This window comes from Falco rusticolus, chromosome 1 (assembly GCF_015220075.1).
Source record: "Falco rusticolus isolate bFalRus1 chromosome 1, bFalRus1.pri, whole genome shotgun sequence".
NCBI lineage: Eukaryota > Metazoa > Chordata > Aves > Falconiformes > Falconidae > Falco > Falco rusticolus.
The window spans coordinates 119,279,798-119,423,976 of NC_051187.1; the positions used below are offsets into that span (position 1 = coordinate 119,279,798).

At 40.8% G+C, this 144,179-nt stretch overlaps 3 protein-coding genes and 1 long non-coding RNA gene across 17 annotated transcripts; 1 reads left to right on the forward strand and 3 right to left on the reverse strand.

Moving 5' to 3' along the window:
* Window positions 1-10,168: 10,168 nt before the first annotated feature.
* Window positions 10,169-21,649, reverse strand: C1H4orf33 (chromosome 1 C4orf33 homolog). 2 transcript variants are annotated; one of them, XM_037397939.1, is made up of 7 exons: window positions 21,521-21,604; window positions 20,031-20,065; window positions 16,849-17,029; window positions 14,932-14,992; window positions 14,687-14,738; window positions 14,383-14,582; window positions 10,169-12,723 (listed from the first exon to the last, which is right to left on the reverse strand). In XM_037397939.1, exons 3-7 carry the CDS (start codon window positions 17,027-17,029, stop codon window positions 12,624-12,626), a joined length of 594 nt encoding a protein of 197 aa, XP_037253836.1. In that variant the 5' UTR covers window positions 20,031-20,065; window positions 21,521-21,604; the 3' UTR covers window positions 10,169-12,623. The 2 variants fall into 2 exon arrangements, with proteins under 2 accessions (XP_037253836.1, XP_037253827.1); XM_037397930.1 differs by lacking the exon at window positions 20,031-20,065 and having other exon boundaries at window positions 21,521-21,649.
* Window positions 21,650-21,741: 92 nt separating this feature from the next.
* On the forward strand, window positions 21,742-65,227 carry SCLT1 (sodium channel and clathrin linker 1). 5 transcript variants are annotated; one of them, XM_037397892.1, is made up of 21 exons: window positions 21,742-22,124; window positions 25,226-25,293; window positions 26,010-26,062; window positions 26,929-26,998; window positions 28,057-28,112; window positions 28,476-28,608; window positions 29,411-29,533; window positions 32,654-32,719; window positions 35,341-35,411; window positions 40,744-40,834; window positions 41,007-41,098; window positions 42,747-42,924; window positions 45,492-45,590; window positions 47,230-47,301; window positions 48,319-48,393; window positions 48,892-49,037; window positions 49,942-50,134; window positions 51,539-51,735; window positions 60,578-60,656; window positions 61,699-61,794; window positions 63,994-65,227. In XM_037397892.1, the coding sequence occupies exons 1-21, from the start codon at window positions 22,091-22,093 to the stop codon at window positions 64,006-64,008; spliced, it is 2,007 nt and encodes a 668-aa protein (XP_037253789.1). In that variant the 5' UTR covers window positions 21,742-22,090; the 3' UTR covers window positions 64,009-65,227. The 5 variants fall into 5 exon arrangements, with proteins under 5 accessions (XP_037253789.1, XP_037253780.1, XP_037253814.1 ...); XM_037397883.1 differs by having other exon boundaries at window positions 64,547-65,227; XM_037397899.1 differs by lacking the exon at window positions 21,742-22,124 and adding an exon at window positions 22,427-22,725 and having other exon boundaries at window positions 64,547-65,227.
* On the reverse strand, window positions 46,177-51,530 carry LOC119152532. Its single transcript, XR_005105801.1, has 3 exons — window positions 50,784-51,530; window positions 49,878-49,996; window positions 46,177-46,631 (listed from the first exon to the last, which is right to left on the reverse strand). It is a non-coding gene; the product is annotated as an uncharacterized LOC119152532 (long non-coding RNA).
* Window positions 65,228-68,605: 3,378 nt separating the features above from the next.
* Window positions 68,606-116,696, reverse strand: JADE1 (jade family PHD finger 1). Of its 9 annotated transcripts, none has more exons than XM_037397797.1 (11): window positions 116,520-116,696; window positions 104,102-104,179; window positions 92,693-92,775; window positions 89,008-89,165; window positions 85,060-85,247; window positions 81,558-81,769; window positions 79,937-80,104; window positions 79,198-79,314; window positions 74,924-75,460; window positions 72,541-72,658; window positions 68,606-71,652 (listed from the first exon to the last, which is right to left on the reverse strand). In XM_037397797.1, the coding sequence occupies exons 1-11, from the start codon at window positions 116,578-116,580 to the stop codon at window positions 70,754-70,756; spliced, it is 2,619 nt and encodes an 872-aa protein (XP_037253694.1). In that variant the 5' UTR covers window positions 116,581-116,696; the 3' UTR covers window positions 68,606-70,753. The 9 variants fall into 9 exon arrangements, with proteins under 9 accessions (XP_037253694.1, XP_037253750.1, XP_037253731.1 ...); XM_037397853.1 differs by lacking the exon at window positions 116,520-116,696 and adding an exon at window positions 114,924-115,230; XM_037397834.1 differs by lacking the exon at window positions 116,520-116,696 and adding an exon at window positions 114,775-114,891.
* Window positions 116,697-144,179: the final 27,483 nt, after the last annotated feature.

Here is a 144,179-nt window from a genome sequence, read left to right on the forward strand (position 1 = left end):
GAACACAAATCCAATGGAAACTAGGCTTCACAAAACAGCTTGTAATTAGTATGTTCTAATTAGATGCTGAAAGACAACACACAACCATCCACAATTAATTCTATTCGTGATACGGCTTAGGGAACATCACAACTAAGTTAGAAAAGACCACAAGTGCCAAAAAATGTGAAAGCAATGCTAGGTGGCTCCCATTACGTGGCCTACTGAAGAACAACAAACTCATCTTGTATAATAACTGGAATTCATTTTAAACAATCCAGTCCTTATGACCATAATTAGTTACATCACAGATGCTGAAAAAACTAGACAATTAGTAGTTCTAATAAACTAGCCATTAACTTGTAAGTATAAATGCTTGAGTTTAAGAGGAATATATTTAATAGTTTAAAAGAATCATTATCATTGTCAATTAGCACCATCTTCTTTTAATTAAATCATCTTTTCATTAGTGGAGAAAAAAATAATACAGGAGATGTTTCACAAAGTTTAAACAGAGCAGACAATTCGACTAAAATCTGATTTTTAAGGGCTGTAATGGCTATAGTGCTGTTTTGAGCTGTAAACGTTGATGCACAAGCTGAACAGAGAAAGGAGAGCAGCTGCACAGATCTCTGGACAAAGTTGTACTTTAAGAATCTCATTCTGGTCTTGCTAATTAGGAAAAAAGTAGATTTCAGCAGAAAGAAACATACATTGTTGAAAACTATAGAAAGCTTTCAGAATTCAGAATATATTTAAGAATCATGAAGGGGGAAGGTGTTAATAACCAAAGAGAGGAATTCATTATAACACATTACAGTGAACACAGTCAATGCTTGTGATGTAATTCGTGTACTATTTCCCATTTTAAACAGATATATTACATACCTTATAAGCAACGCTATCATGATTATAAGCACTTCAGGCACTGTAGACTCAGGAGGATCAAAATAAAGACTTGGCACTGTGATGCTAACACATGCAGAATGTGATTACTTTTCCCTATATCATTTTCTAAACCTGCTAATTAATCTGGAGAGCCTCACCCAAAGCATCAAATCCACAGATTAACTGAGATGGAAAGCAGTCAATTTAATTCTCTATTAAAACTACCTAACCAGGTGCAGAAATAAAAAAAAATAAATTTCCACTACTCATTAGCTCATATATTCTTTTCCAGTCCTGAATGCTAAATCTCGATAAGTTTTGACACCTCAGAGATGTAACATGTGGAAATGAACTCATGTCTGAAGGAACTTCCAGTATATAAACTGCAGTAGTTAGCCCTTTTTCCTGACCCAATGTCAGTGTCTATGTTCCTTTCTTTATGTCAATAATCATTCACCTGAATTCTATTTTGGTTTAAGGGTTTTGCAGGTGTCTTGGTGTTGGTTTTCTGCTTTCAGAGAGAGCACCTGGGGTCAGGGTTAGGTAGGGAAGGGGCATATATGCTTCTTTATAGCTGGAGTTGTTGTCTATATTGACTCACCTCGTGGCTGGAGAAAGTACTGCTGTGACCATAGAAGGGATATCAAACCAGAGACACAGGCAAGACAAAGGTGCTCCCTTTTGAGCAGCAGCCTGCACTCAACTTTCAAAACCATCTTTTATCCCAAAGATTTCACTAACAACCATTCATCAGTAGTATCTGTATAGATAACATCACTGTTTCCTACCTGAAGAATAATATTACTATGTGACCTGACACAGTTTGAAGTATGAGGTCCCTTAGAGGAAGATTTGACTCTCTTCCTCTCTGTACAGTGTCAGGACTCAAAAGGAGTCATTTAGGATGACTTCCTTCCCCTTGGAACCAACAAGGAAGCTCGTGATACCCTTATACCCTTGGACTGAACTAAGGTGAAATGACACCAACCAACCAGTTTTATGATTTATTAATACAAAATATAAGACAAATTATTAGATACAATAGCTCAATGGTGATCACTGGGCGGAGAAGCAAGTCCTGTCCCACACATTGTTACTTAGATCTCACCACTATGCCATAAAGAGAAGAGGGGAGAAGGGGGGTGGGCAGAGAGAGAGAAGAGCTATCATCACCACATGGATCCAGCGGCATGCCACTGGTCCTCTTGACCCTGGGTGTCTTGGTTGTGGGGGTCCCACCCGAGCTTTCATCAGTTTGGGTTTTATGCTCTCGAGAGGATGCCTCCTTGTTCACATACAAAGTGAGGGTGGGTGTGGTCTGCGTCTGTGCAAGCTCAACATGCAAGCGGTGGTTGCACGGGGTCCACATAGGTGGACGTGAGGGGTTCTGGCAACCCTTGCTCTGCACATGAGCAGTTGCCTTTTGTTACCACAGAAGTTTCTTACAGGAAGCACTAGCTAGATCTCACCTCCATGAGACCTAAAGATTCTAAAACAGAATCATCCTGTACCACTTGGAGTTACCAAGTTAGGCAACAGTGGCTCACTTTGCAGCTACAGCTCATTTCAGCTCCTCTCCAATCTGAGCAGAATTTTGCACCAGCTCCATTTGAATTTGTGCACTAAGCAACATTTAAGGCAATTATCAATATGTCAGTTCCTTACACACGGATTATACCAATAATTTAAAAATTCAAATAAGATAGCCAGATTCGTTTAATGTAAGGAAAATATGATTAACACTAGTTTGAATAGTGATTTGTGATATACAGACTGGTATCCTTTACCTATTGTCCTCACGGCAAAAGAGTCTGTAGCAGTGACTGAAGGGATCCATCATAAATAATAAAGGAGCATAAAAAGCCACTGTGGCATAAACAACTCTAGTTCAGAAGTGAAAAAGTACTCTGCAGCCTTAACTATTTTGTATTTAGTTTCTTGTCTACGATTACATGATCCCACACCACACAACTACACACGCCACATGAACTGCCACATGTATTCTGTACTTTCATTTCACACAATGGACAGCGTGCAGGGAATGAATTTGTTACCAGCAAGATTTCTGCATTTGTTGCAGAAGCTGGGAAGAATACCCAGAACAAACAAAACACCAAACCAAACAGATGGGATGACAGTTCAGTAACTTGAATGATATCCTGATAAACAGAATTGTATTTCTGCCTCTGACACACAATTTTTATATATTTGCCAAGTTATTGAAACCTAACTTTTCACAACTGACCACTAACTGTACTCCCATTCTGCCTCACATTCCACCTCTACAACTTTATTCATCAGGTTAAAGTCTCCACTACTTTAGTAATCAGGTTAAAAGCAATAGCAGTGAAAGGCTAGTTACGTTCTTCATGGTCCACCAGACTACAAAAGACAAATTTAGCACTTGACTTTCATGGTGATCTGCTAACAGCAATAGGATGTGAAAGTACCCTCGGCTCTAAAGAGAACAACATGTAGAGGCCACTGAGCTTTATTCTTTTATTTTTCTCCCCGCCCCGCCCCCCCCCCCCCCCGGCCCTATCTCCATTTCCTCTTTTCCCTCAAAGCTCCTTCCCTTGACTCTCCTGAAATTTTTGCCACGCCAAGTATGCTCTCCCCTACCTTGCCTTAGTTCTTCAGCCATGTATCCCCAGACATCCCTTTCTGTCTTCTTGTCCAGCTGCTGTTGCATTTCATATCCTTTTCCCAGAATTAGTCTTCCTTCATAGCTCCGTGTCCCACCCTGCATTTCCCATCCCCTCTTCATTTCACTGTTCACACTCATCCCACAGCAGCTAAGACTGAGCTTCCCCATTTGCAGAATTCTGGCAGCTTTCTTCTTCCACTTCTCATTAACTTGGTTCAGCATGAGATTTTTGATAACAGCAGCAAGAAGAGCTGCTTGGCCCCTCAGCTGTAACACACAGTTCTAGTATAACTTATAACTATGGAGAAACAATTGCAGGGAATTACAACTCCTTCAGCTGGATTTCAAGTACAAGACTAGCTACAGTGTTTCAGACCAAGAATCCATCTAGCACAGTGGCCTTTATCTGTAAGCAGATGCCTGAAGAAGGTTGAGAGCCAACAGTAAAGAAAGCATATGCCCATCCTACTACACTCCCAACCTCCCATTTTCAGCTGGGGAAATGTCTTTAACCTGATTTTATATACTTCAAAACCTCCACTTTAAGTTTCTTCCAAGTACCTTTCCTAGTCTCCCACTGAGTCCACAGAAACTTCCCAAACACATGGTAACAACAGTGTTATGCTCAGTACCACCTGTCTCTGCTCAGAGCGTAGCGCACACTACCTTCATATGATGGTCCATCCAAGTCATCCCCCATCCAGCTTCTCTTTACAGTTTCACCCATCGAAACTCTATACAGCAATTTGTAGCCTTCTACCACATCCTCAAACCACCCCTTCCAGGCTGAAGACAGCCCTAGCCTATCCAGTAGGTGCGCATAAAAAAATAAAAGTAAGAGCATTCCACACCACATAATCTGTCACTGGGAGGCAGAAAGACCACTCAACGTTGCACAAGTAAGCCTGGCAAATCTACCTGCCAGTGGTGTATTCCTACTCAGAGCAGAATCTTCACAGAATTCACCTGCCAAGCTGCAAAAAACTCTTTGGAAGTTTCTGAAAAGCTGTTTCACAGAGATTACAAAAGACTCCTAACAATAATACGGACGGACCTCTCACCAAGTCTCAAAATTTCATTCTTTAAGTCATAAGAATTTACAGTGATGCGAGACTACATTTCTGTCTTCTGACATCATGAACTACCTTCCTCTGAAACAGCTAAGTATTTTGCTGAAATTAAAAAAGGTTTGTAGCACATACCTGGCTTAAGAGGTTACAGACCACCCTGTTAACATTTAGGAAAGTAATATGCAACTTTAAAACAAGAACCAATCATTTAAAGTGCCAGCACAATTAAATATAGATACCATGGCTTGTTTAAGCTATAAAACACTGAGAAAGTACCAGTTTCCAAAGTGTTTAATTTGCTGATGGAAGCAAACTCAGCAGTAAGAAGAAAGTGAACCAATTACATGCCGTAGAATTAAAGAGATGAATAATTTTATGACAGCTACTACAGGCACCAAGATATAAACTTCACAGCCTGCAGTGACTGAGTTCAAGAGAACGAACTCATTAAATGAAAGACAAGATTAAACTGGCAAAAAATGTGTTCTACAGAGGGAAATTCTGTATTTTAAAAAGGTGACATCTGAAAATTCCTTTTTTTTTTTTTTTCTTCCTCAAGAATCCGTTGCGTATTCCAAGAAAGCCGCTGAACTGGCCTGGCTAGGTTGGTTTTAAAATAGCAGCAAAGGCACAGTAATTTAGATTTTATCTCGGCACTATTTTAACACAATTTAGTTAGTTCTGATTTACCATAGGTGTAAGAATGCATTTGTATTTGCAAAGAAACTACTAACTGGCAAAAGTTATTTACACACATACTCAGTGGTAGTCTATAGCATTATTCCTGAAAATTAATCATGAAGGTATTTTGGTATGTTCATAGCTAGTGCAGATATAAACAGTGCCTCCTGAACCATCACTTAAAACTTTCCCACAGAACCTGAGGCTAAGGCTTTCGCTTGTTTTAAACCAGAATAAAGAAAACAAGCAGTATGCTTGGATAGAACCAGCTCCTAGAATTGAATTCTCCGGATAATACTGATACTAATTTCAACAGATAGACAAGTAGATGGAAAAAGGCATAACTGCAATACAGTTTATGTTAACTGTTGCATTGATCTCACTGGGACTATTTGTATGAGCATGTGTATAGCTGTTTATACAACCAGTGTAAATAAGGGTTCTATAATCAGGCATAAAGCACTTCCTAGTACTTTTGCTGAAGCACTGTTCAGAGACACGAGTTAACCACAGCACTCACTGAAAGCAAACGGAAGGAATCCTCAATAAAATAAATGCAGGTTAACTATCAAACTTCAATAGCATTATTATAAATGTACCACAATTAAATGCAACGAAGACCACTTTAGAGATGGTTCTGGCACTGTGAAAGAATAGTTTTACATTTTACGTGCTGCAAATTATGCACTGTGCTGTTCGTATTTTGAAAGTATTTCACGTGGTCAGAATTTTAAATACAACAAACGTTCCATGCTGTGCCTTTCAGAGGCACAAACCACCTGAGCCTGGGAAAAAGAAATAGCAAGCAACGTAGTACTTAACATCACATGCATCGGTATTGTATCATCATAGTGCTGGGCAGTATGAATATTAACAGACTTGCATTTCTAATGAGTTAACTAGAACAGATAATACAGTAGCTATGTCAGCCATGGCAAGCACAACACATAATCCAGCACAAAGTTAGTTTACTAGCTCTACCATCTGACCTGGCCTATGAGAGAAAATTATTAAAAACTGTGCAAAGACATCAGCAAAATTTTACTTCCATCCAGATCTTTTGCATTAAAAAGAACCCATTATGCGGTGTTAAGATTTTGTCACCTACCATACCTGACAGCCTAAGTTGCTCCATTTAAGACACAAATCACTTCTGCCAGTAGGACACATTGCCCCACAAGTTTTGTTTGAAGACAACTTTCTTTTTGCATTTTTGTATCGAAGAACAACAACTTTCTGTCCCTCTTAAGCTCCAGTTTTCAGGTTGTTTCACATTATTCTCTAATTTTCACAGAGTTCGTACCACCCAAGCCTCACCCTTTAAGGCAGGGGTCCTCAAACTACGGCCTGTGGGCCAGATACGTTCCCCCAGGGCCCTCAATCCGGCCCCCGGTATTTACACACACACACACACACACCCCCCGGCAGGGGTTGGGGGGGGAAACCAAGCAGCCACAGATTACTTCCTGCCACTTCATCCATGTGCCGGCCCCCTGTTTAAAAAGTTTGAGGACCCCAGTTTTAAGGGGTGCATCACCTCTTACAAAGCAAGCTGTATTTAAAAGCAGTATTCCTTCAGAATTAAATATAGTGGTTTTGGAAATTTTGCAAGAGAATATCCCAGACATATAGAAAAAAACCCAAAACCCAAGAATATTCAAACCAAAAGAATATTCAGATCATTTTCATATCACAACACTATCTTTTATAGTTCAGACTGACATCTCATAGAATTTATCTTCTGTTAATTTTGTCTCAGAATTATTTATATAAATACTACTGTAGGAAAAGGAAAAAAAATGTAAATACACAGTATGGCATAGTGTTTCTCTTGATAAAGATGTCTCAAAAAAATCTAAATAAGCTACCATCAGCCTGAGTGAAACATCTTTTTTTCTAAAATCAAAAATATAGTAAGAATGAATGGATCTGGTTAAGGATAACTAGGCTGGTAACACCAAGACATAGTTTCGATAACCTTCTTCTTCCACCTAGTGGCAAGAAGCATAAAAAACAAGGTCTTTGGCAGTGCAGTCATAAGATGGTTTCAAGCACCAACTATATAAATATTCACTGACATAAGGAGGATTGACTCATGTAGAATTCTAGTTTTCATGTTGAAGTTCATAAATAATAAACATACTATCAAAAGAAGCTTAGAAATGCACTTACAAGGTTTCTTTCCAAAATTCTAAGTTCTCCTAACAGGTGAATTCTTCATTTAGGAAGCTCAGTATTTTTATTTTCCAGGTTATCTAGTCTGATCATCTTGCAAGATGCTGCAACTATCCAAATGTGCATTCTGCCTCAACTGCTCCAGTATTTACTAAGAAGATTTGAAAAAAAAAAAAAGTTACAGCAAAACAGCTCAGTATTTTATTAAACTTAGTAAATCAAGTATCACATTAGTGTATATTAAGACAGATAATTCTACTGATCTATAAACCGGGGTGGGGGGTGGGTGGGGAAGGGGTGTGGTAGCAGAATATAAAAATAGCTAAAAGCTGCTGCTAAATTATCTGGCCACGTTGGAAAAAAAGCCTATAGGTATTGAGCACCATGTAAGCAATAGATATATATCCATTACTTCAATTAGAATTTTAATTAAGAGAAGTGTTCTCAAGCTCACATTCTGCTTCTCTTTAGGATCAACATTCTTACAACAGAACCTACTGAATAAGAAAATGAATTCAACCAGAAGTGTATTTTCAGAAGCAATGACAAATCCTTACGTTTTCAACTAACCCTGGCTTTAAACTTTAAACTTGTGGAAACTCCATCCAATGACTACTCTGTGTGGGATCTTCTCCTGAAAAAAAGAACAGGAACAGGGCAATTATTTCATCAAGTTTCGGAGGAAGGCAAAAAAAGAAAAAAAAAAGGCAGCGCTGAAAACATGATTGGATATTTATTTACATGTTAGCAGCAGGACTAACAAAACATGGCTCCTCATATAATTGTATTTTATACATACACTCTTGCCTCCTAAGCTTCTTACTTCAAGATAACTAGAGCATAGGTTTGTGACAGCACCTCACATCCTTTAAGTTCCACACATTTCCCAATTTCCTAATCAAAGTCTAAAGGTACGTGGCTGTATGTACTACAGCTGAAGTTAAGCATGCAACAACTGCTTCAAGTACTGGGCAGCACAACCACAGCGTAAGGGCTAAAAGATGCTCTCTCCTTTTTCTCAGTTTGGGGTGGTATAGTGAGGAACTGCCTGCGGTTGTTCATGTCCACACATTCTGCAAGAAGCCAGTATCTTTTGAGGCTGTCTACTCCTCCTATTAATCTGAAATTGGCCAATGGATTTAAAAATTGTTGTGGAAATGGGGGAAAAGGTGATGACAACATTGCCAGAAAGGCAAGAAGGTAGTGATAAGCCAACAGCCTCATTTCCTTAGGAATTCTAGCTAAATACCATAAAATAATTAACAATTGCCATGACACTGACATTTTCATGTGTGAAAATGTCACACTCAAGGTTATCTGAAACCTTTGCAGGGCTAAAAATAAAAAAATAAATTAAAAAAAAAATCAAACACACTGCACTCCCCAGTGGGTATTCCTCCATTTCCGAAGTAATAAAATTCCTGCATCTTAGACTCAGTATGTCACATGATATAACAGGCACAAGGGCAAATATTATCCACAGGAATCATTTACAAGACAGGTTGATTATTTTTTTTTATTATTTTTTTTAAGGAAGCAATGGATAAGAAGTGCTCACAGGGTTGAAGTGCTTAAATCCATTTCAAAGTGAAATGGATTTGTGGATAAAGTGCTTTCTATCATGCAGTTCTGCATTTTATTAAATTGATATCCTACATAAAGTATATCCAGTGAGACAATTTAGAGAATTTACTTGTATTATTCTTGATACAAATCTGACATACAATACTGAATGCCTATATATATGTATGCATGTTTATACACACACACACACTGAGCTAGACTGGATTGAATCACATTCCTTCTATACCAGGATTAATAATTAACGAACATGTACTTAAATGGAACTCATGCAGAACAGAGTTTGTCTTTTCCTCATGTCATCAAAAAAGAGGCAATTCAAGAAAGACAGGCTACAACTGTACTCCACAGTGAAAAACAAGGCCTGGTTAAAAGCAGATCAGAGCAAGAGCGCTACAGACTAACTAGCTAGTCATCTTGGCAAACACTGATACCCATCTCTGCAAAGTCCTGGGAGCTCGAAGTGATGCTGGCAAGCATTGCATTGTTCATTGATGAGCCATGAATTCACTACTATCTGCCAAGTCACTGTGCTTCCATCTAACACACACCTTATGTAGAGACTCCCTCCTACAGTAAGTTTCTACTAAGGGATTAATTTAACTTTAAACCTTTAGAAACAAGTCAGTGCACAGGTTCCAACTCTGCACTCCATGAACCCGTACAGAAACCTGATGAAAGCCAGCACTTACATTTCAAACAGACTCTTAAAGCTTAGAAAAGTGAACCAACTGACAGCAGTGTGGAGTAGCATGTGCCTTGAATAAACTCTGTATAATTCCCTTTTTCAGAAGCTTCTAGCATTACATTTTGTACTGCAGAGACAATTACTTTACTTTAAATAGCTTGTTTAGGGAAAGTAATCTATTTCCCTCAAAGTTTATAATTTGCATCCAAAGTCAAATCTTAAGTAGTCAGTTTGAAGGGGGAATGAATATGAGATGAAGCCTGTGAATAAATAATTTGATTTACCATCCTTTACATACAAAATGCCATTCAACACATGAAAACATCCTTTGTAAGAAAAATAGTAAACTCATTTTGGACCTTTGCATGTGCTTTTGTGACAAACTGTTTAAAACAAAATCTGAAAGCTTAGTGAAAGTAGGTTTTTTGCATTTGAAATTTCAAAAGCAGCTTTAAGATGTCAGTATCTAGATGTTTTTAATCAACATTTATTGGATTATTCAGTATTTCAGACAGATGTCATTCTTTAGAAAACTACATGGATTGAAGGTAGAAAGGCGGCAAACAACTGAATGTACAATACTTGTAATTTTCAACAGATGGCACTTTATAGCAAGGAATCCATAGTGTCTAATTAAAAGAGAGCAAAACCAATCGGATGGCTGAGTGCAATGACATGCCAAAGCCTGCATCTGAAAAAAAACTAATATCCTTAAATTTGGAAGTACAGTTCTATAAAACAGAAAGCACAAAGAGTGAACCTAAAGCCAAACAAAACTTCTGAAGTAACAGTCTATCTCTGATACTAATCACACTGAGATGTTCTTCACAAAGGCAGGGTATTCCCAACTTTTCTCCTCAGGCAGAATTTACAAGTAGGGTTAGATTTTAAGATAGTAGAGAAAACATGACCATCAGACTACGGTTATTATTGCGTACAAGCTCAGAAGAGAACAGAGAATTCTTTTAGTAATATGACTTGGAGACCACAGTCTTGTGTAAAACTTTACAAGCACTTTGGTGTCTAAAGCTACACAGAAGATTTTTAGAATCATTTACCAACTAAATAAACAAGAAAGGCCTGGGAGCATTGCTGCCTCTGAGTTACAACCCAAGTTACACTTTTAAGTTGTCTGCCAGTATTATCTGACTGGAAGGTGCTTACTAATGAGATTCATGAAAGGCAAACAGAGAATGACAACATTTAAAGAAATCCACGGGGAGCCAACAGTTACGTTCAGTTACCTAATCGGTAGTTACAGAAAGTCACTCCTCTTGGAGACACACAGCGGAAGGACAAAAGGCAACGGATAGAAGTTGCATCATAGGAAATGGCAATTAGCTAAGTTTTCATAACAGAACTACCTGAGTATTGAAACAGGCTGCCCAGAGCATTTGAAGCTCCATCTTTCGAGTTACTCAAGACTCGACAAAGTCCTGAGCAAACTCATCCAGCTTCAACAACAGCCCTGCTTTGAGCAGGATGTTAGACTACATACAAGACGACCAGTTCGTTCCAGGAACTTGTAGGATTCCAAGCTATTCAGCAGAAAATGCTACACCAAAGGATGAGACCCAACACCAGACGCTCAGGGCATAACTCCTGAAAGATACTCCCTCAGCTATGACTAAGCCGTATTTTCTCAGACTCCCAAAACAATCCTTCTCACAAAACCAGAGAACATGACCAATTTGTACCCTGTGATGATGACATTACAAGAGGATACAGGAAGTGCTCTTTCTAGTAAAGGACTGCGGACCATGTCTTAGTCTGAATCCTCATTCTGAACTAAATCAAAGTTTGCTTTTAAAATCACCTATTTTTCAGACTGGGTAAGCTTCCCATTCTCTAAGTCAATTTATATAGAATCAAATCAGCAGCCACAATCAAGCAGCACTTACTATGCTAGACAAAAAAGGAACATCTCACTTGTAAATTCGGTGAGAGTTTACAGATTAGATGTTACCATTTAACAGTATTCAGTACTGTTAAAAATATTCATGCCCATATGTAGAAAATGTAGGCAACATACAATTAAGACTCTTTCCAACTTTACATGGCATGCAAAAAAAATTCTCATACGTCTGAGATGAATCAAGGTGATGTGACAAGGTCTTGGAACAAACCAGCTTTTGTAGGCACACAACTCTATCAAAAGACTTTTATTTAACGTTATTTTTCCCAGAAACTTTTCCTGGAATACATAAAATCTTTTGTCAATTTACCTCCTGTACCTACATATCACTAAAAATTCCACACTGAATTTGAGACAGAGAGGTCTGCTAATAAAGCAACAGAGATTAAGTTCCCCCTTCAGGACTGTGAAAGGGAAAACTTCAAGTATAGGAAGGTATAGGATGAGGTAGTATTATACCTCCACAGCATCTTGTAATGCAAGTACTGGGCCACAAAACGCCATGATAGCTATATTCTTTTCTGTTCTGAAGGAGGCATCCTTTCTCCTGATTGCAATCAAAAACTTCAGGCACATAAGAATCCCATTCAACAGCCAAGAAACAAACAAGCAGCAGTGAAAATACAGCAGAAATTCAGCAACTACAGGAAACTGAAATATCCCAAGCCAGATATTAGCCTTGTCAGGTTTAGAGCTCTCATGAAAACACAGATGTAATTTTAGCACATTTTTTCCCCTTCATTGGTAGGAGCAGATTAGCCCTTGCACACATGAAGAACTCCATACCCACATGAATTGAAACACAAGCCACTGCATACTTCATACATTTAGCATCAATTGGCCCAGATGCTTTACAGTTGATTTTAAGATAGATCAACGATTTTGGTTTCAAGGAAAGCCTTACTAGTCTGATATTTACAAACTCTGCTCAGAATGAAGATTTGTTTCCATACAGCTTCATCCAACCTTAATGATATAAAAATTTATGCCTCAATCCATTTAACTAGTGAGAGACTTCCATATATCTGATTCAGGCTGCTTCCAATCTTCGCCCATCAGTCCTTTCAGGTTCAAATCTTTGAAAAATTCCAGGCGATGACTGCAAAGAGAGGAGAAATAAATAATTTAAAAAAATTGTAAGTTTTGTAATATGTGTCTTAATAAAAGGCAGTGTCCTCAAAAGGTTTAATTACTCTTTATTCTCAAATTCTCCTGGACAGGAATGTAACCAGCATTCCATGTGTTCATTTTCCAAAACTTGAGTTTATAAATAAAAAACACTACTGTGTTTCTAAAAATCTCATACTGGAAAACATGGGGCAAACTCCTCGGCTATGAACAAGTATCACGCAGCACAAAGGGAAGTTAAAATGCTCACTTCTTAAACTCCCTCAAACTTACGTTTTCTGGAACTGTAGTCAGAGCAAGAGCACAGTGATATCTCCTGCTTTATCTGCACTCCAACAGAGTTAAAATTTACAACTCTCAACCAACTGAAAAATCGTATCACAGGAATACCGTTTCCTTACAGAAAAGAGGAAGACTGGATAGGATTATCAAGCTAGCAAATATATTTTTCTGTAAGACTAAAGTCTCATTTTCTTTTCAACATTAAGAATCATTTTTTGCTAAGAATTTCTCTTTTGGGCTACCATTCAGAAACAACAGAAGGAAGACAGTGAAGTTAATTGCTAATAATATTTACATTAAACAACTGCCAAACAGTAGACAGAACATCTGATAACTACACTAATCATTTAAAAAGGTAAATGGAATTCTTAGGAGGAAGTAATTTATAAGAGTAAAGACCAAGCTAAGAGCAATGAAAGTAGTAAGGAGCAACCTCTTCATATAACTGCATCTGCTACCGATGTCTGAAAAAGTCAAGGGTTTTTTTGGAAGAGGTCCTACAGAACAAACAGAAATGTATTTTTCCTGAAAAATATTACAGGCATTCTCCAGTTTACCACAGAAAAATAAAGGTAGCCATTTTTTACAGAACTGATAAAGTTATTAGCAATAGCTTAGATATTTTTTTTTTTAAATAAACAGTTGCAGAAGTTAAGTTTTTCTTAAATACAGGCAAAAGGGGTAACTTATCTAAAATTTACCTTACCTCGCTGTCATTGTATGTTGAGTAATAAGTTTGCGTTACGTACTATAGTGTACACTCAAGAGGTAGCTCATTTACACAAAATGCCCAAAATAGCAGTTTTTATCAAATCATCTCAGCCTCACAGTCAAAGAAAATAAACAGGCCCAAAGCACAATTTATAAATCAAGATATTCTAGTTTTCCTGTTGGTACTGGATATCCTTTTATTATACTTCTCAATTTAATCTGCCTTTTCTAATGCTTCCATAATATGGAGTCATATGTAGAGGTGAGGTTGTTTAGAACAGTAGGGGAGAAGCAGAAGAGATTTACTGGAAATGTATTGGTGAAATTAACGCTAAATGGCATTTCAGAAGGTGCCGGAGGCAAGGAAAATGCAGAACAACCTATCTATGATTTAGCTGAGGAAGGTGATAAAACAGATGCCAATGGTGTTGAATGCACCTAGGGGATAACATAGAAACCAAGCACTAATTACAGCTATCTGCCATAGTGCTTTATACAAAGTACAATGCCGATGGATCTGGGGCTAAGGAGTATAATTACAATAGTAGTGGCACTCAATCTGAAAACCAGATCAGGTTTCTTTAAGTATTCCAAGAACAGTGAAACTGTATTACAGAAGAGCTAATTTTATGCTTACAAATCTGGTTTCTGTCCTTCCTGTAGTTCATGCTGAGGCACAGGATGAAGAGCTTCATATTTTCTTTCTTCTCCTGAGCCATGAATTGCAAATGCGTTGAATTTGTTAGTGCATGGTGGAAAATAATTCCAAGGAAGGTAAGCTTTACCCTCCCATTTGGTTTTCATTCTGGTCACCTCAAACCTTAAAGGAAGTTCTTCCTGTTAAAGGAGAGGGGGAAAAAAAGGTAACATCTTCCAAGCAGGCAACAGGCACCTAACAATAACTAGGTTTTCTGTATGTTATGATATACTTGACCACTTACTTTCCATACTCTTCTTCTGCCAGAAAGCAGCAGCAACAAGTGTTGTCCATGACTATCAAAAAATCAGAACACAATTTCCTTAAAATAATAGTACACAATTAGTGTGCTGTTCTGCCACAAATACCTACCTTCTCCACATAGGAACAACTTCTGTACCTAGTCTTCCTCATATATATATACACTACAAGCATTAGGACTGGAAATGCAAATTAACGTTTGTGACTTTTTCAGAGCTCTGTACTTACGGACAAAGTTCAACTTCTAAATACTGTTCAGTTCTGTCACTCAGGAAAAATGCTTCTACAACTGAAAAAACCAAACAAACCAGGCTGTCAGTATTTTATATTAAATATTGTGCAATATCCTGAGACCTTCATATTCCACTAAAACAATTGTTTTCATGTGCCGTGCCAGGGCTTTACTAGCTGTGTACACACTGCAGACAGCTTTCTAACCATTCAAAATGCTATGCCATAATTGTAACCTCAAGAGCTTTTATTTTTAGCGCCTATCATCATAAAGAGCTTTATAAAGCATTGTACTAATTTTATTTACAAATTCCAGCTTTGGAAACGCTCATCTCAATGCTGCAGAAAAATATGGCAAGTCTACTAGCTAATCTCAGCTGTCCAAGGAGTAAGAAAAGCATCCGCACACAGCTATTTCATCTAGTATGCTTGCTGTGAACAAAGCTGACCAAGACGGAGTGATCCCAGTCAATCATACTCACAGCAGGCACTCCAGATACAGCACTTGAGTGCAGAAGTCTTGTGTTTACTGGTGGCCTGAGGATTCAGAGCACCAGAGACCAAGGAAAGGAAAAAAAAGAAAGAAAAGAAAAAAAAAAGAAAAGAGGAACATACACTCACAGTAGAGCACACACCCCATAATTCAGACTGCTAAATCCCAGAAACAGTAAGAAAGCATTTAGCTCTTCAATGTTTTTTTCCTGTATATGGCTGATACTTTGGACAGGGGATTACTGTTCCAGGTGTACCTGAAATCCACATGTAACTGTTGACTCATCTTTCAAAAACACAAAGTAGAATTATAATGGTGTTTCTCACAGCAATGACATTATTAGAAAGCTTTAGTTTGAAGTAATCAATCATATCTCATTATAATTCTTTTTATCTTTACATAAGCCTATTTAGTATAATAATATCAAAGAGGTGCTGTGCTGTTTTAGTAGAGCTGTAATTGCAATAGTTCAATTATCAGGAAGTAGAGAACTGCTGGAAATCTTAAATACTTGCATTATTCAAAGCAACATGTAAAAATTACGGTATTGACAGGAAAAAAGAAACAGCATTACCATAAAAATATTCCCCATTCCACTTGGGTTCAATTTTGAATCATATTTTATGAGCTGCTATTTCTGTTTCACACCTTCCTAATTCTCCAATAGATTTTGGAAATGTGATAAAAATAAACATTATTTTAGCTATTGCTTTCTACTTCTTAAAGCAAAAGTAGAACCTATCTTTGGGATTTCACTTCTATTTACCTACTGCAAATGCATTTATATATATGTGCCAAAATTTTTTTTTTATATTCAAATATGTCAGGCCTCTGTTACTGCATCAGTTTTACAAACCAGAAACTAAGTTTGAGTGCCTGTACTGTTGACAGGATCAGGAAGAGTCAACCTCATCATTCTTGAAATCAATTCAGCTCATTGGACTCCATTTCTCTATGGCCACCAAGTAAGATAACATACTCACTTCTTTTCCCAGTCATTTGTATTCTTACACTACTATTAAAACAACCACTCACTGTCAGCAGTGCAAGTGATGAAAATCAATTCACCACCTAGCAAAAGGGCATCATTCTTTATACCGTTTGGGGTAGTTTTCAGCTGAATATAGCATGAGGCTTACAGTTAAGGAGCTGTTTGAGGGCAAGGTAGTGATTACAACTAAATTCTTTCCCAGACTACTCAGGATATAATAGAAAGAAAAATTTTTACTTTACATTTCAGATTTGATCTTTAAAAGCAGTACTGTAACCAAAGAAAACAAATTAGATGTCATACACTCACAACCATTAGATCAGTTTGAAAAATAATCTTCAAAGACTCTTAAGTAAAGACCAGACCTCTTAACTACAGAGGAACATCAGTGTCTACACAAACATATTTGCAGCAGAACAGTTACACTTACCTTCATAGTCCCACAGTCTACTAAAAGGTTTCCCTGGCTCTCCAAGTGGTGCTGCAGGGTCATTAAAGAAGGGAGCATTCACTTCCATTAGCAGTCCTGCACTGTCCGACTTCAGCCCAATTGTTACCGGCTCATGGCTCAAAGGTAAACCATCCCACGTGTGTTTAATTGTAAATTCCATCTTCATATACCATAAAAAAAGAGAAAAAAAGGTTCTGTCAAAGAAGATCTCAGACTCCATTTCAGCACCAGCTATACTGTTTGCTGGGCCAGGAAAAAAGCACGCATTCGTACAAAGTCAATCATCAAATGATGTTTTTAGACATCGGAAGAACTCTAATAGTTTAGCTTTATAAAGCAACTAAATAAATGGTTCCATGAATGCTTTTCATAGGTTTTTATACTTGCATAGCTACAAATCACTCTGAAGTCTTACCAAGCTTAAGGCATTTCAACTATGTACCTCAATAAACACCATCCATAACCATCAGAAGTATTTCTCAAGAGAACAAAACAAAGTCTCTGCTACATGATCTTAGATGATTTGGTAACATGAGAAAAATAGATTGAGAAAAACCTTTCAAATACAAGAAAATGAAACATTTGTCTAAAGCTTTCCTTCACGGCCACTGCAAACCAGCCAAACTAAAGGATTTCAAGGAAAACTGCAGACACATCTTGTTAAATGCATTGAACATTTGCAGAGCAGCAACAGAGAATACTGCACTCCAACAGCTGTTGCTACTTCGAAATAACTGTACAAACCATAAGAATGGCCTTAATCTATCTAATAAGCAAAAAAAACCACAGAGGAGCCCAGTTTCCAACAAGTTTATGGCCCTTTATCGCTCCCCTCTTCAATATTATGAGTTCCTTCCCATCTCCACAAAAAATGATCCTTGATTGCTCCCGTCACATCTCCTAGCCATCCAAGAAGGGAACTGGCAATACATAGCCTGACTGAGAATTATGCATATGCGTTAAAGTCCTGTGAGCAGAGAAGTAGTAGCTCAGTAGCCAAGTTGTAACGACATTTCCTTCAGTGAGGAACGCTGAACTGGGTTATTTCACCTCCACTCCAACACCCATTTTCTTGGGACTCACAGGAAGGTAAGCATAACTTGCCACATTCTGCAGGTGTTAATACATGAAACAGAATGTAACCACATGCACCACACTTCCCTATATGCCATAGCCTTGCTTTTATTAACTGTTTAAAACTAATTACACATTAACTGTGTCTCATAGCCTCTGCTACAGTCATACTAGCCAGTTTCCCTTCACTGATATTCATGCTGAAAAGCACCAGACCTCCTCTCTTCGAGTTCAAGTCGGTAAAATAGCTAGAATGATGTTAGGTAAGTAGATATACTCAGGATCAAGGAGATAGTCCTGGGACCAAACAAGTGGGACAGATTTGAGAAAATTTGAAACAACAGATTTAGTAATTAGACACCTTAATTTAAAAAGTCCAGTAAAAAAGGGAAGTCAAATACTGGGCTATCACTTTTGACAAGGTGATTTAAACAAACTGAAAACTAATTAAATTCTTATGTCAGCATTTTACCTGCATGATACACTAGACTAACACCAGGGGTGCTTTATGCAAAAGACCTGGAATAACCCTAGAAACTATAAAATACCATGATTAATGTTCGCTCCAACTCAAGTGGCAAGTTTCTGGACACAAGATGACGTAAGTTGAAAGAAGTCAGCATACAAAGCATGGGGAGGGAAGACACCCCAGTGTCCTAACAGCATTCTTAAGCCAGCAGAAACTGGCTCATAGTCCAGTATCAGCACTAACTCAGACAGGCAAAGCTATATCATCCACAGTTTAAAACAAAAAGAGAGAACTCGTAAGAAAAGGTACTCTAAGCAAATACAGCCACAGCTCTTCTGCAATAATTACAATATAGGCCACCAAACCAAAGAGCCGTACGTTAAATAACAAGTCCCTTTCACAACACAAACAGCTACTGCAACATATTCAATGGGCTATTTAGCCTTAAACTGATCCAGAAAATATTAATCCACAGGAAATGTAGATGAGTGTTGTGTTTTTAATTTTCTAAGCTGCAAACACTGAGCAGCATAAGCATGAAGTATCCACAGATGGTAAAATCCTTCCTTGTGCTTTTTGAAATTAACAGGAAAATTCCTGGAAATGGAGTGCACAAGTCTTATGCACACTCACTTTCTGAAAAGACAGAATTCCACAAGCTGGACCACTTACCCGAAAGAGTAAAATTTAAGAGTAGATGGGTACATCTAAGAAAGATAATAAAGTTTTATGAACCCATTTTATACTACACTACTAAATTAACATGTACTTACAAGTCAACACTTCCTTCTATTATTCTATGTTCAGTTTGTGCCAATATATTGCACCATTTGCATTTTTGCATTCACTGGTCAAGGCAAATATCTGAAACACCTATTTAAAAATACTGCCTGACTTCAATAGTGTTTTAAAATAATACAGCCTTCTAATAAAAGAAGCCTGGGAAGATCTTAAAATCCAGGGAGAATTACAGGACTAGCTATTGCAACATCTGACTCAAGTAAGCTATGTGAGGCTTCTCCTTGTGTGAAAGATCTGCTGAAAATCTCAGAGAATCACAACATACCAAGTTACCAAAAAAAAAAAAAAAAAAAAAAAAAAAGCAGTAAAAGAACACAACCTGCTAAGGTACTTTAGATGCTACTGTAACCACAGCATCTAAAAGGAAGATGAGACACAAGATGCATCACACATTCCTATTTGTACCCATACGAGAGACAGGTACAGGTGACTTCTTTTGGTGAAAACCGTAACTCCCACAGGGGCAGCTTACATTGTACTGAAATGAACGTACTTAAAATTTAGCCCATTGTTGAAAACCAATACTACTCTTGAATAGAACATGCAATTTTTAAAAGAACCATAAAGCAATAAGGACAATTTGCAAAACATTTGTTAGCTTTTGTTAGAGGTCTACCTAGTGCTAAGAGACTGCTCAATTTACAGGAATTTCAAAGATTTTCCAAATTAATGGCCCTTGGTGCAAGTTTTAAGTTTACCACATTGCATAGATTTAGGTAAGCTGGTTACTAACATGATTTTAAACTATAATAAAACCAGCAACACATAGCAATGACGTAAAAGTAACTTAAAAGAGCAAGAGGAGACCTTTCATTACCTTTTAACGCTACACCTCAGCCAGTTGTTAATACACTGCAAAGAGGTGCAAACGCTAAATTAGTTTTACAGCAAGTACTTTCTCAGCCATTTAAAAGCACACACACTGCATGGCCTCGAGTTACACAGAACGGTCAGCACGTGGCTGATCCGCTCAGACCTCAGCCAGATGAGCCCCACACCTCACCAGCAAGGAGAAAGCTACTACTGCTTGCCGCCATAATTGCCTCTCATCTGTCCTTACAGAGGGGATTCACATCTTCTGTCCCAAAACCTACCGATGTTGGTAACAAGGACAAAACCAAGCAGGAAGTAATTACCCTGGTGTTTTCCTTAATTGCTCCAAGAGGTCTGGGGGAAGTGGTGCCAGGAAAGTTCCAAATAAATGACCTAATAGCCAAAGTGACTATTAAGCAGGTGTTTTGTTTATTCAGCACTGGGTGTGTGGGGGATTGCTCCTCCCAACATGCACACCCACTGAGCAGTTTACTAGGAATTTATAGAGCATAAACATACATATTCATGGCAAGGACATATATAGTTACAGAAGTGGAACATTCTCAGAACACAGCCACCCCTTCTTGGGCCTGCACACTGTCTCCTGGTGGTCTTCATTGAGGGTCTTGAAGATGAAGGCTCAAAGTCTTCCTCTATACTGAACTATTTTACCTTGTCTCTTGGTGCAGGTGCAGTGTCTTCAAAGCAGTTACCCAAACCCCAAAAACAGTTCTAACCAGTGTACTTAAGATCTTAACCACAGCACTAACTCCTAATAGCTACGTCTGTTTAGGCAAGGACAAGGTCAGCAGGACACATCGGGTCATGAATCCTCTGCTGACATCATTTCCGTCTTAACTCTTCACTTGACTTTTTCAGTATCAGAAGGCTGGAAACCGAGCGAGAGACAGAAGCTTTTACTGCAACTAAGACTTCCACTACCAGACAGACACAAGCTCCCAGCGGGCTCCAAACTGTCCACAATTTCAGTGACACACAGCGCTACTCTCGCACACCCACTCACGCGCAGCTACTCTCTCTCGCACACACACGCACACGCTCGCGCAGCTACTCGCTCGCGCAGCTACTCGCACACGCTCACGCAGCTACTCGCACACGCTCACGCAGCTACTCGCACACGCACACGCTCACGCAGCTACTCGCACACGCACACGCTCACGCAGCTACTCGCACACACACACGCTCACGCAGCTACTCGCACACACACACGCTCACGCAGCTACTCGCACACACACACGCTCACGCAGCTACTCGCACACACACACGCTCACGCAGCTACTCGCACACACACACGCTCACGCAGCTACCCGCACACACACACACACTCGCACAGCTACTCTCTCACACACACAGAGGTTCTCACACACAGCTCCTCCAGCAACTAACAGCAGCAACATTTCCTGTAGTGCCACGCGTAAGCGCCTATCTTTAACCCATAAATTCCTCACAGAAGTTTAACAACGGATTTCTTACAGCTCCAGGCATCCGCTGCGCCCCCGGAAAGCGACCCGCCTCGACAGCAGGCCGCGCGCCTCCCGCCACAGCGCTGCCGCGCGCGCGGGGCGGGCCCGCTGCCACCTGACCCTGGCGCCGCCGGGGGCCGCTGCGGGCGGAGAGGGCGGGGCGGGGGCGGGGCCGCGGGCCCTTCGCGGGGCGCGGCGCCGGGTAACCGCTGCTGAGGCGCGAGGGTGTCGTTAGTGGGGGCCGCCGCTCGGGCCGCGTCCCTCCCTGTCAGGCCGCGGCAGGGTTACCGCGCCGCGCCGAGCTGAGGGGAAGGGGAGGGTGCGATTACAGTCCCCACCCAGCCGCGGCTTTACTTAACAGAGGAAGTGCGAGCTGCTGGGTGAGGGGATTGTGTTCCTGCCGGCTGCAAGTTCCCGCCTCCGTCTCGTTCCCGAACGGTCTCGTCTTCCCTCGCCAGGCGGGCCCCGCTGGGCGCCGGGGGCGGTGAGCGGCTGTGATAGGCAGGTTTTCCTCGGCTTCTTGTAGACTTTCCTTGAGGGGGAACTCGCGGCGGCTGTGGTGAAGCTCTTCGCTAGAAATATGGCCACGGAGCCCGGCGGTGGGGGAGAGCCAGGTGAGGGCTGTGCTGGGTCGGTTCCCTGGGCTGCCCGCCCGCCGCCGGTGCTGGCCCGGCGCCGTCTGAGGGACGGGGCTGAGGAGCCCGGGTCTGGGTGCTGCCTCTCGGGGCTGGGGCGGGTTTGGGCTGAGGGTAAAAACCCTTTAGCTTACGGTTGTAGCGATTAAGATTTTTTTTCGGCGGCTGTTGCAGTGTTTGGTACAGTAACAGCATCAAAACTATTTTGTTAGTTAACTGAAGCCTAATAATTAAAAGCTGCTAATGAGGGTAATGGCCAGAAACATCGATATTTCTTTGTGACAGTGGTTCTTCTCTGATTACAGATGCTGCTGTATTTCCTGTGTTCTGCTTAGACCTGAAAGGCAGAAAAAGCCTGTTGCTCATGAAATCTACTTTACAGACTAGAATCAATATTTCTATTTATGTGCTTTTTTTTTTACAATTTTGATAATTTTAGTGTAAGCCTAATACGACTGAATCAGAGTACACTTTAATTACTTCGATGCAAAATGCTGGCAAAAATTGCTTGTGCACAGTTTGTATTCCTATAAATAGGGAATGGGTTGATGTGTTGGCGCAAGAACTGTGCCTGGCGCTGGTAAGTGTTGTGGGAAAACTTGATAGCACAGCAGGAAGTAGGGCACAATCACAGTGCATCAAGTGCTATGGCAAAATATCAATCGGGACAAAGCTTTGTATGATAATAGCTTTGGGTGGCCAAAGGTGAAAGACCAGCTCTTGGTTCCAGGGACCTTAGTAGCTGAAAAGCCTGTGTCTGAGCCAACAGAGGCAATGTGGTTTCAAAAGCCCCTGCCTTTATTGAGCTTTGCATGAGTGTCTGTTATACTATGATATGAACAAATCATGGATTTTCAAATATTGGTATTTTGCTTTTCTATATGTATTTAATTTGGCTAGGTGTGGCTTCTTACTTTATACAATCTTTAGGCTCTAAATAGAGGTCGGACTAAACTAACTGTGAAGTGATAAGAGTTGCCTTTTCTGTCAATGAGTTGAATTCTCTCTTTAAAAAACTGCATACATTTTGAAAGGGGCCAGGTGACAAATTTGAAGTCTGCTTGCATGCCAGCTGAGACTTATTTGAGGCCTGCTTTGTCTGATACATGGACTGATGTTTCTCTTGCATCATGAGTGTGAAATTGAAATTCTGAAATGCTGTATGCGTTATACACATAAAAAGAGATTCTTTAAGCACTATTATATTTAATGTAGTAGAATAAATATTTGTGTTAAATATGTAGCTGTTTAAGAAGGTTCTCAGAATGAAATACTTGTCCCTGGCACTGATCGGTTAAGTTGAGTTTTACCTAAATGCATTTTGAAGTATCGGCAGCGAGCCCTACAAATGATAAATCCGTTCTATTGAATATTTTTGTGATAAGCTACTAAATATATAGAGCTTTTGCCAGAATGTGTTTAATTCCACCATTACCATTGAATGTACCATTGAAGATGAGTACATCTGTAGGGGGTGTTTAAGATTGTCCCCTTTTGCGCCTATGGCCTTTCATGTTTGTAGACTGCTTTGGCTGGTGAGGGCAGATACTTTCCCTTTCCTGTTCCTTGGCATCCTTTTACTATTACCTCCTTTCTATCCTCTCTTTTTCCTGTATCCTGCTTTAGAATATTAGAACCAGGAAAAGAACCATGGGATGCATATCTAGAAAAATAAACAAGAACCTGTTTTAAATCAAAATGTATGCATTACCTTCTTATATTCTTGTTACTTTTTTCTTTGTCTTCGCCCATTCCAGTTACAAAGGTGTCACCCAGATTCTTATAAAATAAAATAGAATATTTCAGTTGGAAGGGACCTACGATGACCAACCAGTCCAACTGCCTGACCAGTTGAGGGCTGACCAAAGGTTCAAGTATGTTAAGGGCATTGTCTGTATGTCTTTTAAGCAGTGACAAGCCTGGGGCATTGACCATGTCTCTAGGAAGCCTGTTCCGGTGTTTGACCACCCTCTCATTAAAAAAAAAATGCATCCTTATGGCCAGTCTAAACCCCTACTGGTGTAGCTTTGAACCATTCCTATGTGTCCTATCACTGATACCAGGGAGAAGAGATCAGCCCCTCACTCTCCCATTCCCCTCCTCGGGAAGCTGCAGAGAGCAATGAGGTCGCCCCTCAGCTGCCTCCTCTCCAAACGAGAAATTCCCAGAGTCCTCAGCCACTCCTCCTAGGACATGCCTCTCAGCCCTGTCACCAGCTTTGTTGCCCTCCTCTGGATGCATTCAAGGACTTTGACATTTTTCTTAAACTGCAGGGCCTAGAGCTGCACACAGTGCTTGAGGTGAGGCTGCGCTGACACTGAATACAGCAGGATCATCGCCTCTTTTGACTGGCTGGTTACGCTCTGGTTTTGTTAGATCAAAACCACTCCATGAACAAGTGGAAAGAGTGGTTATTTCTCCCTTCCAACCTTGTGCTGCTGCTTTTGTTTGTAATACAAGTAGTCTCTGAAATTCCAATAGGCAAAGTTAGATGGAGTGATGCCTTAGTTGATGTTCCCAGCTCAGCAGTGTGAAATCTCATTATCCTTTGCTTTTTTTCAGAAAAAGCAGATACTGACAGACTGCGTTTTTTCTTTCTTGTTTGGGTTTCTTCTGAATATACTTGAGTGCTCAGATCCATTTATCAGTGAACCTCTCTTGACCTAAATTTGTTGAAAATGTATTGAGAACTGTAGGTTTGAGTTCCTAATAACAGATTAATTGTCAAACATCCAGCTGACTGAATTGGACACGCAGTGTGATTTGGTGCACTTAAACCTTGCAAATCATTAAGATGTGTGTGTGTTTGTGGGTTTTCTAGGCAGAAACTTCATTTTAAATTTTTATTTTTAAAAAAAAGACATATGAAAGACATGGAATACATTATTATTGCACAGACTTTGTAGGCTTTTTCAATTCCTAATTTCATTAAAATAATTGTGCTAAATAGAAGAATTTTATGAAGTGCATTGTGTACCTCCAAAGCACAACATGATTAAACGTATTTCTGACTGCTAGTCAGGTTTATGTAAATAATGGCCTGTGTTGTAACTGTGATTCTCAAACTTTGTATTTTTCAGATCAGAGGCCAAATATGACACATGGACAGCATGAAACAGATGAGATTTCGAGAGCTACTGCTGAGCAGGTAGGTGAACTCATGGATGGAAGTAGTAACAAATTTTGTGATGAGGTTTTTGCAACAAATGTCTTTGCATGCATAGAGTACAGCCAGCTTCAGTGTGGCCTGGCCTTGCTTTGCGTCCTTCACACAACTCTAGAGTTGCATAATGTTTTTCCAAGGAGCAACAGCAGAATGAAATTGTCATAATGGTGAATTGTGGTATTTTTGGTACACCTTCAAAAGCTTATCATGTGCAGGGGAACACATCCCTGAAAGAATACTAGATTTCTTCTACTTTATTATCCTTTTTCACTTTTTTAGACTAATCTTACTCTAAGAGATTGGTCTTGTGTCCACATAACTTTTTGTGGCGGGTACCATAAGCCTGTCTGAAAGTCTTTGCAGAAGCTAGGGCATCGGCACTTCCTTGATGCTGAGATGTACTGAAATGAACTTAGCACTTAGACAAACTTATGATTGTTCTTTTAAGATTGAGCTGATTCCCCATCAGATGCAATTATGGTTTATATCAGAGCATCTCGGGGGCGGGGGGGGGGGGGGGAGCGGTGTAGATACTTTTTTTTTAAATTGGGCCAGCACTCGAGGGTTTTTGAATGTGAATCTGAAAGTGATCATGTGGGATGTTGTGTATGATTACAGAACAGACAGAACAACAGGTAATGATCTAAAACTATATGCATTCACATGCAAATACTGATATGTAAAGTATACCATTACAGAAAAAGACTGCTGGTGGTGACGGTATATCAGGATCCAGGATGATGGACCGAAGGTAACTGATTCCAAGTGATAAGTAGAAATACTACAAACTATCTGAAACAAATAATCTTGCACTTTTTGAAGTGTGAATATCCAGGTAAACCTGGTCCTATGTCACGTGCTTACAGCTCTGAGAACTTGCAAGTAGAGGAATGGAGTCTCTAAAAGCGTTCCTGTAGCAGTTGGTTTTAGATAATATTCTGTTTATTCAGTGAATTACATATATGACTCTTCTTCCTCAATCTGTAAAATAAAGGATGAGAGATTAATGGAGGAATTATCTGGTGTAAATTTTAAGGTAGTAAAAGTGCAGGTAAGACTGCAGTGATACAGGTAAGAACTGTCTGTTGAGGTCAGGTGATGTTTTTAAAATCGCTTATTTGACAATCTATAACTGGCAGTTGCCTATTAATAAATTGCTTAATAATCTTTGTTACTCCCTGTTATGAAAATAACCTATATTTTCTTGTTAGCTTTTAAGGCATTATCACTCTAGACTAATATAGGACTTTCAGAGAATTACTATGAATTACAAAAATACTAGGAAGGAAGAAGTATATAATTAGAAATACATTATTTTATATTGTCTTACAGGCCACTTTACAAATAAGCATTCATATATAGAATCCCAAACGATTAAAGACTCGACTTCTCACTGTTTTCACATACAACAGTCATGTCCCATGTTCTAGTCCTGTTAAACAGGAAATCTACTGTTAGTGATTGTACTTTAGTAATTGGATTTATTCATTTAATTCTGACGAATGTCGATCTCGGAAAGAAACAGTCACTTCTGTTCTCCAGATAAGAATTTTTTAATTACCAGAACAATGTTTCAGCATTTACAAAACTTTTTCTAAGCCTGTTTTTCAACTTTAGCTTGTCAACTCTAATCACAGAGTATGATAAACACTTGGAAGAAATGAGGGAACAGCTGCAGCTTTATCAGGTATGGATGTTTCTAACATATCAATACTACAAAATACTAAGAATATAGTCTTGAAATCTAGGCCATTAGTTTTCTCAATAAAGGAAAGTGTGCCTGCGTCATGCTTCACAAACTTGCAGGACTGCAGTCTGCCTCAAGTGGATGAATGGAGAGCGTTCTATGACCAGATTGGGAGATTGTCCAATTTGCACAGAGTACTGTGAGTTTGGAATAGTGTTGTGAAATGAAACACACATGGTTTATTTCTTTAGGTGTTCTGATATGGTTGCAGGTATTTTCCTAGGTGACAATCAGGTGAGGCAGCTGTTTCCCTCTTTCCTCACAGGTCTGATCTTGGCTATGCAGTCCAGCTCACTCCTGTAGGTGCAGATAGCCACAGCGTTTTTCATTCTCAATAATTCTTCAGATTCAAATAAGTCTTTAAATGTGTGTTTTCATGGAGGTGGAGGGGGACTGTTCTCCTTTCAATCGCAGAAAAATGAAACCTGTTAGTGCTTCATGTGATCATTAAACCTCAAACTTATATGTTTAATAATAAAAACCTGTGGCATACAGAAAGCAATTTTTACTTGTGATTTACATGCAAATGTTGTACTCTAGTCTTGGTTTGATGCACCTGATTTGTTTGATCTGTCCCTCATAAAGATTTGGCAAATAAAGTTTTCAAGCTTGGCCGATTTCAGAAGGCAATAGAAGCACTATGGTTTTGTTGCACTGGTTAGTTAACGAACCGGTCTGTCTGACTCATGTAACTGAAGCTTCTCCTCGACTAATTCCTAAACTATTTTCTCAAATGCTTACTGCATAAAAGATGAGTTAACACTGTATCCCTATAATAACTTAATTAAGAATCAACCTGTAAGAGCAATATGAATTCTGAAAAGTTTAATGCTCATAATAACCTCTGAATGCTGAGGTATAACAGGACTTTCATTTAGTGTATTATGCTGCGTTAAATTGTCCATATTTTACAGTATCAGTCAGAATTAAAAGATGAAAGAATTACCAAAGCTTGTGTCGCTTCAATGAGTGCTTACTCTTGCATGTTTTTGTGTTAGGTACAAATGAGTGATATGAGGCTAAAATTTGAACAAGTCACCAAGGAAAATGAAAGGTAAATAATTACACTGCCCTGTCACTGCTGTTTTTCTTTATTTCTAAACCTTGAAAAGCTTTTTTTCTGGGCCCTTGAAATCTTTTGTATCTACTTAATAGTTGAAGATTTCATAGTCACGAGCTTAATGTTAGTCTTTAAGTGCTTAGTATAGATTACAGTACCAGCTTTAGATTTAACCATATCTCTAAAGGACCTAGATATTAAACTATTTCAAACTCTTGCACTTATACAATATAACTTAATAGATTTAAATACGAATTCAAAGTAAATAGTATGTACAGATTGAAGGTATGGTATACTTCAGTTTTTTAAAAATATCCCTGTTTAATACTTTGCTCAACTTAATCCTTTGAATATCAGGCTGCATGCAGAGTTGAAAGACGCTTTTGAGAAGCAACTGGAGGCTCTTCCTTTCATGCCTCTGGGAACTGATATTCCTGCAGATGAACGCATAGTGAGAAACCTTCAAGAGCAACTACAAGTTACGAATCAAGTATGTGAGATGTAACATTTGTACTGTTTTATTTCTGTTGCTGTGCCTTGTTAGATTAAGGGAAGCTGTTTTACTTCTTCATTCAGAATGCATTTGTTCAGAGTTCCTCGAGACTATTTTGAGTCCCTCTTGACTTTCTGTAGCTAAAGAAACACGTACTTTCAACTTAAAGACCTGAAGGTACTTCTTTCCTAGGTTCATGTAAGAAGGTTTTAATATTATTTTGTGCCTGTAATTTTTCCTAGTTGACTTGATATTTATGTTGAATTCCTGACCAGGAAATCAATGCAATACTTTAATAAAACAAGCTACTACAGAAACTTTGTTCAATTAATCAAAAACGTTGTAATATGATATGAGGAAGCAAGTATATGTGTGGTATAGAAAATAATATTTAAATCTGAAAAGATAAGCAGATTTGGTTGAGCATATTACAATGATGTATCAATCCTATTGTATATGATTAAGCTGATGTTAATGACAGCTGAATTTCTGTGTTTGAATATTACATATACTGTAGGCCCACAGTAAATAACTGTAAAAGTTTGAGCTGTAAAAAAAAAAAAAAAAAATCTGGAAAACTTCAAGTTCACTTGTAGGTGGAATTTGAACTTTTAAGCATCTCTTTTTCTGCATCTGAATTTGTAGTTTTGTCTGCGTGGTTGTAATGTGTGCAGAGAAAGGTACAGAAAATGGTGTTTCTTCAAAATAAAAGTTAAAACCTCTCTTTTTAGAGAACGAGAGGTGAAGGTAAATGTGCTATGTTAAACTGTTTTACACAAGCTTTTATGCTGTTTCTTAGGAAAAAGAACAAGCAATAGAGCTCTGGCAGACTGTATTACAAGAGCATGATCGACTCCAGCAGCAGTACCAGGAACGCATGACTGAAACGCAGATTCATGTGGCAGAAAGGCAAAAACAGAAAGTAATTTTTGTTTGTTTTTGTTAATTTTGGAATGTCTTTCTATATTATAGAGATGAGATTCTGAGTCTGTGTGTAGTGAAACTGAACTTGGGGGGGGTTCTACCAGTGCTGTTAATTATTTTCCATAGTAGTTATCTAAGGTTGAGTAGTCAGGTGTGGTCACTGATTCATCAGATAAATGCACTGTTATAATTGGAAAAGTTTAAAATATATGGACAGGAACCTGAGGAATGCACTGAATTTGAGTCATCTTAGTGCGATATATATGTATGTGTGTACAACACACGTATATAAACAAATGCGTTTGAATTGCATGGTTGGAAATCTTAAGTAGATTTAAGTCTGGAAAAGTTGCTAGAAATTTCTGAATTATACAGTGGAAGTCTTTCTTGTTTTGTCCTATGTTTTGAATCCTGAATTTTGTGTGTAAGATTACAGTGGGATAGTGGGAAAAGTACTCTCCATTTCCTGTTTTAATTTAGTATAGAGGCATGTATAAACAGATGAAAAGTTCACCAGTGTTCTTCTAATGCTAGTTTGCCTGTTTCTCTTCTGCTGTTTCTGGGGAAGGTCCTTCAGGAGGTCCTAGTTCAGAAAAGCTCTTGGCTCTGTTGAGCTATATAACAATGCTCAGTGTGTGAAGAACTAATAGAAACTTCATGACTGTGTGTACCTCACTACAGATACTTCTAAGTCTGTAAAGAGATGTGATGAATTATTTAACATTTCCATTTTCAAGTACGCTAGACCTGTGGGCACAGTTACAGGTCTCATGGAACAGAATTTTATTTACTGATTTTTGCTCTTTTGTGGTATGAAGTCCACCTCAGCAGTATGCTCTCTTCCAAGAAACAAAAATATCTGTATAGCTCTTTTGCTCCGTCAAATTTCATAACTATTTCAAGTTATAGTTATGAAGGCTCTTATATATGTGTAATTCCAGCTTTTTACTCGTGTTCCTTCTGTTTGACAACGTAACACAAGAAATAATTGTTACTGGTGATATACACGTAGTAGAACATACAGAATCATTGGTATCTGTTGGAGGGTTTAGGGTGTCATGAAAGGGTGGTTTCAGTTAAGTCACTTAAAGAATCACCATCAAATATATAAACAAAACAGTTTTAATAGGAATTTGTTGGAGTGCAGTTTCCAAAGTTCAATGGCAAGGTTCACTATTACTTACTATATGGGTAAGTTACACAAAGAAGCATCAAATTAAAATTAAGCTGGAATGATTTACACAGAGATTAAAGACATAAAAGGGTAAGGGAGACCTTCCCATTGAGTCATAAGGTTGAGAGTGGACCCCCTTGCTTTATTAAAATAGTTTATAGAGTTGGGGCATGGCTAGATCCAACCTTAGTGTGGGACTTGGTCAGCAGTTTAGGTCTAAAGGATGTAAGGAATATTCACAGTTTAAGGCTGATCATAGGATTTTGGTGGCACATAATCGCAGACTAATTTATCATTTACAAGGTGAATCAAATAGGATTTACTTATAAAAGTGGCTCAACTATAGATTCAAAAGGGTAATACTTATTATGAAGTTACTAAATCAATTCACACATCCAGGAATAGAAGTAGTTCCCCTCAAGCTCAGTGAAATACTCAAATCAAATGCCTTTGCATTTCTCAGTGGGCAGAGGGTTGAGCCTCAATGCAGGAAAATCAGCCCAGGCAGTGTCATCAGCTTTTGGCGGTGGTCCCCCTAGTACCACAGACTTGGAGTTTGTGACCTCCGAGAGGTGTCCTGCTCAGAGGGGAGGCGATTTCACAGCCCATTTCAGTCCAGGAGGGCCTCACTTAGAACCACTGATCATAGGTTCTGAGATGGTTGGCTTTAGTCATTGGTAATTTTTTTGTCCTGGCTGTGATCAGAGTCAGTAACAAATAGAACTTTTCCAAAATTCCATTGACAGTGGTACCGTACCACTTGGGAGTCATAATAAAGAGTGTTCCTAGGCTTTTTAGGGGTGTTGTGGTCTAGATAAGGAATGCTCCAAGGCTAGCAGGTGGTGGTGTTGCTCAAGTAAGGGTTGTTTCTGGTACAGCCAGTGCAGTTTCCCACCTCAGCTGTGCAAGAGTTGCTAGTACAGTCAAGGGAGGCTTAACCACCCAACTCATTACACTGAGGCTAGGGCCTAACAGGGATTCCTGAGACTGTAAAGTAGCCCAGGGAAGCAGGTGAGATGCACTGCCACATAGTGCTGTCAGATTCCACTTGTCATTGTTACCTAAATTCTTGGTGGTTTTTAATGCCACTGTAACAAGAATGAGGTTGAGCTGCCTTTTGAGCTTAAATGCTACTGGTCTCCCACAGAAAATGGCTTCTCAGTTAAACTCTTGTATTTTAGGTTTTGCTTTTAATGGAGGAGCAGAAAATAGCTATAGGAGGTAAATAGAGCTAGGTAAGGTCACCTAGAATTAGAATTGACAGGATGCAAAGATGAGAGAGGATATCCTTGTAAGGGTTGAAGATAGTAAATAAGGGAGTTGTTAGAGTAGGTTTCTGGCATATGCTTGGCCTTGAGACTGTCGGATAAACACAGTGCAATTAGTAGATATTCCAGCCTAGGGACTTGAGTCTTCTCTGTGCTCTAAAGACACTTGGCATGCTGCAGATGATTTCTCTGTGTTATGCTAGTTTTCCTAGGGTGACAAAGTTCATGTTCAGGGACTCAAGAGTTTAATCAAACAATTACTTGTATGGGCACAAGACATCCTGTGTGGCAAAGAGCAAATTAAATGTGTCCATACAGGCATTTTCTTGAGGGGTATGCATCTGCTGCTGTGCTTAATAGTAGCATCATAGTCTGTGTCACTCTTTAAAGGCAATACTTATGTATGCGTTCATACTTTGATAGTAAGTGTGTATGAGTTTTGGAAGGAGGCAATTTGTAAAGTGCAATTCAGATACATATTTCAGTAGTAAATCTAATCTTCCAGATTGCTAGGTCAACAGCTAATAGCAATCTAATCAAAATCTACAAAAGCATGCTGAATTTCCTGCAATGTGTATAATTTTTTAAAAAAATGTTTCGTTGACTATGAAACTCTCTAATTATATGCTCTTTATGATTACAATGATTATAAGAAGCTCTGAATTCTCTTTTTTAGGATCAACTGACTGGCTTTCAACAGTTGACTCGGCAACTTCATATAGCCAATGAGAAAATAGAGTTGGTAAGTAAAACTTTCTGAACAGTGACCTAGTAAACTTTTTTTTTCCTCTGCTAGAGTCTCAAAGTATGAAAGAAAAGCAAAAAGTCCTTTATACATACCTTTATACATTCTTGAAAAAAATTGTGCCACTCAGATTTGCAAACTTCTCTAGGGACCAGTGAAGAAAAAAGTACTAATAGCTTTTTTTTCCTGAACTGCAAACACCAGGTCAGGGTGGTTTGGAGTTCATATTGTGTGAGCTCTTTCTTCTAGAAGTCAGTGGTAAGCTTACTTACTCAGAATTTTAGTATGTGGTGAGTGTACTTGAGTCACACACTTAAAACCATCTTCACAAAAGAAAAACTTACTTAAATGATGACCTCTTATGTAGGCTAGCTCTGCCACGCATTTATCAATTCGTAGTTTGGCACTGCTGGCTTCTTTGTCATTGAATTTTTCAAGATTTTTTCTGAGCTCTAATCATCTGCTAGTGCTTCATCCATATCCATAGGTTATAAGACTTATTAGTCTTTAAGCTTTAACCTAGGACATCCAGGATTGACAAACAATTTTAATATCATACAAAAGTCAAGGTGAAGTTTCTGGCTGAGCAGCTGCTTCTCTGAAAGACATGATTCCTGTGTGATCTTTTAAATTTTTTTTAATTTGTTTGTTGGATGCTAGCAGTGCAGAAAGACTCCTAACCTACTCTAGACAGTCCATTTTTTTCTGTCCTCATCACTGGAACTTTTTTCCTCACATCTGACCTCCTGTTAAAATATAAGCCTGTTTATTTTGTGTGAAATGTAGATATGAAGGAAATATTCCTACATTCTGTCACAGTGCCTCTGTTACTGGAAACTTTTATATTGCTATCTTTTCCCTTTTCCTGCTCTTTCTGTTCTGCTCAAAGCAAGTTAAGTCTTCACGTGTTCTTTGACAATGTTTTTAAGATGTGTAATCATTCTTCTTGCTCACCTTCAAATTCTTTTCAATTGTGCTATCATTCTTGAACTGTGGTGCTGGTAACAGCATAATACTCCAATTGAGCCCTTACCAGTGCTGAGTAGTAGTATATTGCATAATACTACAGAATTGTGTCTTGCAAGCAGTTGTCCTGTTTGCAAGCTATTTAGTTAATATTAATAAAAGCAAAATAATGCACTGAGTACAGGTAGTCGGTGATGGTCTCAAGATTAACTGTTCTCTAAGGACAGATACTTTAGAGTTAGTGGAGGGTTTCTGTCTGAAAAGTCTTGAGCACATACAATGATGAGCTTTTAAAGCAGTTTTGCTGAGGATTTGGCTCTGTTTGATCTGCCATTACAAGCAAATCAGTAGTAGGTACCTTAAAACAAACAGAATCACTGAATGTCTAAAAGCATAAAAGTGGAAAGAAATGGTGTGAAGAGGAGACAGTCAAGTGTGTGAACTCTTTGAAAGAGATGAATTGGATGATGTTAAGATAGAGAGAGATCATTGTTTGTTTGCATTATCCAAAAAACGTTTGGCAAGGTCTGTTAACAATGGCATAAAGTTATGGGCTAAAAAAGCATTGCCTTTTCTTGAACTAACAAACTGAAAAATAGGAAGTAAAGAGGCAGAATAATTAGTCAAGATTTTTAATTGTGGCAAAACAGCTGTGCTTCCTAGGTGTGCTCAGGTTAGAGTTGTTCAGCATATTTATAAATGTTCTGGAAATGAGATTCAGTACTGAGGCAACAGTGTTAACTACTTCAGTTTTCACTACCTTAAATAGTTTAACATAAGTAAATGGCAGAAATTTGTAGAAAGATCTGATTATGTTGAGTATCTGGGTGAATTTTACTTAACATTTCATTGGTATTAATAAAAGCAAAATCGTGCACGTGGGCAAGAGGGAGCTTTTGCTTTGGGTACTCTGTGATGGTCTTGAAATTAACTTGCCACTCAGAATAAGTATTTTAGAAGTAGGAAGTGTCTAAAACAATCCTTTAGCAGCAATCAAAAAAGCAAGAAGAATGTTGGCAATTACTGGGGGTAGAGGTGGGTAAGGAATATATTGTGCATAAATCCATAGTACAGTAGCATCTTGAATGCTGCTTGCAGTTGTGGTCATCTCTACTATTTCAATGTAAGGTATATGTAAGATCTAGAAAAGACTAGTAGGGTGACGAAAATATAAAATGATTCTGAAAGGAGAAGACAGTTGAAGGAGAAAGCCATAGTGCTGGAGGTGTCAGTCATAGTAAAAACGAAGGAGGAGCAATCGCTCCATCTTTTTCATAGATTTAAACAAACTAATTCTTTCCAGCAGTATGTGGTCTACTGTGGTATTCACTGTCACAAGGTATTCTAGATACCTAAACTACATGGAAATGCAGATGGTAGATCTGAGTTATTACAGTTCTCATCTCAGGAAGTTCTTATACTACCAAAATATGGGGAAAGAGGGGGATAATTAGGTAACATCACTATGCACTTGCCTTTGTAAAATTCTCTACATAAACCTTGGCACTTGGGAGACCAGGCACAGTGTTAAATAGACCTTATTAGCTAATGTATGATATTATATTCTGTAGAAATGCCCAATAAAAATTCTGAATCTGTAACATTTTCAATACAATAAAGAACATGTTCCTAAATATCTCCTTATTTTGCAGAGCAATCAACAGTTTCTGAAAACTGTAACAGAACAGAACGTGGAACTAGAACAGCTACGAAAACAACTGAGGTATAAACCAGGCAATTTAAAAAAATTATTAAATATCTTTTCTATAGCTGTTTTGAACCTGCTGCTGTATCATGGGCCTTGCTTGTACGGGAAACTGACTTGATAGTGGTAGTTATGATGGTTTCAGTAAATTCAGTTTGTTAGAAGTGTGTGCATCATAAGTGCTAGGGTGGCATATTTCCATTTAGTTTTATTTGGTTCAGCTGTTTCCTGAAATAGTGAACATTTGCCCTTTAATTTAAAAGAAACAAAGTGTTGGTATCACAGCAAGATTGACTCTGAAGATAGATTTCCATTAGAATACAGTTTGCTCAAAATCCAGTTACATAATAACTCATTAGAAAACTTCCATTCACTGTTTCTCAATAAAAAGCTCTAAACCATAGGCTTTTTGAAAGTTAGAGGTCAGGGAAGTGTTAATTATATTCCTGAGGTATATCAAGGAAAATGAGAAAAATACCTGCAACACAACTTCAGATTATTTGTATTTACAGCCAAAGTCTGTTCAATGCCAGTTTACTGATCTGTTAACTCTTTTAATTAGTGATGGCTGAGGTCAAAATAAATTTCATTTCAGTAAACGGTGAATTTGTGAAGTGACAATAAAAAGGAAATGATTATCAATCAGTGACTTTTTCTTTGTATAACATTACCTGGAGCTTTAAATAAACTTTTTAAAATAAACTTTCAAGTTTAATAAGCTTAAAATTTGTGATGTACTCTAAATTGTGGTTTCATTATTAAATTTTCCTTTGATTTTTAGTTACTGTAATTTCCTTTGATACCGTGATCAAAATATTTAATATGAACTGCTATGATGTTTTAGTTATTACCTTTTGATTTTCAAGAACATCACCCCAACAGTGGTAAAACCATTTCCATTTTTATGTAAACAGTTTAAGATGGCCCTGGCTCTGTGTGTTTGCATGCACATGTGTTCGTGCACTCAGTTTCATATGCAGCTTTTGCAGGTAACGCTGGTATGTAGAAACCTAGGTGGGCTGAGTGCGTACTGATGCTGATTTTTATCCCTCCAAGAAAGAATGGCTGCATCAGACGTTCCCTCTCCTCTGTCACAGACCCATACAAAATATTACATGAAGAGCCATTGGTAACTGTTTTAATGCAAAGTTTGTCACTGTAAAGACCTGGTGTTTCAGATTTCAGCATCTGTGCAGTGACTAGAGTACTAATTGTAGATCTTAAAGTTACTGTGTCGCAATACCCGTAGTAAAAATATACAGGTTTAGAATGAATGAACAGATTAATTAGCGTTAAGTATTGGTCGTTGTTGAATGTTTGGATACAACCAATTTTAAATTTTTTAATTTTAAATTTTTACATTAAACTTTCTTGCTGTTAGAGCAATAAAAATCAGCTGCTTCTAGTATTAAGCTTTCACCCCCTGCTTGGTACGTCATGGTTTACTTACTAGAAGAATTTTGTTTTAAACAATGTTTATTTTTATGTTTCCTTTGTACAATAAATTTAGGAAAAGAACCTGCTTACAAATGCCAAGTTACCTCAATCACCGAAGATGTGGTTTTGAGGCAGACTTCTTAGCACCTCGCATTTTTATTAGCAAGAATTTTTCCATGGAAAAACTATTTTTTTCAAAATAGTGTGTTTTGGAAGAGGAAAATACTATGGCAAGCAATCAAAGGGCTAAGCTGATATTCAAGTTATTTGCTAAAATAAAGTAATTCCAAACTCAGACATCACTTGGAATTTGGTTGTGCATGCTACTATTCTTTAAAAAGAAAGAACAACATTTTCATATTCCTGCTTCTCTGGAATTTCTTTCCTTCCAGAAGGTATTAGTATTGAGTTATTGTTACCTCATTCATCTATAAATCTTTCGTCTTGAATTGACATGCTTACATTGATTCATGTAATAAGTATGTATGAAGGCAATTAGCATTAACTGAACCTGTGTTAGATATTCAATAAATGCCATCAACATTCAGTTTATTACTGTATTTGTAACACTCAGTGGATTTGACTTTAAAAAACCCAACCAAACAAAAAACGCCCACAAAAAAATCCCCTAAGCAAACAAACAAAAAACCCCTTAAAATCTTACAGGTTCTGGTTGAGCAGCCAGTTAAGTGCTTTTGTCAAAATTGCAGGTGTCATGGTTTCGTTTTTTTTTTTTTCTTCTGTCAAAATTGCAGATGTCATTATTTCCTTTTGTCTCATCTTTATTTCCTTTTTTACAAGGAAGCTCCTTTTTAGGCTTGATCCTTGGAGTTAAATGCAGTTCTTCAGTGATACTAATTTGATCAAATAATTTGGAATGTGGCATGACAACCAAAAGGGTCAGACTCTTTGATTCAGAGCCGTGCCCACGCTGAAGGATCTCTGTAACTCTGTATGGCACTGGGTGTGGATAGTAGAAAGGAAGTGCATGTTTTCTGCTTAAACTGCTGCTTCATGAAGAAGGTATATTAAGAGGCTGAAATCCCTGGGACTGACTGAAAGCTAGTGGATCATCTTGCTCTGAACTTTTATTCACACACACTCAAATATCTCTGCATGTTTTTGATTAGGTGCTGTTTTATAAACAGTGAAAGTGTGAGTGAATTTAGACTTCCATCTAAGTATCCACAGGGCTGGAGTAATCCTCTTCTGCTTGGTTCAGAACACTAGATTTCTGATTTTAATATGTTCTATTTGGGGCAAGACTGCTCAACACGTGGTTTAAGTCAATCAAAGCAGAACTGCATGCCATTAATTAATAAATGGACAATCAGTGGCCTATACATTAATGATCAATAGTAATAATATAACAGGTAAATCATGACACTAGGCATTTGCAATATATCACTGAAGAAACATAAATCTCTAAATAGCCTTTTGTAGTTGATGCCGTGAAGTACCACTCTTGCGCACTTGCTTGCTCTTACAGAGGTACACACCCCCTCTCTCACAGGAGGCGTGGGTTTAGGGTACGTGCACAACGCACGGATACTCCCTTTTTGGGAAATACATGTTCCCTCATCTACACACCTTTCATGCTGGAGGTGTGGGTCTTCCAGCTTTATGCGTTCTTGTGCCACTCCCTGAAGGCTGCTACTGGTGCCCTGCTGAGAAGGCAGCCCTTGAGTTCCCACGTGCCCACCTGGTGTGTTGGTCCCCGTGTGTCTCACCTGTGGTGCCACCTGGGTGTAGGCTGTTCCTGGGGTCTGCTGGGGCAGCAGCTCTCGGGCTTGGGAAAAGGTGGTAATGCCAGTGGGGTGTCTCCTGGCATGTTGCAGCTTTGCTGCTGGGCTTTCACTCTAAGGTCCGTCACCCACAATTGCAAGTTTTCGTGTTTCCTTTCAAGTTGTTGCTTTTCAGAAGTCTCTGTAGTTGCTTCATCTGACTGGTGTTGATCATGAGCAACCTTTGTCATTGTTGCTCTCCACGTAGCATCTCAGTTTTGGGCAAAGAGGCTCTTGGAGGAATTTCGCATTTCTGATTATGAGCACTGATTATGCTCACTTCTCTTTTAGATTAGCTAAAAGTCCTTGCAACCCTAAAAGCATTACTATATTAAACTTAAAAAGCTAATGATGGCAGTACATATGCTGTACTATTTATATACTATTACACTAGCTATTAAAGAGTCATAGTCTGTCATGCATAAAGGCAATGTAGTATTTGATGTATTTCTATACAGAATTTAGGTTTAAACAGATTTCATTTATATGCTAGAATTTTTACTAATTAATAGTGCTTTGGTGTTTCAAAGCTCTGTTGTATACAGTTAATCGTGTAGTCCACTGTATTACTGCTCTCTTGAATTAACTACTAGCGGCTGCCTCTGGAGAGGGTACGCTTAACGGTCGGTGACTGAATGGTCTTCACCAGTGACATGAACTGTTGAGTTCAGCTGCGAGTATTAAAAATGTCTTAATCTATATGCTAATGAAATATTTTTAAAGATCTGTAGATAAAACATAGAAACTAAGAAACTTGGTATTGCTAGAGCATTTCAGAATCTTAAGGCTTTTAAACAGATAACGTGCCGGGATTATGTTAAGGATCTATTGCACAGTGAGAATAAAAGCTGCGTCTTTAGAATCAATGTGTTCCCTGTTAAACACACACTTTTGAATTTTATCTGAATTTGGTCATTAAAATTTACTTTTATGACTTAAGCTGTGCTGAGTTTTATGACCACTTCAGATTTATTTTATTTTTCGCTGCTTATGATGGATTTTAAGGTTTGGTTTGGTTTTGGGTTACAGCACGTTTTAAATATTTTTGGGGAAGCAACTGAATGTCTTCATAAATTTGACGGTTTTTCTTTGTAGGGGAAAGTTGTGTGATTCAAATGGAGCAAGATCAAAGTTTTGGACTTGCAATGAGGCCTATGCATCTGGGAATAATGTTTTTATCTTTGTTTTTGCTTTTTAAGGAAATCATAACGAAATTAGCTGTTCTGATTAATTAAGTATTTGCTGTAGAGTTGCTAGCATTATGTGTATTTTGCTTAAGATTTTCACACAGGTATATTATGCTTTTGTCTTTTATGGCCATTAAATCAAAATTATTATTTCTATAAGGAGTTTTTCCTTGAAGTTGATTCTTAAAAGTATTAAATATTTCCTAGCTTCTTTCATGACTATTAGTGCTCCAGTTTTCATTAGCTTATGTTTGCTCTTTTTTAACTTCCTGATATATTCAGTCATTAGTCTTTAAATTTAGCCTAATATGCAGCCTGAATAATTGGGTTACACCCCAGGTGAAGGACACTCTATGTCTTTCTGTTCCCAAGTCAGAGGAGTAGGATGGTTGCTCATTTTAATAAGCTTTTCTACTGAAGAGGAACTCTGATTCATTAACTAGTCCTTTTTTGTTTGTTTGTTTTCCTTTTTCTGTTTCAGCTTATAAAACTTGTTCAGATTACAAAGCACATCAGTTAAATTCTTCAGAAGTGGTTAATGATAGTTTTTTTTTTAATTCCTAGTCAAATTGCTTTAAAAAGTGAAATCTAATTCTGAAAAAGATTTCTCTAGTAAGTATTTGTGGCCAATTATATTTAAGTTACTGAATCACTTAAATTTTTTTGGTTGCCTAGTCTTCCCAAGTATTTAATCAACACATACACCTTCCTGTTAAGCTATCTTTAAAAAGTCATTTCCACAGGACAGTTTAATGAATTTGGTATTGTTCTCTCGCTCTGCCACATAGTAAGGAGAAGAAGAGGGAAATGTTTTCTGCCCTATAGTAACACTATTATGAAATCTGACTGCCCTTTACAGCTATTTCAACAAAGTTGTAACAGAGCTGGTTTTCCCCCCTTTAATAATTGAAGTCTAATTCATAGACTGTTTTCTTTATACAGGCAAGCCAAAATAGATGCACAGACAGCAAATGCTAAAGTTGATGAAATGACCAGATTGACAGAGAAGCTTCAAAGCCAATTGGAAAGAAAGGTATTTTCGAGAAAGGAATCATTTTCTGTTGCAATTGAATGGCTAGTCAGTTAACTGAATGCTGATGTTAAATTAATCACAAGTTGTTCTCTAACTTGTTTTCTGTTAGTATATCTTTATTTTGTTGAGGGAAGCTCAGATTACGTCTTGGTAATATATATATTCTTTCTAGGAAGAAGATGTGATATCTGCCCAGCAAAGAGAAACAGCGTCTGACAAACGCTTGCAGCAAATGCAGTCTAGTATAAAACAATTAGAAACAAGGTAAAACTAGCTCATTTGGTGTTAATAGCAGGTTACATGCAAGTGAGATAGAATACTACATTCTTTTCAGCCTCTGGGTTTTGTGTTCCTGAGCGGTTCTGTTTTGTCAGATATGCTTGGCTGCTTTCTATGTTCTTTATTCTATTCTGCAGCCTTTCAGAACAGCTTCTGATCTCAGTGTCTTTAAAATGCTAAAACAGTCCACCTGATTTTATTGACTGTAATGGAGAAAAAATGAGGCATATTTTTTCGTTCTAGTGCATAAATTCTAGTAACTCAACTCTTGTTAGCTGTAGGTGGAGTTCTGAAGAAAAACATTCACATGGGAATGTGAAAATGTTTATGTAAGCTAGCTGTTTTTGAGGTGAATACTGTTTTTATCTTTCCATGTTAAATAAGATTTGGATTCAGGTCTTAGTTCCACCATCTTAATACAAAAAGGTTATTTAATAAACCTGTTAAAGCACATTTCTTAAACAAATGCTAGTTACAAAAGTTTGAATACCTGCCAAGGAGTGGAACTTTAACTCCAGGGCTATCTACTGGAAGATGTAAGACTTGATCGGGTTCTTTTGTCTGGATTTTTTTCCCCCCTTCACTTCCCAAGGGTACGACACCTAGCTGAGCACAGTGATTTTGATTCAAGTGTCACAAACACTTAAATTATTAACGTTAGTCAGACCACCTGATAGCTAAGAAGAATTCGTAAATTTCTTAGTTGTGTGAGTGTTCACCTTCCACTCTTGGTCACAGCCTTGTGAGCGTGATTAGCAGACTCCTCAATAACTCTAGAAACCAAGTAATTACTAGCAACCTAACCTTGTGACTATGTGGTCAAGTACTGCCTCGAGGAGTTGCACAGACTTGTGTGGCTAGCTCTACTTCATTATTTTCACTGCCCTAAGCGTTGTGGAGGGGCTTAAGTGTATTTTAGAATGTCTTAGAAATCAGCTGGTTTCATTATTTTCTATATGAAAATTTCTATAGGCTTTTGGCTCTACAAAAATAGAGTGGTTGTCTGTCTTTGTGTGTTTTATGACAAACATGTCAGAAAGTAAAAAAGCATTGCTGCTTGAAAAGGCAGCCCAAGCGTTGCCAAAGTGCTCACTGTGGATATTTAGAACCATGCACTTCATTGAACCAGCATCACTTGTGGAACTTCCTGAGATTTTTTTTTTAAGGATACCCCTGAGGCTCTCTTGCCCTTTCTCATGCCTACCAATATGGACAATCATAATTAAACAACAAGAATTTCTGAGGTGCTGCAAAATTACCAGTGGTTTTCTTGTTCTAATGGTATAGCTGCAATTTCATTGCCCACATCCAATTATTCCATTTCCTCCACAGAGGAAAACTTTATTCCTTCTGGGGCTGTTCTATTCTGTTTTAATATAGAGCATTTTCAGTGATATATCCCAGGATAGCAACATTCTTCCAAGGATCTTTTGAGATTATGTATGAGTTAACTCCTTTAATTCTGTTTCTTTCTAGGGCGCTGAATATTAAAGACTGTCCAAAAACAAGCAAAGCCAGGGATGCAGTTTTGGCAACTTCCAAATAGATACTTCCTATCAGTTTAGTTTGAAAGAAGTGGTGTCTTAATTAAGCATTTTATTGTTAAATGAGTAAAATGATTACTGTCTTGTAGATTACGTGTTACTGTCCAAGACGCCGAAGAGCTGAGAACAGAAAGAACAGCCCTGGAGAAACAAATCGGAGAGCTTCAGACAAAGTACACTAATCTAGAAAGGGAGAAGTATGATGCTGTCGCAAAAGTCCAGGACTGCATACAGCTCTTAGAAGAAGCTAACCTACAAAAAAGTCAGGTAAGGCAGTGGATGAAGATATTTCTTAGCTACTAGAATACTTCCATCACTTACAATTGTGGCCTGATTTTGTGTTCTGACAGGCATATATGCATACACAACCAAGCTTCTTTCATGTCTGTTGTACTAAAATTAGTAATGCATCAATTAGGAAACTGATATGACCATACATTACTTAGACTTGTCGTACAGTATGAATTCAAAGAATATGTTGAATGCCTGGATAAAGGTGATCTAAGTGATAATTCTGTACCCGAACTTGAATTTTCAAATATTTTTGGCAGAGTTTCTTACCAAATACTTATAAACAAATTGGGCTGTTGGAATAAAAAGGGAGGTCCTGTTATGAATTTATAACTTATTAATGGTTAGGAGAGAAGAGCTAAAACTAAAGGGACTTTTTTTTAATATGATGGACATAGGTCAGCAAGAGAGTGAGTTCTGTATTCAGATCTTAATTATTCAGATGTAATCTGGAAAAGTGACTGAGTAATGAGTGGCTGAAGTCTGCAGGCAGGCAAAAATTGCAAAGGTGTTTATTAGTGTATTATAAAATGGCAGAAGAAATGCAAATGTGCTGTGCTGGGTGCTGAATTTAGTGTTACCAGGCAAAAAACAGTTTAGGAGATGGTGTGTACACATTCACAAGAATACCTTCACACAGTCCTCAGTGGTGCTCAATACGATGACTAGAATGTTTAGAATATTAACAGAGCTCAGGGTTCTGGTCATTACTGCAGTTAAACTTCTGTGATTCTTCTGTTTTACAAAGGATTATCATCTTGTTACAGTCTTTCCTCCCATATATTTTATAGTTATTTAGGAGACCCTTTGGTGGCATCTTTTCCTTCTCATAATTTCCTCGTACCTTTCTGTATCTTACTTGCTTTATAAACTGATCTTCTACAATTCCCTTTACCTGTTAGGCTGTGTTTCAGAAAGGGGTGAAAAAGCAAGTTTTACATCCTCCAGCTCTTGATGACCACTTTTGGACTTGTCAGTTCCTTTTCCTTAGTAAGATATTTTGATCCTTAATGGCATTCCACTACAGCCTGGTAGTAGGGAAAATATGAAGAATGAAAGGTACAAATAAAATAACTTTTTCGAGAGTTTAAAAAACAGAAAACACTCTTTCATTTGAAAATTACCAGTAAGGGATATAAATCACGTTTCCAGTCTGCTAAGTATATCAGAGCAGTGTTAGAACACCATTCTTCACCCAAACGTAGTTCAGCAGATCATTTGATGCTCTGAAGTCATGTGAAGTTGACAGAAGTGGCCCAGTAAAAATTATTGTGATGTAAATTCTGTCTCTAAGACAGTAATTGAACAGTTACAGATAAATAAGTGGCTTGTTATAAGTAACAGTTTAGATTAATGCTGTAGCAAGAATAAGCTGGAATTTGCACGCACTTGTTAATTTGCTGATCTGGCTAAAATATCACCAGTTTTTCAAACTGGGAAGTCTATTAATGAACAGGATAAAAAAAGGCAGCATAATATACGTATCGGTTTACTCTTCACGTCTTAAACTGTCATCACAGAGGTTTCTCCCTGCTCTGCAAGAGATTGAGGGATGGGAGTAACAGGCTGCCATAAAAATGCTGCTTCTGTTAGGTTAACATTATAAAGCACACAAAGCTAAGCTTGCGAAAAGATGACCAGAAGAATTTTAGAAGAGTAGTTTGAGATACAAGATATGAAGTTAAATTGAATGGGAGCAGTAAAAGAGAGTATGACTGATGAAGTGGCGTGTTACTGCCTGAAGTGAGTAACCTTCTATAGGCTGAATTTATGTCATCTGTTAGGGATATTTTTATGTCTTTCTCCCTATATGGATCTACATATTCTCTGTGTGCCACCTAGGATTTTTCATCTCACTCATCAAGGATTCTATATTCTCTACGTTTTTCGGACCAGTATCTCCTATTATACTTTAACATCAGCATCTTTCTTGCATCCTCCATGTGAAGGGTTCCTTGCTACACCTTTCTCTGTAATTCTTTCCATCTTTCTGTGCTAAAGGGTTATTTGTTTCATTGTTCCACCATGAAAGGGACTGCACACATCTTCCTTTAATTTTCTGGGAGATGAGTGATTTAGTATATCAACCATAAAAATGCTTAGCTATGTGTAGGACATGTGTGTACATATACAGGTATCCAGTTCTCTAACATAACTTTCCACGCGTCATTGTTGGTACTTTTTTATTATAAATCCTGGCCCCAGATGAGAGCGTTGGAGAGTAGCCTTGCCTTTTGGTCTGAGTCCCTGTGCTTTCTTCTCTATAATTCCATGCCCAGCCAAAATCTGAAAATAGAAGAAGGCATCTACTGTCACTAACTTTTTGTGCGGCTCTGATTTGCAAGAATGCTCATTTAGTGTAAAATGTTCTTGCTGTTCTTGTTTTCTCATTGGGTCTCAGTGTCAGCTACTCTGAGTAGTAAAGTAAAAAGGAGAAAAGGTTTTTTGAACACTGACTATGTGTGGTTTTTTCTCTCAGTGCTAGATACTTTGTCACCACTGAAATATTCTCAGTAGTATTTCAAGTTGTTATTTTTTTCTAGGCACTCTTTGGGGAGAAACAAAAGGAGGAGGAAATAAAAAAAATGCAAGATGAAATGTCTCGGCTTGCGGAAGATACTGCTGCAAGAATTAGAAAGGCAGTAAGTTATGATATTTAGAAAGAATGGGAAGATATTTTTTGCTTTTCCCCAGCATGAAAAGCTATGATGGTGCATGGTCATCATGATCAGTTTTCTTGCAAGCGGTTTGATCGTATAGGTAGCAAGGCAGCATGCTGACAGTACTGTACTTGTCAGCTTTGTTATCTAGACATATATTCTTCTGAACTAAATGGTATTCTTAAATCATTCAGGAGCCAAAAGGGTGATATCTGTGCAGACACTGGTGTAGCGAAGGCTGCACTGGGAAACTGTAAAGAATGGCACTTCAGTTTCAGGGATTCCGTTCAGTAGCATGTCAACAGACTGAGTGTTGTATTGATATCAAGGTTGATGATGCGTAGCCTCATCTCGGACGTTGCTGATGGAGACTTACATACGTGCAGATGAGAGGACCTATTGAAAGTTACACTATCAGGTTTTTGGCATCTCAGTACTTTAGGAATATTTCCCTATTTAGGCAAGTAAAACTCTTCCACCAAGTGCAACTAACAATCAAAAGGCTCAGTATCACACACCAGAATGTAGTAGAGAAATGACTAAAGAAAATGTTGTAGTCTCTTCGTGATTTTTTTTCAGTTGTTATGAGCAGCTGAAACATTGAAGCTTTTCTGATAAAAGTCTAGTCACAAAATTACTTTTCTCCATGTTATGTCCCATCTGCAGTTAACACGCAGGCTAACCTGCCTGGAGGTTCTGAGTGTCAGAGAGGCTTTTATTTTAAGGCAAACTCCAGAGGAAATAAAGATGTGTTACAGGCATGTGTTGGCAGTGTCTTTTGTTGCAAGTGGACAACAGTGTAAAGCAATTAGCTCATTTCTAAGTTTTCAGTGGTGTAATCGATTTTGCCTTCTTTCACTTTCTTTACTGTGACACAATCTGCATATGTACTATATGGGGATGAAGGGATTCTTTTTCTTTCCAATCCTTTCTTTTCAAGAGGTTTCAGGAACATACTGCCTATGTTTTCATAGCCTTTAAAGTGAGGGTAAAGATGGTTTGTGGCTTCTCTTTGGTGGTTGCCTGAAAGAATCACAGAAATTGTGTGGATTACTTAAAACTGTGATATTTAACATCATAAATGGTTTGGAGAAGGTGCAAGAGCTAAAGACCAGCTAGGGTAACTGCTCTAGTTGTGACAATCTAAATTCTAATCAGAACTTAGAAGTTTAGAAATGCCTTATTTCTTACTTTGAGATTATCTCAGTAAAAGTGGATCTATCAAAAGCATAAAAAGTAAATTTCTAAACAAAGAGTTGTCATGTTTCTCCAGGTATTCTCCAATACTTCTTTTGTTACATGATCTAAAAATACCTGTTACACAAATTGCAGATATCTTGCACCTAGTGGACAGCAGCTTTCCTGATAGTCTTATTGTTCTTTTTGTAAGGCTTCCTTGTGATGTCTTCCTTTCTTCTGTTTTTTTTGAAACCACCTCATTTAGTGTGGATTGATAATAAACATCTTTCAAACATTTATAACGTAAGATTTGTTAGTTATTGCAGTCCCAGTTACTTTTGTATTTGTATGTATGCACCACATATACACTATATATATAAAGAAGACGGAAAAATAGGTCATGGGATTAATTTGTTATTTGGTTGGGTTTTTTTGATTGCAGGTAGACTCTGCAAAGAAGCAATATAATGTGCAGATTTCTCGACTAACAGAAGAACTTTCAGCTCTTCAGATGGTATGGTGTTGACCGATGAAAGTATTTTTGATAGAAAAACATTTGAGACTTCTAGGGTTTTTGATCAAGTAAAATACTAAATTCCAGTAAAAGTCAGTCAGCTAAAATATGGTTAATGGGTAATTGTGTAGGACTGTACTTTACTTACATGCATTTCACATCTTGCATGCCTCCAGACATCAGTGCAACATAATGTCTTTCATGTTACTTGACAAAAGCGACTACGTGCAGTGTCTTAAGTCAGTGCAGAGATTCATATTTAGATGTAAAGGATATTTGCTTTGAGTATTCATTTTTAATGTACGTATTTTTCTTGCGTGTACACAATCATATATTCTGACAACTTGCCTGGCTCTGCATGAAATAATACAGTTCTGCCAATCTACCCATTTCTTTGTATAAGTTTGTTCCAAGAGTTACATGTATTCTTATAGTCCACAAGCATCTTGACTATGCTCTAGAAAGTATTTCCCATGTTTTGGCATTTCTTAAGTATCCCTGTTTCTTTCAGGGATAAGTAAAGCATGGAAAGCTGAGTATTGCATGGCTATAGTAGGGTATGTAGAGCTGGAATATATGAAAGTTGATAAAGTATGCTAGGAGAAAGCCTGTGCATCATAATCCTTATATTCTTCCTGTGCATCATAATCCTTATATTCTTGAATGAACCAGAAACTTGTAGCAGATTATGGGGAGACCAAAAGAGCTGTGTGCATATGCACCTATTTATGGATTAAATGTATTTAAAACTTTTCAAATTTAAATCTAAAAAGAAATTATTTAAATAAATACATTTATTTAAAACCTTTTTAAATTTCATTTTATGTGTCTTAGTCTGTGTAGTGAATGAGACTGATCCCATAGAGAAAATAATGAGCAGGTAAATATAATCAAATGCATACATACCAGCAGCAAGAATTACATTTACGATGGCTGTGTTTTGGCTTTGGCACTTTCTGAATTTTTATTTTGAGTCAACTTTTATTAGATTTATTTTAAAATTACTTTTTAAAATAGGAATGTGGAGAAAAACAGGGTCAAATTGAACGAGCCATTAGAGAAAAGAGAGCAGTGGAAGAAGAACTTGAAAAGGTAAGGCAATTGCATGTATTTTTACATCACATCTAAGATCTCTTTTTAGAAAGAAAAGACATACTGATTTTTTCCATTTCTCATGGGGCTTTTGCCCCTTAATTTTCTGGTTTTATTTTTTCAGTAGATTTTCTTAATTGTAGATTTTCGTGTAATTATTTTAAGGGGGGGGTTAATCCTGAAAGTGTTTTGAAATTATACGAAACTGATAAAGAGGGTTCTTTGGAAGATGTAAAAAGGAGAGGTGTTTGACATCATCTGAAAGAATGTTGGTACATATTCCAGTTAAACTTAACTTCAGTAGACAGAAAACAAAGTGAAAGCCAGATCTTTGAAAACTTTTTTTCCAAGTAGCAGTAACAATGATAGACATTCTAGAAATTTAGTTTTGTTTCAAATCACTGGAAAACAGGATGCGATGAGAAGTAGCCTCCTTGTCAGTACTACACTGCCAGTCACCAGTGCAAAGATGATCTTACATGTGAGTTTGTTCTTCAGATTTACAGGGAAGACAGAGGACATGAATTTGACAATAGAAAACTAGAGCAATTGCATCAGAAATATTTACTTGCAGAAACTACAAAAGGTGACCTTCAGCTAAGTCTACAGACAACACAAAATAAACTGAAACAACTAGAAATGAAGTAAGTAATGGATGTTACAGGAATTATGGTGGGAAACAATAGAAATTATTTCTGACTATAAATTGATTATTATACGTTAGGATTTTGTTACACCTTTTTAACCAGTAGCAGGAATAGTATTAAGATACCATAACTCTGAAGCAAGGGCAACTATGAATCACTATGAAAGAATTAAAAGGGATAACGTGCTATAGAATGAAAGGTCTTCTTTACGAGATGAGAAGTTTGGCCAAAAAATGAAAATAGGAGTATATTATTTGGAATCTTAATGCATTTTTAAATACTGTTTGTAGGAAAAGTTACTTTATGAAATATTCAAGCAGAAATGTATTGATTTATAAATTGGTCTACAGTCTGTATCTCCTGGTACGTGCAGAATGCAATGTTTATATAGCATACTGAATTTCAGGTCTGTGTTCAGAGCTAATAGACATTACTGCAGTTTCAGTAATGCAATGGTAACAAGTACAATATGGTACACATTTTTAGAGCAGGTTGTTGTTTTCAGCATGACAAGTGTAGGATTCTCTAGAAGAAGCTTCAGTCGTTTTTATACTCTGACGGTAGTAAATCCTGACACTTTGCCAGAGCAATCCGCAGTTGGGAAACTGTAAGTGTTATAAAAATGAAAATCTTCTGTTTCACATTGTCATTTTACTGAGATTGCTACACTATTAGATTGGGTTTATGAATTCTGTCATCTTGATGAAATTCCTTGCTGATTTGTGCATAGTTCTAGCTGTCAAGCCCGTTAAACATGCTGAGCTGCTAAAAACTTTCAGGAAGAAACAGGGGAACAGCTGTACTGGGTCAGACTAAAGATCTGTCCCAATATATTACCTTTTTATCTAGTATGGTAGTTGTTCAGCTCTTGAGTACCAACAATACTTTTCATCTCTTTCAGCTCTGAGGAAGAGAAATCTCGTTGCCAGGAAGTTGTCTGTAAATTGCAAAGCATTCTGGATTCAGAAAGAGAAAAGAGTGCATTTGTCAGTGAACAAAGTCTAAAACTTCAGCAAGAGAATGAACAATTGCAAAAAGAATTGGAGGGCTTGAGAAAAGTGGCTATAGAGGCTCAACAGAAAGCTAAAATAAAGGTATGATTTCTATGTTACTTTTATTTTGACGTAAAATATTTGTTAATTAATAAGGCGGCCATTCTAAGAGAAAAGCATTGACATTTTAAATGAAGGATGGAAGTTTCAATGATGCTTCCTCTTTTCTGCTTAGAAGTAATTTTATTGTAGCATTGTGTCCTCAGAAAATCTATTGGCTAACTCAACCTCTGCTAATTAAATTGTATTTTCATACATAAATAAATTAATTGTATTAAATTTTGCTGGATGAGATCCTAAATGTTCTTTGGGTTTTATAAGATGAATAGAGTAGCTAATAACATATTTTCCTTCGAGTGATTTCACTTATTCCAGTTCCAGATCTTCATTTATCTACTGTCTGTGATGTGTTAGGATGTGTTTTTGTATGACCTTCAGTTCAGCATGTTCCTCTATTTTTACATCCACCACGTTGTGAGAGCAGTGTGTAACTAATAAGTAATTTAAGTGTGGTTGCCAAACGTTGGTTCTGTGTTTACTGGATAATGAACATTTTCCTATATGAATAGTTGGAAACAAGTTAAGTAGCTGAAAGATGGTGGTTCTCTTCTGGACGTGTTCCATTAAATGCACCTGAACAGACTGCAAGTGAGATAATGAATTAATAGTAACCTCAGCAGACTCATGGTACCTTTGGCTTCTGGAAGGAGTAGCAGCTTTGATCCTTCATGTGTTTTCTAACATACAAAGCTGGTACTTTCCCCTCTGCTTTTGACTCCAGAAGTGTAAAGATGTTGAAAAGGGATCTAAGAATCTGCAGCAATGCAGAGGACTTCAGTGAGCAGTTTAACAAGTTATGAACGGGGACCATCTCAAATAAGGTTTCCACTTTGCACCACAAGATAAAGGAAGCAGTCAAATTAAACAGGAAATCTTGTTCCAACTCCAGAACCCTTTGGTCAAATGTAGTTTACAAACAAAGGATCAGAGTCTTGTAACAGATAGGCAGCAGTTATAAAGCATATACCAGATCTTTGTCTTTCTCATTTTTAATCAGACAGGCTTCCATTATAGTCACAGATAAGATTTATTGCTTGCTTTCATTTTCCTCTGATGTACGAAAGGGTTTAGGTGCAGTTAAGAAACTCCTAACACATTTTAACCAGATGAAAAAGAAAGAATGTGTTTCTGTGGAGAAAACACAAGGGAGAAGGATAAAGATTATTTACAAAAAAAAGCATACACAGCTCATTATCCTTTATTGTCAGTTGTACTATTTGCTTAAATTGGCTTTGGGAACATGTATCTCTTTGAGCATATAATTACAAGTTTAATTATTGTATGTAACATGCTTTCAGCAAATGTTTATAAATTTATCTCGTGTTGAGTTAAAAAAAGAACTAAAAAGTGAGAGACCTGATTGTACCAAATGTGTATGTTTTCTAGATAAGCACAATGGAGCATGAGCATGCTGTGAAAGAACGTGGATATGAAGCTCGACTTAAGGAAATGGAAGACACGAGTCAAAAGTCTACTGCTGAACTCAGACGTCTGTTAGTAGCTCAGCAAAAAGCAACAAATCGGTGGAAAGAAGAAACAAAAAATCTTACTGAAACTACAGAAGCCAGGATCAGTAAGCTAAAGTAAGTCCAGTTTTGTTCCTCTTCTGGAAGCCGTTACAGTTTTAGTTGCTTTTTGGTGTATGGCAGTAGACCCGTGGTGGAAAAGCATGGAGAGCAAACCATCCAGACTAGATGATGTGCTTCCAGCAAAACAAGAAGGAATGCTCCAAAGAGAACTTTTGATGCTGTTCGTGAAGTTAGCACTGAAGTAAAAATTTCACCTCTTGTTAACATGTGTGAATTTTGTAATGACAGAAAATAAATGGATTCTATTATTTTTAATTTTTTTCTTCCAAGATACACCATGCTCAATTTAGAGAACTTTATCTTTGGATTATGAAAATTCTGGATAATGAAAATGAAAAGGTTATAGCTATTCAGAACAGTCACCATAAAATCAGTTGTGCAGTGAGTCTCCAGACTTGTAAAATAAGCTAGAAATAAACCTGCTGGGATGCACATCTAATGTTCTGTTCTGAGCAGCTACTGTCATAAATGAGGATTCAAATGAGTTGTGTGATTCCCCTAAGCAAAAATATGATATAAACTTTACTTTTCTCTTAATTCATACAGGTGTCCAGGTAACTAGTGGATACTTGTATTCTCGGCACAGAATATAAGAATCTTTTCAGTTGTGAAAGGGCATCTCACGCTACAGACACAGGTATAGATTACATACCAGTCCTACCTGTGGTGCCCGTGAGTCTGTATACACACAGACATCAACAGGTTTAAAGAAGACAGTGACATTCTTGGAAACGAGTGGGTAGAGAAGGTACAGATTGGTACACAGTAACTTCTAAACTAGGAAGCCTGATTTCATAAGCATCATCTCTTTAAAATGGTGAGGTAAGAATATAACAGCGCATATTTTAGGAAGTGCATTCAGTGGTTTTTAGAAGAAAAATTCAGGGTATGCAGCTCAGTTAATTTAAGAAATTTGAAATGACCCTTCAGGTTGGTCACTTAAAGCATGAGGATGCACTCATGTATAGTTCTTTGCTTAGATTGATTTTAGAAGTTGCTTACTATCATGTTAACAAGGAAGCAAAGGCTTTACCCTATTAAAATTGGAAACCTGTGAATTCTAGCTTTTATTTCCTTTGGAGTAATCTTTGGATTTTTCTTGTTTTATTATTATAATGGCTTACATATTCTCAGCTCAAACTGTAAATATTTCCCATATTCTATGCAAGTTTTGGAGTTACAGTTTTTTAAGCATAGCTTGACATTTCTTAGTTGTCAGAATGCTAATAGCACGCATGGAACTAGAACCCAAGTTTCTAAACACGAGCAAGGAAAATAACTTCCTGAAAATGTTGCCTACAACAAACCTACCCTACCGCTACTCTAACTTGGTTTTCCATCCATAGAGCAGTATGTGGATTTGACCTCCAGTGAACTTCGCAAATAGCAGCCTGGTATGTAGCAGTGCTTCGCTTTGAAACTAGTTTCATTCCTCTTTAAAGTGAAATCATGTCTATCATGACTAGTTGTAGCTATTGTTTGTCCAAATAGAGGAATGCTCTGAGTTCCATCCTGCTTGGAAGACAAGAATGATTGATAAAACGTGAAGTACTACTAGCAGCTTCACTGAGCTGCTTTTCATTTTTTCAAGTGCTCCTTCTCTGAGTGTTTAGAACGCTCCGAACGCTATAAGTAGTAGCATTGGGTTGTTACCTGTGATAACTGGATTGGTTTAAATTTTTCAGATAGCTCGAAATCATACTAAATCCAATTAGAGATAACATTTTCGCCCATTTTTCTAGAAAAACAAGTCCTACATAATCACTTCGGTCATTTCTACCTCTCCAAAGTGAACCGTTTGGGGGTTTTTACCTTATCTGTCCAGATATAGGCTGGCTTTATTTTGCCTTAAAATATACTGCATTTTGCAAAGATAACTAAACAGTTCTTTAAAAAGGGAAAATGTCTCTTTCAGAAGTCATTGCAGTGTTGAGTACGTCTGCAATACACTGGGGGCCATGCTTATTCACTGACAGTTCTAGTCGTATAGCTTCACTGTATGTAATTAGCTGGATCTTACCAATACTTTTTTGGCATCTTTCATAAGTGCAGTAACTAGAGAAGAAAAATATTTTGTAGTGTTTCATGCTAAGCTAAATTTTAGCTGTTAGACTTGCAGTTTATTTTCTGTAGATGAAACTACAAAAACTCTCACATCTAGGTTCATAACTAGATCCTGAATGCAGTTCAGCATCTTCCAATTAAAAGGGAAGAGTTGTGGACTTCCAGAACAATTAAAGTTGTCTGTGAAACAGCTGCCTTCCTTCTTAAAGCTTTGATGTTAAGTGTTATTATAGCAGACCAAAAGCTTTAGACCTTATTTGTCTGCAGCAAAATGCTGACATAGAAAATATAACAGACATGAGAGGAAGTCTGCTTTGTGAATTTGCGTGAAAAATAGGTAGTAAATTTGTGAAAATGACCTTTTATCTGAGAGCCTGCCTATGTGGCATCATCTGGAAAGCTTTGCAATAATGTAACATCCTGTATCAGTGAGCAGAATAGAAAAAATATTCATTGTGTATTAAAAAATGTAAGTCTACACTGAGTCCAAATGATTCTCTGTGACTTCAGTAGATATTTTGGTGCACGTCTAAAAGCAAAGTCAGTTAATTTTTAAGGTGATTTTGTAGGTGATGCTTTTACATACTGTACAAGCTAGAAGCGGAACTTTTTTATCAAGACATTTGCTCTGCCTAACAAGGAAGCTGGCAATAGAAGCAAGTGTGTTCGCTGCTAGGAGGTTGTAATTTAAACTGACATAAGGAATTTCATAATTAAATCTGTGCAGTGACGCTCTGATATTACAGTGACAAGTGGCTATAACAGAACCTGTAAGTATTATCTAGAAAATTCAAAAGTAGCTTATTTTTCACGTTGTATGCATTGCAGATACCTAGCTATATAGCGTAGAATGCAGTTGGTATGAAAATCGGCTCCTGAGTTACTCAGTAGTAGTTACTCAATGCTAACTCTTTACTTACGTTATAAATGAATAATTATCATATTCATTTTAATCTTATCACAGTAACATTTTGAGTAAGTATTTTGAGTGCAAGTACAGAACGGCAAATCACTTCTTTCTTTGTTGAGAACAACAATAAAGTTGCTGATTATTTAAAAAGCAAATTAGTTTTGCAGCAAATGCATTTATCATGGAAATACCAGCAAGACCACTAAATAACAGACTGGTAGTGGGTAAGCAGGATCTATTGAATTAAAGGCACCGTTTGAAATTCTTCTTGGGGCCAATGCAGGACAGGGTATCACCAAGCCTTATAGTGAGGTCCAAGTGAAAGGCTGATGTTCACCCAGCTTTTCTATATGCATACTTCTTCAAATTTATGTGGGTTTGGGAGGGTTAGTTAAGCTGTGAGCTTGTAAGGAAAGCTTCTGTCTTCCTTAGACGCTTGGTCTTGTCTTGACGGGGCAGCGAGGCTATGAACTTAGATGAAGATATCAACATACCTTTTGGGGATTTAAATAAAGAGCTCTCCAAGTTTATCATGGTTATTTAGTATATTTTGAGGACAGTCTGAGACATTCCTTGGCACTTCAAGAAATTACTGTTTGATGTATCGGATTCACGTAAATACACGAGCAAATACAGAGATTGTGTTGGTGATGTAGCAGAATTACAGTTTTTAATAAGAGTTATTATTCTTACGGCATAGTAATGTGCTTCATAAGTGAATGTTTTTCAGTAAGTTACAAACTTCCTAACAAAGTCGTACCCATGTATACTGGGGAGGTAGTTTACATAAAAGCATTTCATACTGCATTTCACCAGAGGTTTGCTGTTAGCTCTCAAAAGCTTTGAGTCAGTGTCCCATTTGTGAGTGTAGGTGTTTCCCATTCCTTTGCCTTGAATTCATGACCTGTTGCTGGGTTTCAGTTCTGTCCTCGTTACTTTCATTTTCCATGTGAAAGTGTCTGAAACATTTTGGCTTCTTTACGAACTTCCCAGCAGCAGCTGCTAACTTTTCCATATTCTGTGCTGCTCATTTGTCATCTTTTCAGTCTGCAGAGTTTTGTTTGTGAGTTGTAATCCATATGCATCAAGGAAGCATTCAATAAATAACTTCTAAGAAATGAAGCAGCATCAGTGAACGTTAGGTGATTTTTAGTTTTTAAAAAATTTAGAAGGAAAAGTGGATTTTGCAACCTTGTAACAGTAGAGCAGAGTGGTGATTTTTTAAATAATATGAGAATCTAGTAGATCAGGGAAAAACTTGTAGATAAAGATGTTGATAAATAAGTGGATACTTTCAGGCTTCACTGAAAATTATTCTTTGCTTTCTTGGATATTTGGGTCTGAGTACAAGTCAAACTTGTAATCGTTGCCTATAAAACAGAACGTGGAATTAAAAAATAGTTCTGAAACAGTACACAATGCATTGAATACTCGTGGATTAAATTCCACCACTTTCTTCATAAAAATACATTACAGATTTCATTTATGAGAAGAGTTTTCTTCTTTTAAGGACCTTAAGATGCTGTACACTTTTAGAAGGATTTATTGGTAATAGACCTCACCTGCGCCTTGCAAGAGGGCAAGGAGCCAGTTTTGCTTCAATATACTTGTGCCAAAAGTCAGTCTTGAAGGTAACCAAGAAGGTCAGTGCTTTCTTGCAACATAGGTCATCATTCCAAATGAAAACATTGCTGTTGGCAACGTGACTAACAACTCATGACTAGTGTTTATTCTCTTTATTCCTGCAAAATATCTAGTCTGGCAGTCAGTGAAACGAAGCTGTTCTGACTTTTGATTGCATCAATTTTAGATGAACTTTGAGTTCTAGTGACATTTACTGAAGTGAACTTAGAGAGCAAATATTTGCAATTGTAAAATAGTTTGTAAATGAATGATTACTTTTAAAGGTTGTGCAAAAGTGGTGTAGCACTTAACATTTCTTTAAAGATGAGTTGTCCCAAGACTTTTCTGTTGAATTTAGTTTGTTTCTTTCTCTAAGAATGTGTATATATGTAAAAACTTAATCTGTTTCTGTTTATAAGCACATACAAAAAATTTTCACCCCCAGATAAGTTTAGGGAAATTTTATCTTTTAAGTTAAGGTGAATTTAATGCTTCTTAAAGACCTGTACAGGGTTTGTCTGGGATGGAGTTAATTTTCTTTATAGCAGCCTGTGTGGTGCTGTGATTTAGAACTATGACCGAAATAGTGTTGACAACACAGCAGCGTTTTAGCTGTTGCTGAACAGTGCTGATGCGGTGTCAAGGCCGCCTTTTTTTTTCACTCTGCCACCCCAGCAAGTAGGCTGGCAGTAGGCGGAAAGCTGTGAGGGGACCCAAGCAGCACAGTTGTCCCCAGCTGACCAAAGGGATGTCCCGTGCCATATGATGGTGTGCTCATCAGTAAAACTGGGCAGAAGTTCTTCCAAAGTAGCTGTTGTTTGGAAACTGGCAGAGCATTGGTCTGCTGGTGATGAGTGATTGCTTTTGCGTCAATTTTTTTGTTTTCCCTTTCACTTACTAAACTGTCTTTCTCTTGACCCATGGGCTTTTTTCACACCTGTACCCCTCCGGTTCTTCCCCTCTTTTCTGTGGAGAGCAGTGAGCAAGCAGCTGGGTGGGCGGCTTGCCTGCCAGTTGGGTCAGTCCACCCCAGGACCAAAGGACTGATGTGGTTTTTGAGACATATTAACACTTAATGATAGTTGAATTGGTTTCAACAGGCTTGCATTTTAACACTTGCATCCCTGCTAGGGTCTGAGATCAAGGCACCGATTCTGTTCTGACCAGGAATAATCAGTAGAATGAAGTGAACGTGTAAGAGGCAAATAATAAAATTAAATACTAATACATAGCATGAGCAAATAGGTAAATTAATAATCTTACCTATCTGCCACTGTTGTCTAGTAGTAGGATATAACTTGTGGATGGAAAAAAAAATATTTGTTGTAACATAAAGCCATTATATTTGAACCAATATACTAAATGGCTTCATTTTTTTTAATATTTGTTTAAATTAGAATGGTCAGTACTTACAAAAAGGGAATCCTCGCCATACTGTTTTTAAATTGAAATACTTTGCTTAGCTTAAGTCATCTGATCGCAGCTGGTTTGGGTGTCTTTGTTCGAGTTTCTGCTTCTGAAACATTTCTGTGTCATAATTAAGAGTCCCTGACTCATCGGTAGCCACGTGTGTTTTTTGGAATTCTCAGTTTTACCTTTTCTATAACTGAAAAGAATCTGCCTCTGAAGAATGACCTTTTTTGGTGCCTGTGTATGAAGTGTTGCCAGGACTGCCTTCTCCTTCTCCCTACATCCTGTACAGTCCCTTGAGTGAATTGCACAGCATCTTGAGATGAAGAAGTTTCCTCCATTTCTACAACATTATTCTTGGCTGCACTTCTGTAATGTTTGGCAGCCATAGCTGCTTATTTTAAGATGTTCATTAAAGAAAAAAAATTAACAGGATGAGAGACAGCTGCAGGTACTGGCAGTATACAAAATTCATAATTACTAAGAGTAACTGAAGCATATTATAGTATAATTCAACCGAAAAAACAGCTGGCACATGCTGTATTTGTCATATGAGAGCTTTGCAGAACGTACTTGCTACAGCTGGTGGATTTATCACCCGTCTGCCAAACCACTAAAAGCTCACCTTTTGTTTCCTACTCACTTCACAAAGACAATATGGAGTAGGGATTGATTTGATTATTCAGCATTTGGGGTTACTGCTCAATTTTAGTATTACACTTTCATAATATGTGTTTGAGGGAGGGTTAACAACCAGAATGAATCAACTGTCTAGCTCAATAGCCATCACGTTTCCTTAGGCTTACAAAGTTAAACTGTTTTCTTTAAACACACACTCGGTGTGATCTAATTATAAAAATAATTTCTTGATATACAGCAGTATATGAGCATGTAAACTCTGTTTATGGCCTGTGCTGCTAAGAATGCGAATTCCGCGCCTCAGTACAAGTATAGGAGACAGATTGTTTTCAGTAACTAAGAATTTTTATTTTTAAAAGTTAATCTATTTGGATAGTTTTCTAAGATGATGTAACGATAAAGATGGTTTGTCAGAATTTAAGAATTTCCTCATTTTCAAAGCCTCTTTTACTAGCATAGTTAAACTTGAACATAAACAGCGTACACATTCTAAGGAGTAGCGTTTGAATAGTTTTTTAGAGTTTATTTTGAAAAGGTATGTATGAAAAGATACAACAGGAATTGTATAACATTTTCTGTTTTGCTAATAAAACAGTTTATAAAACCTGAACTTCCAAAAAACCAGCTGTTTGTTAGGGCTCTTGTATTGAAAAGGCTTTATCTTGAAGCACCTTGGTTACAGAGGATAAATTGCAGTAACAGTGGTATTAACCTACTATCTTGATCCTGCAATTTTAATCCATCTTGAATTCTTAATGTTATATAAAAATATTCACACGGTAACACAGGTATAACCTGTATGTAGTTCTAACTATTTAACATTGTTCAAATATCTGCCTGTGTACTCCCATTTTGACAGCAGCTAGTCAAAAGACGTTGAACTGTGTTTATGATACCTACCTGGGGTTGGTTAAGGGGGTTGGTTGGGAACAAGGCAGTGGGAAGTACCAGCCAGGTATACTCGCAACCTTCTGTTAACCTGATGTATTTCAAGTGCCATATAGCAGTTTTCAGTCAAACCTTTATGAAAGAATATGTTTAAAAGTTTCTAAGAGTAAATTACTGTTGAGAACTAAATGCCATCGTTAAAACAGCAGAGGCTTTTAAAGATGAAGATCGGAGGTTAAAGTCTCTCCTACCTTACCTCCACTCCCCCAGCAAGAACAAAGGCTCTAGCTTCCATTACAGCGCCTGGAGTTTCAGCTATAGGCAGAGCGCCTAAAGGTTAGGTATCAGCTTTCTGAGCATTGTCCGTGTGCTACGTATTCACAAAGGTGACTGCCTTTCAGCATGCTTTCCACTTGGGAAAGGAAGGTAAGGTGAGAATAGATTTGAAAATTCCTCACAAATAGGTTTGAAATTCAGCGTAGAAGGTGAAACTGGTGGCAAGAATCTTGATCACGCCATTTTTTGTGATGTCTGTGGCTAGTGGAGTAGAGACTGGTCAAAAGTTAGAGCAGCTCTTTTAGCTTTGCATCTTCCTCTGGCTAAAATTAGCAAAGTTCAGAGATTTTCCCATCTTTGGTCATCCCTCTTCTTCAGTGGCTTGTGACGACAGGAGGCAAGAACTGTTTCCTTTGAGCCCCAACTCAGCGATGCCTACCAAAACCCATATATCTTTTGTCTTCAGTGCCGTACAAATTCAGGATCACTGTTCACATATTTGGTGTAAAAGTAAAAAGACCACCTTGAAGACGGTGGCATTTTCCTTTTCTTCATGAAGTGTTACATTGTTCGGCTCACAAGTACAGAATGATTTGGTTTTGGGTACTTAAAAGTGCCTTCAGAAATGTCCACATTGAAGTCTGGTTATGGGACGCTAATTAGAATGTTAATCTAAATATTGAATGCACTGTGCAAATGCAGCTTATATTTATAGCATACTCGATAATGTGCCTGCAAAACAAGAGTCAATAAACAAAAAAACTCCTCTGTAAGATGTCAGATGCTCCTGACAAAGTCCTGTTGGTTCAAACAAATACATCTCATTCCTTTGCCATTATAGTTATGAATATACATCATGAAGAAGTGCTGCCTGTGTAGCGCTTTTGAAATGAGTGTTTTAAGAGCCACACCGTAATTAAAAACACACCATAAGCCCCTACAATGCAAGACAGTACCTATGAAGTTATATTCTGATAACTGACGTGCTACTGTGTGTTAATCAGCATCTTTTCTTCTGATTAATAGAAGTGAGCTGAGTCAACAAAAACTTCGTAGCCAGGAGCTCATTTCTCAGCTGGAAATGGCAAACGACAAGGTAACTGAGGTAAGATAATGACTGATATGACAACTACTTTCAGTTACAACCCCATGCACGTATAGTAGGATCTCAAGAGAAACCTATTTGGATGAGTTATGTTGCCAGTCTAGTTAAAAATGGAGGATTTTTGACAGTCATAACTGGACAACTTCAGTGTTTCTGCTGAGTGCCACATTCAAATGGCAGGAAGACAAATGAACTTTACTCTCAAATTACAAGAAAATGTAAAGGAGAGATAATCTTTCAAGGTTACTAATTAGCAATTCTAGACAATTCAGGCAATGCGTTTGAAGTCGCTTACGGCTGTGTATGCGTGCATACCTCTAAAAAGGAGGCGGCATTGCATTATGGGTAATGTAGCACATGCAGAGGTAGCAAATTCTCAGCATACATGTGTATAGTAGAATTGACACTGTATGTACATATATGCATATAGATAAAAGCATTATCCATTAAAGGTTAAGGGCAGGGTTGTTTTGGAATGTGCATTGCTATCCTGTCAGCCTCATAAATCTGGGATAACATGCAGTTCTGTTCAGGACAAGTCCTTCTGTGTTTTTTGTAGTGCTGTATTATTTAGAGGAGAAGAACGGGACTGATGTGAGAACAGATTTCCATAAGTAAAGGATAGTTAAGAAAGACTTTATACAGGCCCTTTGATGAACAGAAAGGATCTGTAGCAAGTTTATCATCTCATTTGTATCCTATAGTATATTCTTTTTCCCGTTCGCTATAGCTAAAACATTTACATTGTAGGATTGTGTGAATTAAATTACCTGGATTAAAATGTTAGCTTTTGTGCTTCCCTGAAGATGGTGAAATGAGTTAAAACTTCCTCTGCAGATTACTCTGATTGGAAGAGTCATATGATGTCATATTTGAGCTGGAAATTCTCTATAATGTGTCAGCAGTATGTCTTCAGTCTTATTGTAAGTGGTAAACTGTTCCACTTCTTAAGTTCCTCTTGGTTTAAGCCTTTTTTTGCTAAGTATGTATGGATCCAGTAAAAAGAAATATGCATTTGTAATGAGGTATTTCATTTACACAGGATGAAAAATTAATGATGGAATATCGAGAATACATCAACAGACTTCAAAGAAGACTGAGCCAGGCAGAGCAGAGGGCAGCTACAGCGTCTCAAAAGGTACAAAACTAATAATAAACATGCTATCTAAGCACATTTAAAAAAATCCCATTGAACATTACGAAAATACTCACTTTGTATCGTTCCTGAGGCAGAGGTGATCATTTATGTCCATTATTACTAATATGATTTTAAAAACAAGCTTGTATTTTGGATGCGTTATCACAGAACTGACGCATATTCAGTTGAATGCTACCTTCTGACAGGACGCTTAAGTGACATTATAGATTTGTTTATGGAATCAGATGGGATGCAAATTCAACTTGTTGGGTTCAAAACATGTAAATGAAGGTGTATGATTGTTTCCATCTTTAGAACTGGCAGCAAGTTAACAAAGAGGGGAAAAAAACCTCCTTAAATAACAGCAGCTCCTGTTTACAAACACAAAGTAGGCTTTTTTGGCATTGGTGTAACCTACTGGGGCAGTCACAAACAATGGCTTCACGTGATAAAAGAGCAAATGTTCTGCTGATTCCTACACCTGTCTCTTGGGGAGTCTGATTTAAAACAAAGCATGTCTTGAGTTGATGGCTAGAGAACTGCCTTTATAAAAACTGCTAGGCAGCCTAGCTGTTTGGTGGGAATTCTGTGGGGGTTTTCAGCCAAATAAGTTCCCTGGTCCAATTCATTGCATGGCTGCACGAAGAGCATGGGGAAATGGTGTGAAGTGGTTGCAGGACAGAACTGATAGTGTCGACCTGTTTAGTGTCGATCAGATTGCAACCTTGAGTACCTTCTGCCATGTCATGTGAACTTCCAAAGTTGTTAACTTCTTGTCTGTCCATCTGCATTTTCATTAGCAGTCTCCAGTAGCTGCTGCCCCAAGGACTGCCGCGGTACACCCACGGCGGTTATCGTGGGTGGCGTGCAACAGACACAATAAATCCTGCAGTGTCAGAAGTACTGAAAATGGTGCGGGCAGAACAGGCCACGGAGGAGGGAAGGAAGGGATGCTGTATGCATCCCGCTGCCACAGGGAACATGCCCACTACAGGCCTCAGCGGTGCCGGGGACTTCAGACAGGGTGTGTCTCTTAGAGCCATTTCTATGCCTAAGGCCTCCTTGCGCGCTGTGACCACTTAACGAGCCCAATCCTTGCTGCCTGCTTTTGCCACTCCTCTTACAACTCAGCCCCAGCTTTGAGCAGTACTATTCAGTATGTCTAGAAATGAGGGATCTTAGCAGGAGAGGTTTCCTTCTTTTCAGAGAGAGAAACTTTGGGCTTTAATTATCTAAACCCCGTGCCACCTGCAGTTCTGTATTTTCTCTGCTGGACAGCAGGTGTGGGATTTTTTCCATCCAGTATTCTTTTTTCCATACTATTCAAGCTATACATCTTGAAGCAAACCCCACGGAAGGTTTATACGCTGGGTTCGTTTGTTTGCCAAGCAAATTTGTAACTCAAGTTGGTCTTTCTGCCTCCTAATTTTTCACGGTGATTTAGGAAACCCATTTGCAGATTACAGCTTTTTAATGTGGGTGATCCTATGTGAGTTGCAGAGAGGAAGTGTTCGGTTGATCTAAATTGTCCGATTAGGACAAATGGCGGTTTTTTCCCCACCAGCAGCGAATGAAGGGCACAGCTCCCAAGCTATCATAACGTAAGCTGTGTTTCCTGGCTGTAAATGCTGTCATGACAGGGCCTACCCAAGCTGGTGAAGATTTGCTCTGGAAGAGTGATTTTTTTTTTACTTTGTTTGTTTGTTTACCTCCTGTTTGTTATGCAGATCTGTTCAGCTCCAATAGTTCTGAGGTGCTGTCTTCCCTTAAAAACACGGTCTCCCAATCTTTCAAGGGAGTAAATTCCTGGCCTCGGTGCCAAAGTAGAAGGAGGTCTTGCTCTTCCTGTAGACACTGATAATTAACTGTTCCTCACCAGTCTCCCTCTGAAAGGTAACAAAGAGATTTGATAGATGTTCAGCAGCTAAACTGCTGTCCGGGTCTCACTGCCAGTCTTCAGGACCGCCTTGCCCTCTCCAGGCTTGGCACAGGTTCCTGCTGCCAGCTGCCAGGCATGGCTTCGCTGTAGTCACTTCAGAAGTTCTGTCCTGAGCCCCTTCCTCTTCCTCCCCACCACAATAAAAAAGCCGTACCGGCACTGTTCCCGCTGAAGGCTGGAAAAAGAGGTCTCCAGGAGTACTGCTACAAGAATGTCTGCTCTTCTGAGTCCGAAGAAACAAAGTGTTTATTCCTTTCTAGGTCTCAGAAGACTGAATGTGCACGAGTGTGCTTCCTCAGATTCAGAGCGGTAATTCTTCTCTGTATTCTGAATCTGTCGGTTGTGGGCTACTTTCTGACTTACCTGTGTATTCCCGTTACATCATCCATCTTACTTGTAAAATTAAGTCCGGTATAGGCTAGAGCTGGACTACTCGGAAGTTTAGAAATTACATTTTTGTTGTGGTTAGTTCAATGACTACAAATCTTAGCTTATTATTAAATAACAGTAATTCAGTAAGAAACATAAAAAAATACAGGACATTTGCACAGGTTTAAAATGTGTGTTCTAGTAGATGTCTTTAAAGCGTACCCCTGCTACCTAATCTTTCATCAGTCTTGAATTCTTTGGGATCTGAAATAAGACAAAAGCAGTAGTCATCTACAGAGTGCATTGTAAATTCAGTTTACCTCAGATTCCCGCTTTCTGTGCTTCTTCCCTGCCCTTCATGACCCCTTCCACACTGAAGTTCTATTGATACTTTGATCTGACAAACAATTACATAAGAAACTATCTGCTCGGTTTTAATTACAGCTCAGCCTAGTAACTACACAGAAGAAAAAAACCACTTCCCTGAAGGATGTGGAAAACACTTAAACGCGTCTTGTTCACTCACACCATGCTGGAGTTAAGGTGATCGCTGGAGAAACTTCGTATTGGAGCACTGAAGTCAAACGCATAGCAAGGCCTGTAAAACTTAAACGTTTTTTGGTTTACTCGGGTAAGAAAGGAAGCGGATGAAGATACTGTATCTGTGTGCATAGTAAAGATTGGAAGACGACTACAAAATGTTGTCGTTAAAGTCCTTTAATGTAGCAGATGAAACGATCCGATACAGTGCTGTGGCATGCTGATCTTTTTTGGTCTAAGAAACACCAGCTCCAACTATGACGAGACTGTGTACAGGGAGTAGGTACTGTTACATTGAAATTCATGAGCAGCTTTGCTCGCACACAGTCGATGCCTTTAATTTTTCTTTGTAGTCCAGGAACTTGGAAACATTTTGAAGATCTTTTATGAATTGTAGTAAGACACTAATTGCGTGATGAATGTCAAATAGTTGCTGGTTTCATGGTAGGTGTTACAGCCGCAGAATGCCTCCATTGCCTTCCGGTTTTAAGAACTCTGTTCAGTTTGTTCTGTTGTCCCTGGGGAACAGTTAATAAATAAAATGCTGCCACGGCTATTGATACAGCTCGTTTGTAAGGAGCACAATCTTTCTTCAGTTGTGCTTTTTCTCCCTAATTACTATTTCACAATTCTTCCTTGCTTTTCTGTTATCTGCTGTCCCGGTTTGTGTGTGGCTGGGAACTTCTCTATTATTTCCATTTGCACAAAGCTGGTGAGGTCACCCAGCTTTCCTGCATTTGAAGCAGTGTGTTTGAATTCTACAGGTGCCAGTATGTGGGAATCCTCTTGCCTACGTGTTTTTCTTTGATAGTTCAGAAACCTCATATATATATCATTCTAAAACTAGAGCCGAACTGTTTTCCTCCTTCAGCGTATATGATAAACATTTGACAGTTGTTAACTGATTCTGAAGTGCTCCTGTCTTGGACTTAAGTGACGTTATTTCTTGTGCTTCCTCTGAAACGTGAGGAGTGTAATTCTGGTTTGTAACTTCAGTTGATGGACGCTTACCCAGCGCTTGATGAAAACTGCTGCTTTGGACTAACCAGCCCGTACGTCTGTCGTGGTGGACCTTCACCGTATGCATTTCAGAGGACAGACCTGGGCTGATCACCACATGCAAGTAAGAGTTCGTGCTGCCTCCTGAAAACCTGGCTGTTCCAGTAGAGCCTGCAGGATGGATGCAACCTCAAGAAAAACTTCTGCCTAGTGCAGAGGAAGTTACTATTTCCTACAGTTGTACACACTTCCTCACCAGTGCCTTCTCAGTTTGATACATTCCTGTATCCATTGCAGTCTCTAATTTTGCTGAAAGACTTCAAAGGCTTTTTCAAAGCAACACGGATACATTGTCCAGAAGCTCCAGACCTCTGTTGGGGTGAGATTTTTCATCAATCAACCAGGTGTATGGTACAGAGGGAGGGAGGTACCAAGCATCTTGGTGTCATTTGCCTAACGCACATCTGAGGTAATGACAGCCCAGCTGGAAGGTTTTGTGTGAGCTGTTCCTCCCGCTCACTCCTTAAAGAGGCTTTGGCTGAGAAGGGCGGGTAACTGCAAGTTTTTGAGCAACAGTTATTTGTGTATTTGCTCCTTGAGGCACAGAAGGGCAGCTGCTTGGTTCCCTTTTGGTCAGGGATGGATTAGTTTCAGCTTGTGGTGTAGCTTTTGTATAATGGTTACTTGCCATTATGCAAGATGAGCTGCAATGATGACACAAGCACCCAGTAGTGAAGGGGCAGCACAGCGATTATGGCAGGTCCCACAGGAAAGAAAAAATTTCCCTCCTGTCTGCCTAATCCTCCTGAGCAGCTGAAAACTGACCAAACACCTCTGACCCCCCAAATGGAACGTGGTCAAGTCAAGCTCCTCATCCTGCCACCACTTCCCTTCATCCCTTCCCTCCTTGGCACCTAGAGGAGGCTGCTGGCACGTTGCTCGCAAGGTGGACGTTCTGAGCAAAGGCACTTGCTGAGGCAGTTGAAATTCAGGGGCTTGCTGGTTAGCCACGGTTTGCTCTTTCCCTCATACTAGACTGTTCCACGGCACCGAGCAGCAGGCTTTTCAGTCAGCCGTCGTGGTTGCTTTATGTTTGTTTCTAGCGGTATTTCCTGTCAGTCTTCTCTGGAAGGGCTTTTGCTCCCCCTCCCTTCCTTTCCTGCCCCAACACCGGTTTTTTGAGCGTTTCAGAGATTCCCTAGTGTGACAGTAATGCTTCCCGTTGAGTAAAACTTTGTTCTTTACCGTGTTACTTAGGAAGGGATTCTAGGTGAATTAGTCACTTCCATCCAACGGGTAAGACAAACCAACTAAGCAGGTACCGCAAGTTTATGTTGGGTCATCCCACGAGCCCTGTACCTTCTGGCACAGGCCCGATCCTGAAAGCTCGCTCTCTGCATACCAGAAGCTTTTTCCCAGTCTAGTGAAGTGGCGAGCAGGCTGTCCTCAGCTCCAGCCCAGTCTGGCTCGGGTAACCCCAGCAGCACAGCGCTCTGCAGAAGGCTGCCGGCAGCAAGATCGATAAAGAAGCTGCACGAACATCTTTCAGACTTTTATCCACCCCCTGAGCAGCTCACACTCGTACCTCTTAGGAGAGGGCCGGCCTTTCATCTTCACTCTGCATTACACGTGGGGAGTGCTGCTCACAGTTGCTGCTCACAGTTGCCCACAACGGGGATGCATGTGATGCAAACACAGGTGTGAGCAGCACTGGGTACCCACGGCTGTTTCTCAAGATGTACTGCTGGGCGTTCACCTTCACAGCCTTGCTCTCCTCTTGCTCCGCTCCAAGTCCCTTCCGTGCTTCTGCAGCTGGAGTTTGGAGGAAGCAAGAGCCAAGGACATGCTGCGCTCTTAAAGCCTTGTCTCCTGGAGATGCTGCTGTAGCAGCAATGTTCCCTGCCAGCTTTGCTTGACTACAGGCGGTTCACAGCGTGACACACACGCGGCATACTTATCCTGAAGATTTACAGGTAAGAAACCGCGTGTTCCTCTTCCAGTGGAACATGTATGAGGATTATGGACTTTGGAAGGGCATCATTTCTCAACAACTACCAACCAACTGAGGTAAGCAACATCTTGCTGCAGATCTCGAGGGAAACAGCGTACAATTTTCTGTTGCTGGGATAGGGACAGCTGTCAGGAACATGACCCTATACTATTCCTAAAAAAAACCCCAAACAAAAAAACTCTTTCTCTTGCAGCCACAGGCTGCATTTCGGTACCTGTAATAATCCCAATCAGATGCTTATTTTAACCATGACAATTCAGATCCTCGCAGCGAAGTTCCTATGTAAAAACCCAAACAAAGTAGCTATTGCAAATGCTAAAACACCGCTGGCAAGGATACTGCAAAAATGTACAGCATTTATTCACATACAGACAAAAAGGCACAATTCTACTGAATATTTTAACAAAAAATACAGCTGTCTTCAACTAGGTCTTTATAAATACTTCAAAAAAGGGAGAAAATAAATACAGGATTGGGCCATGTAATATAAAATATTCATCTCTACATATACTTTTTATTTCTATCTGTTTCTCTTCATGCACCTTTTTTAATTAATTTCAGCTGAATGGACACCAAAGCTAGGCACATTGTGAAAAATCTTCTGTACAAGGTTTTACAAATGTAATGACAGTTTTTTTCAAATTTCTGAAATTAAGATTTATACACAACATGTATAACCCTTCATTTAGATTTGTGTGAGTTCATAACCTAACAAATGGCATTCCAGGCAACTTTACAGAAGTTCAACTAGCCTACAGTTTGACAGAACACACCAACCATAGTCAAAGATCTCTTGGTCAGCCTGCACAAGGAAAGGGAACGCTTAAAAACAGGAATTCAGCAAATGGTTCTAGCCCAATAAAATCCAGGGGTGAGTTCGTATTGTCACTGCTGTACTTACACCACCTCTTCCGCTGAGCGCTAAGCATGGGAGACAAAACTAACCTACAGAGCTGGTCACACGGCGGCCCTCTACAGCTTTTTTTTTTGGTTTTGGTTCAACTTCACTAGAAATCCTAGAAAGCTTATTAACCTAAACGTCGGGGAGCAAAACAGGTAAGGCATTAATTCTGCACAACGTTAGCATTCGTAATAGTGCAAATTAACAAGGTACCTCTTTCAAACTGGCGTGAGGTTAAATCTTTACTTGGAATCAAAATTTAGATTATTCCATCTATGGCTTGACAAACAATTCCCTATATGGTCGTGAGCTTCTTTCTTACAGAGACAACAGCACCTGTCTGGAAAACGTTGCTGTACATCGAGGAGAACTTAGATTTCGCATTTACGTTTTGTCTGCCTGTTGTTGTTTGATCAAGTAAGTACTCTTCTTCAAACACATCCCAAGAGTGACTACCTAACTTCAGATTCACCGGTGCCCTGTTTGACTTTCACTTAAGTAACAAAGTTAATCTAAGTCTTAACTTCTTGGCACCAGCAACGGTTATTCTAAAAGCACACTATCTTACACAGCACTCCCCTTCCTCCAATGGTTAAAAGACTTCCGAGTTTTAAAACAAACGATAAGGATGCATTCTGTCGAAATTTTTAATTAAGAGGTAACTTGCATAGCAAGACAGGGTATTAATAGTATTTTTAAAAAAAATTTTTTTGATTGAATCCTCTGGAAGACTTACTCTGGAAGAGTTACGGCGGAGTTCTACTGGGATTTTCCGTGTTGCCTGCTCAGGAGGCGAAGGTCTAACGGTAAGAAGTGAGTGGATGTGATAATGGCAGGCCAGGAGTAAAGGGCAGGGGGGAAGGGGGATCTTTATGCCCGTCTTGCTTTAACACATTGCTGCTTCAACTTTTTCACCAGTACAAACACACCTGGCTTACATCTATGCAGAATTCCAAAATTTACAGGCTCCTAACACTCCACTGTTATCTGTGCACTCTACTTGGTACAAAACAGTATCCTAATGTTATCTGTTAATATTATTGCTCAGAGCTTACTAGTTATTGCCATTTGCGATTATTTAAAAAAAAAAAGTACACAATCAGAATATGAGTTCCCTCTTCCATCAAATCTAGTCCAGAATAGAATGAAATATTTTTTTCTTCATTTGACTGTAAAGAGCTAATCACAATTTATTGCCTTTCCATTTTATTCTATTTAAAAATATATATTCATGTCCATTGTAAAGCAACCCTTTAGTGTCATAAGCCTGGCTTTCCCAATACATACCATTAGTGCATCTGTGGTGGGCTTCAGGAAATCCTACCGACTAGTGCCTTAGAAAGATTTTTTTTTTTTCATGAATTGTCATCATCCTGCGAGAGGCAGGTGCCTGACTGAAGGTGACGGGTTACTCCACGGGCTGCGGTAACCCACAACCCTGCCCCCTTGCTCAGCACCGAGCCCCTCGAGAGCATCCTCGGTGCTCGGGCCGAGTCACCTTCTCGAGCTGTTGCACTGTCGGGCAGCTGCAGCCCTGACCCGTCCCTTCCTCCTCCAGTACAACACCACGGTTCGATCCGGTCATCTCGTAGGTGTGTGTACATGTAAACTCCGGAGCTTATGGAGGGGTCTGAGCTGCCACCTGCGCTCAAATTGAACGCAACAGAAAACATTCTGCCAAGGGAACGACCTATCACCCCCCAAGGAAAGTGACCATTTGTCATGGGATCGAGCAGTGCACTGTGGTTAAACAACCATCTTCGATTCATTACACGCTAGTTAAATTAAGAGCTTGTGCTTTTCCAGAAGGCAGGGGAAGGGAGTAAAATTTTCAGTGCTTTTTAGCTAGAAGGGATGAATGCAGCCTACTTCGCCCTACCCACCCTAGCCCCTTCTGAAAGGTTTTTGTGAGTGAGTTCATCACAAATCCTGTTTAAGTAGCGACGTCGTTTTTCTCGCTTAGGAAAGCTGCAAATAAAGGAGATTCAGACCTCTCACAGAACTGGGGAAGGGGCAAAAAAACCCAACCTTTAAGTGCATGTAAACATGTTTACACAGCTCAGGAATAACGGGTGATCGATTTGTCAAGTCTGTAAGCCATGTCTAAGAACTCTTCTCTCACACCAATAAATAATGTGGAGCTGGCTTGTAGGCAGTGACTCTACTGACCACGGTGCCGACACCGTGTCCCCGTGTCCAGTCAGGATGCCAGGATGCTTCTCCTAATAATGTCCGTCCTTCTGCTGATGGTGCTGCTTGGACTGAGCCTCTGCTGCCTGCACTTTTTTTCAGCCACTTCAGTCTCCGAGTCGCTCATTTCGGCATCGGGGATGTACCCATCATTCTCGCTGTCAGGCTTTAGCTTGCTTTTTGCCCTGTCCTTCGGTGAAACTCTGCCCATGCCCAGGTAGGGGTAGCTGGAGTTCTGGCGGCAGGGCTCCTCCGGGCTCTCGCCCTGCTGTTGCCTCTCCCCCTTCTTTGGAATTCGGAATCCGCCCCAGTTTTTCACTGGGCTCGTGGGCGTCGTAGGCACTTTAACTACTGTCTGATTAGAGTTTACTTTGACAAGCCCCCCGTTGCATTTAGGCACTATATCCCTCCGCGTGCCAGGTGCCGACCTACCACTGGAGTTCACAGCCCTTTTATTTTCCGATTGCCTCTGAGAGAGTTCTGTGGGTCTCAGTGGTTTGTAGTTGTGTTTAGAAGTCTTTTCTTTTAGCTCTGCCTTGATCACCTCACACTGCGGACGATTGTCTCTTCTCTTTCGGTGCTCTGGTATAACTATGCCATTTTTCTGCTGTGCTGATACAATCCGTGTTTCTGCAAAGGTCTTGTCGAAATTTAAAAAGCCACCCGGAGCTGTACCGCCTTCCCTTTGGCTGGGCTGCCTCAGCATGGATTTGCTGTCACTCCCAGAGCTGTTTCTTACTCTGTCTCTCTTGTGTGGTTTTTTCAAAGAATGGGATAGAGACGTGCCCATTTGTTTCCTGAAGAACGCAGAATGCCATTTCAAATCCTCTATCTTGGGGGCATTGGGGCCCAAAGATGGACTGTTGAACAACACCGGGTTTTCCATCGAGGAGAATGAGGAAGGCACACCTAAACGTAAACAGACCAAGTTAAAGTCAAGCAACTCCGTGTCTCGTAAATACCACTTTTGAATGCACCCGTTTTAACTCTGTTCCTCATGCCTGAGTTCTTCGGCATAAACGGGTATGTGGTTGCCTATCCAGCCCCTTTACATCACGACTATGCGGTTACGTCTCGGTTTCACAACGGCCCGCCGGTGTAGCTGACTTCCCTGCGGCCGTGCTGCACCTAATTACACTTGTAGCAGACACAAATCCTAGCACTAGTATATCCACTCAGAGGCTCCTCAGAGAGGAGAGGAAAAAAGCAACCAGCAAGTGGACCCCATTGATTCTGTCCGACATACGGTTTATTCGTTACTGAATACCTTAGGGATGATCTAGTTAGTGCAGTTAACTTTGAAGGTATTCATCTTTCGGAGAAAGACTACTTTCAGTGAGACCAGGCAGAAATAAACATGTTCCTTTAAAAGCAGAGCGATGCCTTTTTAAAATTCATTTCTTTAAACTGCCGTCTATGACGCAAAGCAGCACACGCTGAACACTAATAAACCACAGACTTACCCGGTACCATATGGCACTGGAACGTTAAGTCATGGTCTCTCTGTCGTAAGGAGTCACTACAGAACCGCACCAGAAAGGCCCTGAAGCAGCAAGCCCCTCAGCGCCCCCCCCCCAGGAACACGTACCAGTTTCTATAGCGATGTGCCCACCATTAGAGCTAGACACAGCCTCCGTTTTTTTCTTCCTATCTGCTGATGCATGGTGGACTACACAAGATTTTAATGAGAATAAATGAGGTCCTGTTTGTCCTTCAAAATTAGTCACTGGCCTGCTACCAAACCTTTCAGTGCGTGTGCCTGTGGTCTTACGTGAAAAAGAGAACGCTGAAGCATACCTGAAACTCTTTCTTGTTCCAACTGCTTTGCGTAGACATTAAATATCTGTTCTTGAACTTTGCAAACAGATCTCTTGATTTTTTCCCTTCGGGTCACCATGTAAGTGAGATTACGCACCTAGAAGACATCAAGTCGATGAGTTTTGCAGGCAGTTGCGTTTCTCTGATGTTGTCAATCCGTGCTTTGAACTCATTCTGTTTAAGTACTACACACCATTTACACAAGTTAGTAACGTATTTAAATTTAACCTTCTTCAAAACACTTCTTAGAAAAGAGTCTTCAATAGCACTTAATTGACAGATTCATCCATCAAATCTGGGAGGGCCACACCACAGAAGTAACTTCTATGAACACCTGAATTATGCATATATATCAGTATAGATTTCTACAGGAAGTCTAGAGAAATGCTGGAAATGCTTAAATATTCGCAGTATTACATAGCCTGGCACCATTTGCTTCTCCCTGTTTGAGACACAACATAAAATTATACTTAATAGCATAAAGACGTGGAGAGCTATTCCACAGTAGCAGCCCTTCTGCTGACCCTGCCGTTGCAGTACAACTGAAATGAAGGCAGGCCAGGCTGCTCGTGCCCGAGCGCAAGGGAGGTGGCAACAGTAACGGAATTATCAGTTTAACCATCTCAGTGCTTTTTAGAAGAAAACTACATTTCTGTGTTTAAAATGTGACTGTCTAATCTGGCCAGCTGTGTACGTTTCACAGCACCGCTCTCCCAGGGCTCTGAGTTACGTCTTTCCCAGAGGAGGGAAGCTGCTGAGCGCTGTATGTGGGTGTTTCCAAGGCCGCTCTGGGCGCAGCGCAGCTGCACGCAGCGTGGTGCCCTGTGCACTACAACCTTGTCAGCTGCTCTCGCAACCATTAAGGAGGAGACATTTAACAAGCCTGGGTTTGCTCCTCTATTTAAAGCTTCCAGTCCCAGGACAGCCAGTCCTTTCCAGTAGCGTCGTTACTCTGTGGATTTGGATTAGAAGGGATTTGTGCAGGTGGCACCCCTTCTGATCCAGTCTGCGTCATGTCCACAGAATATCTGTTTCATTAGGTGACCCGGATGATGATTTCAACATCTGTTTCTAGATGGATGACACTGTCACTAACGGCTTTCATCATCAAGTCTACCTGACTTTACCTTGAAGAGGAGAAAAAAAAAAACCCAACACTTGGGGCCCCGTTTCTTTTTTTCTTTCCCCTCCAAGTTACCTTGGATGTACAACCAGTGGGAACAATGGAGTAGTAAAATATTGAAAATACTACATGGACGAAGTGTCCTGTTTCGACATCACACTTAAAAATGGAAAGGATACATAATGCATAATTTAAGTTCCAGAGAACACAGTGTCAAACTCAACTTATTTAGCTGATCAAAGAGAAGATTAAAAAGTCTTGCGCACACGGAGCAGAAACAGAAGATACCAGGTAACCCAGGTAGGTGTCTCATGGGCTGGAAGTTGAAATTAGAAAAAAAACTGCCAAAGAAAAACTGCAACGATTCAGTAGAAGAGTAGTTAGCCATCAGGATCCTTTACCAGGGATGCAGCAGATGCACGAACACCCACTGTCCTGATGCAACGACCAGACAGCATTCTGCAAGAAGGGCCCTAGCTCACCGCCAGGTGAGGCTGAGGTAGGACCTACTGAGCTGGGTTCTGCACAAGGCCTGCACGAGCCATATGCTGTATGGACATGAAAAACTGAAAAATAACTTCAGTACTCCTTCTGGCTCTAGCGTATTGTAAACTCTACTAGTTAACCCCCAAACCACCAAAAAGGAAGGAATTCAGGTTGTTACAGGACTGGACGTACTTGAGATAAAACACCAAACTAAGCGTACCGAACTGCTCTTTAAAAACTCAAAACCTAATTGAGCGGACTATCGTCTGCCTCCCAAGCCTACTACCCAGACAGTCCAGTGACATGCCATCCTACTATGCTGTATCAATGAAAAACGGATCTGCTGGAAATCAAGGTCAGTTTCGTAATCTTTTCCTTCTTGTGCACCAGATAAAAGGAGCAGAGAAAGCCCTTAACAGCTAAAAAAGCTCCAGCTGGGGGTTGCAGTACAGTCCACGGCCATCAGCATTAACCAGTAAAGAAAGCGTAAGTGGAAGCACAGCGATCCAGTTCTAAGGAGATGGGATACTGCAAGCCAGGACCTGCTGGCCCCGTGAACTAACCCTCTATCTGAAAAGGGTAATTGGTGTGCTCTGCAGAAATTTGGTGTTAATGGTCTTTTCTGACAACACAACTTTGAGTTAAGACCCAGCATGGAGCGCCCGCACGCCAGGGCAGGAACAGAGCCCTGCTCGGAGACGCAGCTAACGAAGGCCAGCACGCTACCGAAGCACAGGCAGTGCAGTGGCTTACCCGCTCTAGATCCTGCCGGAGGTGTGTGAAGAGCTGCAGTCTTCTGAACAGAACATCCTGCTCCCGTTTAGCCAGATTGTCCTCTTCATCCTTCTTTGGGGTAATCAAAGGCTTATTGAAGTTGGCTTTTCTCTTCAGCTTCCAGTACTGGTAAAGGAATTCCACTGGCTCCTCAGGCAGCCGCAGCGCTCTAGCCACTTCCAGAGACTCAACAAACGTGTAGAACTCATCCTCCAGCTGCTGGAGCTTCTGCTTGCGGAGGCTGACTCTGTGGGCCTCCTCCTGGTTTTGATCCATGCTGTGGAATGGGTCCATGTGGGCAGGAAGAGAGCTGCTCTGGATCCCAATCCCATTCCCGTTCTCCTGACCTGCACTTTCACTGAAAGTCTCATCATCGGCTTTCTTGGCGGAGCTGTGCTTGGGACAGTACGACTTAAATTTCACCTCATCGTTCTCTGCCAGTATGGTCTTCATCTCCAAGCCTCGGTCAAATGCACAGGTGACGTGAAAGGCTGTTCTGCAGTTCTTCACTGAACACTACAGAAATTAAATTAAATTTAATCAAATAAAAATTTCAGAAGCCACACTGCCTAAACCGACGCAGGCAGCCAGGACCGCTCTGGAAGAACAACCCTGTTGCTGCGCTCTGCTCCAATGCTGCATGTACTCTCTTGCTCTCTCTTAATTAGCTTTACGATTTAGTGCTCTCAGGCCAGGCAACGATCAAGTGGCCCAGTGGGACAGGAGTGGTTAGCCCCCTCCCTAGCCCAATCACGCTATTCCATAACCCGCAAATCCACTAGAGTACTGAAATCTGGTTCTTACCGTCACCAGAGCCACTCGTGTAAGGCAGCGCACGCAAAAGAAAACGTTCCCCCTTTGACTGTGCCAGCAGGAGAGAGGGGGAAAACATCTCGGTGGCCCCAGGCCAGCCTGATACTTTTAATTAAAAGTCCTTCCCAGCACCTGGACCCGTGCTACCCAAAAGGCCTCAGCCAAAGGGCATTTTTCTTTTCCCCTGTTATCCCCGTTTCCTAATGTCAAATACTAAATCGCTGCCAATCACTGCTTCACTGACTACAGTCTTCGCTTCACCTGGGAGATGAGGAGAACGGGAAACTCAGTTTTGTGTCATTCTTCTTCCCTCCCAGTGAACCCGGCAGTCATGGAGTGATGGGCACTCGTTCAGCTGCTTTAGCACTTCATTTCTATTATATGTAACTTCCTCTTGCAAAATGCTGTCATAGCTATCGCCAGCCACAAACTGAAAGGTCTAAATATATATGTGTGCATCTGTCTATGAACGCACACACATACGTACGCGTTTGTATCAGCTCACGCCTCTGCCTCCAGTGAAAAGAATTTGAAGTGGAAATGAACATTAGTGCTATTAACTAGGAGGAAACAGAACTAGGCTTAACCCAAGTCATCTAACCTAAAACAGAAATGCACTGTGCTAGGATGTTTACACAGAACTTCGTAAAAAAGCCAAGTCTCTTTCTCCCCTGGGTTTTCCTGCTCAGGCTGACTCAGCAGCCAGATGGCATATAAAGGTACAACCAAGTTTGAACTGCAGAAGGTTCAAATGAACATTCTTTTAATAACATCAACATATAAATGGAATTAAAGAATACCAAAGCGTCTTTTGCCCTTTCCCCTCTTACTAACATACACAGCAAAAGCAGCCCAACTGGAACACCGAACAGTACAGAAGAGTACTTTAGCCGTGGTTTCCAAGCTGCTACCGTGTAGAAAAATTAGCTCTTAGTGTGGCTAATGTTTTATTGGGAGAAGAGGGGCAAGCATCGTCAGACGGAAATCTGCTGAACCTGGGAGAATATGCAGTCTGGTTTTTCCCAGCTTGCTGCAGCTGCTCTCTGCCCAGACTGACACACACTTCCAGCTGCCAGCTTTTCTAATTGCCGTGCACATCTCATAGCATCCCTGGAGGATCTCGATCTCTCAGCTCCTCCGGTTAATGCTACTTCCTTTCTATTTCAGTGGCTTTCTATAATGTTCTTCTCTGCTGTATAAAGTTTCACAAGACAAATCTAAGTATCTCCCACTGCTAGCTTTAATGACACCAAGATTTACACAACTCTTACAAAACGTCAGGCAAAACTGTCAATTTTTTTTGTCTCTTCCCCCATAATTTCAAGTGTAGAACTGTCTGAAGTGGCAGCCATCATGCCTGCATGTCATCCTGTGTCATTGCTAGAAGGGGAGAGGTGGTATCAGAATATGAAAGGACACACACACACCCCTCCCCTGCACGCTAACACACATAAACAATCAAGTGCTCAAACTACAAGTTACCCCGCTCAGAATGGGTCTGGAGAACGGACAAAACAGTTCCAACTACGTAAGAGCGGCCAAGAAGAAGGGGACAGCTCTGCAAGGAGGTATTATGGTTGCAAATTTATATGCTGTGGACAGATTTACCTTCTCTACTTAGCATTTACTATTTATACATTCCCTAAATGGAAGCGGACTGATAGGTTTCACTGGAACTACTGCTGCATTGCTGGTTTACAACCTTTTCTGGCAACCTCATCAAATGACTGGGAGCAGAGGGCAAGGAAGGAAACGGATAAAACCTCATTTCCAAGTAGTGTAGAACTTCAGCAATTTTTCTGTCTTAAAACCGGTCTTACCATCATGGATCCTGTAACATTAGACTAGCCACAAAACAGAAAGAGCTCTACTTCTTCAGACCCCTTATGAGACAGCAGTACCCTCCAACCTGTCTCAGGGAGCTTCCTGAGGATCATTTTGCTGAACTATGTGAGGCACTGTCAGGGTGACGAGCATTACCACAATACTAAGCTACATTTTATTGTCTTTTTCTGCACAATCACAGCACTGCCCCAAGTGGGTCACCTGGCCTTTCTCTCATTTGTTCCCAAGTAAGGTAGGGCAAAGTTTTGTCTTGTGCCTCAGGAAACCAAGTATCTCCTCTTTCACAAATCTGGGGCTTGGTGATGCGTTTTCTCAATCTTTCTAGATTTTAAAATTGTCCTTAAAATTATTAACATTTCTGAGTGATTTTTCCACTGTAAAGGACCTGCACGTGCTTTACAGCTAACAACCCAATATAAATACGCATGTGAAACAACACTGCCCAGTCTGAAATGCTCTGGCGCAGACCAGTTCAGATATTTAAGTGACAATTCACAGGCTACGGTGAGAAAGGCTGAATCCAAATCCACCTGCAATGCCAGAGAGAATTTCAGAAGTACACAATGAGACAAACTGGCACTGGCCCAACAACGTGAGTTGTTGGTATGAAACCAATAGCTTTATGGTTTTAATTATTTATTGTATACGGAAATCATTCTTTTTGGAACTATGGCGACTCGACATTTGTTTTGATTCTTCCCCATCTTGCCAATTCGGGCAGTCATCATCCCTGAGCTCGAGTTACCAGAAGTCAGAACAGTAACGTGGCACTGCTTCTGCTGAGGTATGAACTGGGAAACTCAAACCCAGGAGGTTTTTTTCCTCTTGGAAACACCAAGAGCTCCAGCATCTAGCCACAACCAACAGAGGAAATGGGGCTCATTTCCCCAGCTTGTGGCTTGCTCTCATCTCAGGGCAGACCAGTCAAACCACCTACTTTTTCTTCCTACTGCTAAAAAAGCTTAATATTAAATGATCCGATATTCTCCTTAGCAACGTAAAAGTTGGACCAACAACAAGATAGTTACAGCCAAAACAGTCCGATTTTAAGGAGAACCTAAAGTAAGAAATTCAGAGCTACACCTCAGCTTTACCGTCAAAGTGAAGGTGTTCACTTCCACTGACTCACTCCAGCAGCGAGAGCTGGGCATGCTCGGCACCTTAAAAATCCCGGTCGTTGCCAGAAGTAGGCAACTCCCCTTGAAATAGCCAACTTGTCTTAGAAGTCACAAAATAGGCACTAGCAGACAGGTTTCAACATGGAAGTTTTCAGCATTCAAGCTTCGTTTTTGCATGTGGTACCTCACAGAAATACAGGTTTTTTCCTCTACTTGACAACATTTAAGTTTTATTTCAGTGTACTAATAAACGTGTCAGCGTTACCAACAAATTACAAAGTCTTATGGGATGACCTGGTTATTATTAAAATTTTAGTAGAAAGTAAAAGCACACTAACATTCAAAAGCACTTCCGTGTGCAATTAAGTCCACAGTAACAAACAGGAAATCAAAGAAAGTTTACTGCAGATGCACGTTTTGTGTATCTACTAAAAGCTGACAAAATAAAACACTCAGCTGTTTGTGCAAGTAAATTACCTGTATAGAAGCTCCAACTTTTTCATTACAAAGGCTGCACACCAGTGCCCACCTGCTGCTGGGAATGTGGGAGACCTTTGTAATGGGCTCCATTTTTTCTGGACTTCCAATGCTCACCTAAAGAGGAAAAAAAGGTTAAAAAACACAAAGTGACTATTACAGTGTTAAGTCAAAAGGGAAACAATTTTATCAAAGAAATCAAATTCCTTGTGTGCATATGCAAAATGAGCATCTTCCAAGTTCCTCAGTTTATAAGGAACTAAACAAACCTAAATTCCTTTTTTTAGACATCAGTTCCTCACTGCATGAGCAAAACAGTTTCAAGGTGAAGACCACCAATTTAAAATTATCATACAGGATGTGTATTTTGATTATGAGAACCCACAGGAATTCTCACAGTCACATCCAGACCTCCCCGACTCACCTTTAATGTTCCGTTTATCAAATTGAAAGGTACTTTGTGTCCTTGTTAAATGAGCTTTGCCAGCAGCAAAGGCCTCGTTTTTTGAGGCCTAATTTTGGTTGACAAAGGTAATGTAATTACTTTTCTTTACAGGTGATGCATCATCCCGCCAGACTTTACATCTAACTGAAAATCTTTTACACTGTCTTCCTAAGCAGTGCCGTATCTATGCTACACTCGTCGTAGCAACACGCACTGTGTTGAACAGTACTTTTAACAGGTTTCTGCTCTCCCAGAATCACGGCAGCCCTGAACTCCCCGAGGATCGGCACCTACCTCTGGAATCCACAGAGCACAGCTAACATGGACCCACTTGGTGCCGCTCCGGGTCGGCTTCATGGCACCACCCTTCTTGGGACACAGCAAACACTTGGGCTGAACACCAAGCGCGCAGGTCCTGCACAGCCAGCTGCCTTCTGGCACCTTCAGAATCCCATAACACGCCTGTTTTCCCATGGACAGAAAAGGGAAAGAAAACAGAGGACACAATATGCATTTCTGTTACTCTCTAGCTCTTTACACATAGCCTCTCACAACTCTCAAAACGGTCTTTATGGAATTTCTAACTATAGAAACACTAGCTTGTAGAGGAGGATCTCGGGGTGCTTTCACAAACTTGACTAACCCCATTACCCATTCATTCCCCAAAAAGACCAGGAGCAGAGGTCATGGCGAGCTGTCAGGGAAAACACCCGCTGCCCACTTCAGCTGGGAAAACGAAGAATGTGTTTGCCAGCCCAGAGAGCAAGGGGACTCCTGACAGAACCCTCCAGCAGTGCGCGAGGATGAAGTTCAGTATCACGATGACTACACCTAATGGGAACTGGACTGTATCTAATTCAGAAGGCAAGAACTGCAAATTCGAGAGCTCTCCTGTGCAATACTCAGTTATTCCAAAGCACTGAGTTTTACTTCTTATTCAGAGCGAAAAGTGCAGAACAGCAACTAATTAAGGTCACTTTTTTCAGAAGACTGCATCTTTATGGAGACCTCTGTCCAAATTACTGTCAGTTTTAAGCCTCATAAGTTTCAGATTTGATGTGAACAGAGACTAAGCATCAAAGAACCACTACAGGTCTACAAATGCCCACTTTGAGTATCTTGCAAGATAGCCATTTGTACCTTACAGCTGTCATAGGCCTATTTCTTTATCATTAGTACAAACGCAGTTAAGTAACACATGCCAGAAAATGCCCCTCTTGCTCAGCAGACAACACAGTTTTCCAAACACTGAATGACAAAGCACACTTCTTAAAGCTGGAAGGACAGGCTGACAGGAAGGCATCTGCCACAGCAAGAAGCATCCACAAAAATGAATAGCCTGAAAGCGCATCCGTTCTTTCATGCTAAGAAGACTTCTTAACTGCTACAAAAAGGTGGCACACAATAGTGCTTCATTAGCTCAGCTCAGCAGGTTCTCCATTTAATTAAAATGACTATAATAAATCCTACCTGTGTCCCTACCGACTGCCTCGAAGTTCTCTCTTCCCCTCCCCTGCTGAGCCCTAAGCTGCTGATACTACAGGTGTGTTCACCCCAGACGTGTGCAGAAGAACAGGAGAAGAACATAGCAAAAGCAGCGACCAGGTAAGGATGCGCAACAATACACGCCTATGTTTTGGGGAGGCAATTCCTCCCCTTGTAACTTCCTCCACACATACACAATTCCACCTTTAAGCCTCTTAGCATGACATTTCTAGAATTACATGTAACAATTCTCCTTCACGATTACATAATTTCTGAATTCATCCCACCCTTCAATGGTGAACTCTGCAACAACTTAACAAAGCAATGTCCGTCACTGGAAAAAATCCAAGCTCTTATCTTTAATGGTTTGGAAAAGCTTCTGTCACCACCCTTGCACACCCCCCGCACTGTGCCCCCCCAGCCACCATACCTGGTGCACGCAAATATTGCATTTGTCACAGAACACCATTTCGTTGCCATCTTCTCCATCTGGAGACTGACAGACGTCACAGACAACATCTTCATCATATTCAATCCCAAGTCCTTCTTCCGTCTCGATAGCATGATTCATGTTATCATAGCATCGTTGTTCAAACTCCTCTATGACCCTTTCCATTGTGTACTCATCCAGTTCAGGCATCCCTGGGAAACAGGAGTTGTTACTTATTTACAGGAAAGAGCGACAACCAACAGTCACACTCAACTCCAGCTGCTTTTTTAACAGCTGAGTACATCCAGCGCCAGCCCCACACACACACATTTCACTCCTATACAGCCTGCCTATTCCAGCATAAGATAGGGAACATATAAAAAGATAGGGAACATATAAAAAAAAAAGGTCTTCTTACAACAGTATTAAACTGATAGAAACACAGTATGCAAACCAATCTTGCAAAATCCTGAAAAACACTTTCACAAACCGATTCTGGCTTCCTGGTCTTGTTCTCATTTTTCCTTCTGGGACAGCACCGTCTATAGCTTTTACTTCAATTTTGCAATCCAGATGTTGACTCTTTGGTGAAAGATTTGAGAGTGTTTTGATGGAGGCAACGAGGGGAAATCAATGACAAAATCTCCCATGATCCTTGTAGTTTACAAATTTGTAGTTTCTAACAACAGTTGCTTGTTTTTTACAAGTTCCAGCCCAACAGGGCCCTAACTGAGGTCTCCATCAGACCCTGCTACATCAATAAATGAGTTTGTTTTAATAAGTGAAAAAAACCAGATGTAATAAATCCACCATCAACTCTGGGACAATGAATAAATGCAACATCTGATCTGGGATTTGGTCTTTTCAAACAGCATCCACCACAAAATTATTCACGACACCACAGCTACAGGCGATTACACTACAGCATTCTAGAATTCAAATTTGTTCATTATATTAAATTACTATTTTAGACCTGAAAAAATAACTATCCTAGAAGCAGCAAGAAAAATATCAAAAAAAGAACATGGTGCTTCCCCCTCTCTGGCTTCCATCTCTCACTTGCCGTGACAACGAGCTGGCTGTGTTGGTACTACACCAACCCTTGCCACAAGATGATGCCCCACAAACACCTGTGAAACCAAGAAAGCTCTACTACTGCAAACAACCATTTTCCTTTTGCAAAGTCAGCTTAGCGCAAGAATTCCCATACACTTAAATCACTACAGCGAAGTGCAGGCTTGATATCCCACTTTTGGTCCAATTCCCAGTACCTCAGGTTTACTGTGACATACAGAAGAGGCAAATTAGTGATGTGTGTTTTAACAAGAAAATCCTCCTTTTGACTCTCCCTGTAAAAAACTGAGCCACAAATTCCACAAAACAAAGAAGAAAAAAACCTCTCTAGCTCCCCCAGATCAGAAGGCAAACACTCTACAGAAGTATTTCAAAAGTACTTCCAGTTTCCCTGAGAGGTAAATCCTCTCACGGCAGAGATCAATGCATCCGATACTACCCAAACTGAGCAGCTGGAATGCAGCAAGAGGGAAGAGCCAAAATCCCGCTGATGAAAGAGAGCGAATTTTCCCCTGCAGCCCAGAAACACTGCACCAGCAAAGCAGATGCTGGCAGGTTTTAGACCAGTTTGCAACTGAGTTCTAACCTCACGATTGCTATCACTGCATAAAAAAAGCCTAAGAGAGACGTCATTGACTGTGCATTTATAAGGGTTAAAAAAAGAAAATCAAGGGGCTGTGGCTTCAGTTCAAATGTTTACATTCATTCTTTTAAAGACAGAATATACGTTTTCAGTACCTGAAGTACTGCAATGGGTATCAGAGAAACCATGGAATTCATAGCTGCAGGGATGCCGTGAAGGAAGTGTTACAACTGCAGATCAGGAAATATTTCACTTTTCAGATGGCCATTAATATAGCTGTTGAGCGCAGTGTCTGACAGAGCACCCAGGCGTGTGTTTCAAGACCCACAATGTACTGCCTGGCGCTGACAGGACCATTTCCTTCCCTCTGCCTACAGCAAAAGTGTGTGGATAAAGACTTAAAGCAAACGAACTGCAAGAAACTACAGCAAACCATAACATCAAAGATCAGACCTGTCAAATTCTAGCCGTTCCTTGTTTCATGGGCAACGTGTGCTTTTGAAGGTTATGTTGGTGTAGCAGAACGGCTACCACAGGGCTTCATGCACAGCTACTAACCGGCACAGTGACGAGCCTCCTCTGCGCCCTTTATCACTACTGCTACCCGCACCCCAGCGCTAGCCCTCCTCTGCTTTTGGCAAAAGACAGAGGGGATTATCTACACTAGATAGATGGGCGTCAATTACAAATCCTAGAAAGTATTTTTAATTTTTCTTCGAAGAAAGCTAAAGGGACTTGCTGCTGCTGTTCTCCTGAAGGTAACTGGAAAGGGAACTTAAAATTCTTGAATCATAAACCGTTTTGAAATCGTCTAAGCCCAACGTTCAATTTGAGCAAGCCTGACTTGAGGGCTGGAAAAAAGGCTTGGGTAACAGACCAGATCAAGGCTGGGTCATCAGTTTCTCCCATACGTGGGTTTAAAAAGGAGAAACTTTTAAACAGTTATAAATGGTCAGTTTGTGATGTACTAGGTCTTGAGCCATGCCACGTATGGGCTACAGCCCGGTGAAACCCATACAACACAACTCAAAGCAGGGAACTTCCACAATGCCAGGACAAAAATTGACAGTGTTCAGCAACACATCCAAACCTCTTCCATCTGGCACAGCACCTTTTCCCTTACCCAAACAGGGTGTTAGAAGTTCTGTGCTGGCTTACATCCTCTACAGTTCCAGTATCTTCTGGATACTGCCTGCCCCTTCCCACACACAAGCCATTCTGTAGAAAAGGGAACAGTTGGCTCCCCTTGTGACAGCTCCTCTTCCCTCATCAGAACTGGAGGACAAGGTCACAGTAAGGTTTGGGAGGTTGCGCCAAGAAATCACTGCAGGAATTCCTCACTGCCTCATTCCCTGCGCAGTTCAGCGACACAGGCTCTCTAAACCTCCCAAGACGCCTTGTCTACCTTCTTCACATTGACCACCACCAGCTAAAAAGATGGTATGGATATGCGAAGCACGGAAACATAAATAAACCAAAAAAAGGACTAAGTGGAAAAACTACCTGAATGGTCTGTCTGAAGTCCTCTTCAAGGACCTTGATGGCAAAATGGGAACTTTGTGAGAATTCCCTTGTGAAATGGAAAGCAGCAGAGGAAAGAAAAACCATGTGGCCAGATTCTGGCCTGGTCTAAGCAGATACAACTGAGCAGTTAAGAAAGCACGTATCTCAGGGCTTAATCACATCAGCTCTGGTTTCCTGCAGCTACCCCAAATCATTTGATTACTACGTTTTCATACCTCTATCATCTCTTCCCACATGCTGCCTTCCCTAAACTTATTCTTAAGTTTACCAGCTTTAAAAAAAAACACAAAAGCAACAAAAACACAAGCACTGATTGCTCACCCATTTCTTTGAATTCTTCATTGGCAAGCTGCAACCATGCTACGTCCACATCATTGAGATCGTAGCGACACACGCTGTCTGCTAAGGTTCGAATGTCAACATAGCCCAGCTCTGGAGGCTCCGAACCTGACGAAACAATATACTTCCTGGGACGTGTAAACGTGACAGTTTTTGTCTCGGACACAATCCTAAAACAAACAGACAAGCAGACATCAGGTACGCTGGGTTGCTGAGAGACCTGTTTCTAGTGAATTCAAAATGCCTCATTCTGAGTGACTAATGATCATCAGCAATCATCTAACCATCTAAGCAATCACCTTGCACCACTGAGATGGGAAGAGAAAACACTACAGTGCACGTTCATAACAGATTGGCAGTATTATAGGAAATTAATTGGAGTTACCTAGAAATCCAATTCATTACCAGAATTCTAAATAAAATGCAAAGATTGGAGGACAGAGCTGTGCTTTTATCTGAAATTCACACTTGTTTAAAGATAGAGTAGGAACACTGTATGTTATGTAGTGATGGCTGCCACATGCACACGTGTTAAACTGTTTTAAGACTTCTTTTAAATCAATCTGTTTAACTACGATACCAAGAGCAAGACAAATCAAGGGAAAAGTAGTATTTCCTGCTACATTTGAAGCTTGCTTCCTTATGTTTCTTCTGGGTATGTGTGTGCGTGTGTGTGTGTGCGCGTGTGTAGCTAGGGAACTGCCACCTTTGTGAAATTCAGAAGACCTTTCAACAGAAAACCTGAAATTTCCTCTAGCTTCACCTTCACTTTCCCAAGCAGATCCAAGCTCTGGCACCCTGGGTCTGCATTTCCTCTTTCACAATCACTAATGTCATGCTGGACCATGCACAAATATTAATCAGCCACTGCTGAAACTACCTTCTCTCAGGGTTTGGAGGTTCCAGCTGGCCAACAACCAACCATGAAAGTGTATTTTAGCTGCAAGCCAGCTGAAATTTTCTTCAACCACAAGCACTGGTTCAGGAAACAGTAAAGTACCTACAGCACATAACTTGTCCTGGGTCAGATTCCTGCAACGCTGCAACTCTGCAAAGCTGGGAGGTGGGAGCAAAACTGCCCAGTTCACAAAGGCCAGCAGTCATTCCACGTGCAACCTGGTGCCTCCAAACAGCAAGGTAACTCTGGCAGTCCATCTCAGCAGAGGGCACTGCACCTTCCCTTAGCTAGCTGCACGCGCTGAAATTCAGTTTGGGTGAAACCCACTTCATGAGGTAAGGCTGGTACCTCCAGAGCGACAGGCCACATGCCGCCGCATGACTGCCTCCTGCAGCACCAGTGCTGATGATTTTTTTGGTGCTGCAAGTGCTACAGGGGAAGGCAGCACCACTCTGTGTAGACACAACTTTCTGCTGGGAACAGCCTAAGCACCACAAGCAGGACATACTCCACCTTATTTTGCCACCACCAGAGGTCCAATGTGAAACTCCACCTCCTGCCAGAAGACTGATCTGCCGCTGTATCTGCACACACAGATCTCAGTAAATCTTCTGCCTACTTCAGTCTGCGGCACAGCCCTACATCTTCCCCTCCTCTACCTTCTTTCAGACAGCAACCTGAGAAACAGTGGACAAGAGCCAAATGCTGAATTTGGGGCTTCTGAGGTGCAGAAGGGGACTGTGGAAGAATACAAATCTGAATGATCTCACCAGCCTAACTGCACTGCCCAAACTGTTCCTCGTCATGCTATATAGTATTAAAATACTACAGACTACGACATCTCACAGAGACTTTACTTTAAACTGGGAACTCCTTTCTGAATCTTCTGTACCACAAACTCCTTCCCAAGTACCTTTCCATTCGGAAATCATAACCTCTGGGCAGCACCCTGCACATGCTGTCTAAATACCATTGTAGTGGCTCAGAATAAATAAGCACAGGTGGTTTGGCTTTAAAACAAGCCACTTCCATCTATTTCTGTGATAGGAAGTAGGGTTTTTTTTAGAAAAAAAAAAGCAACAGTTACTACATACCAAAAAACACATTTAACTGAATGATTCATCTGAACACAAGCCTACGCTGAATCACCACACACACTTGCTCTTTTCCCCACCCCTCTGAGCCTCTTCTTGCTGCCCTGACCAGTCACTACAAGACCAAAACCTTTTATTTGCTATTATGTACCTCAGTAGCAGCAGCTATCCGTACTGTAGTTTGCTTCTGTTCTACACCAGCTACAATATGACTACGACTGATTCAATTTACAAAACATCTCCCTCCCCTCCCAAAGTTAGGCACAAAACAGCTCCAGCACTCCAGCGCCACTTGAGCAGTGCTCTCCAAGTGTTTTATGAGGGAGCAAACAGGATATAAATCAGGGATCCAGAGGGCCACTGACCAGCAGGTGCTCACCAATAGGACCATACAAGATAGCTCAGCAACTAAAAAAAAAAAAAAAAAAAAAAAAAAGAGTGGTACCTCCCAAGCTGATACCTACAACTGTGGGTACCTTCTTTCCCCATCTGCTTTAAGATTTTAAACTTGGAGCAATGTCTCTGTTGGCCATTGGCAGAGAAAAGCTCTCTCCTAACTGAGTACCTGCATCTGACAGAGCCACCAAACCACCCCCCTGAAAGATACAGCGTGGGGATCCCCTGGAAGGTCTCCCTCTGCTAAAGCCCACAGGTCTCCTGGCCCTCCTGCAGCCTTGCAAGATGCTTGAAAGAGAAAGCAGTGAGGGGAAGACAATGTCAGCACACAAGTACAACGTGCGTGCATTTAAGTAGGGACTGGGTGAAGTTAGCGTGGAGCAGGAAGGCTACGAGCGCTGCGGGGGAACGGTATGCTCTCTCACATTCTAAACTGCACGGCAGAGGGGGAAATGCTGAGTGATCTTGGAGCTTCAGGTCCAATCCTTCAGAAGGAAAAGGAAGGAGAGGATTTACCTGATGCACGGCTAAGTCCCTCATTGTACAGACCTAGTGGGGCTGTGCAGCCATCTGCAGGTTGCTGCACAGAACATAAAAAGTGCAAACACTCCTGTAGTCCCCCTACTCCAAGGTTAAAGCTGGCAGATGCAGACCTAGCAGAAGCAGTGTAGTAGCATCATCCAGATTTACTGTACATCAGAGATCGGGCTGTTCTGGCCCCACCAGCACTCATGGGTCATTCGGTAATACCTTACAGGCCAGCCTGGACTTACTCAAAGAGATCTAGTATGATGAAATGGCAATAATCCTTGTTCTTCTCGCTTTCCCCAACTCCAACCCCAACTAAGCGTAGGACAGATTGATGGGCTGCAGCACACACCTGCCCATACTACTGTACTCTTTAATTTGAAACAGAAAATAGTATCCAAGCGTAACAAACAAGGTAGAGAAAATAAGTGTTTCTTGGGTAAGAGCTAGAAAATCTCACATTACTGTATTTAGTTACATGTACATCTGGATGGTTCCTAAACAGCTGAAATGTTGTACATCAATTTCCTAAGTTAGTAAATGAAACAAGGAAAAAAAAAAACAACAAAACCAACCAAAAACCAGGTGAAACCAAAATAAATTCTGTATTTTCTCTAGCCTTAAGTTTGGCTTGTCTTAACTGTTCCTTGAAAGGAAGCAGTGGCTTGGAACTAAGCACAAGAAGCATCAGACGAGTGCTCTCCCAGCAATGCTGAGTGAGGTCAAGTCTGGGCTTAAAAACAGAAGCTATTTTTAAGGTTCTGTCATCACACTCCATCCTAATGTAATGCCAAAAGTGATTCTCTGATATTCATATTTCAACGCATTGCCAGAACAGGCCTGACTTGACCTCTCTGACCATTCAAAAAGCTGAGGCAGGTTGCACTTCACCTCTCAGAACCTAGACCTTTCTAGCTAGACACTGTGGAATAAAGCTCAAGAAGCCAAGGCAATGTAGACATAAGCCGCTAGCATAAACGTATGTGTATTTGTTTACATTCCTCCAAACTATACCTGGCTACTGGTTGTGGGATGGTCCCTGGGCTAACTGGCACCTGAACTCCCTTTTCCCACTCCTGCCTCCAGGGGTCTGCCAGCACATAGTATTCATCAGGGTTCAGCTGGAAGGAGTCATGTAACTTCATGGCAGTGATCAGGTCCGTTCTGAACACCTGCAAAGAGAGTGACCAAGAGAGAAAATAGAGACACTGACATTTGATATTTACACTCTACGATTCGCAGCTTCAGGGTAACCATGGAGCACAGCGTGTAACAAGGTCACTGTATCACCAGTGCACTAACCCAGCCCACTGCAGGACAGAAGTTTAGGTTCATTGCAGGGAACAGAGGTGGCTGACGGTGCAAATCCTGATCAAATGACTCCCGCAAACTCCACTACAAGTCCTGGTGCTCCCCCTGCATCAAAGGTAGAACGCTGAAAGGTGCTATCCACTTTACCTCCGACTTGGCTGCAATAAAAGCTGCAGGAGCTCTGAGTTTTAAATCAACAGCACAAGGAAGACTCATTTTTGCTCTAAGGTTTTTGGTAGGGTTTTTGGGTTTGGTTTTTTTTCAATTATTGGAGCTCTGACTAATCCAAAGACATTCTAGAAACTCCCTGTGGTAGAAATCAAGGCGTGACTCTACCATGACCAGCCACAAGAGGAAATTCTAAGGAGATGACTCTTTGTGCAAGTATTTAAAATAATAATGCAAAAGATCAAATAAAGTAAGACCCAAACTGGAATTCTGGTAGCAGCTCCCTGTTCAGTACAGGTTCTTGTTATTCCATCAGCTACAGACACCTCTGCATGGTAGCTTTAGTTTTACTTTGCCTTTTCAAAGGCATCCACCTCTCAAACAAGCAGGGTGTTTGGCAACTTTTGGGTTAGCAGTCATGAATAAGCGATGCTGTCTTCAGCAAGCTGTAGAATGACAAAAAGGGATCACTCTTGCAGCGGGCATGCTGTGGTACTGTTGTGGCAGCTTCTGCCTGGTTGGCCACTGCCTGTCAGCACTGCAGAAAGTCAAGGCATCAGAACTACAAGCCTGCGCTTGCTGACACCTCTTCCAGCTCTCCCCACCCTGCTCTCCCTGTAAGGCAAGGCTGCTGTAGACTACAGTAACTGCACTCAGTACTCTGCACCTCCAGAACCATAAACTTTTAACTACTCAATGCCACGTTCAAAGGAAAGGGTTAAAAAGCAACCAGGTGACAGAAAATAAGCACCACCAGGACAAGACAAAGATAAGTAACATCTTAAGAAAAGTTCGCCTGCAGACTTCGCAGTTTGTGGTGGGCAGTCCACATCCACCCAGAGCCACGTTGCACAGTTACAAAGGCAAAGACTGATCATCAGGGCAGCGCTCCTAGATTCTCTTACTGAGCTGCTAAGGGGGCAAAGTAACACAACCTCCCAGCCCCAAACCAACAGCCACACTAGTTTGCATTAGCTCCAGCCAATTGTTGCGTACGGCTGAGGAAGAACCAGATCTAGACTGAGTGCTAATTAGGCAGGCCTCCCCAGGACAGCAGTGTCTGTCACGCACTATTCACAGACCTGAAATCTCAATAGATTCCCTACGATTTGGGGGGAAGTATTTTAGGGAAACAGTGAACCTGATGGCTATTTATATTTCTTAGAATATTTCACAGTGTGATTTGCCTTACCACACTGCACATCTTGAAGCCTCTTCTCCCTCTCAAAACACACATACTACCCCACTTCCGTCTCAGTATGTTCCTGTTTCCACTCTGGTTTTGTCATAAAAATAGCATAAAATCATGACATTTTTCTTAACACTTGTCTTGACATGTTCAGAAAAACTGCCAACAGTAAAAAATAATAATACTACCATATGAAGGAAAGGGTGAAGGCAGGTAATGAAATATAATGAAATGTTTTAAGCAATCCAATTGTAAGTCCTGTGAGGCTCCAATTAAGAAATTATAAATAAGCCACAAAGTAAACTGGCTCACAAAACAAACAAGCACAGCGGGCCAGGGGATTCTGCACTTTTAAGAGATCTGAATTAAAGCAATCAAATGTCAAATGAAAAGAAGACTAAAAATATAAAATGGGACACAAAACTTGCTCAATCTGAGAGCCAAAGTAACTCAGGCTCTCAGATAAATTTGTCGCAAAACTCCCCCAGAAGCAAAGCTAATGCAGCACCTGACAGCCAAGAAACTCCTTCCCAGGCCAGTGGCCCTGTGACACCATTCTTTCTGCTCTAATTTCTGATGCAATCAGACTGCCTGGAGCAAAGCAGAGCTTACAGAAGTGCTGGCTCTCAGAAGCACTGAACACTTCAAAACTAAAGGGTGAAACCCTGGCCACGCTGAAGTCGATTGGAATTTTGCCACCAACTTCAATGAGACCAGGATTTCACCCGGGGAGTTTAGCAAGTGTCACTTTTCTGCCAGCACACTTATCATCAGAACAGTGTTGTGGCAAGCAGAGACAATGCAAGTGGAGGGAGAAGGGAGGGAGCGAGGGAAAAGACTGTGAAACAGAGCTGAAGGGAAGTATATGAGAAGTCCATCCAGGCTCAGAAAACAGGAGAGAGCAGCACAAAACTGCAAAGATTCTGACAACAAATGCAGGAAACGGAGAGGAGAAAACAGAAGAACACAAAAAACCCAAGAGTAAGATTCATAATTATCTCAGATTATTTCCTGATAGCCTTTCATAACGTAGTTCTCAAAACTGGATCTATGAGGCTACTTCTAAGGGATGTAACTAAGGCAAGCAAATCTACTACCAGCAAGAATAAATTCACCAGGAGCCTCTACAGTCACCAAGAAACCCAGAAGGTTTTCAACAGCCAACAATCAAAAAAGAAGACTGGAACTCACCAGTACTAGGTGTAGTTCACACTGAACAATGAATGGGATTCTTGTGAAAACTCTTCTCCAGGACTTAAGTCTACTGTCATTGGGGAGAGGAGTAAAGCACATTTCTTCTCAACATCACTCACTCAATAATGCACCAGAAATAGCTGTATTGCACAAGCATCTTAAATTAAGAAGTTCCATCTCCCAAAGTTAACGCTTTCTTTGCAGCCTCTACAAATTCCGCAGTGTAGTATTTGCCTGCAGATAGGGAGATTCAGCAAGAGTATTTCCAAAGAACTGGATCGCATTTATGTGTTACTAACAGTTGATCCATCCTGGAAAGTTCAAAGACTTCTATCACCCTTGATACAATTTCCTCAAAGCACTATGCAAGACAGAACTGTCAGGAAGCAGATTTCTAGTTTGACAAGCACTTTAACAAAGATCACATACCAAGACCCAATACCAGCTATGAAATAAATGCACCTAATGTAAACTTCCACTGTTCACAAATCAAGCTACAAATAAACCCCGACGCTTAAAATACCAGAAGACAGACTCTGCAGCTACGTCGAATGGGTGTCAGACTATAACAAAATTCGCAGATAGAAACTGGTGCTGGCAGCGGCTGTGCCAACAGCAGAACTCCCTCATCTCCTGGCACATAAAAAAAAAAAAAAAAGAAAAGAAAAAGAAAAAGAAAAAGAAAAAAGGCGGTGGGAGGTGGGGGGCAGATGCCAGCTAAAATGTAGCAAAAAGAAAAGAAAATGTGAATCAGAAGAAATGGATACATTACCAGAATATGTATAGGGCTTTGTATTTGACAGATGTAACAAAATGCAAATCAAATTCCAGAAATACCTCAGAAGGTTTTCGATCTTCATGTCTGGAACACGAAGTCCTCCGATGTCGAGATCTGGAATGCTGGGACCAGGTGGACAGACCTAGGATAGAGAAATGATCACTTGCAGACACCCCTGTCACGTATCCATGAAAGCCTTTGCTCTCTCCGCTCACCCGAGGCAGCCAATGGACCTGAGTGGGGCTGTGTGAGTAAGGCAAGCCAGAGTCGGGTTTCTGTGACAAACCTGCAGAAGGCTCTTTCAAAACAAACTAGAAAATAGAAGTTACTCAGTTGTAAACTTGTATGATTATTCTTTTGGTTTTGTTTCATTTGTAATTTTCAACTGATACACACATGTACTGGCTGCACTGCACTTACTGGCCTTCCACCCAGCTCTTGAAGAAAGCTACTTCACAGCATGCTTTCCCCCCGTCCCCAAGCATCAATAAACCACTTTCAGCACATGATTAACTGACCAGGAGGCCCACTGACAGCCTGAGATCTCTTTTGAAGCTAATGTACTGATGTCCCAAATATCTTTATCAGTTACCCAATTTTTACCAGAGCAAGCCTTTTCAAAATGTAGCACACTGCACGTGCACACAGCAAAGCCCACAGAACAAGCTGGTGTCTCTTCTCCTCAGCACATCTCTCACTGTGGTTGCACAATTTTTGTCTGCATAATTATTCATTATATTCCAAACAAATTATAACTTTCTGCCTTGAAACCTTTTGACAGAGTCTCAGCTTTCAGAAATATTGTAACAGGAGAAAAGGAAAAAGAGAAAGAATCTACACTCCACTGACAAGGTTGTTCTTTGACACCAGAATATATTATACCTGTGCGAATCAACTAATTTTAATTCAGTAAAACTTACAGGTACAGCAGGTATTTTCCACTGCCAACTACACAGCAGTAACAACAACAACAAAAAAATAATAAATTCTTATGGGTTGGAGACATGAAGAATTTGAAATAGAGGTCGATATGATAGGGAAGCTGAGACCTACACGTTGAACTGAAGGACAAACACACATTTTGCAACTCCGGGCATTAATTGTAGACAAATAAAACGGAACCAATGCAAAGACCTTCCCACACTGCTCATTTCCTCGCTGCCTGCACCTAGATGCTAGGAGTAACAAGCGTAAGGCTACAGTCCGTAAAAGCAACATCGCCTCACACCATCCACCAGAGGCCTCCTGGGGATCACAAAGCACTGTTCAAAACCAGATTGCATAGGATGGGATAAGCTCTCTAGTGAAAACAAAAATCATTTTCAAAGTGAAGTGACTGTCCAAGACTTTCACTGGAAAGATACTGACTGAGTGACAAGTTATCAGAAGAATTCATTATATGGTAGTTACGCTTTTCTTTTCAGTTAGTAAAATACATTAAAGAATCTGCCCCAATAAAAACCACTCTGTAACAAAGCAACGAGTAACAGACGTTACACAGAATATGCATAGTGTGGTCAAAACTGACGCAAGGTACACAGCAAACAACTAATAATACTATCTTCTAAGGTAAGAATACAGAAAAGACTATTTTAAGCAAATGTTAGCGTTCTAATACAAAAGCTAGTGATTTGAAAGGTTTTCAAAAAGTAATGGGCACTTTTCCTAAGCCCCTCTATTTTACAATCACAACTTCATATTTCTGTGAAAGGAAAAGAAGAAAAAAAAGGGGGCAAAAAGTGACCGACTGCCATTTACTAACGTGTGTGGAAAGCCAGACTCCCAAGATCATTTAACTACCGTTTTACTCTTGAAAACAAAAGAAAAAACAAAAGCAGCAGTATAAACTCCTTCTGAAGGATCCTATCAGCCCATACTCAAAGTTAACCTAAAAGACTCAGGGGAGTAAGTGAAAGCACTCAAAAAGTGTCAGATACACAGCTAAAATTCACAACAGAAAAACAGATTTTTCCTGCAGTATAACAGTATAAATACTAACATTTTAACATTCAGACATGTGATTTCTTTAAAATCAACAGCCTCACTAGAAGATACAGACCACATATATACCCACACAGTTTAGTATTCAGTTCTCATGGGTTCTGGTATTTTCCACCAGCAAGACATTAACATCTGACCAACTATCTGCCACTGAGGTATTCAGCTAGTCAGACCACCGCACCAGCAAGTCAGACACTTGAAAATTTCTAATTCATTTGTGGAGCTGAGCATTTTGTACGCTGTTGGACCTGGGGGAGACAGCCTGCATATATGAGGATATACGATAAGGAATTAAGAACAACCAGCTGTATTGGCAAAGTGGTGTTTGGCTCTGAAGTTTCTCTGGGAGAAGAGCTGTGAGTCTGGAGGCTTTAATACAGTTGTTCCCAAGTAACGCATGCATCTGCAAAATTAGAGCAGTAGCAATATGATGTACTTCTGGATCTTTACTCATGTGCTTTAATTCAGCTCTGATGGCAGCTTATCACAAACTAAAGACAAGAAAGCAAGCATATGGGCTTTTTTTTTTTTCCCTTTTTTTTTTTTTTTTTTTCAGTGTAGGTATTAAAAGGTGGATTTCAAGGTCTCTCTCTTGTCACAGAGACTCTATGAAGGTGGGGAATAAAAAACTTCCTACCCTACCTTCCATCTCCATTTCTTTACTGTGTAACCTGCAGATGCTATACATCAAAACACTGTCTTAAATGTGTACTTCTATTTTAGACACAGACCATGTACACAAGGGTTAGGCCACTGGATTAACTAACTATTCCCCAACATGGAAGGTCAACTCTTGGCACCAAAACTATAGAATCTTCATTTTAAGTTACTTTTTTTAAGTGTTATACAAAAACATACTCTGTAAAATTTCCATGCATAAGGGACAACCTAAACACAGCCAGCCTTCCTCAGGATATGTTATAATGAGTATTTTTCCCATGCCAACGAGCTTCCTACACTGAACAAGGGACGAAATAGTTTCTTACATAGTTCCGTAATAGCTGTTTCCTTGCACATAAAATTGGTGAATGCACACTGAAAACAGGCAATGTTTTTAGTAAGTTACTGAAAAGACTTGTATTTTTCTAAGCAGTGTAAACTGACTGTGCATAATACTAGAGAAAAGGGTGGAAGAATTTCTCATGGGAGTGAGATTTTACTACCCACTAAGATCTGTAACTGCAGCTAACAGATGACCTTTGGCAAGGGCTTCACTTCAATAGGGAAAACATTTACTCACTGAATAAACAAAACCCAAGTATAAGGCATACATTCACAGATTCAAACCACCACTGCCACTTAAGACACAGAAGTGCAAGAAATTGAAGGAGCCAGCCAAATGATAGTAAAATATCCAGCCCGTAACAGTATTAAATTTAACTACTTTTGAAATCTCAAGTAAGAGTTCCAACTCCGCTTCCATTAAAGTTAACGGCAAAATATCACTGTCTTCAACAGTGCCAAGACCGGGTCACTGAATCGCCCAAAGCTGCTTTCATTAATAAGCAATCCACCCACTCTAAGTATACCAATAAAAGCACAGGAGGAAAATGAAGGATGTTATTCGTCTTTCAAGCGTCCTTTCCATATTTTCATACCTAATCCAGAAAAGGGACCTCACTGAAAGAAGAAGTTCACAGGCAATTACAGCTATTTCAGTGATTAATGATCTGATTTTTACGTCTAAATACATGAAGCAAGAACCATTCCTGGATTATACAGAGGAAACAATCTACTGCGGTCAAAACAAACACAGTATTCAAAACAGCTCTTCTGTATTATAAAAGCACATGAACCTAATAGAGTTATTTGAGAAAGATTCCAGACACTCTTCATCAAAATTATCTATCCTCTTGTATTAAGTATCCGAAATGACTATATTCATCAGCAGTTTTCTGAATACTAACCTTAGTGCCAAACTGGATCAGAATCACCAAGACTAGAGAAACAACTAAAGATCAAGACAGAGCCAAACACAGTTTTGGTAAAATAACAAAAAAAAAACACCACACCATAAGGGAAGTCTGAATCACGGGGATTTGGAAGATGTAGAACTTTTCTATGATAACATTATGTACCTCATGGGGAAAATGAGTTCTACAGCAGATGCAAAATTAATGAGATGTTAAGAGAGCCCGTACTACCAAAAGTCACGTGAGTACCAGTGAATGTGAAAAACACGCAACTCCAAAGCATGAAGCTAAACAAACACATCCAAAACATGCATCACTATCATCACTAGAACTTAGAGATAAAAGATGTCTTAAGTGCCTATCCTGTTACATGACTGCAAGTTAAGAATGAACAGAGCAGCCTAGCTAACACTATCACTCCAGGATCTCCTGGACCAAGACCATCCAGATTCTTTTAGTTAGGATCCTTTCAGGTGGCCCATGTGTTTGTATGTTTTAAAAGGTTTTCATCACCAGAGAACAACGGGAGGAGGATCATACTCTTACTACACCTTAGTTCTCCCTTTGCATTTATCCATTTACAGACAAAACGCAAAAAGAAATCCCAAACCACTAATGAGGTGTAATTCACAGCAAGAGAGGCAAAGCTCTAACACACTACTGGTGCTGGAAATGCGACTTCTAAGAGACTAGTAGGCAAATTTTCTGTTCCCCTAGGCTATTATATACACCTTACACTGTAAATACAGTGGGTTTATAATACCACTACAGGGTGTATATAACACGCACACCTTCTGATAATAAAAGAAAGCAATCAAGGAGTGTGACTTCTTTTTCCACATTTTGAAAAAAAAAAAAACACATTTCCCCAAAAAGGGAAAACATAATCAATTTTAACTGTATCAATTTAATAAATGATCTGTCAAGACTATGTTTTGATTCCAAAGCCGCCCATCAAAACAGAAAATTCCTCGGGTCCAATAAAGGAATTCAAGCCCTCAGGGAATTCTACCCCCCAACTAATATACTACTCAGCATGAGCAGGAAAGGCTCAGCTATTACATATCACACACAAGGCCATTGTGAAGCCACCTGCAAGGCACCCAGCTGTGTCCCTGGGGAACTACCTGCTGCTACAGCCTCTGAACACTTCAAAGCCTCAGATCTACTGGGCATCTGAAAGCACTTCTGCCACGGGAAATACACTCCCACTACACCGTTAACACCAGGCAGCACAACAGAGCAAAACATCCCCGACATGATTGTATGTCTGGCTGTCACTTCTGCTTAACGCTGGCATTTCCAGATGCCTATACTGTTCCTCAGCTCACTCCGACACCAGCTAGGTGCTGCTGCCAACATTCTGTCAGAAAGATCTGCAGCCTGAAGAAAAGACATAGATGCTCAGCCTCCTCATTTAGTGCCTGGCCCACAACTCTTTACAGTAAGGCTTCATGTCACTTAGACAGAACTCCATGCCTAGACCCAAATTCCAGCACAACAACAACAGAAGCAGACTACTCTAAGGGCAGTTTTCCATAATGCTAGGTACAGGAAGAGCTTCCTGGGTAGAAGCCTTCAGGTCTTATCACAGAGAAAGCAGCATGTATGCAAACACAACCTATGGTATGGTCTCACATAGCCAAATTCCCCTTCTCATGTTTCTGTTGCTGGAGGATTTGCCTATCAATCTTCCTTATCTTTGATTCATACTGTATTACTATACAATAATCTCCTTCAAGGTGAAAACAGAAAAAGCAACAGCCTTTTCTTTCGTCAATACCGATGCTATTTAAAATTTAGTGTCATTTGACAACTACCCAATTGCAGCTGCTGAACAATGCATGGATCCATAAGATCTCTGCAGTGCTTTACAACATTGCACAATTGCTCAGTATCTGACACACATAATGAACAGTCTTTGCTGCACCCTGCCACAGCAGTTCAATACAAGTTCCCTCCTAGCATCCCTTTTCCCAGCAGCACACATTTGAGCTTTATAATCTCAAAGAACACACACATAACCATGCATAAGCACGTGTCACGCTTCTAACTGTGAGGAATTCCTAGACCCCATCTTATTTTTTTACCACAAGTCCCAAGTGCCACGCCAGCTACCTAGCCCAAGGCTTCCCACTGTAGCAACGTTTTACGGTAACTCCATACAAAGTTTTAGCGCAAGTCTGATACAGGTTACCAAAGTCAATTTGAGCGCCTCCCAACCTAGCATTCATAGGCTCATCACCTATGGTGTCAGGCCTTAAAACTTCAGTGAAATTACGTGTACTCAGTATCAGCAGTCTTGGGAAGGAAAATGTGCCTCTCCAAAAATGACGGTGATGGTTACATGTCGTCCCTTCCTCAGATGCGATATCCTATCAGCCCAAGTAAGTCTTTCAAATCACTCTTCCAGAGTGCTCAAGAGCGTAACAACTTCATCGAGTCACCCTGCCCCAGTGAGCCTAACCTCCAAGGAAGAAGCTAGCTCTGACCACTGGTCATCTCTCTAAATGCCACAAGCCTTTTTCAACAGCACAGCAGTGACCGCTACACTCGCTGCTTTGCCCAAATTCTAGCACTGTAACTCCACTACATTCTGTTGTTTAATCACTGTCCCTCACCAACCAGCCAGCTCAACTGAAAATCAAAAAATGTCCTTCGCTTCCTTTTCATAAAACGCTGCTCAGTAATGTGCACTGCTAAGTAATTGCCACGTTTCAGGCCAGCAGCAGCTGCAATTCTGCGGTAAATGACGTATACACCTAAGGTTATGTACTCGGCAACCTTTGTGAAGGCACTCTGGGATCCATCTCAAACACAACGGGAATCCACTGGGATGAAAAGCCCTTTCTAAAACTAAGATCCCCATCATTCAGTCAGAGCAATGGATATTGGCAAAATACATTTAACTTTAAAATAACATTTGTTTAGCAGTGATAGAATAAGGGTCCATCTAAATTACAGAACTATATTCCATAATCCGTAAGTATTAAATCTTTCATTTCTCGGAACTGATGTGAAACCTTGTAAATCTTAGAAGTATTTTTCATCTGCAAGTATCTTCAGTTCTTCTCTCAGACACTCTGCATGTAGGAGTATGATGAATTGATAATCCCTCTGAGAATAAATGAAGAGGCATCGTGGGAACAAGTAAAGCGTGAACAAAATCATGTTCTGAATTCCTTGTTCATGGAAAACAGCGACCAAACTCTCTTTGACATCAAGGAGGGCCTGGATTTCACCCAAGCTCCCTGTAATACAACTGTCTGGGCTTCAGATCTCAACTCAAACACGATCTCTCTACGTGTCCAAGCAATTTGTGCAAAAGGAATGCCCTGAAGCTATAAATGGGAAACTCCTCCACCGCACAACTTTATCTCACCAAGAAACAAAGCACGTGGTATATTCAGAACAAACCACCTTTGCAGATTTACAGACCGATGAGGCTAGAAAGTCAAGTCAAACACTGAGCTGGAAAGATAAAACGGCTTCAGTATCTAACATTTAGTTAGAGTAAAACCTGGAATCATAAAGAGGAGGTTTTGCAATGGAGGGGCAAGCGGAAATACAATGTAACAAAAATTGCTTCAAAACTATCAGGCATGCAGATGACAAGGACATAATTGCGTCTGATGTAAACATTACTGATTTACTTAATGCAGGTTTTGAAGAAGACGGCATGTACATCACGAGGCTTTTATGATGGGCCTGGGTAATATTAACATCTATTATAGCTGCTGTAATACATTATTTGGACAGGGACAGAAACTCACAAGCTGCCAGACGACCAAGAAAAGGATTACTTTCAGGTGTCAATAATTTTAAAAGTCTTCACCAAGCCTCACCTGGTACCATTCCTCAGTATTTAGACAAAAGTTCAAAATGCAGAACTATGCCTGCAGCCTTTTTTTATTCAGTTATATTTCATGGATAAAATGTTCACAAGTGACCTATAATTTCAGAAAATGAATCTCTCAGAACACACTCAGACATCCAGGGACTAACTGCCAAACTGCTGAGCACAACTTCCACTGACACCTCCTGCTCAATGCTTCAAATGTGCTATTCTGGCCCCGTGTCTAAATGAAGGTTTAGTACTCTGATTTTAAGGGGACACAGCTTAACGATTTTCAGTAGTTAGGTTGAAGGACATAACATCAATATTTTGGCGGGCTTGAAGTCTGCAGTTAAGATTTTGGGAAAGAATGAAGTCAGAGGGCAAAAAAGAAGTGATGAGAAAAAGTCAGGGTTCTGTCTTTAAGCTCCAAGGTTTTAAAATACTGCAAAAAATATATAACCACCCACACTAAAATATCTTAAGTCAGTAAATACATGTATGTACTCTCTAGGACTGTGCCATGTTGTTAAACGTTCTGATCCATATTTCACCCCTAAATGAAAATGGTTCTCCCTTTTTTCATCTCACAAAAGGTGAGCACCTCTTGCTTCCTCTGAAGAACTACAGATATGCTTATATCTTTGGTATAACATATTTTCAGTGCCTGGGATACGAGCTTTGTTTTTCTATCACCCTGTGACTGCCAAGGAAACTGATTCAGTTCGGTGATCTAATGGACAGCAATCTTCGTATGTTCATTTTTTAGTTTTTTTAAGAGAAATTCCATTATTAGTAGCATCATTATTACTACCTTATAAATATCCATATTCCTGAGTCCAATAAAATCAAATGTGTACTTCTTCGTGCCAAACTACTGCCACCTGGAAAATGGTACTAGATGTTGAAGTCTACCCCTGCCAAGCATCATCAGCTTACTCCAGCATTTATCCTGTCACACTCATCATGAATCTGAGATGCCTGATCAGAGCCTACTAAGGCACAGCATGACAACTCAACTACAGAACCGAAGAAACCCAACAGCTGGAGGTCCAGTCCTCACCTTGCGAGATGAGGGAGAGCAGTGCTGAGCTCAGAGCTGAAGGACTATCGAGTTCAGCATGATGGGAATGCAAGAAGTGCACTGGAGGGTCAAGAGGTGCCACTGAGTGAAGGGAAGCAGATGTTTGGCAATAGGATTCCAACTAAGTGTTGATTAAATTTTCAACTTTTCAATTAGAAGACGGCCGTTTGAAGTGCTCAGAATAGCCTATTTAATTGTTTTCTGCCTCTGGAAACTCCGAGAAGGAAGCGTAGCTAGTGAAAAACTTCAAGCCTTCAACATGTAGCCCAGAAATTCACACAAATTTTTACTTTGTATTTTTTTAGGCAAGAGAATTTGCTTCCCTTCCAACACTAGTATCAGTACAGTGAATCAGAGATCCTACTGACAAAGTAATAATACAGAAACTAACATAGCAAGAGTAATCAGTAATTCTAGTACTGACAAGAAAAGATTAAATGAAGGTGAAACCTGTAAGGGGAGACCCTTGACATTCAAACACAATCGCATGGAACTACTGGTATCCCCTGTAACAGCAAAAGCAGAGAGAAAGGGCCCAAGCGTCACTTTGTTCTCGGGAAACTGTGAACGACAAAAAGCCTTGGAGATGCTGACCCTACGTTAAACGTTATCTCAGCCTCTGATTATTAACCCTTGATCTTTCCGAACGTGTGTACAGTAATAGAATGAACATGCAGGAATCCGTATCTGAATGTGCCCTGTAACTTCACAAAGGGAAAAAATCAAGTCGGGGTGGGGGGTGGGGAAGTGTAATGAAGGGTAAGTGGTATATATTTCAAGCAATACTTGAAAATACTTTAAAATTTCACTGCCTTTTGCCACGTAATTTTTTCAACAATTATTCATATTAATTAGACTTTAAAACAGAGAGATCATAAAAGGGCAAAGATTTGGTTTTCTTTTTCTAACTCATTTCCTTAGATCTTGATCTATGGTACAGATGAAAACATTGGAAAACATAATTCAGTAAGTCAACAGCTCTATTCCAGACAGTTATATATCAAATAACATTATAAGCAAGCATTATAATCGGCAACAATTAATTGTATATATTTCAGAACTTCCAATTCCAAGATTATCTGCTTCATGTTTTATTTGGTAACACAAGGGATATGAAGGGATCCAAAAGTAAAACGAACAAACAAACAAACAAACAAAAACAACCCAAAAGCCAAACTGCTCAGAGTGTGAAAATAAACACTTATCAAAATGAAACACTACTATATAAAGCTACTAAGTAATGAAAAAAGGGTAAAGCAAAATTCTAATGAAATACATCACATTTGCTGCTACTTGTCTACTTTACAAGTAAAAACACATCTGTGTTTTGGGGATGTACACATCACCTTTGAGGAAATACAGACTTCAATTTTTATAACCCCAAGTAAACTCCTAACCAAGAAAAAACAGGTTTGATTCGGGATTTTTTTCTTCCAAAACCCCCCAGCTGCAGGTAGCTCTCCAAAACTCAGCCAAAGCCCACACCTCTTTAACAGATTTTACTCAATCCTTATTTGGACTAACTCCTCATCAGTTTGCTAGTTCTCATCTCCTCCAGTCCTTCTACCACTACTTCACTTCAGCAATATTTTGCCTGTGGTTGTTTTAAGGTGCAGACTGGGCCACAGCCGAGCAGACAGACTCCCCTGCAGCACTGGCACATGTAAGAAATTCATGCAGGTGAAGCAGTCACCTGTGCAGGGCCACAGCACAGCACTGGGCTATGTCCTCAGAGTAAAGCTTTCAAAAGCACCTGGAAAACCTCGCTGATCATTTTCTGTTAACAGTTCAGACTGAAGTCTCACAAAAGACTTCAGATTTGAAGATGTGCACCCAGACAGATCAAATTAAAACCAGGAAAATCTCTCTGACAACTGGCTAAGCTGCACTATTGCCAAGTACAATCAACTTGCTTGTTTGGGCAAATACAACACTTTCGCACATTTCCCACACTGCCATTTTATCTTGCACCCCCCCCGCCCCTTTTTTTATTCCTGCTTAAATGAAAAAAAGAGTATCAATCCCTGAAATCCAAACTCAAGAGATACATATACCATACAGAGCTCAGTGTTACTTATGTCAGTACAGAAACAGTTAAAGAAAGTAAAATACATTCTAGATCCAAAAAACTGATTTACTGAATTCAAATTCTTGAAAGTTATTCCTCAAACAAAATAATCTTCAAAGTAAGGAACAACTTTTATGCACCATCAATCTTTTTTGCTTAAATTTGAAGCAATATACCTCTCCATTGCATAGGAGTATGACAACACTGAGGCAAATTTAAAATCCTAATGCAAACTTCTATTCAGTACTAAGCTGTGGGCTGTTAGCAGATGTCTCCATGCAAGTTCTGTCCTTGTAATGACAAATTATGCTGCCTGCAAAGATTTTAAATATGATGACCAACTTTTCTTGTTTTATCTTATTACCTAACACTGCACAGTCAGTCTGGTGGGGGGGACCCTGAATCTACTGTCCATCTGCTCAGAATGACTGAGTTCAAAACTAGACCCCTTACAGTACACGTCTACCAGTCCAACCAATATGCAAAATGCCTGTCACATAAAACACTGCATTAAAACGTGTTTTCAAACTCATAACCTACTGCACTCTACAACAAAGGAGCACTTACTGCCATTGTCGTCAGAATCCTCACTGCTGCTAGGAAGCCGTCGCCGTTTCATGATCTCCACGGGAAACAGCAGGCAGCCTGCAAAGCAATGAGACAGCACTTAACCCAAGATAATAATACAGAGTCATCAAGTTGTGTTTCTGATGGCATGCGAGGATTTACAGCACACAAAGGAAAACAAACAACTTTAAACAGCATCTGAATATGAACTGTGAATATCTCAAGGATGTTTAATTAGGCAGTCATCATACGAGCAGATGAACAAAATTGGAGAGTATCAATGACAACCCCACCAACACTTTCACCCCAAAACAAAAGCGTGTTTTGTTCTCAGAGGTCTTAAAATCACTAAATATCTGCAGTCAATACACTTAGCTTCCCCTGCCCATTCTGACACTAGATTTGCAATACAATAACATTTTTACTGCTTGTGTAAATATTTACTTTGGCTAATATGTTTTTGGAACCATTTTATTCCTGTTTAAAGTGCCAGATTTAAAAATCAAAGATTAAAATCCATTTAAACACACACACACATATATATATAAAGAAACATCAGCATAGCAAGCCAAGTTTTCCCAGATTAACTAAACACACATCATCTCTGCCCTGGAAGGCACCACGCTCTAAAGTAAAAGAGCTACTTCCTCCTGCAGGCACATTTCCAGCGCCATACCTAACACTAACTGTTTTTCAGGCATCAGACCACCAAAGATTACACAGAAGCTCCTCCAAACTGCCAGACTTCTACTAATATTGAGTTCAACTGCACATGAATCAATGATGTAAAGGCAAAAAGTTCCACACCTTTCTAACTGCTATTCACAGGGTATTGGTATTTTTGCATGTATTCTCTGTGGAATGAAACCAGATTCAGAAAATTTAAGGAAGCTGTAAATAGCTTGTCAGCATTCACATGTAAAAAGCTATTAAAAAGTGTAAACTGAAGAGTAGAAAAAACATGACAAGACAAGCGCAGAAAGGCATATCCACTGTAAGTTAAACTGACAAGGACTCTAGATGCACATCAGATCCCCTGAGTCTTTGCTTACTACATATCAATTGTGATATCAACAAGGTCTGGGTGTTCTGCTAGCAGCAAAGCCCTCATACATACCTCTAGGGGGAAGATTTGGAAATCAGACAACAAATACTTTTTTGCTTCTAGTTAGGTGCAGAAAATCTCATCTCCTCATTTTGACCTGAGTTGGGATTTCCTAAAAACCCTTCAACAACACTCTGCAGCATACAGTTAACCACTTCAACTTTGTTCACTGAGAACATGTCTCATTGTAGTAAACTTAATAATGCTTTCAACTTTTATAAGACTAATTCGCAAACCAAGGAAACCCAAAAAGCCTAATGAAAGCTTGATACTACTTCCCCCCCAAAAAAAAAAAAAACCACACTAGAATACCTTCTCTTCCATATGTGGTTCATATAAAAAGAAATAAGCATTTTTTTGAGGAACTTCATTTTATCATCACTAGCAAATCGCAAGTGACCGAACCCGACGCTCGATTTTATGCTTCCAATGACAATATAGTTGTAAGAGCCTGAGCACTGCAAGATTGTCTCCTTTTCCAGGTTACACATGCAGACAGAGGTCAGGGAAGCCTCCCTCCCACAGAGTGACTTTCCAGAGGGGGATTTAATACCACTGTCTTTGAAAACACCTAACAGTTTTAAGCTGCAACTTTTGCTCACTGAAGGTAGAAAGAAACTGAACCGTTCACTTCACCAGGACCTTTTATCACAGTTTCATAGAGTAAATGTTCACATACAGTGTCTGATGCCAGCGAATAAATAATCATAAATGACAACCTCTTTCCATGCTAGAAGAATTCTCTCCAGAAAAACTGCTTCGAAGCAGACCAGAACTTTGAGTGTATGGCAGACAGAAATGCTGCCAATGAATAAACACACAAACCAGCCTGGATCATCACAATCATCTCAACAGAGATCTGGTACAAATGCAGTAGATCCAGAGCCAGGTTCTGATACAGTCACTTACACAGAAAGAAAGCCAACATTCAGATCCAAAACAAGCTAAGACAGAACTGAAAAATCAATTAGCTGCTATGAAGGCCAAAACCAAGGGGATAAGCATCTAATATGTATGGTACTTTTTCTAGTCGTTCACATAGTTTTCCTGTAATTGGAAGAAATACTAACAAAAGCAATGTAAAAGAACATATTCACTTAGAATGAAAAAATCTCCCATAAACAAAATAAAGAAGATGCAAGAAAAATTAAGTTCCCTCAGAAATGTAACTTCTACATTCCTTGTCAAAACCCTCACTTCTTGGTTGATTCCCACATGGTCTGGAAAGCACTATGCACTGTAAAGCAAAATAACATAGTGTATATACACTGAGACACACTCATGACCTTGCAATGAGCAAGAAAATTCAAAATTCTGCTCACCCACATCTTTTTGGCTAAGTGTATTTTGAGTTCATCTTCTCCTAGCCATAGTTTCTGCAAATTTACAAAATAAGGAAAGACCCAGAAGCTCCTCCTTCCTACCATGTGTCTTTGCAAGAACAAACTAAACGTTATTTTTAAATGAGAGTGGTATTCACACCTCCCAATCCAAGCACTCTCCGCAGTTCTTCAGAAAGTAAGAGAAGCCAGAACAGAAGCCACTTCCCTGGACTACAGAGTATTAGATGAGGCAGCTAATTTCCTTTTCCACTCTAGTCAGGTTTCTGAAGTTGGACACCTTGAAAGCCTGTGTTCTCCCAAGTAACTGTCATGGTTTAACCCAGCCAGCAACTAAGTACCACGCAGCCACTCACTCACTCCCCTGCCTCCCCTGGTGGGACGGGGAAGAGAACTGGTGGAAAGGTGAAACTCATGGGTTGAGATAAGAACAATTTATTAATTGAATTGAAATAAAATAACATCATCATCAATTGTAATGAAAAGGGGGGAAAGAGAGGGAGAGGAATAATATCCAAAAGGAAAAAAACACACAAGCAAGCAATGCGCAGTACAACTTTTGCTCACCACCCACTGACGGATGCCCAGCCAGTCGCCCAGAAGTGATCAGCTGGTCCTGGCCATCCTCCCCAGTTTATATACTGAGTGTGACGTTCCATGGTATGGAACATCCCTTTGGCCAGTTCGGGTCAGCTGTCCTGGCTGTGTCGCCTCCCAACTTCTTGTGCCCCTCCAGCCTTTTCGCTGGCAGGGCCTGAGAAACTGAAAAAGTCCTTGACTTAATATAAACATTACCCAGCAACAACCAAAACCACCAGTGTGTTATCAACATTATTCTCATACTAAAACCAAAATACAGCATTGTACCAGCTACTGAAAAGAAAATTTACTCTCTCACAGCTGAAACCAGGGCAGTAACGTTAAAAGAAACACTCCATTTGAAGAAGCTTCTGTGAGATGCCTTTATAGATGCATGTGAGGAAAAGGAGACTGAAGGAGAAATGGAAGGCAAGAAGAAAAAAAAAAAAAAAAGAAAAAAAAAAAAAGTTAAAATCAACAGTTCTCATTTGCCCATCTTTGAACCTAACCTGAGTTTACAGAGAGCTGAATCACAGATGGAAAAGCAGCATTTGGCTACTTAGGGCAAGTCTCAAACCTTCTAAGATTAACCCCGCAGATTTTTTGTTATTAGAAAAAATAAAACAGATATATTCTGCCCTTAAAATAATTTTAACTGTTCCCACCAGATGTTCACATCCACAGTTCAGAACACACATTCTAGAGATAACACTAGAACAGCTAATAAGAACTATAACCACACAGACTGAAATGCTGCTGCTCTTCAGGGTATCACAGTGCCTCTGCCTCAAAGACTATCAGTTTCTATCAGGCGATGGGGACCTTAAAGTCACACAACAACTGCATTAAAAATAAACAGATTATGGATAGTGATGGTGAGGTATGGATTGAAGGTGCAGGCTTTCCCTGTTCAACACACACATACAAATTTTCCTAGCATATTCAGAGAATAATGTGAATTCAAGCAATGCTTTTTTTAATCCTCAAAACTGAAGGAGGAAAAAAAGAATAAATAACCCAAACTACAGTAATTGATTCTTCATGGGACATCCTGAACTAAAACTAAGGAGGTATTTTTATACTGAAAAAGGCAGAATGGAAAAACTATCACACTTTTCAGTTAAATTCCTTATCTCATCTCAATCTCTTTCCTAATCTGAGACTTGAGTGCCAGCAATATTACTTTTCTCTGAAATTCTCGGTCTTCAGAGTCATGAAAATGTTGGTATTTTTCACTTGACTTTATTTTGACATACATTTAATATACTCAGGTGCATACACAATGCATCTGATCCAACTCTGATCTCATTAAAACATACTCTGTAACAGAAGCAGGTCTGTTAGTTCCAATGGGTCAGAAGCAAAGGCAGGTTCAACAAGATTTGACTGTACCACAGCTAGCTGCATGGTACAAACTAGCTGTGATCATTATGCCTGTAAGCAAAGAGAAATCACATGTAACCGTAAGAACGGTGAAACATTTAAGCCAAGCTTTGAGACTCATACCAACAATAAGTAAAAACTATACACTCAGCCTGCAACACTTGCAGGACAAGAAGAGACCACCCAGGTTACTGACCTCAATTCCCAACAACTGTATGCAACCACGTAATTACTGTGTAGTCCAGAAGTTCCCACAAAACATTCACTGCACCCACACATGCCACAGGATAACTTCCCAACCCCCCTTGCAAAATGAATGCTCCTCTGAAGCAAGGAAGCAGCCAACCAAGCATTGCCCTTGAACCTGTATCTTCTATCATAAACACTTCTACTGTTTTTCCCAACTTCTTACACCAGCCCCCAAGGGGCATTTGCCCGTATACTGTTCTCCTGCAGAGTAAGCCCAGCGCTTGAAAAGCTACAATTGAGTCCAGCAGCCCTAACATAACAAGGCTGCTGCATCACCAAGCCAAACATTCCCTGAGTTTCCAGTGACTGGTGCAAATTCCTAATAACCCAAGCAACATTTGAACATTGTTTCAGTTTCATTTCCTTGAGAGATGATTCTTTCTTCATATTAAAACCATCCTTTCAGAAATCAGACAGACCAACCCACAACGTGCTGATCGGTATTTCTCCCGAGGACTCTACTGTAACACATTTACCCTTTTCTTTTGCAGCAAATGCCAACCTTCAACCAAACACAGTTTTACAAACAGCCATGACTGCCGGCAATGTTACCCCACTTCCAAGGGCTGACGATGTGTCTAAGAGCACTTCATGCAATCACACCACACAATAAATGGCATAGATGGGGCAGAGGGCGTGACTTTTTAGCCACCAAGCCCCCTCAGATGAGATAGCCATACCAAGCCTGTACCGGTGAGGCTGGCACAGCCTGCAACACACTCTGCTGCACTGCATTTTTTTACAGAGACACAGCACCAGTCATTTTTCCGTACTTTTTCACTATGCTAGCTCTGAAAGCTAAGCTCTGGGGGTTTATTCATTGATTAGGTGCACATTTCAAACACAGAAATGTAATTCTAGATTTACCATGGTACAATTACTTAAATTGTTTTTAAAGGCTAGGTTACAACACCTGAAACATTTCTTCTGGTTACTATATTTTGGAAAGAGCATTAAGCCTTTTTCAAAATACTTGTGAAATGTTATGCAAATGAAATTACTAGATGACAATCCAATATACTCAATGTCAGGCCACAAGATCCTTGTGGAGGTGAGCAAGAAACATCTAACTCTACACAAATAACTAGATACAGTTAAGAATACAGACATTTCTCCCTACGTCCCAGTACCTGCTGGCAGATACAGTGCATGGGCTAGAATCAGCAACATGACACAAATTCACCACTTGTACCAGTATACATTATCATGCTCCTCTGTTCTTAGCCCTGCAACACACACTGGACAACAATGCCAAGATCTTTCCTTTTTCCCCACCTCCCACACTGAAATCCCAGGAGTTACAACAGGTAAGAGTCAAAAAAAACCACCCAACTCTTTTTCCTAGCTTCCTCAGAAAAGAAATCCAGACATTACCCCATAAAACTGGCATGGCAATGTGCACGCACATACACCCCATGTGCAACACACCACAGAACTTTGAATGCTACTACTGTGCAGTTAAGAACACCATATACTTTTTCCACTCAGTTTGACCCCAAGTAGAGAGATGATCAAAGAGAAAGATGTAAAGTGTGTCAGTCTTTGTTATGCAAATAGCTAAATAGAACCAGATTTTTTAAAATAATTTTACATGAAAAAAATCTACATCCTCAGGTCAAAGGTTTTACAAAGCACAATTCCTACCAGTGTATTTTTAAGGTCTGTATAAACCTCTGGGTAAAAAGAGTGTGTAATTCAAACACTGACAGACAATTAACTGTAACCGTGTTAACGGGTGTCACTATAATAAACTGCACCAAACAGATGCAGAGGCAGAATGGGAAGAAAGCAGAATTATGACAGATGTATACCCTGAAGACAAACTGAAAAACTGGCTTTTCCTCAAAGTAACCCACTAACTGCAATGAAACTAAGACCTAATTATCTCTAGCACACAAGAAATTGCTTCAAAACACTTATTGTACAAAAGGAAGTGTGACGCAGTCTTAACAAAGTGCATAGCAGATTAAGACATTTGAGACATTCGGCTCCTACTACTGTACTCTTTTTAGATAGCTTGTTTATGGCACCATCCCAGTCTTCACCGACCCACACCTGACATAGCAAGAAAAAAAAACCTCATTTTTTCCTTCTATACGCCCAGACACAAAAAAAAAAAAAAAAAAAAAACCAAAAAAAACCCCACACCACAGAAACCACCTACATCAGAAATAAGTTACACTAAAACTTTCTAATTCCTCTTTACTACCTATGAAAGCTTTGGTAGCAATGTTTTATAGTCACAAAGATACAACAAGAGTTCTTAAATGAAATACTACAGTATCACGTAGCACAGTCCACAGTACAAAAAAGCCACAGAACTTAAATTTGGAGAAACAATCCCCCCAAGCCTCAGGAAACACAGAAGTGCGTTCCAAGGCCAAGAGTGTTCTCCACAAGGAATATTTCTACTGACTTCAGCACAGCTATTCAAAATTTCACAAGGAAAGGCAGAAACACGATTTAGACATATCAGCCCATCACTTTTCAGCAATCCACATGCTCATTTATGCACCTGTGCAAGTCAGCTCATTGTTACCTTATAATATGGGCAGTGGCAGCAAATTCTTCTCAAACTGTGCTGGTGAAACTGACCGCCCAAATCTGGAGCAATGATAAATTGGGCCCCATGAATTAGTTCAACCCACCCTGCACTCATTGCAGTTCATGTCTTCCACCCAGAGAAAGCTGCCAGCTTGGTCAGCTCCAGCTGAAAACAAGAGCACGAAGCAGCAGTACTAACCACATGGAGAAAGCATTTGAGGAAAGACTGGAAGTTGGGGTGGGTTTTTTTAACTATATTCTGTGAACTGGGAATGAAACCAGAGAAGCTGGAAGGGAAATCTGCAGCTGTGAGGGGAAAGGGAAATTTATTATTATTATTTTATTTTAAACATATGTATTAAACATAGCTCAAAAGCAGGGAGTGAGTGGTATCCGAAGCCAAAGGGAAAATCCTGCCACTAAAGCATACAACCCTTGCTGTTTGAACAATATTCCACCGAGTGTGAGAAACCTCTAGAAATAGAATCATAACAAGCATATTTTGGCATAACTTTTATGAAGGTTTTAGGTCTGCAAGTGTGGGCAGCTTTTGACTTACTTAAAAGACAGCGCCTGCTTAAAAAAGAAGTTACTCCAAGTAACACCTAAATCTCTCTCTAAAAGGAAAAAGCAGGGCTAGCATAAAAACACCTTTCTGCTTTCGCGTTAAAATGTCAACTACAAAGTGTTGCTAAATGCTATCGTGATTTCCAGTGCCACCTAACAGCCACCCGAGGAGCAGAATCTATTTTTAACGCTTGCGTGCAGGCACACTAACCAGCCGCTTGTATGTCACGCACGGCCAGCTCTTCCTCAACGCCTGACAGGTCTCCGGATCCCACGGACTTCACCGGCGGGCCAATCTCATAACTTTCTCCGAATAAAGCCGTCAGCCGAAGGGCAGAGACCGAGGCGCCGGGCGCCGGCGTGCGCGGCCGTGTGGAGCCGCCTGGCAGGTGAGCAGCGCCTCAGCCGACCCGAGCGGGCGGCCGCCTCCCGCCGCGCCAACGGCCGCCAGCGCCGGGCCGCCGCGCCACGGGCCGGGAGCCGCCGCCTGAAGAGAATTCAAAAGCGGCGCCTCACGCCCCCCCGCTCGCCGGCTCCAGGCCGGCCGGCTGTCGCTCGGGGCGGCTCTTCTCCTCCTCCTCCTCCTCCTCCTCCCGCAGCGACCCCACCTCAGCGCCCGGCCCGGGCGGGCAGCGGCTGCCCACACCCGCCCGCCGGCCGTTAATGCCCACGCCGCGTTAATGCCGGCTCCAGAGCCGCCGAGACACGGCCAGCGGGGGGGAGAGGAGACGGAGCCGCCTCCCCGCCGGGCTGCACCGCCCCGGCGGGCGGGGGTGGCACCTTCCCGGGCAGCGGCACGGCCGCCGGTTTCCATTTGAAACGGCCCGGCTCGCCGCCCCCCCGCCTCCGCCTCCTCCTCCCGGCTCCCGCTCCCGCTCCTCCCCGCCGCCGGCCGCACCAATCCGCTCGGCCCCGGCTGCAAATCAAACTTGGTGCCCCCGGCCCCGCTGCCTCTCCCGCAAGCCCCCGTCACTGCCGAAAACGGCCAAAAGCACCTTCCCCACCCGCCCCCATGCCCTCGCTGCGATGGCGGGGTGGGGACGGGACGGCGGTTTGGCGGATCGAGCAGCAGCAGCACGGAGGAGACTTGAGCTCATTTTCTGTGTCTGTCTCTCCTCCCACTCCCAGACAGTTCTGGAAACTGTGTATCACCTCTTGTCACAGGAAACCAACCAGCAGGCGGTGCAAACAAACAAACACCCTTTGCCTCCACCCTCCCCAAAATAATGCACACCCCCACCGCCTAGCGTTAATGAACTGGCGGGCGCGAACGGGAAGGGAAAAGCAAAAGGGAAAAAAAAAAATAAAAAAGAAATCATCCTCCGAGCAGGCGGCTACCCGAGCCCGGGGACGGGCAGGGTGGCAGCAGCATCGGGGCGGCTTTGTCTAATTTCAGCAAGTGGAATAATCGCCGGAGCCGCTCTCGCCTCCCGCGGGAGGCCGGGGCCGGACCGTTACACGGGAACGCCGCCGTTCCCCGGCGCACCGCAGCCCAGACCCATCTCGCCTGCCAGGCCCCGGGGGAAGAGCGAAATCGCGCAGCTACCCTGACTGGCGCCCAAGCAACTTCAGGCGTTTGCCGCCGCTCCCCCGCGCTTGTTGTTCTGCTACGTTACGCTCGCGTTTCGACACCGCCGGTGACGTTCCGTTCCCTCGTCAACAAACTCCGGCACGGCCGCACCGATTCCCCCCGGCGCGCCACAGCCGCCCCGGGAAGCCGGCAGAGCGCCGACACCCCACACACACCGGGGGGGGGGGGGGGAAGGGGGGGTCCCGCTCCACCGCCTCGCCTTGCCCAAGTTTGCACCGCGCCCCCCCACCTCCAGCCCCGGTGTCCGCTCCTGCCAGCGCCCCGCTCCCGCACTTCAGCTCCCCGGCCCGGGCGCTGCGGAGCCGCCGTGCACCTGCCGGCCGCTGCCCGGCGGCAGCGATGCCGCCCCCCCCGCGGCGGGCCCGGGCAGCTCCGCACGCCTCCCCCCGCACACACGCTCTCAAACACGTGCGCTCCAGGGCTCCCGCAAGTTGCTCTCCAGCCGGAGCCACCGTGCGCTCTCCCCGGGGCGGGCGGGATGAGGCCGGGGGCGATCGCAGCGCCCGTGACAGCCCGGCGCTCTCCACCTCCAGCGGAACCCCCCCGGTGCCCCCCGCCCCAGCACACCCTCCTGCGCCCGTCCAGTGCAGACTAACCGGCTGCGGCTCTCCCGCTCCGAAAGGCAACTTCTGCTTAATTTCACCGATGAGCAGGTTTTATGCTTTCCAAGCATTTTTTGTCCGACAAGCGAAAGCCAAGTGCGACTGGGGGTGGGGGGGGTCAATGTAACTACAAAGCTGCTTCTGCACACAAACACCTCCTCCCCCACGCACCCGCTCCCCGCCCCCGGCGAGAGGCGACGGGTCTCGCGGACATGTGGGTGACACGGTGACAGACACCGGCCATGGCTCCCCCCCCCCGCCCCCTTCCAACACGCCCGTACCCGAGCAGGACCTGCACTCTGCCATTGCCATCTGTCTACCAAGTTGCTCCAACGCTTCCCACTTGCCGCGGAGCGGAGGGGGATGCCCGGCGCTGCCCACCCCCACCCCCCACCGGCGCTGCCCGAGGCGCGGGGCCGGCAGCACGGCGCGCCGGCGGCTCCCTCGGCCGCTGCACCTGGAGAGCTGCCGCCGTCCTTTACTTGCCGCGCCGGGAGCCCCGCAGCGGAACAAAAAGCCGCCGGCCGCCGCCGGCACCGGCCCCGCCGCGCCGGGCGGCGGCACAGCCTCCCCTCCCTCCTCCCACCGCCCCGTACCTCCCGCCCGCCTCAGCCCGGCACAAGTTGCTTGCGGGATAGCGGAGCCGCAACTCGGCCGCCTCCCCTCGCCCCGTACCGAGCCGCACGGCTCTTGGCGCCATGTTAATGACGTACTATCTTATTTCCACTAGGCAGCGACCTTCGGCACGAAACTGCTCTCTCGCCGCCTCCGGAGCGACAAAAAACCCATCAAATATGGCTGTGCTGGCGGCTCCCCCGGCTGGCGCTGCGGCGGCGGCGGGGCGGCGGCGGGCCACGGTTACCTGCTGGCGGCGGCGGCGAGGCGGCGGCGAGGGCGGGCGGCGCGGCCGGGCTCCCCCTGCGCGGAGGGCTCGGGGCCGCCTCATGAGTTCGGCGCGGCGCCGGGGAGCGGGCGCGGAGAGCGGCTCCTGCGCCACACACACACCCCGGCACCCGCGCTCGCTCGCTCGCTCGCTCACTCACTCACACACAGAGACTCCCTCTGACTGACGTTTGTACTTGTTATGGAGGAAGGACTCCGTGAATCAAACTCGTTTCTGGGTCACTGCTGCCACAGGGGGGAGCTACTTTAATCCCCTGCCAAAACTGGAAGGCGAAGGAAGGCGGGGGGGGATAGTAATAATAATGCAGCGCCGGGGTGGGGAGGCGGCGGCGGCCCCCGGGGAGCCGCCGTTAACTCCTGGCGGCTGGGGCCGTGTCTCGCCGCCCTCTCCCCCGGCGGCGGCCTCCCGGGGAGCTCCGAGCTCCCCGCTGCACCCACCGGGCCGGAGCCCGGGGGTGCGCGGCCGCCCGGCTCCTGCCGCCTTCCCCGCCCGCATCCCAGCGGGCTCGGCCGTGGAGACCGGAGGGCGGCGTTGCGGCGGCTGGGAACGCGGATCCCGCCGGTGGCACTGCTGGCGTTACCCCGCAACGACCCGCTCCCCCCCAAAAAATGCCAACCGATTTCACAACCACGCTGCACAGGCTCCCAACGCGTGGCTCGCACCTCGCTGCGCTTCAGGCGGAGAAACTGAGGCACGTAGGAGTTAAACGCAGCGGCCGCCAACACAGCGCGTAATTGCGAGGGCAAGAATAACACTGCGGGCGCCCTGTTCTCAGCCCCCAGCGTTATCCCTCCAGCTCCCCAAGTCCCATACTTCTCAAAAAAAACCCCAAAAAAAACAAAAAAAAAAAAAAACCTGGAAAAAGCTATCACGTAACTGCGGTTCTATTCACATCTTTCTAGCAGGAAACGAAATTATCTTAAATGGGCACCAAATTACATGCTAAACTTGCCATTATCGAAAGAAAAAAAGTACGTTTGAATGCGGATTTCTTTCTTTCCCGCGTCAATCGCTTTACCTCCCGCTGTGCACCTGTGCTCCCCGACTGCGGGAGAACTCCCCCTTTAGAGCAGAATTCTCGAGCAAATACAGTATGAGGTAATATACACCACAGAGAAGATTCAACATAATCTCAGAGACGGAATTAAGGCGATCTGTGGAAAGTAATCCCCATGGTATGCAAATACAAATTAATGCAGCCTCCACAGCAATATTAGTCTGCCAAAGAATCACACCTTAATTCAACAGAAGAATTGGGTTGTTACTCATCCATGCAAACGGAGTCATTTATCCTGCCATCTCACCCACCTACCTACCTGGTAATGAAAAAGTACTTACATCGCTACACGTCCTGAAAGTTGTACGTTACAACAAAAATAACCTTTCCTTCCCTTCAAGATATTTTTTTGGACTGTGGAAATAAGTGGTGGGTTTAGTCATAGAAAAGCCTGAAGCATCTTCAGATTTTAAAGCCTAAGAGTTTGATTCTCCTTGTTTTCATTTACACGAAAACAAGAAAAACATATGCATTCTCTACATTCTCCCGCACTCTACCTCGGCATTCAGACCTGCGAAGGTACCGAATGGAGCAGCTTCGCGCAAATAAAAGTCTCATCAGAAGTAGCTCCACTGATGCCGTTCATCTTCACAGGATCCAGGCCGTAGCTTTTTGCCACTCATGGTGCAGCCATCGGGCACCTGCGACCCATCTGTGTGATGCACCAGATTATATTATCTGATAAATAGTCCACTTATCACCAGAATTACATTTATCCACCCTTACCCCTGAGCTTCCAGGAACCTAGCCCATGCACTGATTCTCGATACTGCCAAAGGAGTCAGCGACTGGAGGCACTGTTGATCTGAATTATCTGAACGGCATGTGCCTGCTGCGGGGCTATGGTATGAACCCCGCAGCAGACTAGGTCAGAGTGTTTTCACTCAGTGGTCTGTAGGTCTCTTTGAAGCTCAGGGGCTGCTTCTTTTAAGTCCATAAAAAGTAAAAAGCTACTGTCAGTTGGTATTTACTAACTGGAGGTGTGCACCTCTACTGGATGAATGTGATTTCTAATTTTTTTTTTTTAAATACTGTCCATTGTAAAAGGCTGAAGAATCACAGGAAGTACTGCTTGTCCCACTTTTCTAGGGTTTTTTTTTCCCCAAGAAAATTCAGAACTGGTTTCCGAGAAAATCTTAGATGTGAACATGCTCCAGTTTCTAAAGAGGATGATAGAAACTTTCCTGTCTCAAACCCCTTGGATTTGAGGCAATATTTTTGTTTTTCTGCCATTAGCTTTCCTCTGCATATACAGCCAAGTTTAAGTTACATCTTGTGTTTTAGGAAACATTTCTCTTGGAAGCCATGCAAGGCCTACGTGTAAGAACAGAACATGAATGTTTGCAGAATGGTGGGCTGTGTTTTAGAAAGTAGCGACTAAAAATGCTGTCTCAATTACTGCAGAAAATTCACCAAATGTGAGCCCTCTGCACTGTAGCAGCAGCTAGTTCAGTCTTTATGAGGAAGGTAGCACAACAGAAACAAAGCTGCTGTTACGCCTCTGCGTGCAGTGTATCGCCGAGACTGTTTTGCAATAGCGTACTTATGCGTTCTAAAAGGAATACTGAAAAATTGAAGGGCTAGTAGTTGGAAGAAGAATTTTTGAAATTATTGGAAAACATAAAGAAAATGTTACATCCTGTGTTACTTCAATGCTACAGGTATAAAGTTGTATACTAATACAACCAGGCTCAAACCGGGAATAACATAGATGAGCACACCCAAGTAAGCCACTGGCATCGTTAATACGAAACAATGCTAAGGAAAAGGATCTGCATATGAGCTGACTAAAGCAATGAGCTGTTCACTGCAGAATCAGCTTTAGCCGCTTAAGACACCATTACGACTCCTGCCTGAGAACAGCAGCAATGAACATCGTGTGATGGGCTGTAGGAGTGATCCTCACTGGCTTCTCTAGGAACTCACTGCCCAGCTCAACTTGCCAAAGCAGCCAGGCTGCCTGCAGTGGAACAGAGGAGGATGGTAAAAGCAAGTCACGCAGGGCAAGGAAAGGAAACTTAATCCTGCATTAAACATCTGACCGCGGTCTGACTCTAAAGATTTGGAACCAAAACGGTGAGGGACAACCTCACAGTAGTGTTCTGCCACCTCCACTGGCTAAATTTCAAGGTGATGGGTAAAATTCTGCTGGAGGTAGAGTTCGTAGAGGTTTTGCAATGGACATCAGTGGGGCCAGAATTTCAGCCTTCATCTCTTAACAGCTATGTACCCCCTTAGCAAATCAGGCATTTTCTTACAATAAATAATGTCACTACACTCTGTGTCCTGCTCAGTCATCTTTATATTAGTATAAACACTGATTCCAGGAGTACTCAGAGAATATGTATGAGGCTTGGAGTTAGGCTTTGTGCTAACAGACAGAACCTCTGGCCCCTTCTCCAAGTTGTTTCATCAGGTATAGTTGCTCATATATTAAATTTTATTGCAATTTTTTGATCATTTATATAGGTTCTTAATGTCTCCCTTATTACTGCTATTTCTGAGCATCTGCACAAAGCCAAGGAAAGTATCCTTTTGACTTGCCAAAAGGGCTTTTCAGCACTTTTTTCCCAGCCTTTCATGGCAATCCGTTGCTGCAGCAGTGTCTGATACAGTATTTTTACTTCTTTCTCCCCCTCCCCCCCCTTTTCTTTACTCTGATAGTACTATAGTACTCCTTTTAGACTTGGAATCATTTCCACTAATTCTTGCAGTCTCTGCACATGAAGGTGGAGCTAATGAAATTGAGTTTCTCCCCATTGTTAAACTTAGCCCAAGTATCACCCAGAACTTGAAACTCTTCTTCTCTTTTGGCTCCAGTTTTTAGGAACTGCCACTTCAGTTTTCTCCTTTCTTTATTTTGAAAATTAGAAACTTGAGGGGAAGAACACAGTACGGACCCAAACTAGCACTGTCAAGACTTTAGCTTGGACTTAATCTTTCAAAGGGGTTTCGCATCTCCTGTGAGAGATGTATGCATCGCAAAGGGGTAAGACAGATGCACAGCTGGGCCCAACCCTGTTGAGGTCCATTTTGTCTCAGGCTGGTCTGCTCACATAAGCAAGGGAAAAAAAAAAGATTTTGACTCATGCATATGTAAATCTCTACCACTTAAAAATTGCGTAAGAGCAATATTTTTAACTCCTGCAGGAATAAAACTTGCTCACATGGCTTAGGTATGGACCAGAGAGGGACACAGTTACCACAATTTTGTCTAGTCCAAATAAATACTTTTTGGCAACGTGGCACCCAACCACTTCAGACAATTAATTGCTGCTCTGGCTTTTTCTTCCTTCTCCTTGTCTACAAGCGCTGAATTTTGGGTTCTCCGCATTGGGGAGGTCAAAAAGACCAAGCTCAGGTAGTGTGTTACTTCCTTTTACTCTGAAGCTGCGATTTACAGCTACCAGGATTGCTTGTGGGAGCGATCTGCAGATTCACAGGCCACACTCCAAAGACGTGCTTTGTCCTGTGCTCACAAGCCTCATTCTTCTGGTTTATAGTTCCTTTGTTTTATTGAAACATGGTTGTTGTGAGAGGTCACTAACTGGGTGTATGAGCCAGTATCCCAGTAAGCAGAAGTGTGACATTGAGGGATGAAGATAGAGAGGGATAAAAATGACTTTTACAGCTGAACTTTATATTTAACACGGTATCAAACAGGGTACTTGCAGAAGAGAGACTAGATTAGTCTTTTAGTGACAAAACTTGAGAAGTAGAGATTATAATACTCATTTGATGTGTGGGTAGGCAGGGCCATACAAAGGTTAAATCACTTGCACAAGTCACATGTTAAGTCAGCATTAAAACCAAGAATAGAAACCTAAAGTCATGCCCCAGTCCAAGGTTTCTAATGATTAAACTGTATTCTCTCCTTTGGCCTGGTCTATAGCACATAGCACAGTACAAAGTATACATCCATGGCATTTTGCACATAGATAATCTTAAATTTTTTTGGCAAGTCAAACACAATCACTGTAAGGATATGCAATAGCTAACATTGTATATTCATCTGGAAGCAAAGTGGGAACAGGAATACCCAATAGGTAAAACTTACTAAATTCCAAGATCTAAAAGTACAGCTACTGAAATCAAGTGTTTCCAAATTATTCTAATTGAAAAGCAGAAGCTGACAGGAAACCAGCAGAACAAGAACCTCAAGGGAACGACTAGAGGCAGGCAGTTAACTTGCAGGTCTGCAAGTTAATCGGGATTGAAGCTGATGCATCATCTTTAAGGTAAACAACACAATTTTGCACACGATGAGGGAATTAGCAGCCAAGGTAATGCCCTAAGTACAGGAAGACTGGATTGTGAAAACCTCAGGCAAGTGAGAGTTTAGTAGCAACAGATCAAATCTCAGTCGAAGTATACCCACGTGCCTATCTGGCAGCTCATCAAGCAACATTACACTGGCTAATCTAAATGAACTTCAATATTAAATTGTGTTGGTGCAGGCAGAAATCACATAGTGAAAGAAAGGTGTTGTGACAAGACTTGTAGAAGAGTTCAAAAGAATCTGATTACAGATTTTCTGATTGCCGAGTGCGTCCTGATAACTGGTTGCTAAAAGTAGAGTAGTGGTACCAGTTTACTGGGGAAGCACAACAAAAATCAATTTCTTTTTTCAGTAACAACCTAGTGCCAAAATTACTTAAAAAAAAAAAAGGGGGGGGGGGGAAGGCAACTTCAGCTCTGGATCTTTTGCAGTCAGAAAAAGATTAAATGTAAAAAAAGATCAGCTGCTGAAATCACTCTGAGCAGTTTGTGGTAACATTTCTGGAAAGAGCAGAAACCTTGGAAGTAACTTCCCATGCGGCCCTTTTTGGGTTCCACTCAGTACTTTACGGAATTGCCCCAGAGTTACTTCTATTTGCGGTTTCTCCTGGGACAGCCTCTTCCAAATGCAATGACTCACAGTTCATTGAATTTAAAGCTGTTTCCAGACCATGAAACTGAGGTCTGCCACAAGGACCAAGAGATCATACACCCTCCATGTCAGAAAACAGACCTAGGACAATTAGACGTATGGTACAATGCAGAGAAGATACTCTGTTTATCCTCAGTAATGATAGCTTCCTCTCCCCAGTTTACCAGCTTATCAGTTTCCATGCTTCAAATCTGCCCTGGGGGACATGTCAATCATCATTTTGACAAAGGGTAAATTTTCTCCCTAAATACTAAGAGGTCCACTGATGTCACACACAGTTGTCCTGAAACCTACTTCAAATATGAGTAACTTTAGTTCAATAGTACACAGATGTAAGGCAACAAGGGTGTAAAGAAGCCATTGCTTCTAAATAAAGAAAATGCTAGTCAAACAAACAGGCAGTGGTTGTTTACTTCAGCTATTTTACTTTACCAATTATATATTTTAGAAATTGAGTTATTCAGTGTTTAACACATAGGAAAAATGACTGAGCAAAGTAAATGAAATGTCTTTTTCTTGTGGCAACATTGATTGCCATGCATTTCTACATATTTCACTGCGTAAGTATCCACAAAAAGCAGTTTATAAGGTTTTAATCAGCATAAATGTGATAAAAACTACCTCACGTACTTCCGTTTCACTGTTAGATATATTCAGAGGTTCGACACTACCAAACAGGACTTGGAACAAGAGGCTCAGAATATCCAGCACAAAAGAACCTTTACACAATAGGGGAAGCTGAGCCCTTCTCTAACCTCCCTCTCTCTCTCACCCCCCAAAAAAGGGGCAGTGTGTTGGGATAAAGAGGGCAGTTGATCCCATACATCAATGGGCCACATAACCTTGCAGCAAATGGCCCTAGCTGACTGTCTCTGTATCTGGCCAGCATTAATACATACCCAAAACAACACAGTCCACACTGTTAGGCTTCCGCTTTGCTAAGAGCTTATCAGAAACACACACCCGGTAAAAAATTCACAAACAAAAGAAAAGCTGCAGTACCCTTATCAGGTACAGAATTATTATCAATTTTGCAAATAAGACATTCAGACATAATAGTAGAGAGATACAAATAAAAACTGCCCCTGGCAAACCAAAGAGACTCAGTCTCATGATTCAGCCCTAACACCTTACAACAGCATAATCCTCCAGTGCTGTTTGAAACATACACAATACAAAAGGTCAACTATCCTTAACACTGCATTTGCACACTGGATGTGTCTAACCCCAAATTTCTGCTTCAGACTCTTATGAGAGAGCAGTGAGAGCTACCAGAGACAGCAAAGGCTTTGCACATGAAGGTGTTCAGAAGGCAGAACCTCAAACAGCTGCATAGTAAATTTTCAGTGCACAGAATGCCAGCACTTGCAACGCAAACAGCCCTTGAGTCATTTCATGCTATTTATAACAGTAATTCTGAAGTTACTTTATTTTTTTTTTTTAAATGGAGAAAGGAGTTTATTACTTATTTAGAAATTCTGCTTCTTTGCTACTGCTCAAAGCTGAGACTGCCACACATGTATTTAACTAAGCACACAGTGAAGAACGAAGAACACTTGGAAATCGTATCATTACCCCGGCTCCTGTGAACTTTGCTTCACTAAGCAAAAAAACCTGCAAACAAAATAGCCTCTGACCTTCCAGAACAATATTAAAAAAAAAAAAAAAAAAAGCCTGATCTGCTTATGTGGGCAGATTTTGGCACAGGGTAAACATCTATGTTTGCTCCTCAAATTGCACAAGTCAGAAAAGAATCTCTCTCTCTCTTTTATCCAGGACATGCTTTTAAACCATTGCACATTTCTGTTTCTTTGACAGTCTGAGGCAGGTTACTTTCTTCACATAGAAGTGCCAGTACTGGGGCAAAGTAAATGTGCCAACTGCCTGTAGTCTGGTATCTCCGAAGGAGGAACGGGCACATCCTGCAGTGAGCACACATAGCCTTACGTAACTGCCAAAACCACAGCTCCAGACTACTCGGCTTCTTAAACATTCAGCCGCCCATAGCAGCATCTCTGCCCTTGGCCAAAGCTAAAGGTGAGCCCACAGTGTCTCAGATCTCTTCTGGAAAAGGACCCGACTACTTAAAGGAGCCAGGCAGAGGCTTCAGCCACAGCAAAGGGAGAAAAAAGTTTTGCAGAAGGTAAGTTCAGGAAAGCCTGAAAGAGCGCCAGACTCACAGCAGACAGTCCCACGCCCGAGTACAACTTGTACTGGCGCTCTGGTGTAGTGCTTTGGATCAATAACATCTGTAATAAAGCACGTATTGACTGATAAGCTGGACAGATGCACAGAGGGAGCAAAGGGATTTTTCCGCTCCCGACACGCTGGTGCTGGAGCCGGAGCCTGGAGCAATCATTTGGCTCTTACCTCTACATGTTTATTTCATGCTTTTCAAACAGCAGCTCCTATGGGTTCTTTGAGGTCCCCCCATTTTTAAGGAAATTAATCATCTTTCATGGCTACCTTAATAACATGTTGCAAGTATTGTGCACCCCGTAGTGCCTGACACACGCTTCAGAATCCTAGTTAGCTTGTTTGAAGAAGTTCGATTTTAATGAAGGAAATCGGTGACAGCAAAAAGGTCCCAAACCTGGGGAAATGTAATGAGAGACCAAGATCACAGATCTGTCATTTTGTGTGAACAGAATGAATGAATAAGTATTGAAAATGTGTACATCTGTCACATACTGTCCCCAGCGAGGGAGCCCCCATCAACTAAGTGAGCTGGTCACCCTTCAGAATACAATTAACATCAGGTGGTTAAATGTTTTAAATCCTTTTAAAGTTGCTGAAGTTAATACTGTTACCCTGAATTTTGTATTTTCCCATGAAAAAATAGTCCAGAAAATCAAGCTACAACATACACACAAAATCCTTTTCTACTTACTACATACACACACGCATACTTTGTTTTCCTAACTATCTCAAAGTCAGGAAATCTCCAAGCCCAGCTAAGTGAGGAAGACACCAATACTTGTCTTACAAACTTTAGTGACATGGAAGGAATTTTTAAAGCAAGCAACCACTGAAACCAAAAGCATGAGCTGACATTCTCTTTTCACTGGGAATGAGTGTTTATGCCATTAACTTCCACAGAGCTAGGATTTTTCCTGAGCCTACATTATACAATTACAGAGAATTCCATATAGCCATTGCCATTCAAACTATATGATATTTTTAAACAAATTGATGTATCAAACACAACACATTGTACTCTGATTGAAGCCCACCATCTCAACCTGAACATCAAGCACAGAATTAGACAGAGGGTTTAAAAGCTGCATGTCATTTCCAGCATATGCAGCAAATGAAATCGTACTTAGCAAGGTGTTTGCTACACTAATCCCATTTATGCTTCATAGCACAAAAATAGACACATTTAACCCTGTGAAAATTTAGGCCAGGTCCGACAGCATTAAGCACAAGGAAAGCAAAAAATGTGCTAGGTTACTGAGACTTAGATTCAAAAGATTTTGAGATCCAAGGCTGAAAAAGTAGTTCAGCAAATTCTTGCTCATTCATCTGGCTCTGGAATAGTCTAAACCTACTTAGTACCTCCCTGCATGTTTGCAACATTCCTTGAAGATCTGCAGCTCTTATTTTTTTGGCACGATCTGAACTGCTTCAGTTTGCATAACGAGGTCATGGCTTCAGTCTCAGCCCAATGAAGCCAGATGCGATGGTCTAGGGCTACCTATTAGATGCTTCCACTTTCTCCCAGCGAAGTTTCGCAACACCGTGCTGCAGAGCCAAAGGGCCTGCTTGTTCTCATGACTCGTATGTGCTCTGTTGCACAATGCCTCAACTTTGATAAAAGGGATGGAGAACACACCTCGCAGCCCAAGTTTTGGGCTAAATCATTTTATCTCATATCTTTGTACTTACTAATTTTAGTCTGACTATACTACTTGCTAGAAGCTGCAGGAAAAAACTCCTAATGCTTGACTCATGTTTTTTAAAAACAACACTAATATTTTAGGTCTGAGACGCGCATAATATTTTTGCTAGGTATGCTACAGACATAGGACACCAACTAATATAGCTTAACTTTTTTGCATTTTTAACCTCTATTAATAACACCAGCACAATCTGCTTACATTTCCCTATTGAGAAATCATTTTGTTCCACATACAGGAAAGTCTGTATACATAGGCCACAGCTTGCAAAAATAAACAAATACTACATTTTCTAAGATATTAATTTCCTAAGTATGTTACACTGCTTGACAGTGACAACAAAACACATGAACTTCCTCAAGAAGAAAAAACACCACCCACTCACTTTTCCAAGAAACACGTCAAGTTGCAATTTTTTTTTCTTTGCACTATGGTTACGTCACTTATCTCTTGGGTACAGATGACACTAATAACCATGTGCCTGGACTCCAACTAAATTATCAGTTTCCTTTAAATAGTCTGAGGGAAGAAAAACAGCAAGAATGCTGTATAGGAAAGTAGGTATAGGAAGGCTTGGTCTTGAGCCTAATTTTGAAAATTGTTTCAGTTTAGCCTCTGAATTTTGTTCTACAGGTTTTCATACATAAAAATGTATTATTTGTGCATGCAGATTGAATAACTGCCTATGTAGCTACCCAATCTGCACACAATGTGGGCACAGCAGCTGCGCACACTCCAACTGTCGCTAGAGAAGTTCTAGCTGTTCAGCCCAAGCGTATTAAACGATCCCCACCCTTTAGACCACTGGTCATTTGTGTTGAAGATAATTATTTTAACCCTGAAGTCACTGGTCCTCATGAATAACATTATGTTTTTCAGTGACATCACCCAGAGGCGTACATAGCCAAATGTTTGTAAGTCAAGTTCTGAAGAGGACACCTCAATCCCTTGGCTCCCACAAAATGCATCACACTTAAAAAATTCTCATGTATTTGCTGAGTAGAAGTCTTAAGAAATATCAGGAAGATGAGGCTTAAAAAAAAAAAAAAAAAAAAAAAAAAAAGGAAGGGCAGTTCTGTCAAATTTCAGGTTGCAGAATGCCCTGCACCACTGAATTAACTGCTGTTCTTTCACCTGAATCCTCCCATGCCTCTACAAACACCCTTTAAAGCTAAAAGATTATCTATCCATAACACAGCGTCCTATCCACCAGGATTCAGCTAAACATTCAGGTCCTGTTCATGATCAGAAATTCACAGCCAAATACAGGTAGTACCAAGAGCATTCTAAGATTTCTACAGCAAAATGTAATGACTTCATTTTAATAGGTAAACATGATGAGCTCCACAAACGACTGCTGAGGCATTAGAGATCATTAGTCCCACAGAGAAAGCACTAACATCCCACAATATCAAATTGTTTATCACTAATTTACAGACTGAATCTACAAATACATTTCTATCACTTTGTAGTTGCTTAATTAATTACATATATTACGCAAATTAAACTGAAGGATGCAGCGAGTACTCCCAGGGCAACCAATGGCTATGTCACCAGCAGTTTGCTGCTTTTCCATTCAGGGAAGTCCTCCCAGTTTTCTTTTTCTGTTAGTGGCAAAGAGGATCATAAAAGAATGAAAGCTGTGATCTCACTATCATATCGGAAATCAAGAGAGAATTCTGCTGCATTAAGATTAATGAGATAACTCCAAGAGAAGAACTTCATAAACATGTGCAAGAGTAGACAAGCAGCTGAAAATCTGGGGAGTCTTCAGATCGCAATCAGAACATCCTAGTCCAGCTTTTCATTATGGTAAGACCAGAAGCAGCCCACAGACAGCAATAAAGCACATGGGTATTTGTGGATTCGTTCTAAACTTCTTATGTGGAGTCTTCTAGAAAAGTGTGATTTATAAATACTGACATTTAAATAATTGTTTTGATATAGCAGATTAATGCTAATGACTATAATATTTACTGATTTTTTTATCTTTATATAAGATACTGTTAGAGGCAATTGTAAGCTCGTAGTTAATAATGTTTTGGATAAAGCTGTTCTGCTAATTCCTTTTCCTCTATTCTTGTAGAAAATAATGCAAAAGAAAAATCAACACTCAGATCTCAAAAAATAGAATGTTCATTTTCTTGAAACAAAGCAAAAACAATGACATTTTTGTCCAGTATTTTCAATACCACATAGGCTGCTATGGAGAAAGTTAACTGCCTGCCAGGCAGACCCAGTACCTCCACAAACACTGTTTTACACACATTTAGGTCCAGAGGCATCAACTGGACTATCATCATACCTAAAATTAGGCAACTTCATAAGTTTTTGTCAGACTGAGTGTTAATGTGCCCCAGGCAATTAAAAGTTTACTTTTTTTAAAGAGAAAGCAATATACTGGTTATTTCAATTTAGATGTTTAGGAGGTAGTTCTCCTTTTGATATTATTCCTTAACACATGTTCAGTCCTAGGACAATGTCATCCCTATTGTGTGTACATACATATTTTCAGTCACACAGACAACATAACCTATACATGAAATATCACCACAGTCAGTTTATTTAAAATGTATACCCATTTCTGTTAATTAAAACAGATTTTTCCTGATAATCTGGTATCATCCTATTAAAATAGTTTCTGATATTTGTGGAGCTCTACTTGGATTTTGAATAAAAAAGGGTTATTTGCATTCATTTTTCCTGCACTATAAGAGTACAGGATATTTGAACATCATGTCTTCCTGTCTCACACACACAAAAACCCAATAATAAAAAAAAACCAACTAAAAACCCAAAACAACAACAAAAAAACCATCACCCAAACTAGAAGGAAACCTACATAAAGGACAACTCCACAGCTAACAAAGTGTCCCTTAGTGGATGTACAGAATGTATGACTCAGAGTTTGGAATACCCTTATGTCCTGACACTTTTTCCCTCTTTCCATCTATGTAAGAACTGCTGACTACTAATTTCACAGGGAGAGTTAACCTCATTCTTCACTGTTTTAGGTGCCAGACTTACGAATGACTAATTCTTCTGTTCTAGTATTACAGTAGCAGTTCTGAAAGTACAAAGATATAAATGTTGAGAGTTAATGCCTCTCCCCATCTTTTTTATCCCAATTTTGGGACATAATTTTCAGAATCTTCCTGGAATATTCTGTGAAATGTTAAAATTGCCCCATGGTAGAAGGTCAAAGCACTTCTTCCATACTCGTTGATACCAGCCTTCATACTTTGAATTAAAGGTCAAATGAATCAAACAACTTAAATCCTACACAATTAAAAAGAAAATCAGAAGTTGAGGACCAGAACAGCAGAACATTTGAAGTCTCTCACTCCAGGTCCTCAAGACCCTTGTAGTGGTTTTACTTTGATGTCCAAATCTACGCCACGGTTACACTAAACCTTTCTTGAATGAATAAGAGGTTCTCTGATAAACAGCAAAAACTGCAGATGAACTAAAGAATTTCATTAATACAGACCATTGCAATAAAATATTCGGGAGAAAAGTGCTTGTTAGATATACCAAGCTCCGTCCAAGAAAACAATCTGTGCTTTGGTTTCTTGCTTAAAAGCAGGAGCTGGCTATAAACATTTTCCTGGAAAATGCACTAGTTTGAACGCAAAAATCTGATGAGCCATCCCTTCCTATGAATAGGTAACTAAAGCATAACAGTATTTTACTAACATATTTATAATTTACACGGTCAAAGTAAACAGCACTTTTCAAAGTATCTCTTCACGGGAAATCACAGGCTAGATCTGGCTGGCAAAACACGAATTCTATGTTCCCTCAAAGGTTACTCTGCTTCAACCAATACAAAGTTTCCTCATCAAAATCCTTCCCTTGATTGAGGAGAACCTGTCTTGTGTCCTTTCTTTCATTTTGATGCTTCTTATTTCCCCTTCTCCTGTTCCTCAGGGATATTCTTTCTGTTGTTTCCATTCTTGGCAGCTGTTCCTCCCAGCAGCTGCAACAGCAGCAAGAGACAGGAGTCATTTGGACTCTGTTGGCCATGGAAAAGCATCACACTGGTGGTCCCCTGGTTACTAAATGCAGCATGGTTAGTTGAGCAAAAGCACCTTCATTCTCAAGCAAGTTCTGTGCCAGGAGGCCTTGCTGGTTTTCACAGCGGGTGAGTATCCTGTGATTGAATGAGATTTGGACTTCTCCACCCGACTCAGTGTTATAAACACGTCACAATCTGAAACTGCTCTCTAGACATTCATCAGGCTCCAGAGCTTCAGCCCTCCATATTTAGTCTTCATGTGTCTAGGCTTGCTTGGATTGGACAAGCTTAAGTACTCTCTCTTTCTTTGGTACATTTCCAGAGCACTCACTAGCTCTCTATCAGTCACTCTTTCATGAGGCTTCAAGGCCAACTGCTGTTCTGGATCAACCAATGCTAGCCTTCCCCTAAATATGCCCGTTTCTACATTTGTGCCTCAGGACATTCTGATTTTCAGCTCATTTTTTCAGGGGGCACATGGCTACTGAAGCGCACTGATCCTTAACTCTGTGTGCAACATAATATCCACAAATCTCCATTTTAGAAAGCACAAGCAGTTTGTAGATTTAGTTTTTTAAAATGTCTTACATACTAAATACACCCATGTACACACCTACCTGATTCTCTCAATAGTCTAAAAGGTTATCCAAGAGTAAGATTAAAGTCCTCTAAGAAGTGCACAGTTACCCCTTTTCAACACAGAACTGCTTCTCTGAAATGGAAGGCCCACCAAGCTTAGCTTTTCCTCGCTTCTCAGTTACTCGTTTTCCCCATTCCAAATGTGGCTAGCAGAAGACCTGTAAACCCAGATTTCTTTTCATGTCATTACACAGATAAGCTATAAAGTTCCTTCTTCTGCCAGGTAAGCCATTAATTGCTTAGCCGGCAGAATGGTTAGGGTTTTTTCCTGACTGCTACTTCTAGCATGTTAAATTGTACTCCTAATTCAAATGTCATTGAGTTATAATAGTCCAAGCGCCTAATACATAGTCATCAATGCAGAGACAGCTGCATCTTTTCTTCTTCCACTCTCGGGAATCATTTTTGTAGGGAAGGCCATACACTGATCTCAAGCAACAAAGCTACATAGAAAAAAAAAAAAAAAAACCAGTTGCATAAGACTCATGGAATACTTCATAGAAATAATGCAGAAGTGGACTTACTCTTTGCATCAAAAAGCTCATGTTTCTCTGAGTGCGTTTGCTCAATTATTGTACACTTTGTAAGGATTTAACCTCAGAAAGTAAGTGGAGTTTACTAATTTGTCAGTAAATTGAGGTTTATGCTTTAGGACTACCTTCAGAGTAAAGGCAATCTGCAGAATCAGACCAAAAGCCGCAGGAATCGTTTTTGTATAGTTTCATTTGCTTTAGTAACAAACCTTCAGAACAAAATCACAATGGCAATTTTTTTTGAAAGCATCCGTGCCATCGTTTGAGCTGTGGCAGCAGCTATGCTATCTATACTCTTGCAGTTTAGAAGGAAAGCCACCATGTAAAAACAAACAGCCCAGGACTTTAAACAGGAAAGCTTTTCTCCGGAGTTCTACAGAGCCGATGAGTGAGATTCAGGTCTGCAAGTACGGTTCCATTAAAGTCTCCATCATTAACAGCTTTCCTGCGCTTCAGAATAGTGTTCCCTCAATATAGATAAGAGTCCTTTGCATTTATTTTAGTGGTGAAAATAAGGCCTACTACTTTTGTAATTCAGCAAAGAATATCCGCGAAAGAAGTGAATTCCATTTCGTTCTGGTAACCATCAACAGAATTCCCTACTAAACTTCTGTCACATACATCTGATAACATCAGAATTAAAGAAATGATAAATATTAAGCATCTGCTTTAAAGACTAAGACACCAAACTACTGTGCTGACAACCTGTATTTTTCAGGAGGCATTATTAATGACGGTAAGGTCTAAACTGAGTTGGTAGGCTATCATTTATTAAAATGCTGTTCTGTTGAAAAGAGCACCAAAATGCTAATACTAAAGCCTATTTTTAGGACTCACCCCTCACTTTAAATAACTTTTTTTGAGCTTGAGGAGAATACAGCATAACTGTGGCTACGCTATCATCAGCAAGTTGTACAGCACAATCAGACCAAGTCTGAAGAGCAAAATAGGTGTTGCTGGAATCCAAAAACCCATGCTCCAGGTGTTTCTGGAGGGAAGGGGAAATGCTTTGTACTAGATCTACACCCGTCTCCTGCACTGAATGACCATTACCAGTTAAAGCACTTTAAATACGCTCCTGTAGCCTGCCTTCTATTTTTATCTGAAAGGAACTCCATTTGTTTTCTCCAAGACAATTTGACAACACAAAGCAATGCAAGGAAGGAGGATGGAAAGATTCATGTCACCAGGACATCCCCTCTCTGAACTAACACATTAATATATATGCACCCTGTGTCAATCAGCAAAAATACTGCAGGCAGAAACCATTTAGTATGGAAGAACAGGACAGAGAAGCAGCACTTTTTCCATGAGGGTTCTATTCTCAAAAGCTTTCCCTGATTTAACAACCCAGTATCTTTTCAGTAACGTTACAAAGCCTGCTAACTTTGGAGTAACCATTTAGAGAGGGCAAAAAGGTTACAAGCCAAGATGTCTGTTTAGTATTAAAGTGCTTCAAGTAAACTTAAATGGGACTGTGGTAGGAAAAGTAAAATTAGAAGAAGTTGCACTTCCCAGACATTTTTTTTCTTTGAAAACAAAGCAATTGTCTGTAGCAATATAGACACAGATGTTTTTCAGATACAGAAATAAAATACAGATGCTGGTGACTAAGTGAACTTCGTATCTGTATATGGGTCTAGATTGTCTCAAGAAGAATAAGAATCAGACTCTGTTCTTCATTTCATGTGTGCACCATCACTGAAGCACAAAGGGGTTCTCCGAGCTACGTATTAGTTAGTCACAAATTACGTCTGAGAGCAGGACATCTCCTGGGAAGTCTGACCATTCAATAGTTATCCCCACTAAACTTAAAGGATATAACAAGTCAGTCTAATTAAATGGGAATTCTGGCATATTGAGCCATTGCCATCTCTTCTCTGTAAATTGAACCCAGACCCGTGGCCCAGGAGTTTAGGTTTCTGTGATCTGAGGCTGAGTTCTGCAAAGCACAGACGCATTACCTTGGCTCAGCATTATGGAAATATTACTGTTGAGCTATAAGAACATATGCAAGCTAACACAATGCAAGAGAAGAAGCAAAAGTAGTAAGAAGTAAAACAAGTAAAAACAAAGACTAAAGTGAAATTTTTTAGTTGGAAGTTGTAACTCAAGGACTCGAGACAAATACTGCCATGAAAAGGTATAAACCCCCAAAGAAGTAACAGTCAGGTCAGCAAGACCAATAAATAGTTTGTTCTAAGAAGCAGCAGAGGCCAAAGCTTCTCTCCACTGACCATCAGAGACTCAGCAGATGTTTGCATTAGGGGTGGTGCACACATTTCTGGTTGGCCTAGTAGGCTGTTGTTCCTACCGATGTGCTAGCCAATAAATAATTACTGGGTACACATTGGTTGTATATACTCCCACTTGCAAGCCTCTAGGCATAGCAAAGATATTGATACTATCAACTTTGATACCTGTTTTGATACCAATGGGCATTGCTACTTATTGATTTCAGTATCCACTGGCATCGCTACCCATTGATGTCCATCAATTTCAAAACTTTGATATTGACAGCATTGATACCTATACACATCATTACCTTTTAATATCAATAGACATCAACAGGCATCAATACCTATAGATATCAACACCTTTCAATACTGATAGATATCAATACCTATAATTTTTAATACTGATATCAACATCTATCTAAAAAGCATTGATATCTACCAAAAAGTTTTCAGTACCTCTTGATTTTGAAACCAAGTTTCAATATTAGCATGCATCAAAACCTATTTCAATACCAGTTTTGATAACAAGAGGCATTCAAAGGGTATGGTACCTATTGAAAGGAATCAAACCTTTTAATGACGCTGTCTGTCAATACCAGTGTTGGTATCAGTAGACATCGATAACTATCAATTTCAATATTGATTTTGATATCATTGGGCTTTGATACTTACTAGTATCAATAGGTATCAAAAGGTAGGCATTGATACCTATCAATTTCTATACTGATTTTGAAATAAATAGGCATCAATAGATATTGATAGGCATCAATATTGATGTCAAGAGCTACTGATTTCAATAGTCACCTATAACTGTTGATTTTGATGCTGATTTTAATATCAATAGGCATCTATACCTATTGATACTGATACCTTTCAATAGCTACAGTCTTCAATACCATTTTTAACACCTGTTGATAGGTAGGTAATGATAGGAATTGATAGACTGATCTAAATAACCATTGATACTTAGCAATACCTATCAAAATTGGTACCTTTCTATAGACATAGATACTATGGTAATCATCATCAGACCTCAATACCAATTGATAGGCATCGATACCAACGAATTTTGATATCAATTTTTTTTATACCTATCAATATAAATCAATTTCAATGCCTGGGTATATTAATAGGCATCAATTCATATAGATGTTTACACACTACCGGCCAAAGAGCCATATGAAATTATGGTATATAGGTTAGAGGTGGTATTGTTCGGTATGGAGCTTGTTCACTTCTGCTGTACCTCCTGGAGCAAAATATTGAAGAAACAGCATGTTATCCTATGAAATATTTTACATTCACAGTCAGACATACAAAATCCTGCATTGCAAGGGTCAGTGAGCATGCAAAAATCACAGGCACAGGCACAGAGGTCATTTGTTAATAACTGGTTCTTGATATTTAGACAGAGGACAAAAAAATATAATAGTCTTGTTATGTCATTATTTCCAAGAATTCTGTGTACTTACATATAATTCATTTGGTTTTCTTGGAAGTCAGTTCTCTTTAAAATAGGTAAGTTTCCCTTAAGCAGCTCTCCAGATAGTTCGGTTTCAGCTTCCAGAGATGCACTTCCTTCTTCCAGATTTTGCAGAGTTATTAGTTCTGTTTAGATTTCTCTCTACAGTACTGGGTCCTCTGACATGCCCACAGTTTTATTTCTGAAGGCTGACAATACAGACCACCATATCAGCTTTTTTACTTTCAGCGGCAAACATCATTTCTCAGACCCACTCCAAGCCCAGCAGGGCGAGACAGACACACTCCCACTCCCACAGTAGCGCTGCCTAAGAAGCTACAGTGCCACATGGCAAGACAGTTGGATTTACTGGCATTGTTTCTCATTTTCAGTATTTTGCCAACTCTGGATTTTGGGTTTAAATTTGTTTATGTGACTAAAGGAAAGCTGATAGCTACAAAAGATACTGCTTGCTCATGTTATCCTAATATGGATCAGTGTTGCAACCAGAGTATCAGCATATGTGGTGTCACTGGCACCTCCCGAAGAAGCGAGTTTTCAAAGTTCACCTCTTGCCTGCTGGAGAAGGCTAGGATCCCCAGACAAATGCTTCTTGCTGATGGTAAATGTCACCATGGTATCGCATTACCACAACTAGTTTAAAAAAGTCTGACATTTACAAGATACCAACTTAGAAATCGCCTCCCAACTACACCACTGATGAAGTACTGAGCAGCAAGGAAAAACCACTCTCTAGCAATTCAGACAACCTCCCTTCAGCACTTTTGCTTTTTTTGCAAGGGCATTTCCCATGCAAATAGTGACTCTGCCCACATCCCATTACCTTAAAAACACAAAGATGATCTCAATCTTAAGGAGCATAGCTGATGCCCAGTACTGAATCAGGTAAATCAGGATGGATATAATACATTATAGCAACACCTGCCACACCATACCTGAGAGTGAGAAATAAGACTGATCGCCACCCTTAAGTAATATATGCCAATATAAATGGTATCCCAACATCTGTGCCGTTACTTCATTAAGAAGAGAGTCATGAAGTGTGACAGAAGTTTTTAATAAAAACTGACATCGTTTTCACAAGTTATAGCAGATCCCTTTATGAGTATTTAGCTGCAGAAACAGGGTAATGCACTTTGCAAACAAAATGAGTTAGAGTTCGAGATTAAATGGCTAAAAGGACTGAAGGCAAGCACCTTAGCTTTTAGGTTATTTCACACCGGGAAGGAACTTAGCCCAAAGCAAGCTGTTCAGCAGATGTATGAGGCTGGTGCTGACACACCTCCTATCTCCATCATATTTGGTTTAGGAGGGTCACTTTAGATCAGAGCCTGGCCTAGGGCCAAAACATCTTCACAAAACTGTTCAAAACGTTCTGAAGGGAATTTACTCTCCAGGGCTTTGCGACCTAAACTACAGGTGTCTCCAAGAAGCACTGCACTGTCTTCTCATTTCTTACAAATATTTTAGCACCGCATTAACATCACTTCTGAATGCAGCAAGATACAAAGAAGGGAGAGGATCATTTGCAGCATCTGGCTGCCCATTTTACACCACGGGATGTGCTGTGGAACCACTGTGACACTGGACTCTTGTATTGGGTCTGTCTGGGATGGAGTTAACTTTCTTCATAGCAGCACATATGGTGCTGTGTTTCAGCTTTGTGACTAAAACAGCGTTGATAAGACAACAATATTTTGGCTATGGCGGAACAGTGCTTGTGCAGTGTCAAGGCCACCTTTCTTTCCTCACTCTGCACTGGAAAGCAGGCTGGGATTGGGCAAGAAATTGGGAAGGGGCACAGCCAGGACAGGTGACCCAAACAGTCCAAAGGGTTATCCTATCCCATGCCATATAATTTCATGCTCAGCAATAAAAACTGGGAGGTTTTGCCTTCTTCCAAGGCAGCCACTGCTCAGAGGCTAGCTAGGCATCGGTGTGATGATGGAAGAGGCGAGTGATTTCCCATGCATCACTTGGGTTCCCCCCTGCCTTTCCATCACTTACCAGACTGTCTTTATTTTGACCCATGATTTTTTTTTTGCTTTCGATCTTCCTATTCTCCCCCTTATCCCAACTGAGGGGCGGGGGACTAAGTGAGCTACTGTGTGGGTGTTTACCCACAGTACTGACAGGAACCCAGTCAGTACTGCTGACTGGGGTCAACCCACAATAGTCATAAACCTGTACCCCTCTACCACCAAGCTACTAAGAGAAAGGACAGGTGAAGGGAAGCTTGATAAGAGCTGTTAAAGCAGCAGCCTTAGCACAGCAGAGGGAGATTTTAATAGCACTTAGGGAACCAGATGGCAGACCCAACTTGGGTGGGAGGGATGACACCCTCTCAGCAAGAAAACCTTCCTTCCACTGTTACTGAGACATGAACTGCTGTCCCATCCTGCCACCCCCTTTTTTTGTAGCCTGTGCCACAGAGGAAGGATGTAGAAAATCTGTTGCCCAGAAGTAATGGTTAAGTGATCGCAGGACAGCAGGGACCTCTTACCAGCATTTGCTGGGAATCTACTCAATTCCCTGCAGACTCATATGCTAGGGGCTGTGAAGAACACTGTGGGCTGCCCTCTCTGGCCTTCCTGCTGATGCACAAGTCTGCCTCCACCTCCATCCCATACTGGTTAACGTAAGGTACCACATGAACTCAGCATTCTGTTTGGAATAACAGCATGGCACACAATAGCCGACAATAGCCCTTTCTCTCTTTCCTGCCCCAAAAGACCTATAACTGATCCTGTCCACAAGCTGTTTGGTTAAACTAGGAACCAAGACAGCTCCCAGCCTCCTAAAATGAGAGGGATGATTTTGTGCTGCACAGCATTTCTGCAGAGGGACTCACACAGCTACAGAAAGTCACAGCAGCAGGATTGCATCCACATGGATCCCTTTCACGGGCTGACTGAAGTGGGGGGTGACACAGCAACTTCTGCAGGTTGAGATGTGCAGGGGAGAAAGGGGTTCCTGCAATCAACCAGCACCTCAGCCAGTAACTGCTTTGTCTTTCAGATAAACAGAAACCTCTGAAAAGCACTTTTGTGTTTGTGGGTCAGTGACAGGCTCTACAAAGTTACTGTCTGGTGAGCGGGCTAATCCATGGCACTTAGCGTGAGAGAGGGGCTACGTTGTAGGTTCTCAGCAGAGAAGCCCAGGAGAGCTCCCCAGTACTGAGGCTGAGCTAGGCACTCATGCAGAGTTGGGACTGGAGAGGTAATTTTTGAGATAGTCATCCCATGGAGGAATTTTTCCACAGCTGATGGCTCTGGAAGAACTGGTTTAAAGGTATAATGGTCTCAGCCAGACCAGCAAGCGTGCATGGTTCCACTGTGGCTCGGAGCCTGATGCTGCAAGCCTACCAGAACGGTCAGGCACCGACTCCCCCTGCCCCAGAGCAACATACATTAAAAGCAGCACAGTCTGTGGGGCTGGAACCCGGACAATTGGCACAAGGGGTTGGCGATGCCAGGACTGGCTGGAAACACAGAAGGAAGTGTTTCTTATCCTGCCCCCGAAATACTTTTTATGGGGAACAGGAATCCTGGAGCAAACACCAGAACAGGTGCTCTCCTCTGGATTCTCCTACACAGTGTTTCTGTCCTAGGAGGGCTCCATGACATGACACCAGCTTGCGAGTATGCTCCCAAGCCCCACTTAAAGTGCACACTTGCTCTGGTGTTCCCAAGCGTGGATGTTGTTCCTGACCTTCAAGGACTTCACCTTTTTTATGTGGTTCGATTCCTCAACCCTTGCCAGTCTCCTCTATGAGGAGATTATGACTTCCAGAGAGGCAGCAGGATTATTTGACGGCACTAAAATCCCAACCCTTGCACAACCCAAAGACTATCAGTTCCTTGGGTCCCCAGGCTGCAGGTCTCTGAATTTCATGAGGTATAACAGGGAACTATAAATTTGGCAGGAGGTGGTGAACAAAGTAGAAAGACATTCTAGAAAAAGGAAGCAAAAAGAAATAGGAATTCAGCAAGGGAAGATGCCAAGAGAGAGATGAGCAGCCACAGGATGAAAAGGATTTCAAATCCAAATAGGTAAAGATGAATCAGGAAGGAGCACCAGAGTTGCAAGAGCAAGCAGAAGGCTGGCAGTCAGCATCAAATAGGGAAGCTGTTCATGGCATTTAGCCCCTTATAGAGTGCCAGAACTAATTCAGGGTGCTGCGAGATCCTTATCTTGAGCTTTGTGTATTGGGTCTTCCCAGATGACCTCATGGTGGCAAAACCCAAACCGGGGGACAAAGCCTAACGAACTCCAACAAACACTGGAACACATTTGGCCCTGAACTGCCAGTTTTGTTTTCTCCTAGAGGGACCTAGTTGATCCTGGACAATTCTGAGAGTTGAATCAGTATGCAGTAAATTGGGACAATCGAGGGCTTCACTTCAAAACCATACTCTTATTTAAAATCCAGCTGCTATAGGCACAGCTTTAGACACAATATAGACACAGCTTTAGTCTTCCCATTACTGCTCTAAACCTTGGCCAAGTATTTTCCCTCCTCTTTTTATTTACAAACTGGTAATTATGTTCTTATATCTGGAGAACCCGGTATTTGACATTTACAGACATTCTTGTCCACCGCTAATTGAACTGCACCCATTGCCTAACTAACAAACATCCCTCCTCCCCCATCACCACAGGCCTCCAAATACCAGTTTAACCTCATACACTAAGAATTACATAGATACAGAATCTGATGTAAAAATTATGGTTTCTATTGAAAAGCATCTAAAGACTAAAATTAGGGATTACGCTCCCTTTGTACTGGTCACTGGATAAATATGGTATCCACTCCATTGCGTTCCCATGCTTTCAGAATAAAAAAACGCCAGTAAAAATTGCATGGGTTTGGATCACAGCACTGAATTGTTTGGGAGAGTTGGGTGGAGCATGTTAGTTTTTCACCTTGCTCTTAAAGTCAAAAGTTGAAGAATACCTAATAGGCAGTGTAATTAAACTTGTAAAGTCATTGCCTGTGCTATACATTTAGACACAAATTGAGACTACTTCACATTTGGGGGAAGAAAAAAAAAGCGTTTCAAGTTTCATTACAAAAAATAAAAATCACTGTAAATCTTAAGGACTGTGCAGTATAACCTACATCCTCAGTTTTGTGGTGTTAAACTAGGAAGGATCACATGCAATATCTGACCTACATAATCACACTGCATATGCATTTACATAAGCGCTCCAAAGCTTTCCAAGGGCACAGAGTTCTAGAAAAAGAGCAAAGAGGGGGCATCCCCAAAGAATTTCCCTGCCAAGTACAAATCTTCCCCAAAATCACATTACTGGCCACAGCTCCTGTGCACAGTTCAGCTGAGAAGGCCTTTAACTGCAAAGCACTACTGATCTTCCTGTGGATTTTGGAGCCTCTGGAAAATGAAAACAGCAAGTTGCAATTCAGCAGCTAATAAGAACACACAAAACTTCTTTCTCTGAATAGAGCTGAAAAGCTCACATGAATTTCAGCATCCTTGAAATATTATAACTGCACCCAAGGTCATTTCCAACTGATGTTGGTCCCACAGGGAATTTCTTTAGCTACTATTCAGTAGGCTGTAGTCATCCCTACTTTTTATGTCAATAAATCATGGTAGAAATGCAGTCAACCAGAAGTAGCTGTGGCCTGGTAGCCTGGTCTCATCATCATATTGGGCTCTCATATAATTTAGATAACCAGCACATAACAGGTCAAAACATGCTAAGTGAGTCTTGCCTAATTATTCTGTCCAGGATTTAGGCACATATTCACTCAAATCCAGTAAGTTAATTTTTGATAGTATCTACTCTAGCTACATTCAAACCAGTATTTTCAGTTTTGTTGGAAGCCAAGGAGATATTGACCATAGTTCTACTACCTTTTTTTTCCAGTAGCTCGGTTTGAATAATGTATCTTATTTATTGATCTAAGCAAGTCCCAGGAATCTTGAAGGAAGATTAAAGAATCGATGAAATTAACCTCTTAGCCCTCCTGGACTCTCCATCTGCTTACCCACTCCTACTTCTTACTTAAGATCTATAAACATATTTGCAAATACATTGCTTCCAGCACTGCTTGGGACTTTACTATTACTATTGTACTTGCCCATTCATCTGCATCATGTTCCTAATCTGTTTGCCTTTCTTGTAGAGTAACTCCTTTAAAAGGAAAGTTTAGATATGTGATTGATACTTATGAAGACTCTATGGGGCAGAAGGCAGTTTATATCTTAAGACAATTGCAGTCTTATTAAGTTCCCTCTGTAAAAATGTTTTGGTCACCACACAGGAAAAGGTATGATACTATAAGCGATACTACACAGATACACATTAAGACAAGTCTGTATCATTTACAAACATCAGAATTGTGGGATTTCTTCCTGCGATGAGTTTACCACAAGAACACTACTTAAAGATAAGGTCTGGTTTATTTTGCAGCCTCCCAAAGTTTTTGTGCAAAGCACCACACTTCTTGCAATTCTTTCTTTTTCTTCTTATTCAAAGACAATAGGCTTTGTCAAATAATCTTGAAATTGGGGGGGGGGGGAGGGGTAAGAGAGAGAAGAAAAACCCCTACAAGGCACTCCTAGCTTTTCAAACACTGTATCTATTTAATATTAGAGTTACTTCAAATACTGTGAGCCATCTGGAACATAATGGCTCTGTCCTCACTGCCAGAAATGGGTTTCTTTTGTTTATTCACTAGTAGAGACAGTTTCTAGTCTACAGAGAGTCTTTAGTCTTATCACAAAACAAACCAGATAATCAGCCATGAGCAAATGAGTACAGTGAACCCTGTCCTTAAATACCCACAGAAACAGCCTGCCTCCCTTGAGATTTCACAGTGGGTAGTTCATCTACCACAGGTAGGCAAAGCCTGAAATCACATTATTGCTGGTGTTAGAATTGGGTTTTCCTTTATTTTATTTTTATGCAAAGGCAAAGCCAAGTACTTGATAACTTGTCGTTTCTAATGAAATCTTCTGGAGAAAATATAGACCCTATACAGAAGGAAAAGTATATCTCAGTGCATATGCACTTCAGCATAAAAATGTGTGATTCAACCAAGGCCTTTTGTCCTAGCTCTCAAGAAGGCATCTAAAACTATATGCTAATCTAATACATTATGCAAATACCTTTTCCTACGTAGTATTGGTGTAACGTCTTTGTTACTCAAATCTAAAGCAAATGTAAGAGCCCCAAAACCCCACAACTTGTAAACTTACACTTCTTTATTGGAAAACAAGCATAGAAGATAAATATTTTTTTAAAGGATAAAAAAACCACCCAAAAAACCCCCAAACACACCACCTCAAAACTGTTCACCAAAGAAACAAAAAACCACAAATGAGATAGAACCTTTTCAGTACGCTTAGCCAGACACAAAATGAAGCTGCCTTGTTTCGCAAAGGGAGTTGACATCTGTTTGACTAAGACAAGCCTGTCCTGCCCCAACGTGTTCCCTTGCTCACAGTGTAACCTGCGGCCAGCAGCATCCTCAAGGCCAGATCTGATAAATACTAGAGCCCAGAGGAAATCTGTCTCCGTACTAAAAAAGACATCAAGCAGATGTATGTTCTTATCATTGTTTACTTGTAAAGCAATAAAGTAACTTACTGTTGCCTAATCAATCTTGACTGTTAAGAGTAAATACATTTGCATTAGACATGGTCTTTATTGTTAAGCTACTTCAGTGCCTCCCTCTCTCTCTCTCCCCCCTTCTTTTTTAAGGATATAAGAACACTGCTTTATTTTCACACTGTAAGCAAGCTTCTCCTGGGAAAGGTGGGAGAAAAAGACAAAACAAAGCCAAAAATCAAAACAATTTCTTTTTCCCCCTTTTCTTTCATTCCTGACCAGTGACAACCGCACAGTAAATCCGTACATTTATTTCCTTTTCTCTTTAATGCCCACAACTTTGTACACAGAAATTTAATAAATTACTTTATCGGAAAACCTGTGATGTTCTATTCAATATTAAACTTGCATCTGCAGGATAGAAAAGCTGCCCCAGACCAGAAAGAGGTTAACAGTTACAACCTAATCAGCCTTTTTCTCTGCCATTAGATTACCAGAGGTTACATCTTGCAGCCCTCAGCTACAGCTTCCCCTTTTGCAGATGAACTATGTGTCTAGTTCAAAGGCCACCCAAAAAAGCGAGATAGCATCAGCATCCCATTTCTTATCAAATACATCTCTCATCCTTTTTTTGACCTCTTCTGGCTCTGGCATTTACAGAGCTTTTTTTTACCGATTAAATTATTAAAGCATTTGGGAAATTTGCCTTAAAGTATTTGGTGAAAGCATGCATCTATAAAAAACAATCCAACAAACAACAACTTCTTTGTACCAGACTGCCAGCAGCTGAGCACTAGGGCAGGAATGCCACTAAAAGAAGGCAGATGTACACTCTCTGCTGTGGCCCATAGTTTGGGAACTTGCACCCCCACCACCTACAAACTACTTCTAGTTTATTGACTTTCAGGGCACACTAAAAGGCCCATTTGTTTTCCCTAGCTGCAAGAAGACTAGGAGGACCCTGGTGAGAGATCATAAAATTGGTTCCATTCTCACTTACAAGAGTAGTGATTTGTATGTTAATAGCAGGAAAACTGAGGGAGAGGAGTCTCCAGAGAAGTCTGTGTGTAAAACTATTCCCAAAGTGTGTCAGAAACAAAGCCAGACACTTAATTTCTAAACATTTAGTTAGAAAGAAAAAAAAAAAAAAAAAGCCAGGTTGGTGCCTAAAAAAAGTTCTCTTTTCAGAGGTGCACAGCACATACAAAAATCACACTCACCCAGCAGTCATTTGTACACAACATAACATTTTGCTCAGCTTTTTGGATTTGACCAGGCAGGAAGATAAAATGATACCAGCATTTAACTAATTTAGTACATGTGCTCAATTTAAGAGTACCACAGGTCTGCATTTGCTTACAGAAAGTTTTCCAGTGCTCCAGTCTCTCTCATAACTTGTACACTCCTTCAGCTGTATGAGGTTTTAAACGTGGCAACATGACTTAGTTTCATTATTTCTGTCAAATTAGACATCTTTTCTCCACTATGAGCTGAACGTGGATGAAATTAACTCTGAGTGGGGGAGGGAGTAAGATGAAGGAAGGCATTCTATTTAAAAGCATTCCTCTGTATAGCTATCTGAATGTGAGAAATTCTGAATGATACATCTAATCAGTGAAAACTCTTGCTGACATTCTAGCTGTAAGTGGGCAGAACCCTAATAATTTTTCTGAGAAACAAGTGTGGAACGGGAAGAATTAGTAACTGGACCATTACTGAAAGAGTATCTAAAAACCAGGTAGTTAGAGAGCAGAGGGATTTCAGCAGTTACTACTGGAAGGGAGGAGCTACCAGAGGCATCGTGGCAATCACTCACACACACAACTTGGAACCACAGGCAAATTAACACACAAGATCACTACACCTTTGTGAATTAAAAAAAGCAGCATGAAATAAGAATTAAAAAGCAACAGCATTGAGGAAGGAACCTATATGAAAGAAAGGAATATGATTAACAGTGAAACAAATCTTGGGTTTGAAAACAAAGACTTTCAGAAGCTAAATTGTATACATTAATATTTTTTTTCCACAGTCCTTGGGACCCATTGTTTTAAATATGCTTATTAGCTGGGATGTAGTTGAAAAAATTATGCACATATTATGCTCTAGAGAAAGAAGAGAATAGAGGTAATTGCTGCAAACTTTCATCACAGATGAAGGTACAATAAAGACCTTCCCTCAAGGAGGCACATCAATGAGATCCTAGGATAAAAGGTGTGGTAGTAAGACAGCAAAGACGGACACTTGTTCTGCCTGAAAAAATGGGTAGAACAATTTGCAAAGCTAGTTGTACAGCTTTCTTTTCCACATTTAAATTAAAAATTGCAGCAAAAGTCCTTTTTCAGTTAAATCAGAATATAAAACCATCTCATTTAACAATACAGTTCCTCTAGTGGTTTTCTGTTTAGGTATGAATGCAGATGGTCTCTCCTGGGTCATTACCAAACAGACAGCAACTGTACCATTGGAGAAGAACATGATATACTGAATAATTACAAATGCTCAGTTGACAGCACAAAACTACATGTATAGGCTTTTTTCGTTATTAAAGTAGACCAGCAAAATATATTTCCATTAAAAACTAAAGCTTTCCAAAGAGTCAAAACCATGACTGCATGACAATGAGAGGCCGATATGGAATTAGTCAGAGCTGCAATGGCAATAGCAAAATTTACCTTCAAGAGACGATGGCTGAACTTATCAAGTAATGACCAGCAAAGAGTTCCTTACTGAGGGTAGATAAGTTCCACCTCTCCCAACTGCATATTTTATAATCTGCTTATACAGCAGCTCATCCGTACAGCTGTCCCTTCATTTTAAATCCACCTGCTGTTTTA

Excerpts from the sequence above, each read along its gene's own strand:
- JADE1 (XM_037397797.1), bottom strand. The coding sequence starts at position 116,580 with ATGAGACTTTTATTTGCGCGAAGCTGCTCCATTCGGTACCTTCGCAGG. Across the intron at positions 92,776-104,101 it reads GGATTCTGACGACAATGGCA|GTCTGTCCACCTGGTCCCAG; the intron begins GTAAGTGCTCCT and ends TCTCTATCCTAG. Across the intron at positions 85,248-89,007 it reads ATCCCACAACCAGTAGCCAG|GATTGTGTCCGAGACAAAAA; the intron begins GTATAGTTTGGA and ends TGTTTGTTTTAG.
- SCLT1 (XM_037397883.1), top strand. The coding sequence starts at position 22,091 with ATGGCCACGGAGCCCGGCGGTGGGGGAGAGCCAG. Across the intron at positions 28,113-28,475 it reads GTCACCAAGGAAAATGAAAG|GCTGCATGCAGAGTTGAAAG; the intron begins GTAAATAATTAC and ends TTTGAATATCAG. Across the intron at positions 42,925-45,491 it reads CTAACCTACAAAAAAGTCAG|GCACTCTTTGGGGAGAAACA; the intron begins GTAAGGCAGTGG and ends ATTTTTTTCTAG.
- C1H4orf33 (XM_037397930.1), bottom strand. Across the intron at positions 14,583-14,686 it reads GCAGAAGAAGAGTATGGAAA|GAAGAACTTCCTTTAAGGTT; the intron begins GTAAGTGGTCAA and ends CTCCTTTAACAG. Across the intron at positions 12,724-14,382 it reads GAAGGACAGAAACCAGATTT|TCATCGCCTGGAATTTTTCA; the intron begins GTAAGCATAAAA and ends CTCTCTTTGCAG.